Source organism: Zootoca vivipara, chromosome Z1 (assembly GCF_965207765.1).
Source record: "Zootoca vivipara chromosome Z1, rZooViv2.hap1.1, whole genome shotgun sequence".
Classification (NCBI taxonomy): domain Eukaryota; kingdom Metazoa; phylum Chordata; class Lepidosauria; order Squamata; family Lacertidae; genus Zootoca; species Zootoca vivipara.
In genome coordinates this window covers 18,936,694-19,080,102 of record NC_142583.1, presented here as the reverse complement: position 1 = coordinate 19,080,102, position 143,409 = coordinate 18,936,694, and the positions used below count along the sequence as shown (strand labels likewise).

At 41.4% G+C, this 143,409-nt stretch overlaps 5 protein-coding genes and 1 long non-coding RNA gene across 25 annotated transcripts; 3 read left to right on the top strand and 3 right to left on the bottom strand.

Moving 5' to 3' along the window:
• Positions 1 to 17,629: 17,629 nt before the first annotated feature.
• Positions 17,630 to 24,853, bottom strand: FGF20 (fibroblast growth factor 20). Its single transcript, XM_035113324.3, has 3 exons — positions 23,934 to 24,853; positions 20,456 to 20,559; positions 17,630 to 18,712 (listed from the first exon to the last, which is right to left on the bottom strand). The coding sequence occupies exons 1-3, from the start codon at positions 24,208 to 24,210 to the stop codon at positions 18,467 to 18,469; spliced, it is 627 nt and encodes a 208-aa protein (XP_034969215.3). The 5' UTR covers positions 24,211 to 24,853; the 3' UTR covers positions 17,630 to 18,466.
• Positions 24,854 to 30,652: 5,799 nt separating this feature from the next.
• Positions 30,653 to 37,193, bottom strand: LOC148687294 (uncharacterized). Its single transcript, XR_015947859.1, has 3 exons — positions 37,073 to 37,193; positions 33,183 to 33,244; positions 30,653 to 30,988 (listed from the first exon to the last, which is right to left on the bottom strand). It is a non-coding gene; the product is annotated as an uncharacterized LOC148687294 (long non-coding RNA).
• On the top strand, positions 35,049 to 78,715 carry MICU3 (mitochondrial calcium uptake 3). 8 transcript variants are annotated; one of them, XR_015947858.1, is made up of 16 exons: positions 35,075 to 36,963; positions 47,110 to 47,263; positions 49,400 to 49,431; positions 50,297 to 50,375; positions 53,546 to 53,593; positions 54,673 to 54,755; positions 57,291 to 57,362; positions 60,626 to 60,664; positions 64,719 to 64,814; positions 67,639 to 67,739; positions 68,227 to 68,398; positions 70,857 to 70,965; positions 71,638 to 71,795; positions 72,160 to 72,202; positions 73,702 to 73,776; positions 75,800 to 78,715. XR_015947858.1 is itself a non-coding variant. In XM_035112136.3 (15 exons), the coding sequence occupies exons 1-14, from the start codon at positions 36,643 to 36,645 to the stop codon at positions 73,768 to 73,770; spliced, it is 1,533 nt and encodes a 510-aa protein (XP_034968027.3). In that variant the 5' UTR covers positions 35,081 to 36,642; the 3' UTR covers positions 73,771 to 73,776; positions 75,800 to 78,715. The 8 variants fall into 8 exon arrangements, 7 of the variants coding, with proteins under 7 accessions (XP_060134805.2, XP_088517046.1, XP_060134806.2 ...); XM_035112136.3 differs by lacking the exon at positions 72,160 to 72,202 and having other exon boundaries at positions 35,081 to 36,963; XM_060278823.2 differs by lacking the exons at positions 64,719 to 64,814; positions 72,160 to 72,202 and having other exon boundaries at positions 35,076 to 36,963.
• A 5,923-nt stretch (positions 78,716 to 84,638) lies between these two features.
• Positions 84,639 to 109,830, top strand: ZDHHC2 (zDHHC palmitoyltransferase 2). Of its 6 annotated transcripts, none has more exons than XM_060278825.2 (13): positions 84,639 to 85,074; positions 91,150 to 91,176; positions 94,088 to 94,182; positions 96,939 to 97,059; positions 98,369 to 98,438; positions 99,071 to 99,103; positions 100,176 to 100,296; positions 101,866 to 101,998; positions 102,094 to 102,220; positions 102,331 to 102,423; positions 103,171 to 103,283; positions 103,971 to 104,046; positions 104,226 to 109,830. In XM_060278825.2, the coding sequence occupies exons 1-12, from the start codon at positions 84,876 to 84,878 to the stop codon at positions 104,009 to 104,011; spliced, it is 1,173 nt and encodes a 390-aa protein (XP_060134808.2). In that variant the 5' UTR covers positions 84,639 to 84,875; the 3' UTR covers positions 104,012 to 104,046; positions 104,226 to 109,830. The 6 variants fall into 6 exon arrangements, with proteins under 6 accessions (XP_060134808.2, XP_060134811.2, XP_060134810.2 ...); XM_060278828.2 differs by having other exon boundaries at positions 84,639 to 85,120; XM_060278827.2 differs by having other exon boundaries at positions 105,736 to 105,862.
• Positions 109,831 to 110,498: 668 nt separating this feature from the next.
• CNOT7 (CCR4-NOT transcription complex subunit 7) lies at positions 110,499 to 129,259 on the bottom strand. Of its 3 annotated transcripts, none has more exons than XM_035114209.3 (7): positions 129,103 to 129,259; positions 126,013 to 126,387; positions 123,808 to 124,001; positions 121,311 to 121,472; positions 115,253 to 115,397; positions 113,365 to 113,475; positions 110,499 to 112,232 (listed from the first exon to the last, which is right to left on the bottom strand). In XM_035114209.3, the coding sequence occupies exons 3-7, from the start codon at positions 123,873 to 123,875 to the stop codon at positions 112,104 to 112,106; spliced, it is 615 nt and encodes a 204-aa protein (XP_034970100.1). In that variant the 5' UTR covers positions 123,876 to 124,001; positions 126,013 to 126,387; positions 129,103 to 129,259; the 3' UTR covers positions 110,499 to 112,103. The 3 variants fall into 3 exon arrangements, with proteins under 3 accessions (XP_034970100.1, XP_034970099.1, XP_060134813.1); XM_035114208.3 differs by having other exon boundaries at positions 126,188 to 126,387; XM_060278830.2 differs by lacking the exon at positions 129,103 to 129,259 and adding an exon at positions 128,579 to 129,061 and having other exon boundaries at positions 126,188 to 126,387.
• A 214-nt stretch (positions 129,260 to 129,473) lies between these two features.
• VPS37A (VPS37A subunit of ESCRT-I) lies at positions 129,474 to 142,732 on the top strand. 6 transcript variants are annotated; one of them, XM_088659194.1, is made up of 12 exons: positions 129,474 to 129,786; positions 131,375 to 131,449; positions 132,187 to 132,285; positions 132,813 to 132,913; positions 134,835 to 135,048; positions 136,361 to 136,431; positions 137,047 to 137,174; positions 137,262 to 137,320; positions 137,406 to 137,474; positions 138,405 to 138,548; positions 140,015 to 140,095; positions 141,204 to 142,732. In XM_088659194.1, exons 3-11 carry the CDS (start codon positions 132,241 to 132,243, stop codon positions 140,093 to 140,095), a joined length of 912 nt encoding a protein of 303 aa, XP_088515320.1. In that variant the 5' UTR covers positions 129,474 to 129,786; positions 131,375 to 131,449; positions 132,187 to 132,240; the 3' UTR covers positions 141,204 to 142,732. The 6 variants fall into 6 exon arrangements, with proteins under 6 accessions (XP_088515320.1, XP_034970102.3, XP_088515305.1 ...); XM_035114211.3 differs by having other exon boundaries at positions 132,171 to 132,285; XM_088659179.1 differs by having other exon boundaries at positions 132,171 to 132,285; positions 140,244 to 141,530.
• The last annotated feature ends 677 nt before the right edge of the window (positions 142,733 to 143,409 follow it).

Below are 143,409 nucleotides of genomic sequence, written 5' to 3'. Positions count from 1 at the left end.
GAACTTAAGACTGGAAAAATGGCAAACCAAGAGAAACAAAATTGAAAAATTTGTCTATTAGCGATCGGAAGCTGCCTTACACAGACTCAGGCTGTGAGTCCATCTAGCTGAATATTTACCTGCCCTGGCTGGCAGTCTTTGTGGGTGTACACGGCCTGCAAAGTTGGTTAGGAATTTCTGAACTCCCTTTGCCACTCGCCTAACCTCGACTTGAACTTTTGCAGCCGTTACAATTCCCATTGGCCCCTATAAACAGAACTGAAAAGTGCTGACAAGTGCGAGGATGAAGGCTTGAACATGTTAATAGGTTTTAGTGTCTGATACTTTCGTTAATCTGGCCCTAAGTGTCATGGGTCTTCCAGGGTAGATTCCATCTGTCCCATAAAGTTATGTACAGCGACATAATGCATCCCTTTGATCCCCTTCGCCTGTGAAGATACTGATGCACCCAAAACTCAACAGCATGTTCTCATCTGTTGAGGGGGGAAACAACCATCTAGATGATTGTCTTCATTGACAAGACACTTGCAAGATACCAAAAAAGGGGGGCTTATGTCAAGAGTTCATGCTACCATCAATATGGTGTGCTGTGCAACTATACTCTATATTATTGGGAAGAAGCCATAACTGTAAGGTGTTGTGCTAAGCTGATTCTTACTGAATAAGAGGTCCTAATTTTTTCTTTAAATTAGCCTAGGGTACGTCCAAGCGATGGCACAAGGCTTGTATATTTGGTGTATCTTCTTTGTTTGTTTTTATCGTACATGGAAATTGTCCTGAGGATTTATATTGTAAGGGTTTAAAAGCAGAAAATAAACTAAATAAATAAAAAGACAGTTACATCCCGACCTCTTTTTGTTTTTTTAACTATACATCAGCCACTCTTAAAAGCTCAAGAGCGATATCTACAATGCAAAGAACATTCAATTTAACATCGTTTTGGTTTAAAATATTCCTCTCCTAAGTAGAAGTGTGCCCCCCCAAAAAAATAATAATCACAGAAATAGGAGAAGAGGGGCAAGGGGAAACTATCCTTTTATTTTTCTTCTTCACAGTGCAATCATATGACTGTCTATGCAGAAGCAAGTCCTATTGAGTTCAATGAAACTCACTCCCAGGTTCATGCGGATAAAATTGCACCTCTGCTCTGGATTCCTGAAAATGAGATCTCGCGTGCTCTTGATCTCACCTGCTGAGATGGAGATTGGGTAGAAATTTGGTTCAGTTCATGGCCGATCCAAGTTCACACTTCCTGGAGCCATATGTGAGCTGAAATGCGGTTACACTTTCAAATCTACACCTCTGAATTTTGCAATGCAGTTCGCCAAGCAAAACAAAATGAGTAAAGAAATGTGAATATTTAGGGAAAGTGTGCATAACACTTTTAAACACCATGTTATTTTGATTGCTAGATTGCTTCACTGATAGTTCTGCAAACTGCTTTGTGACCTTCTATGGTGAAAAGCAGTGCCTAAATTAAATGTTAGAAATAAGTGAAAAGTCTGACTTTCAGGTTCTGTGATGCCAGAGACAATTTGTGAGCATCTTCTTTCCGAACCCTTCCAAAGAGACTTTTGCCCCACTTGATTGGTAAACCTTGTCTAGGCGCTAGAATGGGGGTAAGCAGTTGTGGGGAAGCAGCTGTAGAGGAAATGTGGAGGGCAGGGTAAAGGTTAAGTACCCACCCATCCCTTTGTTTTTCCCCTACTTTGAAACTGGATACTAAGGTCTGCCCTCAGGAGCATTTCACAGACATACACACACACACACATCTTAATTTTCCTTGAGCAAGCTCAGAGTAACACACTGGGGCCCATTTCATCCTCAAAGCAACCTTGGGAGATGGGTTAGGCTGAGAGGTAAGGTAACAACTTGCCCACTCAGCGAGTTTCATGGCTGACCGGGAAATTAAAATGTGAATTTCCCCATCCAAACCCAGTACTCTAGCCACTACACTACACTGCACTGCCTCTTTATGTTTGCTTACGTTTCTGCGCTGTGTTCCAAGAGCAGCAGAACAGAAACAAGAGGGGAAAATGTTTTCATGCAATTCATGTAATTTATTGTTACATCATTAGATGGCAGTGTAACCTTCAAAGCAAAAGTCCATGAATGGGGACTGTGTGTAATTTTTGAACAGATTTATGTCAGCTGGTGAGCTTCTCCCTTCATGTCCCATATCTTATATATACTAGAGAGCCTTTGGGAAAAGCCATTTTGCTTTCAGTTCATATGGCAAAGTTAGGACTGAACTGAAATGTGCACGTTTGATGGAAATCTTTGTCGGCATCAAACAGAGTGATTGTGAGGTGGCTGCTAACATATTCAATACTTAAAGTGATCCCTGATTGGCTAGGATCATCATCCTACAATGACAGAAAAATGGCCCTTACTTCAAGTACACTTGGGTTGCCTTGAGGGACTTCAGCACCAGTGGCATAGGAGAACACAGGGACAGTTGCTCCAGGAGCAAAATTGTTAGAGGTGCAAAATTTCCTCACCTGGTGCTGCCTCAACACAGCTAAGTACTTCCGTTGCTGGGCTCCATTGAAAATGGCTTCTCCATCCGAACAAGGAAGTAACCTCTCCAGACAATGCAACAACTCTTCTTTCCTGATCTCTGCAGCTGCAATCTCCCGGGTGACGCAGGTGCTGTTAGACAGTTGAATGTGCACGTCCCTCCCACCCACCCCACTTCTGCTGGCCCTGGGGCGCTGGCAACTCACGCTACGCCACTGATCAATCCATAGCCAAATCTTTATGACGACTCCCTCATCGCTGATTGGCTGGAACCTGTCAATCAACAACCTAAAGCTCTCTTGCAGTCCATGCACACTATGTAAAAAAATTAAAGGGTATGAAAAATTAACTTTTAATTTGAACAACTGGTTTTTTGTTTTTTTTAATTTACTTCTACCCCATTTTATTAATTGCTTTTTTTTTAAAAAAAAATGCATGTCAGCAATAGGGAATGTGGACAAGATCACAAGATGAAGCCAAGGTCAAGTGCTGCTGTCAGGTTCTCAAGCAACAGGCAAGAAGCAGTGCAGAGATTAATCCAGGGCCGGGCTGTGGACTTAGCCAATAACAGGTCTGGGGCAAAGCAGGTCACATCTGGGAAGACTAAATACAAATGAAACTGAGGATAGAACTCAAAGCTAGATTCTTGAGCTGCCCAAAGGAAAGTAAGAATGTCATTGCTGGCCCTGGCAGATGTTTAATCTGGCACAGGACTGATGCCACCTGCAGCTGAACCAGCATAACCAGTCCTAGAAGAGAAGCCACTCCTGGATCAATGCCACAAGTCTGGTGTGTCACTGGCATAGAAGATTCCTTGGTGGCAGCCCGATACCCTGTTAGGGTATCTGTGGGCCCAGGAAAACACACCCAATACAAGTATCCTACTGTACACAATATCGCCACCATCGTGTCCTACCCAACATATACACCTGCAGGCATATTATGTCACACAAACTGAACACATTGCTGACATGTTGGCTCTAACAAGCAAATCCTAAGTCAACTTTGCTAAGTCTGCTGAATTCGTATTATTGTAAATTATGTCTCTGCTTTGGGCCAGCAATATTACAGAAGGAGAAATGCACCCTCAGCGAGGACCCCACTTTAATTTCTTTCTTAGGACCAAACCAAATGTTTAATGTGCCTTTGCATTTAAGGTGCAAGTTTGGGGGGTATTTTTTAAAATAATAATAATAATAATAATAATAATAATAATAATAATAATACAGGTAGCAGCTGCTTGAGGTTCTGACAAGTATCAGAATTGCAACAAATGGAGAGGGGGAATTAACCATTTGAAATGGTTTAATTTACGTGCTGGGTTTATGTATAAGCTAAACAAGCTATAGCTTAGGGCCCCACTCTCTTGGGGGCCCCAGAAAAAATTAAAGAAAAAAACTGGATACTGTACTTCTTCTTAATTGTATTTCGGTTCAACTATTACTTTGATAAAATACATATTTTGTTATGTGCAAATGGCTTTAGATACCTATTAGTTCCATAAATTACCATATAGCATATATTCAACAACAACAAAAACAGCGACAATTTGTTGTTGACAAAGGACAGCTGGACATATAAAGGGCCCCATTACCTTCAATAGCTTAGGGCCTCATCAAACCTAAATCTGGCCCTGACCATTTCCTCCTCTGCTGCTGTCCTGACAAAAATCTGAATGAGTCCTTTAATCCAAAGAAAAAGAGTATGTTTTGTCAGGACCAGGGCGAGAGAGAAAAGGGTTAAATTCTCTTTCCTTTCAACATGGCCTGGGGAGAGTTCTGAGGGTCAGATAGAGAAGCCTGGAGGAGTGAGTTTCTGCATCCCTGATATAGGCAATAACTGTAACAGCACAATCCTATATGTGAGAGAAGTTAAGTCCCACTAATGTAATAGGATTTGCTCCCAGATAAGTAGATATAGGTTTGGAGCCTTACAGCGCAATCCTATGCTTGTCTACTCAGAACTGAGTCCCACTGAGTTCAATAGCACTTACTCCCAGGTAAGAAGCTATAGGATTGCAACCTTAATTGAATAGCCTCTGCCGATGACACATTTGGTGGCAAAGGTTTCACAGGTGGCTATTATGGTATGAGCTCACACTTTAGAATGGGACCTCACGTATTTGGGTCACAGAGAGCAACAGCTGTACACTAGAAACCACCCTTTCAGGAATAGAACGGCGCTCTCCATCTCATGTGGCTGGATTTCTCCCTCTTAACTGCCACCAAAACAGCTGGGTGTGCAAATTGTGGCTTTTTTGCACACAACTTGCTCCAGCTGTTGCTTGTTTTGGTGCCTCAGTTTTCTAGCTACTCCTCATCTCGGTTAGAGAGGATTGTTTCCTCTGAAGGAATACATCTCCCAAGGAAACCTTTGGAAGTACATGTGTGTCTGGACTTGGACCCTCCAAGTGTCTCTATTTTCTAGGGACAATTCCAGATTTACAGAAGTCGTCCTGGTTTCTGATTTGATCCCAGAATGAAGGCAGCCCTGTATAGGGAATTTTTTTCAATGCTTAATGTTTTATTATGTTTTTACATATGTTAGAAGCCTCCCAGGGTGGCTGGGGCAGCCCAGGCAGGTGGGTGGGGTATAAATCACCACCACCACCACCACCACCATCTTCCCTTCCTGCTGAAGATCCGAAACATTTTTCTTTATGTTGCAAAAGTGGGAAAGAGAGCCCTGTTTAGTTGGGAGCAAAGAGCATGAAACAAATTGGGCCTGTCCCTTGAATTCTGAGCATTCTTTCCCCTGTCTGGCTTCATGGATAATACAGTTTTAGCTGTTCGTTCTAATTTGCACAGTGCTGTTGGGGATCATAGTATGGAAAAAGAGATTGCCATATGCTGATTCCATATCAGTTTCACATGCACCCAATCATAGCTGCCACGTGGGAGAGGGAGCATGCTTGTTTTCTCCTGCTCTGGGGGTAGGACTTGAACCAATGGCTTCAAGTTACAAGAAAGGAGATTCCGACCAAACATTCAGGGGGAAAACTTTCTGACAGTAAGAGCTGACTCCCACGAGAAGTGGTGGGCTCTCCTTCCTTGGATATTCTTAAGCAGAGGTTGGATGGCCATCTGCCATGGGTGCTTTACCCGAGATTCCTGCATTGCAGGGGGTTGGACGAGATGACCCTTGGGGACCCCCATCCACCTCTATAATTCTATGCTTCTATAGGCCTGCTCCATTGTATGCATTCTTCCCCTAAAATATGCACGTTTTTGAATCTGAACTGCAGGGGCAGCCCATCCATCTTTGCCACCTGAGGAAGAAAAAGACACTGGCATGCAACCCTGGTGGCAATTGGGGGGGGGGGTGTTGCACTAAAAGAACTGGAACTTCACAATTCATTTCTTAACTATGTTCCAATCTGTATATGTGTCCTGAACAAACAAACAAAGCACGTTTTTCTTCCCCCGTTCCTAGTTCATGGCACTTGACAGAATTCCATAATAAAATAAAATAAAATAAAATAATAGACAGGGCTCCATCCCTCACAGAGCTTTCCGTCTAAAACCATTGTTTATATTACTCTATTTATTGTCCTCCTCCCATACAAAGTTGCAAACTGGTAATAAACAATGGTGTAATTGCAGCGAGAGACTTGATGCAATGTTTTATGAGACCATTAATATATGTCTTCAATTGCTTGCATCCCCAAAGTGCCTGGAGCACCAGCAAATGGCCTTCTGCAACATGCCGGCGCATGCCTTTGCTCTGAAACATCACCTGTACAGATTTAGCAACCCAATGGTATCAACATAAAGACAAGGTGCAGCATGAGCTAACCATACAGATGTTAAGAATTTCCTAATTTTGAAAACCTATAAATTATTATGGGGTGTTAGGGGTGGGGTAGTAACTCTGGTGTGGAACATGCCGTGCTCCTTCTGAGATAGTTTGTCCACCTTTGGTCCCCACCCTGCACTCAGCTCTCATCTGGGCCTCACACAAGGTGTCAACATGCAACAGGGGCCATAACCCAGAAAATGGCTTTGAGTGGCCAGCTAAGCCAAGTGAGAGTAGCCAATGAGTCGGTGACTTAAGGACTTCCCCTGCACATGAAGACAGTCTCTGGTTGACTGAGTGGACAAAACCAATAGTAGGTCCAACGGTCAAGAAGGCAGTTTCTGCACGTGCTGTAGAGGGAAGTGAAATACCTTCAAGCTGGGAAGGTAACCCATCCAGGAAGAGGGGAAACTCTGATCCTAAACCTTCATTGCTTTGCAGGATATCTTCAGGAGAAGAAAAGGTTAAAGCAGGCATCCCCAAACTGCGCCCCTCCAGATGTTTTGGCCTACAACTCCCACGATCCCTAGCTAACAGTGGTCGGGGAAGATGGGAATTGTAGTCCAAAACATCTGGAGGGCCGAAGTTTTGAGGATGCCTGGGTTAAAGAGTAAACCCTAGAACAGGCATGTCCAACAGGTAGATCGTGATCTACCAGTAGATCACTGGACGTCTGTGGTAGATCACTGGTAGATCACTGGCTCCCCCAAAGAAGCTCAACAACTTTGGCTCTTTAAAAAGCTCAATTTTTTTTGCCTTGCACCCCCTGAAAAAATTGGGGCTTTCCCCCTCCCTAAAAAAGCTCAACAACTTTGACCTGAACCCAAAAAAGGGGGGTAGATCACTGCCAGTTTTTAACTCTGTAAGTAGATCGCAGTCTCTTGGGAGTTGGCCACCCCTGCCCTAGAACAAACTTTTCATTTTTGTGACACACTTTTTAGACATGCATCATTTTGCAACATAGTAATTTAGCTTTACTAGCAAACCAGAGGTTAAACTAACCCCTTTCCAGGCACAGGAGGAGCACGGAGAGCGTTCACACAACACACTTACACAACGCAGCTAGCACACTAACGTGTCACGACACACAGTTTGGAAAGCTCTGCCCTATACAAATCCAGAGTGGAGTACCTAAGATGGTAGGACTGCTGCAGCCAAGCTGGTGCCAGACGTCTTGCTCTGCTTTCCTTTGGACTGCATCAGCAAAGGCCAAGAGGGGTGCCCTGTCATCTAGGCAGCCCAGGGACCTCCATGCACACTGACCAGGCTTGTATCCTGCACTTTGGTGGTGCTGCTAATGTAGTGGCTGGACTTCACCCCAGAGGCACATTCCATTGTCTCTCGAGCCAAACGGATGCAAACGGCGACAATAAATTGTCATCCTCAACAACAGCAACTACATTTCCGATTGTTTGTTTCAGTTTGGAGATCTGAAAATTTTGGGCAGAAAATTCAAAGCAAGTGTCATGGGGTTTCCTCCCACCTCAATTCCTCTTGCCAGTCTGGGAAAGGGAAATGCCAAACCACCCTTCTCTGTGAATAGCCTTGGAAACGGTTAGGGTTGTTAAAATATGATTTCAGTCTAAATGGCTTCCGCAGCCAGGTTTATAAGATAGAGCCAAAGTGGCGATGGGGCATAAACTGGTGTGTTGTAGGTAGAGCTTTGGAGATTTTACTGGCTTTTCAAACCCCAGTGTATTTATTTGCAGTATCCATTTGATTTGTTGATATCCTCAATAAAAAAACATTTTATTGGTGTCAGAGCTGGAGGAGTCAGACAAAGAAGGGCCTCATATTATGATTGCAGGGTCCGGTTAGGTTCATATGGAAAGAGGCGGTCCTTGAGATATTGCAGTCCTGAGCTGCAATTTCCCTACCTTCCAAGGTTGTTGTAAGAATTGCAACAGGATAACACTCAAAGCTTCTAAAGTGCTATATAAATATGTTAATAATTTTAAAATAATGGTGCCTTCATTTATATGTCTAGATTTCTTTAAAAATATAAAATGTGAGGATCTAAATAAATGTAAATCAGCGAACTGAATTAAATCAATTATCTTCCTTGTACATTTCCCGTTGCTTTCTTTACCGGCAGATCTTTTCTTCTGGTTTTTATAGGTTACCTAGGATAAAATAATGTTTAAGCCCACATATCTTCAGATCTCTGATAGGAAATCCCCATTGCACTCATAAATATTGTGTCTGTGGCAGGGAATTGGCAAGCTACCTTGATCATGATAGTCCCTGGCTGACAATCACACAAAACTCAGAGCAGAAAGCGTATCTTAAAACGTTTCAGCGCTTGGATTTTCCTGATGGCTCCTTTCAAGTTCTTTATGAACAACTTGTGTATGGATCAAAACATGCTAATTTCATCACTGCTGGCCAACATCATAAAAGAATCCTGTTTAAGCATCTGCGTACCCTCGGTAATGTTTGAGCAACCAAATCTTTCAGAGAAGTGTTGAGGCAGTTCCACGAGATAAAAGGGATTTGCTGCTTGAAACAATAGTGTCCTTTTCACATGGATTCACGTTTGCTACTACTGTATGTTGACTTCATAGCTAGCAGAGAGGGGGACATTTGCCCAGGGCACCTGAGCTCCATGGGGCATCATGTGAGCAGCTTCCAGGTGTTCCCACAGCTGCCCCTAAGAAACAGCTGGGGTGAGAGAAAGGGGGGGGGATGTCCCCCTAATGAAAGCTCCAGCGTTTGTAGTGGAAAGTACTAATCTGAGTCAGAATTTCACTGCAATCAAGAGGGCTAGAAATCTGTTCTTTCTAACATGGGGGTGCAGATTCCAAATGGATGCTAGAGTCTAGGGCTGGGCAATATTTGGTTTTCAACATTGTGATATATATCACCAGCTAATCATCTCGATATACTGATATATATCATGATGTCTGAAATAAGGATGGAGCTATGTAGAGGCATTGGCTGGTTTCGTGGCTTTTCCTGCATCGTGATTTTTTCATAGCGCACGCACACACACACACACACACCATGATTTGTGATATATTGCCAGGTCAAAAATGACAAAACTGATATCATGATATGGACTTCAAACCAGTTTTGGACGATGTATCGATATATTGGCCAGCACTACTAGAGTCATACTTGACTGTATAGAATATTTTATCTTAAGTATTATTCTGTGCTTGACCATATACGTATACCACTGCATCTTGCTGAGGTTGAGATGACAAACCATACCATATTCAAACTTTATTTTTTATTTTATTTTTTACATTTATAAAATGGCAGTATAAAGCCTTTATAACACGGGTGTCAAACACAAGGCTTTTTTCTCTCACCTCTTTCCTTCCTCTCTCCCTCCTGCTCCCTCTTTTCTTTCTTTCTTTCTTTCTTCCTTACTTCCTTCCTTTCTTCCTTCCGTCCTTCCCATCTTTCTTCCTCTCCCTCATTCTTATTCTTTCTTTCCCTCTACTTCCTTCCTTCTTTCTCCCTTTCCGTCTTCTCTCCCTCTTTCTTTTTCTTTTCTTCTTTATTCCCTTCCTTATTTCCTACTCTTCTTTCTCTCCCCTCTTTCTTTCTTTCCTTCCTTCCTTCCTCTCTCCCTCCCACTCCCTCTTTTCTTCCTTCCTCCCTCCCTCCCTCCCTCCCCTCCCCTCCCTCTCCTCAGAAACATAGGATGCTGCTTTATACTTCTGGCCCTTAAACCCTGGAACCAGGAGAGCAGCTCCAGTGAGTCAACCTCAGCCAGTCCCTTTGGTGAAGGGTGGTGGCTCACTGGCAGAACATCTGTCCTGCATGCAGAAGGACCCCAGCATCTCCAGGTACTAGTAGCTCTGCAAAGGTCCTGCATGAAACCCTAGCGAGCCTCCACCACCCAGTGCAGTTACCAAAAATCATTTTTCAATAAATTGTACAATAATTGTACATTTGAATATCTACTTGCCATTATTCTGACTATGTTTCTGCTTTCAGAGCTAGTTATTACTTACATTATTACAAAAAACAGTAATAATTGAAGGCAGTGACAATAATTTATGATAATAAAGAGTGGACACATAGTCCTACAGATACAACCGGCCCTTTGAGGGTGACCAAACTACTGATGCGGCCCCCGATGAATTTGAGTTTGACACCCCTGATCTAAAGCAATCAAAAAGTTACATCCATTCTTGCTCCTCACCCCACTCCCACCCTGTCCCTTCCTATCCACCCTTCTTCCTTGGTCATCCCCTGCTGCCTCCCCAATTCTTTAAATGTTACAGTAACTTGAGTTACTTGCACTTCCTGTTTCCTCATGGTCCACTTTAATGCCTGAAGTTGCTTGAAGGCTCACAGTTAACAAAAGACAGTGTTCAGTACCATTATACATGATTAAGGAATGGCTATAGATTTGGAACCGAGAGCCTGAAGATGCGACACTTTTCAGGATCCTAAATAAGTCTCATGCTGGAATTTAGTGGCATTGTCAATAATACTTGTGCTCTGGAAGGCATCATCCACCCTTCCCTCACTTTAGGCGCCTTCCCTCACTGAAAGGAACCATGGAAGTAGTGCTAGAGAATTGCTGCCGCTCAGTTGCTCCCATTCAAAGGTTTTGCATGGCAGAATTGGTACACTCCATGCTATTCCTAGTTGCTTTGACACCAGAGACTTCAGCCTAGAAGAGTTTCTGAGATACGGTTTGCAACTGAAGTTCAGAAAAGGCAGTAGATGGCATTTCACTGTTCACCACAGACATACATTCCATCTAGACATACTCTTTAGTTTCATGTGAACAAGTGAATTTATTCCTTCTGCACTCCTCCACTTAGCCCCTAACCCAGCCAGTTTTTCTATGTACAAATGCTCCCATGGATGGCTTGAATTACAGGAACACCATGCTGGAGTTTCTGGAAAGAAGCATGAACTTGCATGCTTGCAGTGCACGTACAAATTACACGTACAAAGGGGAAAATGGTGGATAATATTACACTGAAGCTAGACACCAAAAGTCTCCACGACTTCTGAAAAAAATATATGTACTAAAGTAGAGACATTTTATCCAAAGTAGTTTGGTGCCTGGTAAAGACTCAGTAGTCTTCAGGTGACTGTGGTTGATATATTAGCTATATGAGTAAATAGAATGCAACACTATTTCCAGTATTACTACACTGTAATAATGCTTCAGCAGATGGATAGAGGACAATATTTTTAAAGAGATAATTGCAATCATCACATAAAATCCTGGTTAGCTGAAGCCATATGGTGGTTCATTGGCTTTTAAGGACATGAACGATTCTTGACCTGTGCTTTTGGGCTAAACTTTAGATAAATTGTAAAATTGGCAGGGTCCTGTACAAAGATAAAAAATCCCCGCCAATGGTTGTGTGCCTATCATATATTACTTGTGTGAGGTCTCCTCGAAACCACTTTGGGTATAATCTAGTGATATGCAATTCTCTACCTAAATTCTATTGAAATCAGTGGGATGAAGCATATGGGGAAAAGCTTCAGTCTCCTGTATATCAATAGGATTTAGGCATGCCTGAGCATAGGTTCACATCCACACAAGGGCCATTTATTTATTTGTTTGCAAGCACTCCAACTTCCTCCTGCATTGTGCTCGTGGGGAAAAATACAACCAGCGAATTTGTGGATAACAGCTATAACCAGCAGCAATTCCCATGATGGAGGTAGCATTCCCCCCAGAAATCATGTTCATAGCAATTCCTGATGTCTGTCATCTGCAATCCACAGTTGACTCCCCTGGAGCGGCATATACTTTGGGAAGGTTGAAACAATTAAAAAAAGTATTGTGTGAATGGACTGCGCCTTTCTTCAAGTTATGCACTGTCAGGTAGAATTGTAGACTTGGAAGCAACCCTGGGTCATCTGCTCCAACCCCCTGCAATGCAGGAATCTCAACTAAAAGCTCTATGACAGATGGCTATCCAACCTCTGCTCAAAAGTAAACGTAAAGGGACCCCTGACTGTTAGGTCCAGTCGCGAATGACTCTGAGGTTGCGGCGCTCATCTTACGTTATTGGCCGAGGGAGCCGGCGTACAGCTTCCAGGTCATGTGGCCAGCATGACTAAGCCGCTTTTGGCAAACCAGAGCAGCACATGGAAACACCGTTTACCTTCCTGCCGGAGTGGTACCTATTTATCTACTTGCACTTTGACGTGCTTTCGAACTGCTAGGTGGGCAGGAGCAGGGACCGAGCAACGGGAGCTCACCCCGTTGCGGGGATTCAAACTGCTGACCTTCTGATTGACAAGCCCTAGGCTCTGTGGTTTAGACCACAGCGCCACCTGCATCCCAACCTCTGCTTAAAAACCTCCAATGAAACAGAGCCCACCAATTTCCGAGGGAGTCCGTTCCATTGTCTAACAGCTCTTACTGTCAGAAAGTTCTTCCTGATGTTTAGTCGGAATCTCCTTTCTTGTAACTTGAATCCATTGGTACGGGTCCTCCCCTCCAATCAGTGTGGAAGAAACTCACTTAGAATGGTTCCGATTATTCATTCACAAGACAGAAAAGCCGGAAGATCAAGCTGTGGTCAGGGGTTTGCAGTTTGGAAATCTGGACACATGGGGACCCCCTGTCTTTAGAGGACAATGTGTATTATATTGCTTTAGGCCTCCCCACTCCAATGTGGCAAGCCAGCCCTATTGAATTTGGCCTCTCTTCTGCTCATTTTGCCCTAGACATCTGCTTCCAAGTCCTGCGCTGATGGTGCCCCTGGTTGCGCTAACATCTATGAATGATGGGCTTCTTAGGAGCTCAGCCATGTTTTCACATAGGCCCCACACTTTCGAGAGAAATCAGGATGTCATGTGTGGCATACAGTGTCATCGATAAGGTGAGCATGCTCAACACTGGCCTCCTTTATACTGGAGCCAGACAGTGTCATTTGCTTGTCTGACAAAGATTGGGTGCTGGAGGCAGGCCAGTTGGCTCCATCTCAGCACAGATGAGTTAGAGGTGATGCTTAATGGGCAGCGGGGAAGCAGTCAGGAGAGCCTGCCAAGCCTCAGACGGCATGCTAAGTTGGCAACAACATGCCCGTAAGTCAGCACTATCGGAGATAGGAACACCAGCCAAAGTCTCTTTTCTTCATTTAGCCAGAAGTTGTTAGATGTGCAGCCTGCTCCCACTCATGCTTATGTAAAGCTAAGAGCTGTTCAACACATTATGCCAAATGACGACGGGAGCTAGACTGTGATGATACAACTCCGAATTTTGTGCCACTTCAGGAGTACACACCGTGCCTTGAAAGCACATTTGAAACACGTGCTTTCCCTCAAACAGTTATGGGCCCTGCAACCTACCCCTCAGAGTTACAATTCCCAGAAATCCTTAACAAACTAAAGGACCCACAAATCAAATGTGATTTAAATTTAGAGTGCCTACACAGACTGAAGGTGGAGTGTTTGCATTTTATTTTCATTAATACTCTCCTATGTAATATACCAGCAAACAGTGGCCAGGGAGACATTGCAGGTGGGGCTCTGTCCCCGCCCCCCCAGCTTCCCATTGCTGCTGCTGCTGCTTACAATGAAGGAGGAATGGAGGTTGAGGTTTGGGAAATGTGGGGTCGCAGAAACATTGGATTGGGTCTTATGAGACCCACCCCCTGCCCCCTGCCCCTCATGCTCTTGGTAAGCGACACAATGCATATGAACCTACTAGACTTTCCCATCTAGACCACTGCTCTCTCTCCCTACTGGTGAAATCTTTCCCAGCTCTGCTGTCTGAGGTTCATAGGGCTGGAGGTGTCATGGATTGCACCAGGGGGCTCGGCATAAAAGATGTGTGCTTACACCACTGAGCCAGGTGTGTGCCCCAAGTAGCATAGTTTGGACATCCAGAACTTCTAGAATTCTGAACTGCAAGTGAATTGGTTGTTATTCCATAGCAAGAGCATGGAACCCAAAAAGGGCCACTTGCAAATGAGCCATTTGGAATCCACTCATGGATAAACTGATGTCCCCTCCAAACCTTGCAGGGGTATTGATTTACTTCTGGATTTGACAGCAAGTGAAAAATATATTATAAAGCAGGGGTGTCAAACTCAAATTCATCGGGGGCCGCATCAGCAGTTTGGTCACCCTCAAAGGGCCGGTTGTATCTGTAGGACTATGTGTCCACTCTTTATTATCATAAATTATTGTCACTGCCTTCAATTATTACTGTTTTTTGTAATAATGTAAGTAATAACTAGCTCTGAAAGCAGAAACATAGTCAGAATAATGGCAAGTAGATATTCAAATGTACAATTATTGTACAATTTATTGAAAAATGATTTTTGGTAACTGCACTGGGTGGTGGAGGCTCGCTAGGGTTTCATGCAGGACCTTTGCAGAGCTACTAGTACCTGGAGATGCTGGGGTCTTTCTGCATGCAGGACAGATGTTCTGCCAGTGAGCCACCACCCTTCACCAAAGGGACTGGCTGAGGTTGACTCACTGGAACTGCTCTCCTGGTTCCAGGGTTTAAGGGCCAGAAGTATAAAGCAGCATCCTATGTTTCTGAGGAGAGGGAGAGGGAGGGGAGGGGAGGGAGGGAGGGAGGGAGGGAGGGAGGGAGGGAGGGAGGAAGAAAGAAAAGAGGGAGTGGGAGGGAGAGAGGAAGGAAGGAAGGAAGGAAAGAAAGAGGGGGGAGAAAGAAGAGTAGGAAATAAGGAAGGGAATAAAGAAGAAAAGAAAAAGAAAGAGGGAGAGAAGACGGAAAGGGAGAAAGAAGGAAGGAAGTAGAGGGACAGAAAGAATAAGAATGAGGGAGAGGAAGAAAGATGGGAAGGACGGAAGGAAGAAAGGAAGGAAGGAAGGAAGGAAGAAAAGAGGGAGCAGGAGGGAGAGAGGAAGGAAAGAGGTGAGAGAAAGAAGAGTAGGAAAGAAGGAATAAAGAAGGAAAGAAAAAGAAAGAGGGAGAGAAGGCAGAGATAAAGAAGGAAGGAAGGAGAGGGAAAGAAAGAATAAGAACGAGAGAGAGGAAGAAAGAAAGGGAAGGGGGGTTGCCGCCTTGATTCAGCGCCAGAAAAGAGCGTGAAAGGACCCAGGGGCAAAAAGCATTTCCCGTGCAGCGTGAGGCAGCGGGTGTCCATTTTAGGAGAAGTGCGTAAAGCCTCAGAGTTGCACGTTCGTGAGGCTGAGCCGCTGCTGAGTTCACGTTCATGAGGCTGAGCCGCGGCAGGAGGAGGAGGAGGTGAGGCAAGAGGAGGCGGAGGCGGCGGCTTGCTGGGTCGGTGCCCGGCAGTGCCGTGCGGAGAGTCCCGAGCCTCTGGGACGCAGCAGTGCTCTGTAGCACTTTGAATCCTCCTCCTCCACACGGCGCTGCTGGGTGCTTTGTCTGTGCTTCAGCAGCAGCAGCAGCAGCCATTTCCAGGCGCCGAGGCGTGGCAGGAGGAGGAGGATTCAAAGTGCTACAGCGCACTGCTGCGTCGCAGAGGCTCGGGACTCTCCGTGCGGCGCTGCCGGGCGCTGACCCGGCAAGCTGCCTCCTCCTTCTCCTGCTGCGGCTTGGGGTGCTCCATGCAGCACTGCTCTGGCCGCCTTTCTACCCCCCCCCCCAGGCCCCAGCTGTTTCTCGGCGCTTTGTCGGCGCGGCACTTCAGCAGCTAGGTCCTGCTGCTGGATCCCGCTGGCTGGGGCGCTCGGCAGGCCACATGACGAGGTCTGGCGGGCCGGATTTGGCCCCCGGGCCTTGTATTTGACACCCGTGCTTTAGATGTTCCGAAACTGGAATGACTTATGGAACTCGCTGAATCATCTGGGAGACCCTGAATCCAGGGGAAGGGGGGCTGATTTAGTTTTAAGTGATTAAATGTTAATTTTTGATTTGGATTGATTAATTATTGGTGGAGGATAGTGGACCTTTTTCAGAATAGAATAGTTGAGAGATAATGATAAAATGTGTTAGAATGATTTAAGATACAAAATGAAAATTGCTTAATTGAGATTTTAAAATGGACCCAGTGTGGGGGGAATTGAGGAAGTCAACAATGTAAGAACTGTTATGTTTTTTTTCTTTTTCATGTTTTATTTTTGTTTTATGTTTTTTGTGATTTTATTTTTGTGAATATTGGAAAATGAATAAAAATTATTTGGGGGGGGAGAGTTTTATCTGTTTCCTGTCTCAGAACCCTCCAAGACAAGAGCTTTCAAAGCCACCCTAATCACAGTGGAGGGTGTAGACAATGCTGGTGGACCAGTGCTCAGACACAGTGAATCATTTATCCACTGGGAGAGTGCTCTAGAACAGGCAGAAAGCTTTTCTTACTGTGTTTTTCGGGAGGGGGCAGTTGCTAGTAGCAGCTGTCATTCAGGAAGTAGACTAACATTATTAATATTCTCACAGATCAATCTCCAAGGTGCTGGAGAGATCCAATAAAATCATCTTCAAAGCTGCTGGGCTTTTTACTGAAGGAGGCAGTAACCATTTGAAGACCAAAGGGCCTGTATTTCATTTAGAAAACAGGAATTCCAGACCAGCAATCAATCCTCAAAATTTAGGTGCTGAATAGTCAAATTATTTTAATGCTACTATTCTGAAATAAGCAGTGTGGAGGCGCTGTCCCTTGCAGTCCACGGCTGCTCATATCTACTCAATAAATAATACTTCCAAGTATTCTAGTATCTTCAGGAGACGGGAACCTAGGAAGCTGCATTCTGCAGAGCTCAACCACTGGCTGGTCAAGTTCAATGTTGCCTACAGTAGTGATGGAGAAGCTGTGGCCCTTTGGGTGTTGCTAAACTACAATTCCTGGTCAATGCATTCAGGCTTGACAGCCTCAGTTACAGGGACCAGATTTCAAATTTTCAAGAGCAGAGATTTAAGTCACCGAGATGCAAGTTTCATAACGGGGCTCAGATATTCACTCTTGCAAAAGACCAGTGTGTTTGAAGACCATCCATTGTGATTATTTTCTTTCTAATCCAATACAAAAACTATATCAATATTACCAGCAGTGGACAGTCACCTTTGTATTTTCTTTTTCTGTTCAGCATAGCAATTTTTGTGCGTTTCTTGTGCACACCTACATGTTTATAACAGGGGCAAGAAACCTGTGGTCCCTCCTGTGGACTCCGATTCCCATTGTCCTGGGCTTTTGGCCATGCTGGCAGGGGCTGATGGGAGTTGGAGTCCAACAACTTCTGGAGGACATCAGACTCCCCATCTCATAACATAACAGTTACTATCAAGGACCAGAGTCATCATGAAGAACTAGAGAGTTGAAAACATAGATGCCTCTGTATAATAACCATGTGCAACCTGAGACATAGGAGTAGGTGAGGACTACCCTTGCCTCTGCTACCAATGATTGACAATTCCATTAAGTAACAACAGTGAAACAAATAGATGGAAGTTTATCTTTAATTCCCTTTTAAATGTGCATTTTTTTATAATAAAAAAAAAATCCAGTACAAATATAGGGGGCAGTCGCAAGGCAGCCAACAACTTTTCCTGTATAAGGCAACGGAGCGTGCATAGAAACATAACCCCAATTTATTATTTCCCAACAATGATATTTTCAGAGATGTTGCTCCATTTGAAAGGGGGATACAACACCCCTTTTCTTGACACTACCTTGGAGTAAATATTGGCACCATAATTGATTTTTTCATTGGGGTAAAGGGTTGTACTCTCTTCATAGCCCAGTAAAAAATAAACTCTGCAATAAATAAATATTTAAAATAAATATATGCACTCTGAAAGTATATAAATTAGGTCCACCCTGAAGGGAAAAACAAATCCGGGTTTCACTTCCCAAGTTAGCGCTGTCCCCATAGATTGACACTCCCAATCCACACAGCTGTGTTTGCTGGGCTTGCCATTCATTCTTTTCCTGCCGTTTCTACAATCCGCCTCCACATGCTTTAGGTAGCTATTTTGTGTTCTAGGTGAAGGGAGAAAGCAATCCAGAACAGTCTGGTTTGAAGTCCAGTTCCAACTTCTCCTTGTCTACTTGACCGGCGCACGAGCGAGCAAACCAAAAAGAGGTTGACCCACTCGACCTCAAGGCCCACTCTCCTAAATCCAGACATTGGGCAATGAAGGGCTTGTCTACCACTAACAGCTTCTCTGACAACCAGCACCCTAGATATCTCAGGAACTCCACAGCATTCAGAAGTTCTTCGTGCTTTTGTTACCATTGAGGCTAAGAGACTCGATTCTCCTCCAGTGGAACCGACTTCAGCTGTATACTAACACATCCTTGTAGAGCTCCGGTACTCGTTCTGGATCCACCGGCCTGGGCAAGAAATGGGTGAATTTCTGGTGTCTTTTAGACCTCGCCCCGTCTCGGGGACTGCCGTCTTTGTTTAGCGCCACAAAGTACCGCCGGCCAGAGTCTCCATGCTTGTACACATTGGAGGAGTATGTGTTGTACCAGTTCTCTTCAAACTGTTCTCTGAAGACACATTCAGGAGTCAGCTTCTCCTGTGGAAATTTTAGGAATAAACATAGAGGTGAGAAATCTGATTAAGTAAATGCGTCAAAGGTGGCATCTCTCAAAAGCAGCTTTCCTTTCACTTGCTCAGATAAGAGCTAACTAATCCTTTAGGCAATGACTGTTCTTAGGCCACCTCCCAAAAATTTGTTTTTGGAATAAAAGTTTTTTGTAAAGTGAATTTTGCTTACAAGGCAGCTTTATACATATAAATTAGCAGGTGCATTTTCATGCAGATTTGTACCATGGGCCTATTTGTGCCATTTTAAAGATCTAGCAATACCCCTAACCCTCCCCACCTCAGATTACCGTATTGGCCCGAATATAAGCCACACTTTTTTTCCCAAATTCCGACTGTGAAAATTTAAAGTGTGGCTTAAATTCGCAACCTTACAAAAATGGGCTTTTATGATATCATCGCTGAAACAGACATACGGTAAAACGGAACAGGTGTCAGTGCCTGCAGAATTTTAAGGAGCTGCTTATATTCGGGTATTGTCTTTTTTTTCTCTGCCCCACCCCCCACCCCGAATTTTAAAGACACGGCTTTTTTGCGTGTGCAGCTTATATTTGGGCCAATACGGTATATCCCCTATGCTTCCAGAAGAGAAGCAACAGATCCATTGCTTTAATAGAAGAGTCAAGGGGACTCTTTAATTAAAGCAATGGATCTATCGCTTCTCTTCTGGAAGCATAGGGGAGATACAGTGGCACCTCTGGTTATGAACTTAATTTGTTCCGGAGGTCCGTTCTTAACCCGAAACCGTTCTTAACCTGAGGTACCACTTTAGCTAATGGGGCCTCCCGCTGCTGCCTCACGATTTCTGTTCTCATCCTGAGGTAAAGTTCTTAGCCCCAGGTACTACTTCCGGGTTAGGGGAGTCTGTAACCCGAAGCGTTTGTAACCCAAGGTGTTTGTAACCTGAGGTACCACTGTACTGTATTGGCCTGAATATAAGATAATTATTTTATTAAGAAGGAAAGAAAAAGTACACCCCAGCGCTCCACCGGCTGAATCACAATGGAGCAGCAAATTTCACTGCCGGCCGTCTATGCTCTGGTATTTATGTGTACAACTCCTTCATATCTCTCTCTCTCTCTCTATTTTGGTGAAAAGAGTGAACTTGGAGCATGACTTGCTTTGCAAGATTGATATTTGAAGGGAAATATTAGCTACTGAACCCCTTTATAAAACTGTCTAGACTCCTAGACCGGTTTTGACAACCTGGTTGCCCTTTCGGACTACAACTCCCATCAGCCCTGGCTGCAGCTAGTAGGTGTTGTAAGTCCAAAACCTTTGGAAGGCACCTGGGTTGGCTAGGGCTGTTCTAGGTTAACAATACTAAGACTCCCTTGTCCCTTCACTCCTTGCAAGTTGGACTTTTTTCTTCCCTCGAACTAAAAGTCATTCACATGAGCACCTGGGCCAGGCTGGCTGGAACCGGATTGCCACCGCATATGAATGAAAAGTGCACCCAAAGACTCCTATAACTCTGCTGGTAGCAGCCAGGGAAGTTGGCCTGAAATCGGGGGAAGGGGCATAGCTCAGAGACAGAGCATATCTCTGCATGCAGAATGGTCCGGCACTAGGTGATAGGAAAAGATAATAATAAATCGGTATGGTCCAACTTTCTCTGACACCAGCAGCAAAATTCCCAGTGGCTATAACTGATCAGGTCAACAGGCAATCTGAGCTTATAGCATGATCTGAATAATACAATGGTAATACTTACAGAGCCATAAAGTTCTCCTTTCTCATTCATTCCAAGGTAAAGGCCGCTGTCCACCCCTCGAATACTGACTAATCCCACGGCCACACTGATGAATTCAAGGATACCTGCATTGAGGAGGGAGAAAAACAAACATTTGTTTTCAACTTCCATGCTAAAGGCAGACAGAGACTTAGCTATGCAAAATCTAACTGTAATACCTTGTTATAGCACAGAACACCCTCAAGAGGTGTAGCCCTGGGTTACAATGGTTCAAATACTGGGCACGATCCGGCCAAAACGAAGCCCTTTGACACTTCATTGATTTCAACGAGAGTGTTAAGCATGTGCCCAAGTCTCTCCAGCTGAAATCAGTGGAACTTATGAGTGCAACTTTGGCTAGGCTATCGCATTCACTGTTAAATAATAACAGTAATCAAATATTTGGATTGTTGGAAAGGAAGTTTTTGATAACTGCTTTTAAAAACCATGGCTTCCCCCCCCTTTGAAATATTACCATCTGATTTTAGGCATAGCTTTGAATCTTTCTTCTGTATTTATCAATGCTCTTTTATTTTCTGAACTCCCAAAGCAAGGTAATGAATGTTCTATCATTTGCAGCCTTGGGAGTTTTAATTGAAAGTTGCCAGGGTCTTGGTTTGTGTAATGCTGAGTGGCAGCCCAGCCAAATCTTCTACAAAGATCAGATATTAAATCTTCCCACTGCAAATAAATCATCAGAGATTTCAGAGTTCCCAATATTCAAAGTTCCATTGAAAGACATGGGAGGTATTTTGCCTTTCTGATATCATTTTCAAAGAAAGACTCCCCTCCCCTCCCCAATTTATAATAAGCAGGTGATTCAATCCACAAAGACACCACATCAGACAAACCTATTGAGAATGGTGATAGAATAAAGAAGCACCAAGAATGTTTGATCTCGATCTCAAACTCTCTCTCTCTTTGGAGATAATTATTCTGTGTTTACATGCTGTAAGAAATTTTCCTTCTGTGCAGAACTCTGTTGAACTGACGTTCTGTTCAGTCTGGAAACCTTGATGTTTCCAGTGTGTTGCAAAATCAGTTAAGAACCTTTTGCAGTGGGTTGTTTTGACTATGGGAAACCTGATAGAAAACTTCTCCATTGGCCTTTTGTGTCTGTTCAAACCCCTCCATGGTTGTCAACAGTAGCAGGTTTCTTCAGATAAGGCTGTGCTTCCTACAATCTGCCCCTTTTTGTTTGCTCTTACAAATTAAGCAACCTTTCCCAATCTGGCGTTAAGTCTCCTATTGTCATTAATGCACAGTGTCGAAGCAATGATTCTTCAACATCTACTTCTTGGGCTGGTCATGTTGTTCGGATGCCTGATTATCGTCTTCCAAAGCAACTACCCTATTCCCAACTTAAAAATGAAAAGCATAATGCTGGCGGTCAACAAAAGAGGTTTAAAGACTCTCTCAAGGCAAATCTGTTTCTAAAAAATGTAGTATAAAAACCAATAATTGGGAAACACTGGCCTGCGAGCGCTCCAATTGGAGAACAGCCTTTACCAAAGGTGTCATGGACTTTGAAGACACTCGAACTCAGGGAGAAAGGGAGAAATGAGATAAGAGGAAGGCACATTTGGCAAACCCTCACCATGTGGAAGGATGTGCAGATCCAGAACTGGCCTCCACAGTTACCTATGGACACACCGCTAAGACCGTGTTCATGGAAGACAATCTTACTCAGCTATGAGTGATCGAAGAAGAAGAAGAAGAAGAAGAAGAAGAAGAAGAAGAAGAAGAAGAAGAAAACTTGAATCCTAAATAGAGCAAGGGCCTTCTCAGTAGTTGCGCCCACTCTATGGAACACCCTCCCATCAGATGTCAAAGAAATAAACAACTATCTCACATTTAGAAGACGTTTGAAGGCAGCCTTGTTTAGGGAAGTTTTTAATGACTGATGTTTAAATGTATTTTTAATCTTTTGTTGGAAGCCACCCAGAGTGGCTGGGGAAACCCAACCAGATGGGCGGGGTATAAATAAATTACTGCTACTACTACTACTACTACTTATACAGATCAGAGATGTAGCAAGTTATTGGACTAGTGGCTAGTGTGTCAGGTCACATGTGGACCTGAGAAACACCTGCTATGCTATAAACTCAATGGTTGACCTTCAACTAACCCTGCCTTCTTTTTCCAATCTGCGAAATGGGCATAGTAAAAAATCTAATAGGGCTGTTGGGAGGAGAATCAACTATCTTCGCAGGAATACAGCCCTAGATTCAGTGTCTCCTCACTGCTTTTAAGGTAGGCAGGTGGCCTGTTCTGTTGCATACAGTAGAGCTAAATAGACGTGAAACAGCAGTAGCTGCTGTTGTTTATGAAGGACCAGCACAGTTCAGTTCCACTTTGCACAGCAGCGTCTTGTTAAAGTGCAGTCTTGCACATATTTGCGTATGCCTAACTCCCACTGGAACGCATGGGGCTTAATACACAGGTAGCAAAGGGCAGGGCTGCATTGCAAACAATTAAGGAAGGCAAGACCTACGTTCATTTGTTAGAAGAAAAATCAAAGCACTGGCAAAGATCAGAGTGAAAGGCTGGAATTGACACACCCTCTTGCTCCCCTCAGCCAGAGCAGTGTGTCCAGGTATGCCGCTGTGTTATGTCTCTGTATTTCCGCATATGCACACACACATGCTGCTCACATTCAAGTGGTGCAGATGACTGAGCAAATACATATGGCATTTCCTTTCTAAAAGGAGAGGTCCTGACACTCTATAGAGCAGCACACTCTGACCTGGAAGCCCTCTCTTTTCATCTGCACCAACTAATTACCTATTTCCTGCAGGAAAGCACACCTGTGTCCAAAATAGCATGCAACCACCATGAGAATAACTATTGACATGGAAACTGTGGCCCATTGCAGTTTTCAGGTGCAACACTATTTCTTGCAAGGATTCCACCCACAATGTTCCTCTACTGCACAGTATGGGATGCAGCTGTCGGTGGTGCCGGAAAGGCACTCTGCACATGCTCAATGAAATCTTCTTTTGTTACTTCATGCTTACAAGGACCTTCTTTTTCCCCCAAAAAAAGTTCGTTGCTCCAAACAAAGCCTTGCAAACAGATGCTAGAGCATGAGATTCTTAATCTCAGGGCCATGGGTTGGGGCAAAAGATTCCTGCATCGCAGGGGGTTGGACTAGATGATCCTTGGGATCCCTTCCAACTCTACGATTCTAATGATGCCCTTTCCCCCACACAATTCCCTCAAGCTCTTGTCTCCAGCATCATATGGAGCTAGGCTGACTCCCTTTTTCCGCTGTCCTAGCCCGGATTTACAGCGGTTTATGCCTTTAAGCCAGAGGTCCGTTGCTATACCATCTGTTGCTATAGGATGCTTCCGTCGCAAGGGGAGAAGAAGTCGCGGAAGAGAGGGAAGGAAAAAAGGAAGGGAGGGAGGGAGGGGGAAGGAAAGAAGGAAGGGAGGGAGGGAGGGGGAAGAGCCTTACCGAAGAGGCTGTGGTCTTGCCGAGTGCCTTGCACGCTGCCGTCGGGCAGGATCTGCAGGTGGAAGCCGGTCCTGCAGTAGAGCTGCCTCCGGCGCAGGATGCCTTGCAAGTGCGCCAGGTCGGTGGCCCCCGACGCCGACGCGCCCCCTCGGGAGCCCCTCTCGACCAGCAGAGGCGGCCTCTCCCCGGACGGAGGCAGGAGGAAGTGGGAGCCCACCTGCTGGCCCAAACCCTCCAGACCGCCTAGGAAGCCCCCGACGTCGGCTAAGGGAGCCATGGAGGAGTCCCAGCGGGGAGGGAGCGAGGAAGGGACGGAGAGGGACGGCGGGGAGATATATATATATATATATATGTATATATATAATGGACAGGTGGATGTATGCAGAGAGTCAGAGTCACGTCTCAACGCTCACAGCTGGGGCTTCTTCCGGAGACCGGACTCCGCATCCAGATAGCAGTTGCCTGTCTGGGGAGGCTCTCCTTTCTCCCTAGGCATGGGGCTGGCGGGACTGTGCTGAGCTTTGCATAAACATCCACAACCGGTGCTGCTGCTGGTGGTGGTTCTGGCTCGATGCAAGCGAGGCCGCTCCAAAATTGCGCGTGGGGGAATCTCTCTCGCTCGCTCTCTATATATAGCCACGTCGGGCGGGTTTCCCCCCTGACATATGCTAATGCGGTTGCGCGCCCCGGCGTTTGAAACCCTAGACGGAGCTTTTCTCTCTCTCCTTGCCGCCCCTCCTCTCACACCTTTCTTCCCCTCCGCCTCCACCCTCGCTCTGCAGGGAAGGAGGGGAGTTCCTACTGTTCCCCAGCCATTCTCTCGCGCCTTGGCGCACGCCCCTTCGAAGTTAGCAGCCTAGGAAACACCCCTCCCCTCCGCCGCCACCAGCAGCAGCCCCTCCCTCTCCACACACATACAGAGAGAGAGAGAGAGAGAGAGAGAGAGAGAGAGAGAGAGAGAGAGAGAGAGAGCAGGTTGTTGTTGGTGGGGCGAAGGATGCCGTCGGTTCCCTGCCTGCTTTTGATGTTCAGGCTTTTCTTCACACAGCAGTAAACCTAGAAGGCGCAAAAGCCCAGTTTGGCAAGAGGTGCAGGAGAAGCAGGGTTGGACTTGGGGAGTTTGCAGTGCATTACGTGGACAGGTGCAAGGAAAGGTAAGCGAGAAGCAGGAGAGAAAGGGCGTTACCTGAGGGTTAGACCTGCCCAGACACACATGAAAGAGCAGCGGGCGGGGGGAGGCGGGGGAGAGAAAGCAAAAGATCTAACAGTTCCACTCTGAGATTTTTCAGAGCACTCATAAAAGTGTTGCGTTTATTACCCTTTCCTTTTATCACCTTAGGTTTCCCCCCCAAAAGAGGGGGGATTTTGTTTCCAAATGAATTGGCATCGTCAACTGGGGTTTCCCCCTTCCTTGAAGGCTGCTATACTTCATTTATCACAGACAATGTGACACAGGACTATTGTTCTGGTGTGTCTTAATATAGTGCTTAACAATCTATCAGAATATGGCAGAACAGATGCGTGTTGGGGATCTGGTAGGCTATTGGTGAATATCGACATTTACTGGTCAATCTTCAGATTAGAAGTGGCCCAGCGGGAAATATCAGAAAATGCTGGTGTTTACCTGTAAATGATGAAACCAAGTGAATGTTTTCTCCATAGGCATAGACAGGGGGGGAGCAATAGAAATATTTAATTGACCAATCACATCAGTTCTGACCCCCCCCCACACACACACACACCTAACAAAAGGCCTGCCCCCCTAACAAAAACCCTGGCTATGTCTATGGCCTTCTGTAAATGACCCAATGTCATTTCCCTAATTTGTAGTGCCCTTCCTCAACCTGGTGCCCTCTAGGTGGTTTGGGCTACAATGCCCCTAAACCCTGACCATTGGGCATACAGGGGAACTGTAGTCCAAACCATTTGGAGAGTCCCAAATTGGAGAAGGTTGGCGTACAGGGAGAAGAGATGCCACAAGTGTGAATGCCTTTCCAGCTGGGTCTTGCAACAGCTTACCAATCAACATCAGCAATGTCAAGTTTCTGACATTTGCCTTAATACATGTACACATGTGGCCTTACAGCAAGTGTGACGAACCTCTGGCCACCCAGATGTTATTGGACTCCATCTCCCACCATCCCTGTCCATTACCTTTGCTGCCTAGGGCTGAGAGGAGTTGGAGGCCAACAACATCTGGTGGGCCTTAGAGAAATTGTTAGAGCTCACATTATGAACCCATATATTACACCAACCAGATTGCCACCAACCATCTTTGGCAGGGCTGCTTTTTTAGACTGGGGAGGGAATGAGGTTTAGCAACTCTGTGCATAGAATTGCAATGCCTGGCTGTGTGCTGTGATCTGAAAAGCTAATCTCATCCTGCTCTTTCTAAATGGCTCATCCAATCCTAGGCATGCTCCTAGATCTCCCCATACTGCATACCCTGTAGGGAAGGGGAAGGCAGAACCCAACAATGTTTTCTGCTTTTTCCATCAGGTCTCAGGAGGCTAGAACTGATTGCATACATGCCACTTAAAGTGATTCGATAGCACAATCTGAAACATGTTTACTCAAAGCCTCATTGAGCTCAATAGGGCTTGCTCCCGAGTAGGCAAGTTTAGAATTGTTGCAGCCTGAGAGTGCAAAGCCAAGCAGGTCTACTCCAAAGTAAGCCTCACTGAGTTCAATGGGCCTGACTCTCAGGAAGCCTCTCTTTCCCTCTCCTTGGTGTGCAGAGTTCTCAGTCTTCTTGTATCCTGTTTTTTAAATGATTGGTGGTAGTGCAAGAAGGCAGATTTGCACAGTAATCTCATGTTAACCTTCCTGCAATTTTTTTGGATCACCCATGAATAGAGGGGTTCTATCTGAAACATATTTTTATTACCTGAAGAAGTATCTGAAGAAGTGTGCATGCACATGAAAGCTTATACCACGAACAAACTTAGTGGGTCTCTCTAAGGTGCTACTGGACAATGAGAGAGAGAGAGAGAGAGAGAGAGAGAGAGAGAGAGAGAGAGAGTACCACACTCACCGCTCTCCATTTCTGTGCTGGAGGTGACAAACCTATGGCCATCTAGATGTTGCTGGACTCCGGCTCCCATCAGCCTCAGCCAGCATAGCCAATGGTTAGGGATAATGAGAGGCATAGTTGAACAACATCTGAAGGATTAAAGAGTCTTCATCTCTGGATGGAGAAACTACCGTATGCTCTGGTCAAGTACCAGTAGGTGTCACATTGGGAGCATTTCTCTGTCTCCTTGAAGAGATGGCAGTCTGACGCAATTATGCATTATATAAGAATTGCCATGCAACAATCATAGAATTATAGAGTTGGAAGAGACCACAAGGAACATCTAGTCCAGGCATCCCCAAACTTCGGCCCTCCAGATGTTTTTTGACTACAATTCCCATCTTCCCTGACCACTGGTCCTGTTAGCTAGGGATCATGGGAGTTGTAGGCCAAAACATCTGGAGGGCCGCAGTTGGGGGGCACCCGATCTAGTCCCCCTGGATGCAATGCAATGCAATGCAGGAATCCTTTGCCCAATGTGGGCCTTAAACCCACGACCATGAGATTAAAGGTCTGTATTTATTCTCAATACTTATGGTACATGTTGACTTTCAGGGTAAAGCCCTCCCCCAAAAGAACTAATTTCAAAGGTAGATGGATAGTATTATACATAACAGTTTAGCTTCACATTCAGGGCAGGGGCTGTCACCAAGAGCTGTATCCTGACATGATAGAAGGATGTCAAGTGCTGCTGCTTCCCTCCCTCTCTCTGATGGACTCAGCAATCCCTTATAGAGCAAGTGTGAGGAACATTTGACCCTCCAGGTGTTGCTGAACTACATTTCCCATCAATCCCGGCAGCATGGCCTACAATGAAGGCTTGTGGGAGTTGTAGTCCCACAAGATCTGGAGGGCCAAAGGTTCCCTGTCCCTGCCTTCAGGTGTTTAGGAATGTATCAAGCTGCTGATGCTCATACTGTACCTGGTTCCTGACACATGGCAGTTGGAACTATAGTGTTTCTGTTGGAAATGCAGAGGCAGAGAAATATATTAGTTATGCACCTGGATTCATTTAAAGTTTAAGAAGCAATCAAAAAAGTCCATATTTTGTAATGAAAGCATTAGTAGTCAATGGGTTTTATTTCTGCATGAGTGCCAGGAGGTCCTCCTGCTAATCTTTCAGGACCTCTCTGTATTTGGGTTGTTAAAGAGACAAAAGCGATCAAAATGTTTTATGGGCGAGCTTTGATAGTTTGGGAAAGATACATTTGCAACTTCCTAGTCTGCTTCTGCAAGCATGGATGTGTTCCTGGCTGGCAAGGGGAAACTTCACAGTTCCCTACCAGAGGGTTGCTCAAGCTTATGAAGGGGAAAGTCCCATCTGTGTGTGGCTTGTTGTTCAATTTTCAGACTTGCATTCCTGACTGCCACTATAATAAACCCCACCTTTTCTTAATAAGGTTAGATAAAAGGTGTGAGAGTGGAATCCTCACACAACCTAACAGTCTGTTTCATCTGCATGGGTTCCTCTTTATGCAGGAGAGCTACTGCACATGCCTAGGCATGTTTACTCAGAAGTAAGCCCCATTAAGTTCAATTGGGCTTACTCCCAGGTAAGTGTGCATAAGACTGCAGTTTATGTTATGGGTCAGAGGCAGATTGTCCCAAATTTCAAGAGAGAGGTAAAAATTATCCAAATTTCCAGATATTTCTATTACGCAAAGTGTGTGCCTGTATATTGATTGTCCATAAGTTTAATAACGTTGGTATCACCACAAGTGGATTAGTGAGTAGAGTAACCAGATGCAAAAGAGGAAAGGGGCCCTCTTGTATGAAGAACTAACTTTTGAAAGCAAAGGATTGTCTAGTTCCAGAGTCTCAAGAGCATGTACTGTACCACAAGCAAGAGCTATCACTCTTCCAGTAGCGATCAATTCCCAATGCAAATGGTGACACTCAGGACCAGCTTCAGATTGTTTAAGAGGCATCTTCTTTTAATATAATTTCAGATGCAATTAAGTACATCCATATTTTAAATTATGAGTTGGAGTCAGTGTAAGTCCTATTCAGAGTAGACTCATTGAAATTAATAGGCATGGAGAACTTAACCCCGAAACTACAACTAATCCAGAATGTGGCAGCTAGACTGGTGACTGGGGTCGGCCGCCGAGACCATATAACACCGGTCCTGAAAGACCTACATTGGCTCCCAGTACGTTTCCAAGCACAATTCAAAGTGTTGGTGTTGACCTTTAAAGCCCTAAACGGCCTTGGCCCAGTATACCTGAAGGAGCGTCTCCACCCCCATCGTTCTGCCTGGACACTGAGGTCCAGCTCTGAGGTCCTTCTGGTGGTTCCCTCACTGCGAGAAGCAAAGCTACAGGGAACCAGGCAGAGGTCCTTCTCGGTAGTGGTGCCCACCATGTGGAATGCCCTCCCATCAGATGTCAAAGAGATAAACAACTACCTGACATTTAGACGACATCTGAAGGCAGTCCTGTTTAGGGAAGTTTTTAATGTGTGACATTTTAATGTATTTTTAATCTTTGTTGGAAGCCGCCCAGAGTGGCTGGGGAAACTCAGCCAGATGGGTGGGGTACAAATAATTTATTATTATTATTATTCATGTTATTATTAATATTGGCATTAATTCCAGTGGGTCTGCCCTGCGTAAGACTTGGTTGAATACCACCCAGTGTGTTTCTCTAGCTGGTGTAGTAGCTAGAGTTTGGGGTCTGGGTAAATCCGGGTTCAAATCTCTGCTCATTAAGGTTGTCTTGATGCAAAAGAACAGGCTGGAGCAACTTAAATAGTTTCGTGGAAGAGGGAATGTAATCTATGCCTGTTGAAATTCCTTCCTCTACACATTCATTGAAGAAGCCCTGTCTTCTTTTGCATCTGACTATCCTAACCCTGAGCCACAAAGCTTTCTGGGGGACCTTGTCCAGTTTGATTTCTCAGAGGAAAAGAGCAGGGACCACAGAGTCCACTCTGAGGGTTGTATCCATTGTTTGTTATACTCCAGAGTAGACCCATTTCAATTAATGCGCCTGACTAACTTAGGTTCGTTCAGGTCCATGGGTTTACTCCAACTGGAACTTAACTGGATACATCCATGACGTTTTAGGAGGAATGGTAGGATATAAATAAAAAAGTGTATCATTGTTAATCACACTCTCATGTGCAAAATAGTTTGCAATATTTTTTATAAAAATTCCTTACCACCCTGTAAGAGAGGAAGAGCTTATTATTTGCATATTAAAGTTGGAGAAAGTAACTTGTCAATTTCCCAGATCCATAAAATCTGGCTCTAGTTCACTGACTGGCTCAGTACAAAACACACTGGTTCACGTGTGTTTTGAGAACATTAATGTAACCTTAGTATTGCAAAGTGTGTTATTGCCTGCCTTAATACACTGTATATTCTCATCTAGATAAATGTTATTTCCCTATCGAGGACCTTTCAGAACCAAATCTTGAAAGGGCTGTGGGGGCAGGAAATTGCTTAGTGGGTTTACACTTTTGTTTAACTAACAAAACAAAAGTAGTAGAGCGATGGGAAAGAATAGGGTGATGTTTTTCTTAGGTGGTTTTCCCCCCCAAAGTCTCTTTCCATGTGTCTTTTCAGTCACCAACCATGTAAATCTGGGAGATCAAATGGATTTGGCTGCTTTGCTTTATTTGTTGGAGAGAGGTTTGGGGCTAATTAATTGGCAGGTGGCTTAAAGCAGGTAACACAACACCTTTTCATCACAGTAGTCCTAAGTACTGCCCTGTGTGCACCTGAGTGATAAAAAAAAAGAGAAGATTGTTGAAAGCAAGTGATTTATTGTGGAAGGATTTAAAACCTCAAAACGAAAATAATGTTAAATACAATGATCAGATAAATCACTTCCAAAGAAGGGAGCGAGAGGGAGAGCTGGCAGACTTGTTGGAAAAGCTGTTGCAGATAGATGTTATATAAGTTTACCTTTCAAATAACAGGAGCCTGTCATGTGGCTGGACCCAAAAAATCCTTCATAATCGAGCTTTCAAAGCACATCTGTGTAAACATTATCACATCAGTGTAAAACATCAACCAATGGGCTTTTGCTTTGAACCAAATCTTCTTAATTGCAGGGCTAAATCAAAGAACGAGATCAAAGTTGCAGAATCTGGAGAAAACCAATTGTGCAGGGAACCTGTACACTTGTGTCTTAAAGATAGCATTACCCCCCCCCAAACGAGAAAACCCCACCCTAACAATTGAAACACACATCATGTCATTCAGATATATATATATCTTAAAACATGTGTATATATGGACAGGAGAATTGAACTATCAATGCAGCTCAGTACAAAGCATTGGGGACATGAGCACAAGCAAAATAGTTATAATTAAGAAACAGGTTATCAGACCCTGAGCCTACAGATATTATTTCAAGTCATAGAAATGCTTCTTGCGTTTGTCCCAAGTAGAGTAGCGAGATGCAGAAGGGAAGAGGGCTCCTCCATCCTTAGAAAAGGGTGTAGAAAAGAAAATCTCAGCAGGTGCAGCTTGTCATGCAGAGCGCATCTGCTGAAATTCCCCCTTTGACACAACTATCAAAGTTTCAGGAGGAGCCCCGCCCTCTTTTGCACCCTATCTCCAAGGAAAAGCAAGTAGTAGTAATAATAATGATAATTTATTATTTATACCCTGCCCATCTGGCTGGGTTTCCCCAGCCAACATGATCCAGTTATTGTGTTGTGTCAGTGAGCTTAGTCAGCTAGTTCTCAGATGTACGGGGGAAAGCCTGAAACTAAGAAGTTTGCTATTGTAATTATTTATTGATTTCTTTTTTTATTTCTTTTATTTATTTCTTTTATTATTATTAGATTTTTATACCACCCTATTTCCATAGATCTCAGGGCAGTTCACAACTTAATGGAAGACATGATTTCAGTTTCAAAGCAGTCTTCTATCCATGCACTGACCAGACACACATCTGCTTAGCTTTTAGCAAGGTAACTGTGACGTTTCATAGATGTATCATATCATACCATAGAATCATAGTTGGAAAGGACCTCAAGGGTCATCTACCGTGTTTCTCATATTATAAGACATGTCTTATATTTATTTTTTCCTCAAAAAAACACACTATGGCTTATTTTCAAGGGATGTCTTATTTTTTTCCTCCTCCTCCTGCCGCGGCCAGCATTGATGCTGCACCTATCATTATGTCTTATTTTCGGGGTATGGCTTATATTCCTTGAATGCTTAAAAATCCTGCTATGTCTTATTTTATGGGTATGTCTTAAAATGTGAGAAACAGGGTAGTCCAACCCCTTGCAATGCAGGAATCCTGCCCACAACCATCCCTGGGTGTCATATGTGTGCCTTAAGATCATATATTTAGACTAGTGGCTTCCTGGCACAGGAACTGTTTTCCTCGTTTGCTACAGACCTACATGGATGGCACTGTGATGGTGATGATCATCCTAATCTAAGATTTGGTTTAAACCTTTCATTTATTCATTCATACTTCTAGCCCAACCCATTTCTAGAGAGAGAACATACACACTGTCCAGTTAGAAAACAGATTCCATAAAACATATCCTTGAGTTTCACACCACTTCAAAGTGAATAATCTTAAGACTTCCAAGAGAAGTTCAGGCTGAGTTATTGGTAAGACTTGAGCAGTGGTGATTCTATTGTGGTGAAAAGGAACCATTCCTCTGATGTCCAAATTGGTGAGATGAAGAAGAATGCATTTTTGCTGCTTTATAAGAGATTATGATGGGCTATGTGTACGGAGGCAGTCTTTTACGGATATTGGGGCAAATAGGTCAAATTAGGTCAAAACTAGAAATTTCAGTTGAGCCTGGAACACGAATGGATAGCCATCCAGTTTGCAGGATTATGTGTGTAATAGATGATATAGCATCAGGAGGCAGGCCCCCTGATCTGCTCCAGCTCAACAGTCTTTAAAATAAGACTGAATCTGGGCTAATCTGAACCTTGCCTATACTTCTCCTGCCTTAGTAAGAAACTTGGCCAGAATCACAAGGAAGAAGCTGAGGGATTAGCAAATCCAACCTCCCCATTGGATAGCAAACTGTAGAAATCTCACCGTGATGCAATTAACCCACACAAATAATTTTTTCTAAAAGTATCATTTGTTAGTCAGATTTATTGAAAGCACAATATAATGCTCTTAAAACAAATATGAAGAGGGTTAGAATAGCAGTGAAAGTGAAATACTAAACAAACCGACCTCTTTCAAGCTCAGCCTTTCATGTCTTGAGTTTGGAAGCAGTTATGCCATTTTATCAAGTACTGGGGAAAACACGATAAGGGCTTTATTTTCACCTTGCCGTTTGCACTCCCGTCATGTGACGGGAAGCGATAACACCAATATGTATGTATATTTTTGCTCATTCTGTCTTGCTATCATGGGAAGTTAAATATATTTGAAGAGTCTTTTTGCAAGAACTCCTTACTTTACTTTAAGTATACTCTACAATCTAATCGTTTCCCCTTTACTTCCTAGAGCAGCACTTTCAATGCTATTGAACAAATATATAGGTGATCCAGGTTTTGTTTTTTAAACTCCCAAAGCAAGTAAGTATTATGGTTTGCAATAGACAAATGTAGTACGTGGACACTTGCTAAAAACAGCATATTGTTTCAAAGACGTTTGGGTGCCTTTTTCAGTGCAGACTGAAAATAGTCCTTGGGAAAGAAGCTCCTTAAATATGGAGTGATAGCTGAGATACTTAGGGCTGTGATAGTGTCACATCCCATCAAAATTATGTCCATGATCTCAATGGTATTAAGAAGTGGTGACAGTTTCTTAGGATAGTAGGTAGTAAATTTGGTGTTACTAGAGTGTACAGATGCACCTATGCCAAGATCAAAACCTGACATCTGAAAGGCAACAGAGGAATCATAGAATTGTAGAGCTGGAAGGGACCCTGAGGATCATTTAGTCCAACCCCCTATATATTGTATTGTATATATTGCTGTAACTACTTTACCCCCATGGGATACTTCCTTGTTCTGCTTGTGAGGTAACTAACCTCATCTAACCAACATGATTAAGTCTAATTAGCAGGGGTCAGCAACCTTTTTCAGCCATGGGCCAGTCCACCATCCCTCAGACCATGTGGTGGACCGGACTACATTTATTGGGGGGGGGGGGGGATGAACAGATTCCTATGCCCCACAAATAACCCAGAGATGCATTTTTAATAAAAATCACACATTCTACTCATGTAAAAACATGCTGATTCCCAGACCATCCGCGGGTCAGATTGAGAAGGCAATTGGGCCACATCTGGCCCCCGGGCCTTAGGTTGCCTACCCCTGAATTAATGCATGCAGGGGTTAATAAAATAGAACAGTGTTTCTCAAACTTGGGTCCCCAGCCATTGTTGGACTACAACTCCCATCATCTCTTGCTAGCAGGGATGGTGGTAGTCCAACAACAGCTGGGGACCCAAGTTTGAGAAACACTGTCATAGAGTAAGCTGTCCTGAAGGTGTCACCTTGGGAAGGATTTAGTAATCAAGCCTTTGCTCCCAGCTCAGACCACATGATTCTTACAAGCCACTCTTGAGTTCCTATTACAATAATTTAGGGACTTTCACTGCTTTGGAACTAAACTAAATTTTGCTGCCTGTGCAACTTTTTTTCTGAATGCTGTATGGAAAAGCACATGAGATCACAGCAATACCAGGAAGGACAAGTGAGCATGGGTGTGTAGGCAAACAGCTTCAGGACCCAAGGATAAGAGGATCATCATGTGCTATGGGCTGAAGATACCAGCAGGAGGCAGCTCACTGTTTGTAGCCACTAAAATCATACACATCTACACACAGGCTGCTAAGCCATTTTTTAGTAAGAAAATGCAATGTCCAGTATTGGCAGTTGTGGATCTATTTGTCTCTCCATGTGTTTGTTCATCTAGCCACATTGACTTCTTCAGTCAACCCATGTTGGCTATAGCAAGGATATGTCATCATCCCAGTGGCTTATGGAGAGAAAGTTCAAAGCAAATCACATGAGAATTTCTTCTCTATTTTTATTTAGATTAGTTTGGTTTTTATTGTATTGTATGTTGAAAACTTTCAATAAAAATTCAGATTTAGAGAAAACACAAATGTAACACTTACTTGAGGTCCTGATTGAAAGCCCATAGATTCATAATATTTATTCATATTTATTGTTACATATGCTTTTTATCTCATTGCTTACTTAGTCTGAATAAAATTTTGTTTATATAAAATGCATTAGAAAGCCTGTTCAGTAGTTTTCCAATGAAGTTTCCAACAATGACAGTTGAACCTTTGCTTTACAGTGTTACATTTATGAGATATGCATTAGGCATGTAATAGTATAAAATTCCAACTTGATTGAAAATATTATGTGATTAAAATGAACTTATGTTCTTAAAGAAACATCTCAGTGGGAGGGTCTGAGGAGCATATTCAGACATAAGTAGATACAGATGTGCATTTTTCCCCAATTGAAAAGATTAGCCTGCAGGTGCTACTGAATTCATTAACTTCTCGACTGAAGACTCAAACTTCAAGGAAATAGAAGCAGCACAGCTATCTGTTGATTCATACACGTTTGGAAGTGATAAATGTAAATCTCGTACTCCAAGTCAGTTTGAAAATTTTAACATTAGGCAACAAGGGGAAAACTGCTAATAAGAAACCTTCCCAATATTGCAAGGTGACGGATTTATGAGCAGTTTTTCCTAACAGCTCCTAGCTATCACAGGCAGGTGGAGCCTCCATGTTTGGGGGAAAGTACTTCTGATGACTAGATGATAGATAGTGAACAGCAGAAGGTGAATGTCACCATTAAATTCTATATGAACTTTCCAGAGGCATCTGGCAGCAGCATTGCACTGAATAGATCACCTTGGCAGGAACAAATTAGCCAATCCTGCAGTTCTTAATTGGGTCTGGAAATTTAACACTCTATGGGAAGAGAATAGGTAGGGCATATATGGCTAGTGATTGAACCATGTTAAACATGACCTGAAGAATTTATAATCTGCATTGTTTCCTATATTACTTCTTCTAAAACAGTGTTGGCTAAACCTGGGTCGCCAGCTGGGGTTTTTGGACTACAACTCCCACCATCCCTAGCTAGCAAGACTAGTGGTCAGGGATGATGGGAATTGTAGTCTGGGGGGGGGGAACAACTGGAGACCCAGGTTTGGGAACACACTACAGTCCTGCTAGGCGATGACCAAGTGAAAAAGAGAACAGGGCTCCTGTGCCCTTAACAATTGTTCAGAATAAGGAATCTCAGCAGGTTTGTCAAGTTGCACCTGCTGACATTCTCTCTTCTGCCCAGCTATTAAAGGCGCAGAAGCCCCGCTTCCTCCGTTTGAATCCCACACCCGTCCCTTTAATTCCAAATCAGTGCGGATTACTTCTGAGTAGACGCGTCTAGGGCTGCCTGCACCTGCCGGTCCCTTCAAGACCAGCAATTGTGGAGGGGAAAGGGGCTGATCACTGTACGTATTTGTGGCCTGAGGCGAGTAATTAGTCTGGAGGAAGGGCAGTGAGACCTGAGGGAGGGGAGCGATAGGGGCGGAGCAATAACGGGGATTCGGGGAGAAAAAGACACTCTCGCGAGGCTTCCCCGGCGGCAGCGGCGGCGCACCAACGACGGCGGCGTAGCTCTTTTCTGTCAAGTCCGCCGGGCCGGCACTTATGGCAGCGCTGCGGGGTTTCTTGAGGTGGCGTCGCTGCCGCCTCCCCAACGGCAACGGCAGCGACTCGGAGCTGCCTCACCGAAGGCAGCTGTGGGGTGTGAGGGCCCGGCCGCCGGGCAGCAGCGCCGCGCCGCTGAGCAGCTTGGGCACCGCGGCGGCGGCGGGCGCTACCGGCGGCGCGCTCGCCTGGTTCGTCTGCCAGCGCTTCTACGAGCGTCGGCCGTCACCTCAGCAGCGGCAGAAGGGACGAAGCGGCCAGGCCGGCCAGGCCCGCGCGCTGCTGCCCATCCCTGTGGCGGCCGCTGCCAAGGATACGACGGTAGGTGTCTCCTCAGGAGGAGGGGCTCGGCAAAACAGGTGCCCTTAGGGGATGCTCTGTGCCCAAACTCAGCTCCCAGTTCAGGCGGCGGCTGAGGCGGGCGCTTTACCTGTTGCACGGCTGCCTGCTCCTCAGCCGCCGGCCTGCAAGAGGGCGGGAGCGTTGTCGGCAGCAGGCGCCGCCGCTCTTGTGCTGCAAGCGGGTCCTTCTTCGTTCTGCAGGCAGCGCGCCCTTCGCCACCTGCCGCCGCCGCAGCAGCAGCAGGGACTTCGCTTGGGTCAGCGTCTCCTGGCGCAGCTGCTGTTTTGCAAAAGGGTAAGCGAGACGAGCTGCTCCGGGGGGGGGATGGGAGCCGCCTTGCCAAGGATGCTGCGGCCTTGGCGGAGCTCTTCTTTTTGTTCTTGGCACGGTCCTTCCTTGTTTGTCAAGCGGAGCTGCTTCGTCGTGCAGTTTGCTACGTATTTTGCCTCCCCCCCCCAATATAAAGCGGAGCCTGTGTGTATGGTTTTGTTCATCCCACCTCTTTAGGTTCCCAGAGTGGTTTATGCAACTCCTTTGATTTTAAAGGAAAAGACAAAAGACAGCCTCTTTGGATGATCTCTTTGATGTTCCTTCCCACGAGCTTGCTCCATTACACCTGCACATGGTGGGATGCTTTGATTGACCTAGTGCATTTGTACTACAGCAAAATAGACACGTGTACGCTCCATGAGTGGTTTTTTCTGTGCTTCTGTTATACGAAATGTCTGTGTAAGAGGTTAACTGTGTTTTGAAATGGTCTTCCATACTCTCCACCACACTGGGACAGCCAACACTTTTTTACTTTAAGAAGGAATTTGACAACCAGCAAAGAAGTTTGCCTGGAAGATTATTTTTGTTACATTTCTTCCCCACTGTCAGAAACAAAAGAAAGGTTATCAAGTTGCCAGTTGATCTGTTACTCATTTAAAAAGCTTAGTAGCTAATGACAGCATGTCCAGATTCTTGTCAATGTAGTAAATACAAATATGAATACCCAGGGCAGTTCAGGAATAGCCCTGTTGACATCACAATGTATTTGGTGATTCTTACAACAATAATGGAGCTATTAATATTTAATTTGATACAGGTGTAACAGTGGCTATTGTGCAGATGTTAACGTGATGTTTGTCAAAAGCCAGGTTTTTAAAAAAATGTTTATTGATTTTACAAGAGAAGCAGTCACAATTTTGTGCATGCTAAATAAGGTGCGATCCATGTAATTGTAAACCCCAAGTTGGGCAGTTCTGACTTAGCATTTGTTATGTGGGCTTGTCTAGAAGTGGTCCATGTGGAGTACTGTATCAACATAGATAATCTGGGAAGGAGATTGTATTATGCAATTGACATATTAAGTTTTCTACAATAGGCATATTACTTATTCATCTATTTCATAAAATTTATACATGGTTTTGTTGTTAAAAAGAAAACCCTCAAAATGATTTACAGATTATCATTAATGATAATTAAGATTAAGATATAGTAAAAAAAAACGGCAATGTATAACTGTTACATCAAAACTAAGTGATGCTACTTCTGTATAAAGAGCTACAAATCTATATTGAATCATTACTATCCCATTCTGACAGGAAACAATCATTTGAACTTGATGCTAACATACTTAACAAGAAAGTATGGTCAAATGCTGACATCAAAACTCAAAGATCAAATCAGAGCAGAGCAGGATTACTGGAGACACGTACTTCAGTGAGTTATCCCAGTGACTTCTCTTTTGAAAGAATGTGGTTTGGCATTTAGGAGAGATGATGAAACATTTGATTAATCAAACAATGGTAACTTCTTGGATTGCTTGAGTTAATTGTCAAATTCAATCCTTTTCCGTGTGCTCACATAAAGGTTCTGGTCAGCCATTATACTTATCCAAAACCATATGTGAAGAGGTTATCCAGTTTGTGGCTAATACCGTTGAAGAAGCAATACTGAGCGACATCAAACAAGCAGGTTTTTTTAGTTTATCAGTCAGTTCAACCCCTGGTGTTTCCCGTGTTGATCAACTAACTGTCATTTTTGGGTACGTTTTTTCTAGAGATGGGTTATCAGTTTAACACTTTCTGAATTCTGAAAGTTCACACTGGTGAGTTGATACTTAACTATGTCAGTGAACTTGAAATGTGAATGTAGAGGACAACCATATGTCAATGCAGCCAATATGGCTGGAAAAGTATAACAGCATTCAACAAAAAGTTCTAGAAAGGAACAAGTTTACAGAGTGTATTGCATGCATTGGACATTCCCTAAATCTAGTTGGACAAACCACAGTTGACTCCTGTCTGGATGCAGTGACTTTCTTGCCACAATAAAAGAGCTTTTTTCCCCTCCCAGCTTCTACAAAAAGATGGACAATGCTGATTCTTGTCTCTTGAGTCAAAAGTTATTCAACATTTATCAGACACAAGATGGGAAATCAGCCCTGAGTGCTCACTGGAAGGACAGATCCTGAAGCTGAGGCTCCAATACTTTTGGCCACCTTGTGAGAAGAGAAGACTCCCTGGAAAAGACCCTGATGTTGGGAAAGATTGAGGGCACAAGGAGAAGGGGATGACAGAGGACAAGATGGTTGGACAGTGTTCTTGAAGCTACCAACATGAGTTTGACCAAACTGCAGGAGGCAGTGCAAGACAGGAGTGCCTGGCGTGCTCTGGTCCATGGGGTCATGAAGAGTCGGACACGACTAAACGACTAAACAACAACAAAAATGCTTACAATCATACAGTATATGATCTGCAGAAAATGAAAGAATTTGAATTCATTTTAATGCTTCACCTTTGGACACATTTGCTGCTAGACCAATTTCATAAAGTTAGCAAGGCATTCCAAATTTCACAAATTTCACTGAGCATATGTGTAAATATTTACAGCTCACTCTTGCAGTTCATATCAAACGCTCAGTCTAATTTTGATGAAATTCAATAGCAAGTAAAACTTACTCTACTGGATATACAGTGGTACCTCGGGTTGCAGACCCGATCTGTTCCAGGGTGCCGTTCGCATAGAGCGCTTTCGGGTCCGCCGCGTTCGTAACCGGGCAAAATGCAACCCGCAGCAGATGCAGCTTGAGGTATGACTGTAAAGCACAAGATTGCCCTCCAAAAATGTCAAAAAAGACAGAGAGTACAAAAACTATATACAGTGGTATCTCCTTAAACTGAGATAAATGAATTTTACGAATGATTTTACGAATTTTACGAATGATTCGGTTTACGAACTCCGCAAAACCGGAAGTAGTGTCCTGGTTTGCAAGCTTTACCTCAATCTAAGAACGGAATCCAAACGGTGGAAGGGCACCGGCAGCGTGAGGCCTCGTTAGGGAATTTGTGCCTCTGTTTAAGAACGGTTTCGGTTTAAGAACGGACTTCCAGAACGGATTAAGTTCTTAAACCGAGGTACCACTGTACCAGTGATGCGACAGCACCTGAAGCCTCAAATGAACTTTCTCCAAGAGACAACTTTAGGGTAAATTCATTTATCCCTGTTATTGATGCTCCTGAAGCCAACCTAGATAGAAGAGCAACAGTGTACAGGAGTACAGCTAACGATTTTTCATTTTTGGTGAACCCGCAAGTAATCAAGGAACAGATTCAAAATGGTGTTGATGCAATAGAATCCAAAAAGATGCTGACGTTAGTCTAGTCATTGAATTCTTTCACCTATCCATCAAACAAACTCACCCTGAAAAAGAAAATTTCAGCCACCAAGATATGCGTCATATAATATTCCAGGAGAAAAATCGGACAGCTCTTCTGAATATGGAAGCAATTTTCAGATTGTTCCTGGGTTAATGTTTACAAATTGTACTTGCAAAAGATCATGTTCTAGACTAAAAAGGATAAAGAATGATCTAAGGTCAATCATGTCCTGAGATCTGTTATCTGATCTAAGCCTGCACTGCATAGAAAATGATAAACTGTGATTTACTGGTTTTAAATATATAATCAATAAATGTGCATCCAAAAGAGCTTGAAAGACACTGTTCTGACTTTGTATATAGTGTAATGTTTAATGTTCTGTGTGAACAGCTTCATTAACTTCATAATTTTGTAAAACTTGTTAAAGGTTAAAAAATTATAAACAACCTTTATATCAATGCTAAAATTTCAGCAATGTTCTACTTTCATGGAGTAGATAAAAAAGAGAGCGAGGTTTGGTTTCTCATGATCAGATGCTATTAAGTTTGGGTCTCCCAAGGTTATATCTGGGTACAGCCTCATCTTGTTTTGTGCATGATCACCAATCACATATGCATTAAGGCAGCATCATTAAGGGAGAAATGCCTGTAAAGGTAAAGTGGCACCATTAGGTCCAGTCGTGACCGACTCTGGGGTTGCGACGCTCATCTCGCGTTATTGGCCGAGGGAGCTTCCAGGTCATGTGGCCAGCAGAACCAGAGCAGCACACGGAAGCGCCGTTTACCTTCCCACTGTAGTGGTACCTATTAATCTATTTGCACTTTGACGTGCTTTCGAACTGCTAGGTTGGCAGGAGCTGGGACCGAGCAACGGGAGCTCACCCCGTCACGGGGATTCAAACTGCCGACCTTCTGATCAGCAAGCCCTAGCCTCTGTGGCAAGCCCGCATTATAGCGTTTAGCGCTATAGAAAAAGTGGTAGTGAAGAAAAAAATAGTGGCAGCAGCAATCATTTGAATTACAGTTGGTAAGACACTCTTGGCAGTTCTAAGTTTCTCTATTTGCTGTGTACCTTACTGTTTTTTATTTTGGAAGCATTTTTCCTAATGTGCAGATCTAAGTATGTTTATGAATTCTTGCATATTCAAGTTTTACAGTTCTGAAACACAACTTGCCAAAAGACTTCCCAGTTTTGTCACTGCAACAGACTGATATGGCTATGTTTCTGTTTCTTGTGAGGTCTACATGTTGGAGAGTACAGCAGGGATGCATCCATCAGTCTACTTTGTTACATTACACGCCTACTTAGAAGAAAAAAGTTCTGGGAGACAAACATTTTTATAAATAAAATCAAAGTTGTCTCTGATGGGAGCTAGGGAGTAGTATAATAAATATGCAGGAAGTACAGCCATTAGAAGCAATAAGGATTCTTTGCTTTGTACTCTTTAGGGTAAATTCAATGAAACTCTGGGAACAGAGAAATTGTAGAAATAAGAGTACCCAACCAGGTCAGGAAGGCTATGAAGGGTTTCAGGAATGCTACTGAAGTAGCATAGTTAGAACACTTCTAGATTTCACATTGATACACCCAAAGGTATTGAAAAATCTGGGATGAAAGCATGAAACACCTCTCCTCCTACTAATCTGATGATTTATCATGTTTATTCATTTTATAGAAATCCTAAAACATTTACCAGGTGCTTTATATAACTTATACTGTAGAGATAATGAAAGAAAAAAGTTTAGGAGCGTGTTCTGAGGGAGGGGGAAGTAGCCTGATAAAATGTTAGTGAAGATACAAAACAGAGCTAAGGTGACTTCTCTGTGATTTGTAGTAATAGTGGCAATTTTCAGTTTCACTGGCTGGGGCTAATGGGAGTTGAAGTCCAAAACATCTGGTGGACATGTTGGTGGAAGTGGCACTAAACCATGGTTTAGCATTATGAGAATAAGTTTTCCTTCCCTTTGGGTTTACACATTCCCCTCTTGTTTTTCAGCACAGCCCCATGGAAGAGATTGGAATCTTTCCCTTCCATTTTGATTAACCACAGCCTTCCAGCTTCATAAACTATAATGTTGGCTTGTTTTCACTACGCATAAGATTAACCATAGCTTGTGTGCCCCTGGTCAATCAAGGAAGCTGTGGTTAAGCAAAAGCAAAAGCTTCTTCCTCACAGCCAAGAGGAGAAAGGGAAGTAAAATGATGGTTTAGCATTTTGTCCAAATCAACTCCTTATCTTTTTATGTACATACAGGATTTGATCATAATATATAAGTACTCTGGTGAAATCTTGATCTGCTGAAATTAAGGTCAGCTTTTTTCCTTGGATTTTTCACATTCACGTGTGAATATGTAGGCAAGAAGTACCTCATTATAGGATTTGTAGTACAGTAGCCATACTGAAAGCTGTCTGTGGACAAACACCAGCTCCCTCAGCCTAAAAGCAAGATGAGTGCCACAACCCCATAGTTGCCTTTGACTGGACTTAACCATCCAGGGGTCCTTTACCTTTTTTTTTTAACGTGACAGTGAATATATTGCAATACCACATAATACTTTTTGGTAGAAGTTTGACAGCAATAAGAATTTTGGGTGCAGGATGTGTTTTACCATAAAGTCATTGAAAGTTTGGCAACTTTGTATGGTCAAATGTTTTTGGAAAAGGATTCTTAACTACCAGAACTGTGACGTATCTGACCCAATCCCCCTTTCTCCTTTTTAAATTATGACAGAAAATGTAATATTATAGATATTTATGCTTTTTGTGTTTTTAGAATATTTATATAAAATCCTGTAGCTAGAAAATCACATACCGTAGCTGGACAACTAGTACATTCTGCTCCAGGGTTTGCTAAGTACCAAAACAGTTTTGCCTGCTTTGGGATTTTCCCACACTAAGAATTTGATGTTTAACCTTTTGGCCACCCAGCACGCAAACAAAATTATACCACTTTTATCTACTTGGGAGCATAGTATGTTAGCCTGAGGCCACATAAAGCACAGCTTTTTAAAAACTGTTTTCTTTTCCTTCATTTCCTTCATTTGTACAGAATCACACTAATTTCAAACAAACTGACTTTGCATCAAGGAATGTGAAAATTGCTCATTTAAAATAAAAAGAAACCCTTTATAGTAAACTTGGATAAAAGTTGTAAGAACTTGGCTTGAAAATTGGAAGTGATAATTTCATAAGGATTTTTGTTTTATAGTCACAAAGTGTTTACATTTTTTATATTAAGTGTAAAATTCAGCAGAATAATAATCATTGCACTGTAATTTTGTGTCCCTTGCACAGGGCCGTCTTAAGCGTCTGGCACCGTGGTGCAGGGATCGCTCCAGCGCCCCCCCATACCCACCTTTCCCTCCGGACAAGCTGGACAGGGCTAGAGGGTTTCTTTTCCTCTCACGGCCCCTCTTTCTCCCTTTGGGGGATTTCTCTCCTCCCTCCCCTCTCCCCTCCTTCCATCCCGGGGTCTCCAATGACTCATGGCTGGTTGCCAGGCAACCGGCTGCGGAGGGAGGGGGCGGCGGTGATTCCCCAAAGAGAGGGAGGGCGCAGAGATTAAAAAGGGCTCTCCGTGGCTTCTCCCATTCCAAAGTGCGCCTCCGGGCCCGGAGAGGAAAGGGTCCCACAGAGCTCATGTAGCCCACCCCAGGTCTGTGGCGCCCTCTGCAAACCTGCCAAGCGGGTCCCCATCCGTCCCCCCATCCCGACTCGAGCTCCTTCCCGGCCGCCCCGCACCCTTCTCCAGTCCTGTGCAGTGGCAGGAAAGGGCTGGAGAAGCGCTCCGGCCACCAACTGCTGCGCCTAGAGGAGAGGCGGCCGCTGGGGATTGCGCCTGCCTCCTGGGCAGAACAGCAGAAGCCAGCTGTGAACATGGTAGGCCCATTGGATTGCCTTGCCTGAGGCAAGATTAGGATGCAGCAGAATGCAGAACAAGTACATTTGAATATTTACATTTTTTGAAAACATCTTTTATGGGCGTTCCAACAAATCACTGTAAATCACACAGGCTCTTCCAGCCTGGTGGTTTCTACAGCGGGTGTTCTGCAATGTGTTCTTCACACAATAATAGTGCATTGTTGGTGGATCTGTTTTGGACTTCCTTCTTATTATTACTTCCTTCTTATTATTACTTGCTCTGAAATGCTTCTCCAATGCTACTATGTTGAAGAAAAACCACCCCAGAACACCTGGGGTTTAAAAAGTTATGGGATTCCAGCACAAGTTGTAGGGTAGGTACCGTAAATAAAGCAGTATTGCTGCGTCACAACTTCTGTAAACACAAATAGTGTTGGAAGTGGGATCATGGATGACTGTCCTGATGGCAGTATGAACACAAATAATCATAAATGTACAATTAAAAGGACATTAAAATAAAGCTACAGCTGGGTTGATGAAATGGTTTTTGAACTTCATTTATATATGTTGAAAAAGTTAATAATATTGATATGCTTGGGCTGTTGTCCTGGAAGAAAGCAGGATAAAATTCAGCAGGGCTTGCTTCTGAGTAAGAAAGCATTGAATTGCTTTGTTCTGGGAAAAGTGACTTGATTTGATGTCTGAAGATGTTAGCTGTTTTCTGTCTATTGCTACAATGCTGGTACCGTAATTCTTCTGGAAGGCAGGTTAAATTATTTCCAACATAAGTGTTTCCTATTAATTTCAAAATAATTCGTTGTAGTTAGCTTCCAGATTTTGCATAGAAATACACATTCTCTCTAAAATCCACTTTTCGTAATGGTAAGAAAATGGCTTTAATTAGAGATTTGTGATGGTTTGCTTGAAAGAAATGGCTGTGTCCAGTTTTGTAAATGTGCTGAGCTATAACATGATACAACATCACTGTAAGATTGCCAAGAAGATTAGTAAACAAAAGTCTTAACATCTTTTGATAGGGATATGCTTTCATGAATGTTTTTGAGGTTTGCCGCTAATTACTAGGTGATTTGGATCAGATAATCTCCAAAAGTAAGAATAGAAACTGGACCCTTATTGACTCTTACCCATTACCTCACCAGTGCTTTTGTCCTTTCCTGGATCTCATTGCATGATGTGTCAGGTGTGATTTCCATTATGTTTTGTGAAAACGTTTGAATCTGCATGACTTGGGCACACTTCTGCCATCTTTGTTCCAGAACACCACACATAGCACCACACATTCCTAATGCTTATACATGGTGGGAGGCAAGTTCTTTATCTGCCCTGCTTTGCAAGTTGCTTTATGGAGAGAAAGAGATTAGTTCCATTTAAGTCATTAAGCCTGGCCAAAACAAGGCAGCATGATTTGTTGGCAAGTTTCCTGACTACCCCTTAAAATATAACACGGTGGACCTTTTAAGGCACAGGGAGGGTGAAAACAGCACTAAAATTATTTTTCTTTCTTATGCGAGTTGGGAGAAAGTTCTCAATAATTTTCCAGGGATGGATTGGCTAAGCAGTGGTAGAGCTGCATTAAGCAACAGGAAATAGCCTTTAAAATATGTATACTGTATACTTATTTATTGCTGACAATCCTTCTGGAAAGAATGCTATGGCATGGCATGGTTCCCGGACTATACTCAATGAGGGATCCCACCAACTAATGCTGGCTATTTAACTCTGCCACCACTTGAACTAACAAAACAATTTTATTATGAAAAGAAAGGCTGCAACCCTACTGCCTACTCATACCTATATCATATATAAAATGTAAAGGGACCCCTGACCATTAGGTCCAGTCGTGACCGACTCTGGGGTTGCGCGCTTATCTCGCATTATTGTCCGAGGGAGCCGGCGTATAGCTTCCAGGTCATGTGGCCAGCATGACAAAGCCGCTTCTGGCAAACCAGAGCAGCACATGGAAACGCCGTTTACCTTCCCGCTGTAGCGGTTCCTATTTATCTACTTGCATTTTGACGTGTGTTCGAACTGCTAGGTTGGCAGGAGCTGGGACCAAGCAACGGGAGCTCACCCCGTCACAGGGATTCGAACCGCTGACCTTCTGATCAGCAAGCCCTAGGCTCAGTGGTTTAACCACAGCGCCACCTGGGTCCCTATATAATATATAAGTCCCCCTAAAAGTAGGATAAATTTCTCTTCCCCACCCCCCACACCTACTCACCAAAAAAAGGACAAAAAAATAATAATTTCCCCACTTTTACTGCACCATGAAAAGGAGGGAGGCTTTTTTAGCTCAGTACTAAACCAAACCACAAACCCATTATGATAGGGCATAATAGTTGATATGTCCTCTGTAATAGATGCTACTTTTATAGTAAAGTAATACATGCATATGACTCACATTTCTTTCATCTGTAGGTTTAAACTATAAGAGGGAGTTAAGAAAATGAAATATATAGTCTATGATTTAAAAAAACCTGTGTTGTGGGATTGAAGGTGAGAGGGAGGTCAGCCAGTTTAAACTGTGGGTGAGAACACATAGGATCTCTGTCAACAAAACAGCTAACACTCTCTTGGTTTCTTTTGTCTTTTTAAAAGGGCACAGAAAGCAGACCAGATCTTCAAGAGCTGGATCTTTATGCAACTTCCCGGGAGCAGCGATTTCGCATGTTTGCCAGTTTAGAATTTGAAGGGCAGCTCTTTATGACACCATATGACTTCATTCAGTCTGTTTCAATTGATGAACCAAAGAGTAAGTATACATAGTTTGTTGTTGTTTTCTGGGTGTGGTTTCTGAGTCGTTCCAAATATGTGTTCTGCAGAGCAATCTCCAGAACTTTATTGAGCTAGACCAGCATTTTAGTAAGAAGCCAAACCTCACCACCTGGGCACTCAATCTAGGCATGTGTGAATAAATAAATAAATTTCTCTGTGTGTGCTGCTTCTATAACTGCTTTTGTTTGATGTTTTGATCAATTTCCTTTGCATCCACCACCAATGTGTTTGCTACACTGAATGTCCAAATGCAGTCTTCCAGATTTTTTTTATTAAAGTATAGCTTCCCTTTTGTGTGGGCTCACTTTAGGTATCCCAAGTATTTACAATTGTATATTGGTACTGATATTTTCAAACTTTGAGCTTTGTGAAATCAAGGGTAAAAATTAAAAATGGAAATAATATTGGTTTCATGGTCCCTGTTAGACACACTAATATTTACTATGCAAGATACTTTTAAGCTGATGTTATTGTTTTTATAATGTGTTTTGCATGGGAAAAACTAGTCAGAACCCTCTCCCTAGGGTTCTTGAAATCTAAAATAAGCAATAGGGAAAGCAACCAAAAGTAGGGGAGAAGAGACAAGAGTTGGGAGGGAGGAATATGATAAAAGAAGGGAATGAGGATTAAAGGGATAAGTCCAAGGCTGTGTGGAAAAGGTGGACTTTGAAAAGCAATTTGAAGGAAGAGTAAGGTCACAAAAGTCATTTAAACAGTAATAACTCTTTTTTACTTTTCTGTATAGAAAAACTATTAACACTAAAGAATTGACTGATCTGCTTCTGGGCTCAATTTAAAGTGCTGATTTTAATCCTTTAAAGCTTTTCCATGGCCTGGGATCCACAAACCTGAAAGGCTGCTTTTTCCTATATTAGCTCATGCTCCAATTGAGCGTAGGTCAGCAAGGATTGCTTGGTGTTCCATCATAGTGAAAGAGAAAGGTGGCAGTATGGGTCTTTCTAGTTATAATTTCTAAGATCTGGAAGCATAAAACCATTTGCTTTTGGATATTTGGAAACCCACTTTTTCTTTTTTGCATTCTGGATAGGAAGTAAAATGTCTCTCTTTTCGGCAATTGGGGTTTGAATTTTGTTGCTTTTTGTTTTGTACATTTGGTTGATTTCTGTTCTGCCGTTCAGCCTGTTGAAACTCAAACTTATGAATTATTACTACTACTTCTACTTCTACTACTACTACTAATAATAATAATAATGATAATAATAATAATAATGTAAGCATAATAAAAGCAGCACAGTGCAATAAAAGACAAAAGACAGTTCCAGGCTAACCTTCCTGGTCAAGGCATTTCAAAGGGGAGTGCTACCAATGGTGCAGTTGCGGCCAGACTTTGGGGTCTCAGTCTGGGGTCATGCAGTCAGGCATCACAACAGCAAGGGTGGTTATGTCACCTGCCACCTCACCATTGAAAGCATGAGGACACAAACAAGGGCTTCCAAATAGGTTTTCAGGTCTTCGGATGTTCATATTGGAGAAGGCAGTTCTTAAGGTCTCCAGGATGAATTAATGTCCTTGTGCTTATTTGATAACCTTTTTTGTTTTGCTTGATTGTTGCTTTGATCCAACTAGTGTTTCTAAATTAATTGTTAATTGTTTTGAGTTGCTGAAAAAGCAGTCTAAAAATGGTTTATGTAAACAAAAATAATAGCAACTGGATGAGTACTGGGTGATATAAAATCTCCTGTGATTTAGAAACCTTCTCTAGTAGAGATCAGGAACCTGTGAGCCTCCATGTTGCTGTTGGACTTTAACTGCCATCTGCCCCACCTAGCATGACCAGTGTTCAGAGATGATTGGAGTTGTAGTTCAACGGCATCAGGAGCGTCACAAGTTAGCAACCCCTGACCTAGCACTAGCTTTAAAAAACGACCACTATTTTGCTTTGCAGTAATAATTTGTGCAGCCAATGTAGTCCCGGATTCTGTCCCTGATGTCTTCAGGTAGGGCTGTGGGAAACTCTTGCCTGAAACTTTGGAGAGCCAACGCAGTCAATGCAGAACTAGATAACAGCCATCTCCTCGGTCGATAGGACAGCTCATATGTTCCTGTGCTATTGAATATTTTGTGTGAGTAATTATTTCTGTATTCATTTTAGGGACAAGAAAATGGAAGTCTCTTTCAAAACAGGTGAGCTTCAATTCTGCACAACAAAGAATTAGGATTTGCCTCAATGTGCGTAATTTTTGTATGCGTGTTTACTATCTACAGTTACTTTGTATCTTGCGAGGAATGTCTGAAGTATTTCTCTTTGCTTGAATGGTATAAATAGCTCATAGGTGTAAAGAGATTGACATTAAAGTATTCAGTATTGGGTGAGCTGGTGTGGTGTAGTGACGAAGAGTCAAAAGCTGAGGGCCCTTCTTTCAATTCCCAGCTGAGATATAACTCAGATTGGTGACCTTAGGCAAGCTGCTCCCTCATTTTCAATTTATGGGGATGATAATATTAGCCAATTCATATTGTTGATGTGAATGAGTGAGGTGTTATATATTGCATATTTTTATTACAGTCGTACCTCGGAAGTCGAACGGAATCTGTTCTGGAAGTCCGTTTGACTTCTGAAACGTTCAACTTCTGCTCCTGAAGCCGATCAGAAGCCGCGGAAGCACCGTCGGATGTTCGGCTTCCAAAATAATGTTTCAAAACCGGAACCCTCACTTCTGGTTTTCAGTCATTCGGGAACTGAAACGTACGAGTTCTGGGGCGTTTGAGAACCAAGGTACGACTGTATATGTAATCTGCATTCCATCATTCTACTTGATTAAACCTTTGCATGCTGTTGTAACCTAGACTTTCCAAGTACCATGGGATTTAATCGAGTTCTTGCCACAACCTTTCCTCTCTGCAGTGTAATATGGTATATATCTACTCAGAAGTAAGTCCCAATGAGTTCAAGGGTACTTACTTTCAGGTACGTTTGTAGAGGATTGCAGCCTTATTGAGCCTTTTTATCACATAGAAAGTCTACTTTCTTTTAATTACTGTTTTACAGGAATTGAATCAAATACTTGTAGAAACTCCACCAGTTTGGAAAGGGTCGTCAAAACTCTTTCGTAACCTCCAAGAGAAAGGTACAGAGGAATATACGTTTTGTAGAATGTGATATTCCAAGAGTTCCAGGTGCTTATCCAGGCTTTGTGTTTCCTTTGAAAATGAGGCACAGCGGAATCTGCGGAGTCTTTAGGATACGTGGTTTATTTACACATATATGCAACCTGAGCCTACGATGAAGGGGGTCACAGCATCAACACCTCAAAAAGGGTCTTGTTTCTCCCATAGCTGAAGCCTTTGATTCAAGCAGGAATCAGGCATGGCTTTTTCTCTTGTTTTACAGCCTCTAGGTGGTCTAAACCACTGAGCCTAGGGCTTGCCGATCGGAAGGTCGGCGGTTCGAATCCCTGCGATGGGGTGAGCTCACTTTTTCTCAGTCCCAGCTCCTGCCAACCTAGCAGTTCAAAAGCACGCCAGTGCAAATAGATATACCTTCCAGCGGGAAGGTAAACGGCATTTCCGCGCGCTGCTCTGGTTTCGCCAGAAGCTGCTTAGTCATGCTGGCCACATGACCCAGAAAAACTGTCTGCGGACAAACATTGGCTCCCTTGGCCAGTAAAGCAAGATGAGTGCCGCAACCCCAGAGTTGTTCGCGACTGGACTTAACTGTCAGGGGTCCTTTACCTTTACCTTTTAGGTCACAAAAGGTTTCACAAACCTTTTTTTCACAAATTCACAAAAGGAATTTGCCCTCAAATTCACACTTTGTGCTACAACTGATTCTTGAATTGAGAGAGGGCCCTTCTCATTTGCTGTCTGGCACAGAGCCCCTTCTCTTTCACTTCCCTAATGGCTCATCACTCAATGTGATTTCCTCATCAGGAAACTGGCCTAGCTTATATTTGACCATTGGCTGAATTCAGTGTCTGGCACCCAGAAACTGATTAACACAGGGGAATCTGGCACCCACAAACTCACAACAGTATTTACCTTGAGCCTTAGATTGCCCTTTACCTTTTCAGGATCTTCCCTTACACTAGCTATTACTGTTTTGTGCTGATTTGCCACCGCAATAACTTTTACCTAAACGAATAGTACTGCCTTCAGCAGACTGAGGTGTAATTTGCCCACAGGATTTTTCTCTGTTGCCTGCAGTCTTTCCAGAATCTCTCTCCCAGAACAGCAAGAGCACTCATCCAGAACTATCTGTCTATAGGATGCAATATACTAGTACTGACAAAAAGCAGGAATGTGTTTGAGATTTCCTAGATAGCTGTGTTCCTGTCTGCCTGACCTACTACACAAGAGCCACTTTTCATTCATTGGTCTCCAGTAAAGTGACTTAAATAGAACATTTTAAAGTCAGGGGGTCTTTGTGTGCACACACACTCTGGGTACTTTGGCAGGCCTCTCTAGCCAGGGGGAGCCCTGCCCTTTGGAGGCAAATGGTCTGAAGGAGAGTGAACAACATTGTTTGTGGTGCAATGAATAAATAGAATGAATAAGCATGGTGTGGAAAGATCATTAATCGTTAGGTGACTGAGACTTTCAGTGGAAAAAAATAAATGCCAGAAGTGTGGTGGCTTAAATGAGCAGGCTAGATTAGTTGTGCAAGTTTGACTTCTTCATTTTTGTGGCAGTGAGCATATGGGAGGTAAAAGAAAAAAAACTTTCTAACAGTTGTTGGATTCTGCAATCCACTTTTGAGGGTTTGGACTGTTAAGCAATAAGTTCATGTGGTGCATGCTCTTTTAAGCTGAAATGTATGTTAAGTTTCAATACACTTGAATCTGGGTAAGCATGTTGCTTTCTTTCCAGGTAATTTATATAAAAGGTATTTGTAATAAGGCGTTGAAATTAGTTATGACAGAGGCATTAATGAAGAAGAAAAATGTGATTGGGCAGAAGTCAAATCAATGTAACCCATTTTGAGTATTTACTTGCCAGAATAGCGTACTTTAAAATTGGATTTGTATATTTTTCTAAAGAAGCAAAATTCTGTGGCGGGGAGAGGTACATCAGAGAAGGGAAGGAGCACACTCCTCCAGTGCCAATTTGCAGCAGCTTTAAAGAAAGAAATTTAAAGGTGTAAAAAAATTATCATGAATCTCTAACATCTCATCTAGGTAAAGGTAAAGGGACCCCTGACCATTAGGTCCAGTCGCAGATGACTCTGGGGTTGCGGCGTTCATCTCGCTTTACTGGCCGAGGGAGCCGGCGTACAGCTTCCAGGTCATGTGGCCAGCATGACTAAGCTGCTTCTGGCGAACCAGAGCAGCACACGGAAACGCCGTTTACCTTCCCGCCAGAGTGGTACCTATTTATCTACTTGCACTTTGACATGCTTTCAAACTGCTAGGTTGGCAGGAGCAGGGACCAAGCAACGGGAGCTCACCCTGTCGCAGGGATTCAAACCACCAACCTTCTGACCGGCAAGCCCTAAGCTCTGTGGTTTAAACCACAGCGCCACCCGCGTCCCAACATCTCGGAGCATCCGCGACTGGGCTGCAGCCACAGAAGCGCTCCGATGCCTCCGCAGAGGCCGGGCCTTCGCGACTGTGCCGCAGCTGCAGAAGCGCTCCCATGGCTCCACGGAGGCTGGGCCTTCGCAGAGCCATGGGAGCGCTTCCGTGGCTGTGGCCCAGTCGCAGACGCTCCGATGCCTTCGCTGAGGCCGGGCCTTCGCTCTGATGCCTCTGTGGAGGCCGGGCCTTCGCTTCGGGCCTTCGCGGAGCCATGGGAGCTTCAGGCCTTTGTGGAGGCCTCCGTAGGCCTCGGACACCTCGGGTTACTTACCTCCGGGTTACAGTTGTTCGTAAACCGAAAATTTGTAAACCTAGGTGTTCGTAAACCGAGGTTCCACTGTACTTTTTCCATTGTCAGTAGCAGCATGCCTCTGAATACCTGTTGCAGGGAATTGCAGGTGGACACAGTCATGCTGTTATACTCAGAGCCTGCTCGTGGGCTTCCAAATCCTGTTGACCCCGTAAGAACAGATTGCTGGACTAGATGGGCCACTGGCCTGATCCAGGAGGCTCTTCTTATGTTCTTAAATAAATAATTATATATAGTATATCTAGCATAACACATTAGCCAAGAGAGGCTTCTTGCAGATGAAGGAGTTCCAGTGTGTTTGTAGAGTTGCCATAGAAAGGGACTATGATATGGGCAAACCCCATTATTTACTCTGTGGCTATTGATCTATGACTGAAGAAATAATTTAAGTGATTTGTTGCCTTGCTCTTTTCAGGTGTGATTTCTTACACAGAATATCTGTTTCTGTTATGTATCTTAACAAGTAAGTGTTCAAAGTAAAAATTATATCCTATATTTGTACATTTCAAGCCATTTGATGCTCATTAAAATGAGTCAATATTTTTGTGGACAGGAAAAACTCGTAATTTGTGGTTTGTTCTTATCAGCCTGTGGTGAAACATCACTGGAATAATTCAATACAAAAGTACAAAAGACAACTTAAATCACTATCCTGGAAGCAGTACTGAACATGTTCTTTACCATATTCATTCTTCTGATAAATAAGTCTGTTGCTATTTCAATCGGTTACCACAGTGAAAGTGAAACAGGATCTTCTATTGGCAGGAGGCAATACCAAAATAAGTTTCAACGTCTCCCTTTCAATCCCAGTTGAAGGGCAGGTTCCAGTACATATGTGATGTAATCTTCTGTGTGATTATCCCATTGCACCTTAGAATACATGTGTGGGATTTTTTGTTTGAAAGATTCCCACTCCTCAGACTGATGCAGTACACCCCCTATCTAAATGAATGGGGTGCTGCTGTCAAAAACTGCTTTCCAAAATTGCCTGTTACCATGGAGGTTCCTAGGAATTATGTGAAGACCTAAGATTCCACCACCTCTGCACAACAGCCTAGGGTCCTGTCATGAAATAATGCTGCAAGAATTGATAAAAAACACCAAGTTGGTATGTGGTTTTTATGATTTGAGCAAGGGTTTCCAGAATGTGACCCACAGACCACAAGTGGTCCATGAACTTCATTTAGGTGATCTGCAGTGGCAAATCTACAAAGTGGCATAGCTTACATGTGTGTGAAGACTCGCAATACTTTTCAAGTGGTTGGGATGGTGTGTTGGTTTCAGATCACATGGCCTTGTTGCCATGCTGCTTGGAACTGGCCCACAGCTATGGGTCAAAGTAGACACCAAACATTATGTATGTTTAAACACAAAATTGTCACAGTCGTGTAGGGGTGGGTGGGTGTATGTCTGATTTTAGGCAGTCTGATTTTAACAGCAGAAGTGAGGTGAACTGAACCCTCTCTGCAGCCCATCACCCCAGGTGTATCCTTTTACATTGTTTTTCTCTGTTACACCTTTCCCCTCTTTTTCCTTTGGCAGAGCCACATGCTGGTTTTAGAATAGCTTTCAACATGTTTGATACAGATGGAAATGAGATGGTGGACAAAAAAGAGTTTTTGGTGGTATGTATATTATACATTGCCCTTTTACCAGCTTATTAAGTGTGCATTTGTTGTATCTGTGTATGTTGTAGCAGAAAACTTTTAAGTAAAAGTTGTGAAATTGTAAATCAGAAAAAAATCCCCCGATTCAAGAGTCAGCAACTAGATTGTCTGAACAGGCCTTTGTATCCCACCCTCAAAGCATGTATACTCTACAACAACTTATTTCCCAATTACTCACTGTGACATTTTTCCAGTTGGATACTCCAGCTACAGTATGTGGCCCCAGTATGAAAAGGTGGCACTAAGGAACCATGTGGGTGGTTACCTAGCAACCATGTGCATGGTACACTCTTGTGGTTGTGGTGATAAAGCAAACAGCACATGCTTCACAGAAGAGGTGAAGTGTGTGGCTGAGTGGGGAGAGAGTTGGGAAATGTGGGTGAAAAGAGAAACACTTGAGACTATAAAACAAGCAAGAAGGTAGAAAGAGAGAAATGAAAATGAGAAATTTATCCTGTTTTTCACTGATTGGATAGGATAACTATATGGTTAAACTATAATCCATGGTAACAGTTTGGAGATGGGAAGAATGGGTTGTTGATCATTACAAGCATTACATGCATTTAATATCAGTCAGTAAGGGAGAAATGGCACTGTGCTGTTGTTTCATGAGTTGGTTACACGGTAGCAATATGATGACCACAAATGAAAACTTTTTAAATCTCCATGGCAGGTTTGGGTAATCTTTGATCCTCCAGATGTTGTCAGAACTCTCATCATCCCTGTCTATTGGCCATGCTTGCTGAAGCTGGTGGGAGATTGTAGTTCAGCAGCATATGGCAGACTACAGATTCCCTACACCTATTCTATGGTATTAACCATGTGAATTGTAACCAGCCTTTCAGAGCAAGAAAAGGAAAGACTTTACTAAAAAAAATTAAAGTATGAATTGGCAAAAATCCTTAACATCTATTTTAAAGAAAATCTGAATGTTTAATATGCCCTCTAGCTGCTATTTTAACATTCATCTGTAATACTAAAAGTTACTGAAAGGCCAAGCAAACTCTTAAGTGAGTTCTCGTGTAAATAAAACCGTCTAATTAAGGCAATGGTGCTGCCCTTTATTAGGTCCCATTGCATAAAGAACATGAAACGTGACAAGGAAGAGCTTATAAACCCAGTTTTTCCTGTATACAACACCACACCAAAAATTATCCAAACTGACTTAAACTCAAATGCTTTACAGACTTTTTTTTATTAAAAAAAATCCTGTTTGCTTATGTCATAGGTTTGAGGTCAGAGAACAGAGGGATTTTGTTCCCTTGATACAAGAGATGTTGTTTTGTCCTTTCTGCTTTCAACAGTCAATCCCATTATTTTGATTCAGACAATGTTCCTATGAAAAGTGCTCTCAGATTAATTCATGTTCACTGTTGTACTCTTTGGTATCCTGTAGCACTTCTTCTGCACAAAAGGTTCATTTCCAGAAGATCAAATGAGCCTTATTGATGAGTGCAACAAGATCTTCCACCCCGTATCTGGTGTAGAGGAAATCAAAGCATGAATTGGAGGTTTTAAAAAAGATCTTTCTGCTTTTTCAATTACCAACACTCTCCTTACCATTTCATGATGAATTGACCGTACTTTTTAGCTTACGCCAATCTGAGGTATTTCAAATGTTCAAAAAGAATATATTGTATAGTCTCCTGGGACTGTGCTACTTCAGAATGCAAATGGGGTTTTGCATGTTTGAAGGCTTCCCACATTCTCTGTGCTTGGAAAACTAATATGCCAGGAAGAAGTCTAGGCTAGAATCCTTCTCCCTAAAGTAATAGCTTTCTGTATGTGGGAAATTTTGCATGAAGGGAACGATCAAACATGAAACCTCATCCTGCATTCTAAAGTTGTAAAATTCCAGGGGGAGCAATATTCTTTTTCTGAGCATTTGAATTGGCTCTATGGCTCATTATCTCTTCATGGAGTCACAGTTTGCAATGGAGACTTGGATTGGATTGGATTGGTGAACTGTGCATGCTGGGCACATTCAAGTAGCTTTATTATCGGAGATAGTTGCCTATCAGTCCAAGTATGTAAGGAGCTATAGATCATGTTAGTCTAGTTGCCTGCTGATAACAAAATCCACTGCAGAACTTTCAGCTCTGTTTCTGAGTACTTAAATTGTATCTGTTGCTCAATATCTCTCCATTGGTTTTTATGGTGTCTTTCCTACATTTACAGATAGCACACAGAGAGAGTGGGATAAGTTTGTGTCAGTTGGCACATACCTCACAGCATTGCACTTGCTTCTACCTAGAGATGACGGTGGGACTCAGGAGGAGAAAATGTGTATTAAAAACTCCATTGTGTTTGTTAAAAATAAGTTTAAATATTACCGGTAGGAGTACAACCCAACAAAAGTTAGTTGCAGATAAGCCTCACTGCATATAACTTTTGTTGGGTAGTGCCTTGAGGCATGAGTGTGTGATGGCTTTATGTCTAAATATCCTAAGACAGAGGAATGACTATAGGGAATACAATTGGCTTTTTTTGCAGCTGCAAGACATATTCAGAAAGAAAAATGAAAAGAAAGAACGAAGAGGAGATGAAGAGAAACGTGCTATGCTGGTAAGTACTGTATTGATGAAAGAAGCCTGTGGACTTTCTGGTTTTCTTCGCATGATTATTAGAGCTCAATTATCTCAAATACTGCACAGAGAATGTTAAGTTTACAGTAATCACAAATACATACTTTCTATTATGATGAACATATAGCTGCATTCTCTGAAACTTTAACTGAAAGAGAGACATTTAGAGGGAGGCAGAAGTACTGGTATCCTAATCAAAGAAACCTAAAGTCATACCTAAGAATGGAAAGAACCACTGGGTTCCACTCTACTAGCTGTGGCAGTGATCAGAATTATTTTAATTCCATTCAAGCCCAACTTTTGAATGTTTGATGAAAATTGTTCAGGCTTGCTACACTCAGCTCCAGCAAGGGGAAGAAAAAAACCCACCAGTCTTTGGATCAGAGACTGCTGGGTTCAGAGAATTCTGTTCTAGCAGGTCTTACTGTTACTACTTTCTCTGTATCTGAGGACACATCTCCTAGGATGTGGGTGGCACTCTGCATCCCTTGACCAAAACCTTCAGATTCAGTGAGGGAAAGGTAAAAACACGCACCATATCACTGGGTCAGAGTCATTCACATGGGAGGGGAAGGATCTTGCACAGCCCAGGGGTTGTGGTAGACCTTTGTATCTCATAAGCCCCCCTGAAAAGGCCCAGACTGGATTGTGATTACTACTGCCCTGTTTGGAGATGGCGATTGAGGAGGTTGTAGTACAACAATTACAAGTACCCTTGAATGAGACAGATTGCCTTAAAAACCAGTGTTTCTCAACCTTTTTTGGGCCAAGGCACACTTGTTCCATGAAAAAAATCACGAGGCACACCACCATTAAAAAAGTTTAAAAAATTAACTCTGTGCCACCCTATATTGACTATATAATTATGACTGTAAGAAACACTTGCCAATTGCTGTGTTGGTTGCAATCTCCTGTAATAAGGCTTCACAAGCCGCTGATTTCTCTGCCAGCACAATCCTTTGCTCAGCAAGTTTCAGGTTGAGCTCATCCAGCCAGCTTCTTTAAGTTTGTCTAAAACCACCCTCCCGTGGTGATGGCTGTTGAGAGCTGCGCTCGCCCCGCGTGGTGACCCGGCCGGCTTCCTTTCCGGCGGGTCAGTGCTGATTATTGGCGGCCGCCAGGCACGTGACAATGCAAATCGCCCTTCTCGTTGCCGCACGTCGCGGCACACCAGCCAGCGTCTCGCGGCACACTAGTGTGCCGCGGAACAGCGGTTGAGAAACGCTGCCTTAAACCATTCCAATCCATTTGCAGAGCCAGTTGTGGGACTGAATCAACCTTGATTGCCCTGAAGGATGACTTTTATTGTCCGAAGGAAAGGAAGAGTGCAACCCTGTAATCATTGATCTCTCCGGGGATTTGATACAATTAACCATAGTATCCTCGTGAACTGACTTTGTGAGATGGGCATTGTGAACACTGTTTTACAGTGGTTCTGGGCCAATCTGCAAGGTCAGTTTCAGAGAATAGCATTGAGAATATATTTTAGACATCTCTCAGTTGTGCTTGTCCACAATGATACTCAACATCTATATGGAGCCATTAGGAGATTGGGGGCAAGGTTTCAACAGTACACTGATGATACCCAGCTGTATTTCTCTGTAACATCTGTAGCAGGAGAGGCTGTTTAAGCCCTGGGCCTGGGGGTGGGCTGATGGTGGACCAACTGACTCTGAATCCTGGCAAAGCGTAGGTGTTGTGGCAAGCAGCTCTTGAGTCTGGGTAATTGGTCAGTTTCCTGCTTTGAATGGGGCCCTACTTTCCTTGAAGGAGCAGGTGCATAGTCTGGGGTTGCTCCTGGATCCATATTTGTCACTAGAGGCCCAGGTGACCCCAGTAGCTAGGAGTGCCTTTTTGCAGCTTCAGCTAGTAAGACAGCTGCAGCTGTTTCTGGACCAGGGTAGCCTGACAGCTGTTGTTTATATGCTATAGGGATGTGGGTGGCGCTGTGGTCTAAACCACTGAGCCTCTTGAGCTTGCCGATCAGAAGGTCAGCGGTTCAAATCCACGTGACAGGGTGAGCTCCCGTTGCTCTGTCCCAGCTTCTGCCAACCTAGCAGTTCAACAGCATACCAGTGCAAATAGATAAATAGGTATCTCTGTAGCAGGAAGGTAAATAGTGTTCCTCTGTGCTCTGGCATGGTCCTCTGTGCACCAGTAGCGGTTTAGTCATGCTGGGCACATGACCTGGAAAGCTTTACAGAGATATGCTGATAACCTGTAGATTGGATCTCTACACTGCACTTTATGTGGCCTGCCCTTGAGGTGCAAAATGTGGTTAGTGCAAAATGTGGCTGCTCAGCTGCTCCTGGGGTAGGCTACCACCTGCTGCTGAAAGAATTGTACAGATTGCTAATTAGCTACGAAGCTGTTTTCAAGGTGCTGGTACCTTGAAAAGCTCTATACAGCTTGTGACCAGGATACTTAAAATATCATCTCATCCTTTACATACCCAACTGATCACTGTACCCTGCAGAAAAGGACATCCTGCAGATACCATCTTATCAGGAGGTACATTCCTCATCATGTCAGAAGCAGGCTTTAGTGTAGCGGTACCTACCTTTGGAACTCCCTTCCATTACATTTCAGACAAGTGCCACTGTTATTTTCTTTGTGGCACCCGTTGAAGACTTTTAACAAGTGGAGTTTTTTTTTTTAAATCCCCATCAGTCTGTGAATTTATTTGAAATTGTTATTATATATGTAATTGTTTCATATATGGTTTTCATTTTATTGTGAAATTGCTTCAAGATACTTCATAGGCAGCAATTCATAAGTGAAATAAATAATAATAAGGTGCTTGAAGAGGAGGCAAAAATGATGTCTTCCCTTGTTCTGGTTTGTTATTTCTAGAGCAGCTGCAGAACCAGCCAGAAAGTGGTTCCTACAGAAAACTGGGCTTACTGCAGAAATGCTTCTGCCCTGTTGGAATCCTGGTTTCTGTTTGAATTCTGTTGTGGGTGGAACTCTGTTCAGTCCTTCATTTCTGATAATCCTGTTGCTGTGGTGACAATAGTTTGTTTTGATGACCTGCTTTTTAAAAATCTTAAGAACATTTTACGGTAATTTTAAAAATGTTGTTGAACTTGTTTAATTTTAAACAAAGACTTAACTTTAAGTAAAACTGTATTTCATAACAATACAATGGAAGTTGTTATGTCCTAACCTATTGTTATCTTTTCTTTTTATCCTGGCTTCATTTTGAAATGCAACTCTTCATTTCACTCTTCTTTACTATATCAGCACCTCCAGCTTTATGGATACCACAGTTCTACTAATGCTGTATGTACTCTAAATGTATTATAATTCTGAAGTATTAAATCTATGTGAAATCAGCATTCACTACAAGAAATGATGCACAATGAATTAAAACAAAAATGTTCAGTGTTGATAAGAAGTACTGTAACTGTTTTAAGGTTGCCTGGGTGGAAGCCTTAGGTAGCAGGAGAGAATGCAGCTGTGACTTTTTACCAGCACCCTCACCAAGAGGACTCCAGTTTTACCCTATAGCTGATCTGGAAGGAGGATCAATGAAGGGATTGGTGGAGGAAGCTGGTGGAAGGTGTAACAGTTATTTGTTATTTCACTGCTGCAGAACTTTTAGAGGGGCGGGCAGGATCTTTCATTTGTAAGCTGAGTCAGTTTTATACGAAGAAATACTTGGTCATTTTTTAATATAGCATATAGGAAAAGTAGAAGCATGAGGGATCACTGCCTCAATAGGTTCTTCATTTTTCAAATCCCTGGTAGATCATACTCTCTGACTGTTCACCAAATGCAAGCTTTAATCCTCACACTAGATAATAGATTTTCCTGTTTTTGTCGAGCTCACCATACCATTTAGGGTAGATGAGGTTATTTTGATAGGATTTTAATACTAGGGACAGGATTCAACTAATGGAAGCCCTGTGCAAGGGCTTCTGCAACATGGATTTCCCCTTTCCTCCCTTGTGCATTCCCTGAAATTGGTTCTGGAGGGGTTGGGGGCCCTTTAGTAACAGCATGCAGGGAAGGAGGAGGAACCATTCTGCCTGACAAGTTTGATTTAGTTACAAGAAAAAATACAGGAACTTGCTTTTGTCCTCCCACCCCTTTTCTTTCATATTGTGAGTTACTTCTCTGGTGCATGGCCTGGTGTATGTAATTCACATGTACTGCATGTGCCTCATGACTGGCTGAACTGAAAATGTCACAGCTAATGACTTTAGTATAATCTTTTATGCAGATGAAGCATGTATAATGTAAAAATACTAACATCCTTGGTATTGAATACAGCAGATAACATCAAGTATCAACCTAGTTATCTAGTATTTTTACAGTATATGCACAAATGTACACATACATTTCCTCTCACAGAATTATTCCTGGATTGGGCTTTTCAAGCAAATACATTTTAGGAACGGTACCCCAGAATTGGATACCATTTTCCTTGTTTCACTGTTCACACAATACACCGTATTTTTTGCTCCATAAGACGCACCTGACCATAAGGCGCACTTAGTTTTTAGAGGAGGAAAACAAGAAAAAAATATTCTGAATCAATGGCGACATGGCGGCGGTGGATGGAGGAGCAGCCCACTTTCGTGATGCTCACCCCTACCCCGCCCCTCTGCCACTGGCAGCGGCGGAGGGGGGAGCAGCCAGTTCTAACTGTAGCTTCTTGTCCCACATAGAGATTTCTCAGGAGACAGCTGAAGTGATCAGGCACTCCCATTTCTTTAAGAACTTGCCATAGTTTGCTGTGGTTGACACAGTCAAATGCTTTTGCGTAGTCAATGAAGCAGAAGTAGATATTTTTCTGGAACTCTCTAGTTTTCTCCATAATCCAGCATATGTTTGCAATTTGGTCTCTGGTTCCTCTGCCCCTTCAAAATCCAGCTTGCACTTCTGGGAGTTCTCAGTCCACATACTGCTTAAGCCTACCTTTTAAAATTTTAAGCATAACATTGCTAGCATGTGAAATGAGCGCAATTGTGCGGTAGTTGGAGCATTCTTTGGCACTGCCCTCTTTGGGATTGGGATGTAGACTGATCTTCTCCAATCCTCTGGCCACTGCTGAGTTTTCCAAACTTGCTGGCATATTGAGTGTAGCATCTTAACAGTATCATCTTTTAAAATTTTAAATAGTTCAGCTGGAATATCATCACTTCCACTGACCTTGTTATTAGCAGTGCTTTCTCAGGCCCATTTGACTTCACTCTCCAGGATGTCTGGCTCAAGGTCAGCAACCACTCTACCTGGGGTGTACGAGACCTTCGAGCAACCATAGTCACCAGGAAATCAGGCTTAAGTAGATGTCAACACCTGGTGCTTTGTGCTTCTAAGAGCTGCCTCCATGGACTCACAGGACAATCTCCAGTGATACCTATCTTCACCATCACCTGAGCAATCCTACTCAAGTCAGGAAATCCTAGAATAAGGTGGATTTTACAGTAATGGCATCCATCAGTATCTCCCACTGACAGCTGTCTCCATGGAGGTGATACACACCTGCTGCTGAAGTAACCCAGCTAAAGTGAGGGATTTCCCACCTTGAAATATTTCTATTGCAGCAGCCACTGAGAACTATCTCCATGGAGACAGCTCCCAAAGGGACCCAACAGCAAACACAGAGACATGCAAGGAATGTGAGTACAGGCAAAATGTAGGATGGAAAATCTCTTTCCTTCTCCCCTGATCCTTCTGCCTACTGTGAATTATTTAACTTCCTTGTTTATAGTATGTTTCTCACCTTTCTAGATACACTACCCCATCTTGTCACTATAACATTTAAGGATGCTGCATTTATGGGTATAAGCCACATCCATTCACATCAGTGGAAGACTGAGGTGTGATTTATAGTGTTTTCAAATGACAGCTACGATGGCCCTTGAAAAAAAGAAAAAAGATACCAAATATTTAATGGTGTGGTTTTCCTACTACATGTCCTCTGCATTTTTAACCATAGGAAAGCAGGAAGAATGCTGTCGTACAGCACCATGCCAATACCTTCACCTGAATCTAACAAGAAACATTTTTAGAAACCAACCAAACCACAAGCATAAAATCATTTTGTATAGAGAAAGACCCCTTCATTAAGGACTGGCAGCTGTGATAACAGTAAACATGGGCTCCCAAACCCCACACACCTCTTGCTGTTATCTCATGAAGGATCTATGAGCTGAGAACTGGACTTGTCTTGGAAATACTTGGTATGCTCTTAGTTTTTTTTTGTTTCAGGTCTCTGTACCACACTCCATCCTCTTCAGCCTCTCAAAACATAACTGTGTCCAGGATTTCAGCACAAAGCTTCATGCAATATTGCTGGCAGGTTTTGGAGTCCCAGCACTACTTTTCTAAGCACATGTGTTTGGGATTTTAGTTAAAATTGATGGTACTTATTTCTGACTATACTTATGGATCAGAATGTCAGCTGAATAATTTTGGTACTTTTCAGAAGGATGACCTAGTATACAAACATACACGTTGTAAGCTTCACTCCGTGTCATCTGACATGTCACTACAGAAAACCCAACATAAGAACATTATTTCTTCACATATAATTAAAGATAGCTTTCTTGCCTGAAGAAAAATATCTAAAGTAGCTAGAAATATTTATACAATATATAGAGAGGGTGTTCTTTTTATCTTTTCATATATGTTGGCTTCTGATCAAAACTCCGAGCATAATCCAGCCAAATTAAATGTCACTAAATTCTTCTGATTTCAGTAGGAGATAGTTAAGCGTGTGCTTAAGTATTTCCCATTGAAATAAATAGAACTTAAAATTCTTAATTGGGTGGGATATTCCCCATACTTCTTTTTAATCTAATAAGAGTAATATTTCACAAACTTGCTCCGATTAAGAGAGAGTTCATAGGCTCCAATTAGGAGAGAGTTCAGTGGGACAAATTAGTCATGACTGAATTCCCATTGGACCCACATTTCCCCCCTAAAATAGAATGAAAAAAGTCTAAGATTCTAGTGACACATGAAGAAGAAAACTTATCACATGAGACTCATTCTTTTTAAAAATGTGTACAAAACTATGTTTTGATCCCATGTGCAAAGCTATATCGTAATATCTTAAAAGTTGGCAATATCAACCTAATAAGATTACATCATCATGAATAAGAAAGTTATTCTCAGGGACACTGCTGCTTTGAAAAGGGCAATGTATTATAAGCAATGTGTTATACAGCATTCTTTGTGTAAGAAAAATGGAAAAGGTGATCACATAGAGCTTTCTCTTTTTGAAGATTAGTTAGCAAAGATGTAAACGTGTATAAGCTGCTCTTGGTTTTTATTACTTTATTACCCCTTCCCACCAAACCTATGCATCTTGAAAATTTTGCAGGTGCTAAAAACAGAAGGAGAGGACCTGGTTCCAAGAAGCTATTGGGATACTCTGAGACGTAGCACAAGCCAGGCACTCTTTTCGGACCTTGCAGAGGTATAACAAAACCTCTGTATGGTCCATGATCTGTTCTTCATTTTTCTTTTTCTTTTTCATATTCCATTTTATTGTGTATATTGTAAATATTTTAAACTTTTTAATTATCTCTCCTCCTTGCTTTGGCGTTGTTGTTTTTTGTTTTTCCCATGGTTTTTGTTTGGTATTTGCATTTGTTATATTTGTTGCATAAGAAAAACATGCATTTGACGCATACTTTAAACTGTCATACTTCTTGTTTACTAACAGTGAAATAATTGGTCTTATTTTATTCTTGGAATATTGTATATCTTTTTATTTATTTGTATTCTATTGTATTTTGAAAAGATACTTCACAGTTATAAGTACGCCTATCTTGAGAACTAGTCTTTTGCGTTTGAAAGGTATAGATAGGTTCAGGGCTTTCCATTTAATGAACCATCTGATGATAAACATTTATGTTTCATAAAAGCATAAGTGGGCAACCTTTCTCTATTGAGGGGTACATTCCCCTGGGGTAGATCTGTCAGAGACACATGCTGGTTGTATGTGGAGCCAGAAACAAAAATGTTATAAATTAACTAACTTAGAATGCTGCTCTTTCCAGTTGTTCTGAAACTACATAGCAAAAGTGGGATAAAATTATAAAAACCCAGGAAAAACACAGAGGAAACCAACAGGAAGCAAGAAACACTGTAAGAATGGAATGGGACAGCATCATAAAAATTGAGGGACCACATAAAATGAAACTGGGAGCTGCTTGTTGCCTACCTGTGGATTAAAGGAACAGCTCTGCCTGGTAACAACCATTGTACATTGGAATAGCTTCCATTTAGGATTATTTGGGCACAGCTAATTTTAGTAGATATGAAGTTGGGATTAGGCACGGGCAATTGTTCTTACTGTTGCATGAGGGGTTGTGCCTGTCAAAATTCCATTTTCTACATAACTATTGAAGGCACAGAATCCCCACTGCAAGTTGAAAATTCATCTGACATTAGCTCTGTGCCTTACTTGCTGATGGGTTTAAGCCCCGTTTGGTGCATCTACAGACCTCCCAGCTAGACAAAAGGTAATTTTCATATTTATGTGAGACTGACAAGGAAGACATTTGAGGAAGAGGAGACATTTAGACTTCTTTCAATGAAAGGAATGAATACATTAATAAACACTGACTTGAGGCTATGGGAATTGAAGAGGGAAAGCATTTTATTTCGGAAGTCAGAATTAAAGGGTTTCATACAGTATGTGCATAGACCATGATAGAGTACTGCTGTATAAAATATAGAATTTTCTGGCCTTTGTATATCCACCCCAGGATATAGTTCACACACAACAAATTATTCTCCGTGTTAAGCACTTTTATAACCATTTTTTCATTCTCATCCACTGATTCATATGATTATTTTCATGTAGATATCAGTGAAGGGGGGGAGTATTTGATCCCCTGCTAAATTTGCCCGTTTGCCCTCTGACAAAGAAATGACCAGTCCATCATTTTAATGGTGGGTTTATTGTAGCTGTGAGAGACAGAATAACAACAGGAAAAACCCCAGAAACCCAGAAGGACAAAAGTCAGAGACATTGATGTGCATTATAATGAGTGAAATAAGTATTAGCAGGGGATCAAATACTTGTTTCCCGCACTGTAGGTGGTATACTTGTGGGATGTTGAGTATAATGATGAATATATAAAATCAATAGAAAAGAGGTTACGTAATTGTTTTGCCATGCTCTGATTGTAGACCATCCTGCTGCCACAAAACTTAAACTCATGCACATTCACATGCCTATAAAAACACTCAATTTTAAGTTCAAAGCAATTGCCTTAGTCACCTGGGATGACCTGGGGAATACAAGTCCTGGCATGCATCTGGCATGTGCTTATAAATTGAATTTGCACCATTCCAGGACCAACTGTACTCAGAGGTTTTGGAAGCTATTGATATAATGGTCACCTGTCAGTGTCATTTGTATGAATCAAGTATAGCCTTACTGCAAGGTCTTTGGGAGCCGATTATTTGAGCTGCAACAGTTAATAATGCTGTCCAGAAATAGAAACGAAAATACACAATCCTTCATACTGCTTAAATATATCTGGTTTGTGTACTATATGAATCTGAAAGTCAGCTAGTCAGGTCTCATATTAAGGACCTGCTACTCCTATTAGATTACAATTTCAGAAGCTGTAGGTTAAAAATATCTCAATGTGTGAATATATATTCTTAACTATAGAACAGTTTCTTATAATTCCACTCTTCCTCTGTTCACACTTGAGGTTTTTCCTCATAGGAAGTAGAATCTTTGACATTTTGCATGGACAGATTTTTGCAGAGAAATAACATCACTGTCAAAAAACAAAAAAACAAAAAACCACAAGCTCCTGAGGTAGGCCTGCCTTATTATTTTCTCCAACAAAATATTTCCTTCACTTTTTTGACATTAACAAAGCTATGGATGAGAAATACGTCTGCAATGATGGTTGCATTTCCATCATCATAATCATTTTTAAAATGTGCCAACTTATTTTCACTATATTATTTCACTAGTCTGATTAATTTCACCCAGGTCCCTGGTTTTATTTAACACATTTGATCATGCCATATCACTTTTAAAGTTTGGTAGGCTAAAATGCAATGTAAAATATTGTGTGGGGAAGTATGACCTGACTAACATTACTAACTGATGTTGCAAATAGTTTTAATGTGTATTTGATGTATGGGTGCATTTAATCTTGAAGGAATCTTTTTAAAGCAAAGTGCATTGATAAAATTCTGTGGATTTTATTTTTATTACTAAAGCTATTGCAACTTTAAGCAATTAATATACTTAATATGTTTTTAAGCGTGCAGATGACATCACTGGTTTACTATCCGATACTACACTGCTAGTACACTTTTTTGGTAAGAAAGGAAAGGCTGAGCTTAACTTTGAAGATTTTTATAGGTGAGCCTTACTTTTAATACTTTTAATATGTACAAATCCTTTTGTATATGTCATATTAGAAATCATATATGCCAATAGTATTGTCTGATATATATATATAGCCCTGAACCTATATATTTACCTAATAGTAAGACCTTTTAAAAATAATGGAACTGCATTTTAAATAAACATGTATAGAGTGCAATACTAAACCATGTAACTTTGGAAGCTTGCAGCCCTTGGCATTAGAATATCTTTCTAGTGTCATTGCATCACATTTTAGCCCCACAAATTTCACCTCTATATATTTCAAAATATTTTTGTGTGTGCAGAAATGATCTGCCACTGATACATTTCCTTTACTAGGTCAAACCAAGAAGTCCACCAGCTGTTAATGAAATAGCAAGTTTATTAATTTTGCATGAGTTGGAATGTTTGAAATATAAGGGGGCGGGGTTCTACATATGGAGTTATAAGATTTATTAAAGCAATACCTCTTATAATTCAGGTTTATGGATAATCTCCAAACTGAAGTTCTTGAAATAGAATTTCTTTCATACTCTAATGGAATGACTACCATCAGCGAGGAAGACTTTGCTCATATACTTTTAAGATATACAAATGTGGAAAATACATCAAGCTATCTGGAAAACGTACGCTGCAGCATGCCAGAAGAACAAGTAAGCTTTCAGCAAAGACCCAAACATCTGCGTGCGCACACACACACGCACAAAATCATAGCCTGATTGAAAGTACAATTACCTGAAAATGTCAATCACTTCCAGTTACATGTGCTGAAATGTGATACCTGCTGTTGAGCAGGTGGGATTTGTGGGAAGGAGGGGTGGGTTGGAATATGCCAAATAGTTTTGGAGAACGAAAAATGAGAAATATGGGCAGGTCCTGTTAACCCACTTAGGTTTCATTCACTGGTTTCATTCATTTTCAGTGAGTTTTTGGACATTGACATTTAGGTTCAGTTTGCATCTGAATGGTACCTGGGCACATAGGCAGGAAGGAGTAATACTTTACACAACACCTTTCACAGGCTTTTGATATTATCTCAGAATGTCTAATTATAACAGAAATCTTCTATATTCTAATTGTAGTCCAGTTCTTTGAGTGCCATTGCTCATGTAGACCATACATCAACAGCTACACAGAAGAGGGAGGCACTAGCAGTCTCAGGGGAACCCCAAGGAGGAAACCCTTAAAACAGCCCAAAGAGGATTAAGCATTTTTTCCTTAGAACATCCCTATTTTCATTGGAGAAATGTTGGAGAGTATGCAGTTATGCAACCCCCAAGCCAATGAGATAAGAAACTATACAGCCTTGAGAAGACATCTGAAGGCAGCCCTGTATAGGGAAGTTTTTAAATCTTTAATCTTTTATTATTTATTATTATATATAAAATGTTGGAAGCCATCCAGAATGCCTGGGTCAACCCAGTCAGATGGGCGGGGTATAAATAATAAAAATTATTGTTGTTAAATGGGACATCTCTATTTTCATTGGATTAATGTATGAGGGTTTGAGGGTATGTCCCCAAATGATGAAAGTTACTGCTTCTTATAAAATTCAGTAGAGAAATCAAAGATTTTAATGTAGTTAGGACTGGAGACCACTGTGTCCCAATATGACAAAAAAGCACACTCACCTAATGAGAACTGATCATGGTAATAGGCACAGAATGCTAACTGTCTGGGACAGAAAACCAAGGGGAATGGGATGGAGTGGCTGAACCATGAAAACAACATTTTTTGAAGTGCCCCACTTCTTTATACCAATAGTAAACTATTGAGTGTGAGTCTTTATGTAGCCAGAAAAGCCCCATCTACGAAGTACAAAGGGGTGGTTGAAGCGGGTTACAGACGTACTAGGTTAGATTGCAGCAATGGATTATGCATTGTATTGCCTTTGCTAGTGCAAAATTCAGTAGCCAGATAGCTGTCTTTGGTAAAACAATTTTAGCATGGGGCTTCTCAGTAGTGACTCCCCATTTCTGGAATGCTGTCCCTAGGATATCACCTGGCCAGTGTGGAGTGAGTGGTTCTTAGAAGTAACTAAACAGAGGTTTTCAAAGAACTTGGGAAGTTGCAAAAGCAAATAACCTTGCTAGCTAAACTGTTTGTTAGGAAACAAAGGTGTTGTCTGGAGTAAATTTAAGCAACAAAGAGATATAGTGGCAGCTAAATGCATCAGTGCAAACCAATAGGGTTGATGTTACAGGGACTCTTTCAAGCATGGAGTGCTTTGGATATAATTCACTTTTATTTGTTTACAGAAAGATCAGGTTTAACTGTTTTAGATCTATTTGTAAACAGTTCAGCTTATTTTCAAATGATCACACTTTTCAACTCTTGACATTTTAGTTTGAGGGGCTTAAAGAGAGCCAGTAAGCATCATTTAGCAGTTAGTGGTAGTTAAAAGGAGGGGGAAAACACCCAAAGTGCTTCGGTATCATGACACAGATAAGGCACTCAACAAATATACTTAAACACAGTACTAAAAAGAAACATGAATCTGCTACAATAAAAGTGGTATAAACCAGCATTAAAAATATAAATAACTTGTTAAAGAATAAAATGGGCCATGTACCTCCACCCGCACCTAAAAAAAAGACCAAATATTCGGAGTTAGGGAAATGGGGGAAAGAATTAGAGAGCGAAGAAACCTAACTGCATGTTTTGTATTCTGGACATATCTGTATCATATGCACATAAATCAAAGTCATGGATTGCTTATCAAACTAAAATTTAACCATCAGTTGTCCACAGATCAAAGAAACTTATGACTTGTTTCTCCAAAATTTGGTTAGTTTCCAGCTGCTCTTACCATGTCCCCCATGTGTTCCCCAGTTAGTGGGGAACAGGTATTACCAATAAGGCTTCTGTCCATTTGGCCACATGGGAGAGGCCTGACTCCTCCTGAGACAGGCATTCTTTCTCTACTAGTACAATTTGGCTTGTGGCAGCAGGATTGCAACTTTGTGAAGGAAGGGAGCTATGAGAGGTATAGAACTTTCTCCATTGTATGCTGACTCCATTATCAGCTGCAAAACTGCTGCCAAACAATTAAAGAATGCTGCTGCTGCTGCTGCTTCTGTAGTACTAATGTCAGTATTCTTTTATTCATAGGGCATTACATTTGATGAATTCAGATCATTTTTCCAGTTTTTGAATAATCTAGAAGACTTCGCAATTGCAATGCAGATGTATAATTTTGCAAACCGTTCCATAGGCAAAGGTAGAAATATTTAATGTCAATGGTTAATACTTTTTTAATATTAAAAGAAAAGAAATCTGTTTTGTTTAATATTTGTGTGAGTATTGTGCTTTTTCTGCCTGTTCGACCTCTCCAAAATCCTCTAAATATTGCATGGCAGTTATCCATGTTTGAATCCTATTAGACATAAAATACCTCTGTGTATCTAAGAGTTTTCTTGCCATTCAATAAATATATGCAAGGGTGGTAGGGAAGACTCATCTACGTATGAACCATTTATATACTTTTTAAAAAATAGGTATATGCTTGTAAAGCCACAGTAGCAGTAAAGCAGCAGCTCCACAGGAGTTAAGCTGCATGCTTCCACCTATGGTCAAACTGTATATTTGTAAATAAATTCAAATAATACAAGACACCATAAGCCTCCAGCGAACCACCTCAAACCATATGAATGAAAATATATGTGTATATTAGATGTATTCTGTACTCCACATTTATCATTTGCATTAGCAGTTGCTTCTTTTCAAGAGATCAGCTGTGCAACTATAGCTATAATAAGGGGTCACTTAGAACACAGTGCTCTTGACAAATATATATATGCAATGGAGAATGAGGTTTTGTCAATAATAAGTAATGCAATCACTGTGTTGCATGATGATTTTGGCTAACTGCTAAATTTCCTTGTTTCCATAGATGAATTCAGGCGTGCAGTATATGTAGCTACAGGTTTGAAGCTTTCAATGCATTTAGTAAGCACTGTCTTCAAGATCTTTGATGTAGACAAAGATGATCAGCTGAGCTACAAAGAATTTATTGGTATTATGAAAGACCGATTGCAACGAGGGTTCAAGGTAGGAACATGGATTAGTATCTCTTAATCACAAAAACTTATGAATGAGATATAAGCAGTCCATAAACTATTAAATTTTCGCTGTTTCCAAAACTATTTGAAATATAGCCATTTATTTCATAGATATCTGTTCTACTCTTCAACTTGAAAGGGTTTCAAGAACTGCATCACATAGATGCGTATTTTATTATTATTTATGGATGTGCCAAAATTCATAATGTATGTTGCGATAAACAGTTAGTCTGACTGTGAAATGAAACTCATGATTAATCTATGGTTATTATTGAAATTAAAACTACCTCCGTATATGTTTAGTGTACTAACCCTTAATTTACAGAACTGGGATTTGTTTGTTTTTTCTATAGCCAAGTCTACAGACACATTCTGATCCAGCTTGCTGTTGATCAAGTAGGTCCCCAATCAATTATCTAGAAGGTTCAGTCTCGTCATTGCCATTTATAGACTGGGAAATCGATGTCTAAAAGCTTTTGATAGCCTATTGAGTAGTTTTAGAAGTTTAATCTGTCTGTACTCCTGACTGCCCCCTAGAGACAATAAATTAACTAAATAGTAGTCAGCAGAAATGAATTTTGTCACAAAGTATTTGTAAGTAATTCTGTAAATACTGTTGTGTAATTTTGCATTTAATTTCACATTTTAAATTGGGCTTCATCTTCTATCAAAAATACAGTAATCAGATTGCATTTATTTTTAAGCCTGAAATATATGTACAATATAAATATTTTAGGTTAATGATTATAAGCAGGAATGAGCCACTACCTACTTTCTCAGCCCATAAACGATTGGGCTGGACTATTCAAACAGTTGAAAAAGCCCCCTTCTCTAACGAAAAAATTTCTTGGAGAGGGAAAACCAGGTGGCGGAGGGCATGGAACACAGCAGGGCTTCGCCTCAGTGGCAGATGACATGATCCTCAGCCAACTGGAACACCCTTCTCCAATGTATGGGTGTGTGTTTTCCTCATTAGGACATGGGAACTGCCGGGGAAGCATGGGGAACATATGGGGTGGGGTGCTAGCTATTGTGTGCTCTGCCGAGCTCAAAGGGCAACTCAAAATCAGGATTAAAGCAAGTGGGCTGAAATACTCATACAACCCCATTTCTTACATCATATCTGATTTATGAGGCCTTTAAAGAAGGAAAAATGAATCTATACACCTTCTCTAGTAATTTGAATTGGCAAGCCAACTATGCCTTCAACATGTGGTGACAAAATTTACTTCATTGCTTGTTCTCTGAATGTTGCTTTTTAAAAGTGCCATGGTAGTGTGGAGTTGCTGATTGTCCTTGTTATTAGTATTGGGTTAAAATGTGTTTTTAGCCAATCTTCTTTTAGTATTCCCTATAGACACTGTTCATAATTCCGAATATTATGTCTCCTTTGCAAATGTATTAAAGGATTTTATAATTGTTTTCTAACCTGAACTTTAAGAATTTCTGCTCTGAGATCTGGTATGTTTAACTGCCACCCTGTGGATAGTGACTGTATTGCCAAAATTTGAAGTGATGTTTGTAATTTCACACAAGCTGTATGAAAGTAGAGTATGGAGACTGTTTTCATAATACCTTATTTAAGATGTAGATTCAATATCTTTGCTTAAAACATGCATTTTTCTCTTCTTTACCAAGTACTTTAAGAAAAAACACTCTCTATTGTAGCATCTTTGAAATTAATAGTTATGCCTATATTGTGGTATCATACATAATTGTATCACAGGTGCATGAATATTTTAGCCTAAAATTATTTTTGCTGAGTGTTCTACACTATGACTAACAAGTACAATTCCTTTATTATTATTATTTTCATCATCATCTCCTAACGCTCACCTTTGGCTGCCTTTACATGATGCTTGCACATGCACACTTCTTTGTCTTCTGCTTCTCAGGGATACAAAACCCTACAAAAATACACCACTTTCAAATCCTGTGTGAAGAAGGAACTCAATAGCAGATAAACGATGGTATGTCTATGATGCACTGTGTTTCTAAAATTGTTGGTTAAAGATTTATCACTGTACTTAGCTGACCTTTCATTTGACATCTGAGAATCAAAATAACTGATCAGAAAGTGAACTCTGTATAATTTTCTTCAGTTCATTCATAATCAAAATTTCAATTCCTTTTCCATTTTCCTCGGGGAATTTGTGCATAAACTTGTTTGTTCTAGAAAAATCTATGTCCAAGTCTTTTGGCTTGATTTTGGAGGCTCATGACCCAGGACTCTTGTATTACCTATTTTTGTTGGCATATATCAGGAGTTGCCAACCTTTCTGGGTCTATGGGCACATATGAAAATTGGAGAAATTGTTGTGGGCACCATATCTATGCTGTTGGCTACCACAAACTCCTTCTTTCAACACAATTTTCAGCATGCGGGGGGGGAGGGTGCCAGGGAAGGCCTCTACGGAAGTGTGTAGTGTCCATATATGGAGCCATTTTAAGCTCCAAGACAGTGTTTCCCACAACAGCACAATGAGACCTATACTTCATATAAACACGTGTCATACATTTGATAGTAAAATATATATAAGCAACTGTTAGATATTTCAGGATCATTCTGCCCTGTTACCCCATTTAGAAAACATTTCATTTTTCTATAAAGGGAGTTGCTCCAGCTCCTTGATCATTTTCCAGGAAAGAGCAACTAAAATGATTAGGGGCCTGGAGCATCTGCCCTGTGAAGAACCAGGGACATTATTCAGGTAGGTAAAATGTATGGTATGGAGAAAATCAATAGAATTTTTTCTCCTTCTCCCATAATACAAGAACAGTGGCTCATCCAATTATGCTGAATGGTGGGAGATATCAGGCAGACCAAAAAGAAGTACTTCTGCACATAGTACATAGTTAAAGTATCCCATTCACTGCCACCAAATTGGACAGCTTTAAAAGGTGATCAACTCATTCACGGAGAATAAGGCTGCCAGTGGCTTCATGATATCTATATATTCTAGTGGCAGTATGCCTCTAAATACCAGTTGCTGAGGAGCACAAAGGAGAGTGCTTTTGTCTTCCTTATGAGCTTCCTGTGTACTTCCTCTGGTTGTCCAGTGTGCCTGGAATGCTAGAATAGATAGAGGTTAGTCTGAACCAGCAGGATTGTTACGTTCTGTTGTTGCTACTTATGCACAAAAGAGATGTGATGTTTTATTCTGGAAATATTTAAATGTTCATTATACACTTCAAATTAGATAGAAATTTTAGTATTTTGATTTTCCCAGAAGAATATGTATGTTGTTAATTAATATAACCTTCAAGTCTAGTATGTAAGAGGATTTAATGGGTTGTCGTCCTGAACACCATAATGCTTCTGAGATTGCCCTTTATACATGCATAATTGTTGTGCAGGGTCACAGATTGCTGTATTCATGCTTGTCCGCAAATTCTGCAAAATAGAATTCACACAAGAAGTACTGTATAGGTTTTTTTTGCCTTGGCTAAGTGTAATGGAACCAGGAAATGGAGGATACGTGTAATTAAAATGCTGCCTGCTCACAAGTCACACCGCAGATTCAGCACTCTTCTCTTGCAAGCTATTTGCTTATGAATGATTTTTATTTCCCATGGTCAAGTGGCTAGCTTCAAGCCTGCGTTTTTCAATGGTTAGAGATTTAGTTTTTGCTCAACAAGCTACACTTTATCTGGCTCAAACCTACATTAATTCTACAAGAGTTAAGGTTTTTTTCTGCTTTGTGTGTTAATATTTAAACATTTATTTTTTGAAAAATTACGGTATCAGGACATTTTTTAAATCCTGTTTTTATAAAAACAGATCATATTTGAATAGGGTTAAACAAAGATATTATCCTTTACCTTAGCTGTTAACGGAGGCACTGCCAGGTTTTCTTGGTTTTGTTTTAATGTTGCATGGTAAGGGACATAGCCAAAACACCTTGTAAGGTATTTAGAATTTATTGTTTTGTTTTGTTTTTATATACAGACCTCCTTTAATGTAGCTGTAATGATGTTTGTTTTCATTAACAGGAAAAACCGAAATATGGGTTGAAGGACTATTATGTTTGTGTGATGACTGTAACAAGCAAACACATTAGGCAGCATTGGAAGCAATTTCGGAAAAGAGATATGCTGTGATGGATGACAAGACACTTCCACTTTTGTTCACCACTGATTCTTTTTCTTTTTCTTTTTGGGCATGCCTTGCAAACTGAATGCAGAAATCATGAAGTTGGTATTTAAGCCAAACATCTTCCAGCTGTATCTTATCATCTTGGACTGTGATCCCTAAAGTGCTCTGCTGTATAATTTTCATTCACTTCATTAGGTGTGTCTGTGGAGTGAGAGTCATCCTCTGAATATTTCTTCTTACAGGGATTCAACTGAATCTTCGTAAGGATTTTATTTAACTATTAGATATTATTTTCTAATTAGTCATCTGCTGGGAAGACTTATACATGTACTGAGAAATAAGTCAGTGGAACTTACTCCCAGGTAAGTGTTCACAGGATTGCAGTCTTAAAATGGGTTATATTTACAGAACACTTAAAACCAAACCCAATGCAACAATATTATGATTTAGTATTATCTGGTTTTATCTTTGTCAGTTGCTTTGGATCCATCCTAATGGGGGGAAAGTGTACAAGTCATTTCTTTTTTTAAAAAAAAGTATGCATGGGGCAACCATCTTGTGGAGCCCTTTCAAAGAAATTAAATCCTGCTGATCAGCTGTTTAGCATGAAAGGGCACGATCTAGTCCTAAAAACAGCTGAATTATTTCTGCAACAGCTCCAGGTGTTGGATCAGTAACAGAAACTGCACATGTAGCACCCTGCTCCTTCTCCAGGTGGGACAAATACATCTAATGCCCCGAGTTGGAGGGGATTGTTCCACTTTAAATATAAAAACAAAATGTGAATTGTTTTAGGAATGCATTTTTAAAAAATGTCTGTTGTATTTATTTTGTTTTCATATGCCATTCCATTTTCTTAATATGGTTGTTTGGCTGTTAAATGTGCCTATAATTATGGCGATGGAGGAAAAAATGTTTTCATATGGTTTTATAATAGGAACATGTGGAAAGCAAATAGGAAATGTAAAATGAGATTTATTCCAAAGCAGAAGAAAATTTTGTAGCTCAAAGCGATAAAGCTGCATTCAGACCACTCTGAAACATTATGCTAAACAAGCTCTTATAGTATAGATTAATGTGAAAGTTAAAATAGTTTAAACATGGAAACATTATGGTACAGTGGTACACAAGCCACTTAAATTGGAGTATTTCCATTTTAATCCTGGTGTTTTTCATTACATTCTGTTGGACTAAATCAAATTTCAACTGGTTCAAGGATAGTAGTTTTATTGTTTATGCTTTACTCAATAGGTTAATCAGAATGTGCTGACTTCAGATTATATAATTATGGATAGCACTGCAAAAGGAAATGTGTTATAGCCTACTTATTCTGTGCTATCTTAATACACAATCCTTGGATCCTGACAACAGAACATAATTCCACTTGTAAAATGGGGGTTCCTTGGCTCTTCCTCATTGTAGACCCATTTCCCTACAAAAGCAGCGCCTGATAGTCAGAGACCCTCTAGAACCTCAGGCGGCTGCTACTGGAAAGAGGAATCCTTGGCAATCAGGAACATCTCCTTGCATGAGCAAAAGCAACTTCTGCTTGCCGTTGTGCACTCTAGGTTCCAAGCCCTGTTTGCACTTTCTTTAGTTAGCTGAAAATACTTTAGTCATGTAGTGCATGACTTAGTAGACAGATGCATTGTCTTCTGGAGTTAACAAGCATGCAACACTAAAACAGACCTTAAATTTTGTGCTAGTTTGCTTCCAGTTTTTGTAGTTGCAAAACAAATGGAATGCCTGCATTAATGTTTAGTCATAGCCTGTCACAGAATCTTATAATGATAAAGTGCCATGATTTTATATCAATATGTCAATTAAAAGGTCACTAAGTAAGAAATCATGTGAAAACTGCAAGCAGTAAGCTGCAGCTTTCAAGACTGCTTTTAAAAATGTTCTATAGCAGTAGTATTTTTTTGAAGATAATGAATGGATACAGTGCAATTTTCTTATCATATGTGCTCTGCTGACTAGTTCACAGACTCACTCAACCTCTACACATGATATAAGACTAGGCGTCATTTCTTCACTCATGTGATGTTAGATGCAGATACACAGTTCAGAGGCTTGTGCACAAGAATCATACACCCTGCTGCCTGGTTTTGAGGGATTGCATGAGTGTATATGCAGACCTGTTAGTGTAGTGTCTGGATCACAAATGATTTTATATACCTAGCAAGGTGGGGCAAAAGAAGAGGTGTAACTACACCATTGTCCATAGAGAATCCAGAGCAAGATAATGTAGGACCCAGCCCTAATTTTCTAACATTACATGCTGGTACTTTTGGCTTCATTAAGGTCAATGGGAGTAAGTTAAGAATTTCAGTAAAGTAGATATATCACTCATGAACTTTGTATCCAGTTAATTAAAATCAGTGGGAATATAGGATACATAAATGTGTGCTGGATCACACCCAGAATTTGAAACAGTTTAGTGCTGTTTACAAAAAGTATGAATTAAACAGAAGACAGAAAAATTGAGTCACCACAGACAGATTTAAGGAGCAATTTGCAGGAAGAACATGAAAAAAGAATATTTAATGAAGTTTGGAACCTAAACAAATGTATGCTTTTCACATCCAAGGCCACAGTATAGAAATTCTGGTTCTAACTTTTCTCTTTCCAAAATGTATACATTTACATCACTGTTACAGGGATTCAACTACATGCAAGATTAATGTGTTAAATGCTTCTACTAGAATCCTTCCTTTCTCTGTCTCTCCCTTTAAAATGTGTAGAAGCCAGGCTACTGTGGAGTTTTTCCATTACAGTCTAACCTCAATAAATATTCTAAACAAGTGCGCATATTTTGTAGTTGCAGCAGAGTTACTTATTTTGTTCTGTTTCCTTGTATCAGTCCTGCCAAAGTTATATGTCTCCTAAGACCAGTCCCCCTCCTGTGGGCTTGAATGGATCAGTGGGCTTGGGTAAGGATGTCTTTGGACATTGCTTTTTCCGTGGTTGAAATAGGTGTGCCAGGCCAAATTTTTGTGTTTGCCTTCTGAAACTAGCCCCAAAATATCTCTGGTTGCATAAAATGCATTGTGATCCTAATGTGATAGTCATCCCCCTGAAGCTGCTCTAGCTTACCTTTGAACAAGATGCCTCTTCTGTGTCCCCATCTTTACCAGCACAGTATACATATTGTACAAGAATCCTGGTCTTACTGCATTCCTTTAAAAGCTTACCAAATTCTAGTAATAAAGTAGTTCCTGTATATTTTTTTATTAATGGTGACTCATCAATTACTGAAATGTGTATCAGAGTCAGTATGAGTTAGAAATAATTTTACTGGGTAATAAATAGGCAAGGAACTATATACACATATCCCGTAAAAGAGGCAGGTAAATACCAGTTTCCTATTTTTCAACATTCTGTTGACATTAATCCCCTCATTTGATTTGGCTATTCTTTAACATACAAGGCACTTATCTGCGCACCATTCAACATTCAAGACTCACATACTTACTGCATATTTCATTGGCAGATAAAATAACCCATTCAAATATATTTTGCAGCAGTAACACAAGGACAAAATGATAGATCATTAATTTTTTTTAAAAAAATTAATGATCTATTTCCTATGTTTCTCTTTTATGGTAAGGTAAAGGGACCCCTGACCATCAGGTCCAGTCGTGACCGACTCTGGGGTTGCGCGCTCATCTCGCATTATTGTCCAAGAGAGCCGGCGTATAGCTTCCAGGTCATGTGGCCAGCATGACAAAGCCGCTTCTGGCAAACCAGAGCAGCACATGGAAACGCCGTTTACCTTCCCGCTGGAGCGGTTCCTATTTATCTACTTGCATTTTGACGTGCTTTCAAACTGCTAGGTTGGCAGGAGCTGGGACCAAGCAACGGGAGCTCACCCTGTCACAGGGATTCGAACTGCCGACCTTCTGATCAGCAAGCCCTAGGCTCAGTGGTTTAACCACTCTTTTATGGTAGGCAACTACAATATCAATGTATATACTGTACAGTATAGAGCTGTATTTAAATTTAACACAGACCCATATCCATTTATATGGTAGTAACCTGCTGCAGCAGAGAAGGATAAATGTCTGTAATACTATGACCACAGCGTAGAAATGTCATTTCCATATATGAATTATATATCTTGAGCTTGACCTCAGCTGTCACGAATGCAAGGCCAGAGTAAGGACCAGTGTGAAAGCTCCCTCCTGGGAGTGACCCAAACACTCACCTTTCCCAGGTGGCCTCAAGGCCACTGCGGAAGGGGCCACAGCTGCAACAGGAGAAATGGTAGCCCCCATCTGGCCAAAGGTGACTGAGCTGAGCAGCGCTTCCCCAGATCCAGGGACCACAATCCAGGCACCAGACTCCTGCCCTTCCCCACCATGAGATGCCTGGACTTCAGGCGCTGAGGAACCGGGATCAGCCACGACCTCGTTGGCAAGCAGCCGGGCCTCAGACTCCCCTGTTGGCCCCACTGTGGATTAGTCTGCTAAATGGGCCCTCAGAGTCCCCCTTCAGACTTCTCCCCCCACCCCCCGTGACTCATCCCTGTGATTGGCTCCAGCCTGTCCCGATCCATGACCTTTCCCGCCCCCTCCTCTCCCCATCCCCCACCCAGGGGAGCCCCCACCTCTATTTGGCCTAGCCTTCAAACCTCTACTCAGCCTAGTCTGCAAAGGTGAGCCAAGCTGTTGTGGAGTGGGAAGCTTTCCTACCTGCAGTACCAGTGTAGCCGCCGCTAGAGGCCGCTGTTGTGCAAGGTCTCCTGATTCTATTTCCCAGCATGCACTTTAGGGTGAGTTGTGTGTTTTTGAACACGGGGGTTTGGGGGTTTTACGTTGCCCAGGTGTGACATTTGTCTTTGAACTTTGTGTTAAAACTTGAACACAATCGGTCCAGCAGTTTTGTTGAACATTGGAGAGGAACACACATGCCCAGTCTACATTTATATATATATAGATGGTTTGCTTTTGACTCTCACTGGATGGATGGCTCCTTTGAGCCTGCTTACTCGGCTGTGCTTTGCTTGCTTACTTGCTTGCTCTTTTCCAGGAAGAAATAGCAATAAGGTGCACTGCTAGAGAGTTCTGCATTGAAAGAAGACAGAGCTAAGCAGCTGCATTAGTAAGTAAACACTTGGCCTATACACTCATCCGCAAGATTTTTCTTGTATGCCAAGGAACTGACCATTAGGCAGAGAAATTGCTTGGCATGAAGAACTGACAGATTATAAGCCCATTCCTGCTCTGCTAAGACACTCACCACAACGCCAAAAAACACATTAGGAAATCATGTGGTACAGTCTTCTTAGACTTCAGAATACATGCACATGAAAGTGAGCACTCATCAGGCAGAAGGGTTCCTGCTTTTCCTTCTCCTTCCTAGTGCACTATTGTTCTACACACAGCATTGTTTACATTGGGGAGATGGATATATGTGGGGTTGCTCATAGCTGAAATAGTTTGGACCCAGTCCATTTATTTTCACAAGAATTATTTGAATCCCTTTTCTAAAATCAGGAGCCAAATGCTAGGAAAGCATTTATTGTGTGTGCCTCTATGACTCATGACTCATGATGAATGATTAAATCATAAATGTTTTAGGACCAACAAAAATAATCCTGCAGGGTAATAAGAGCTGGGTAGCACAAACACACCCACATCTTCTTTTAAAACAGTAATTCATCTATACTGTAGTAAGAAGGATTTTTTGTTGTTTGAGTTTTTTCTCATTGTTTTAAATGTAAAACAAAAGGTGTATGTAGAATGGTGTCCCTTCTTTGTACAGATTTAGTGCATAGACTGGAGTGTGAAGAGGACATCTTTGGATGCATTATTACAGGCAACACTGGTACAATAGAGCATTGCATCTGTCTGAGAGTTGGTGGTTTGAGCCCACCCAAGGATGGCTGTGGGCAGGATTCCTGCATTGCAGGAGATTGGACTAGATGACCCTCAGGTACCTTCCAACTCTATGATTCTATGGCTTAAGCAAAACATAGGAGGGTAGGTGGACTTTGGGGTATGTGTATCATTTTCATGGTTAATAGGCCAAAGAAGAGCACTCTGACTTAAATCTGAGAGGTCTACAGGAAACCTGTTATTATCACATATTTTTATGTATTTTTGTTCCAATATATGTAATCCCAAAAATTTACACTGTAGCTTTGGCGACCCATACAATGGCTTTATGTTACATAATAAATGAGTAGCCTTAGGAATATAATTGTTCATGTGTTCCTATGTACAGGTATTGAATAAATACAGCTGTTCATCTCCCTGCTTTATCTGTGGAAGAGACTGAAGAAATAACTATTTTTAAATACTTGAAAGCACTGCACTTCATTTCCTTAATATTGTTGTCATGTCTGTGAGGATTACAGCTCTTTTGCTGCAATGTTGACAGAAATGTCAGTTTCCATCTGGTATGGCCCATTAAACACAGGGGCGGAGTACCAGTGGCCCTCCAAATGTTGCTGAACAACAATTCCCATCATCCCTGACCAATGACTATACTGGCTGGGGCTGATGGGAATTGGAGTCCTAATATCTGGAGGGCCATAGATTTCCACATGGGTGAGACCAGGGTGCCAACTTGAATAAAATAGGGGGGCAATAAGCCCTGCCCTGCATAATCAATCACGACACGGTGCACTGACACCATTTGAGTGGCAATGTCTTATCAACTGGGGGGGGGGCGGACCCCTCAAATATTTTTTTGAGGGGCAAATATGCTCCTGTGGATGAGACTGTCTTTGAACATAACATCTCCATGGCTGGATGAAACTTTACTACCAGTTTAAAGCAGAAGAAATACCAATAAAAAGCTATTGGATCTTACCATAATAATTTGCTGCTATTTAAGTTTAAACCCTTTCTATTACTGACTATATTCGCAAATCACCTTGCCACTACAAGAGGAACAGAAATGATGTACAATAAGAATACTGAGAACACAAATCCCACAGGAGTTCAAAAGCTAAGGCTCTGGGCTTGGGTGGGCTAAAGAGGCACATGGTACCTAACAATTCTGACATAGCCATGCTACCACATCCCATGGTTACAGACCTCCGAGACTGACCATCACACCCACTTATTTGCCAGCTAGAAGAGACTCATTTATCCAGAATTCACCAGTGGGTTGGTGAGTTAATGGACCCTAAGCTTTTCCATTGTGGTTGGCTAGGACTAGCAAATCCTTAGCCTCAAATGGAATTCAGAGGCACTTTCTCCTTTCATCATAAGTCTTTTGCACTTCGCTCACACTGGGGCATCTTGGGATTCTAGTAAAAAAAACAAAATAGACCCAACAAGCCTGGAGTGTCCCTGATGTACACCCTTGTGCAAATTAAGTGAAACAAAGCATGTGTTCTATCTTACTCTTAATCCTGTACAATACTCAAAACAAACACGAAAAGTCAGTTGATCATTATGGTGTTGGAAGCCTGCAGCCAATAGAAGGAATGATGCGCTCGCCACAATATATTGAAGTTCTACGAAAGGGAGTTATTACAGAGCTGGAAAATAGGTATCCTGACAGTACAGGGATATTGCAGAACGATCTAGCCCGCTGTCACACATCGAAAGTGGTGAAGAAATTCATGACAGAGCAGCAAATACAGGTACTTGATTGGCCAGGGAATTCCCCAGACATAAATCCTTTTGAGAATTTGTGGGCTATATGCAAAAGTCGCCTCTGGGCTGTATACGACTATGGAGAAGCTCATTCAGGCGCTGATTCAAGTGTGGTACAGGGATTGGAAAATCAACAGTGACTGTTCAAAACTAGTAGACTCCATGCCAAACCATGTTCAAATGCTTCTTAAAAATAGGGGAGGTCATATCAGTTACTAATGTATGTATATGTGAATTTTGTACATGTATATGTGAGTTTTGTACAACAAACTACTAAATTCATTGTTTGTTTGTTTTTGAAATTTTAGATTTTTTTGTTTAAAAACACAAAGAATAAGAAAACACAAGCACACAAAAAATTCATTGTTTCAATTAATATGCACAAGGGTGTACATAACACCACTGTGGCCTCAAGGAAGAGCAGAGGCTTACGGTGGTTACTGCAGAGAGATTACCACAGCCTTCATCTCTAGGCACACAAGCGCATGTGATTTTCTTACAAATCATAAATAGAATACTGTAGCTGGCTTTCTTGCTGCTTCCCGCCCCCCCCCCCTCCCCTTTTCAGGGAAATCCTAATTAAACAGCGCCTCTCTGCCGGTACTTGTTCCTGACCAAGGGTGCCTACTTGAATAAAATATATGGGAACGGGACAGGTAAACCGCACCCCACATAATCAATCATGGATTTATTTTAGAGGGGCAGGTTTTATTTTGGGGGGAAGGCAGAACCGAGTTATCTGTGATGCAGTTGGTTTTTATTTACTTGATTGATGGGGGGGGTGCAGCTACGCCCATTTAATCAATCACAACACACACACACACACACACACACCGTGTTTGAATAGCAATGCCCATCAACTTTGGGGTGGGGCTGGGTGCCTGCAATATTTCATGGGGCGAAGGGACTTCAGCCCCCTAGATGTTGGTGCCTATATTCCTGAGGGGATTTCTTGCACCGGAATCAATTCTATATATGTGTGTGCGCCTATATAGATTACTGTTGTTTGTTTGTTTGTTTGTTTGTGTGTGTGTGTGTGTTTTGCGTGTGTGTGTGCAGAGAAAGAACTGGCTGAGGCGGCTTCCTAGGTAGCGGGAAGGAAGGACGACGTTCGCGGGCGGGGGGAGTCGGGAGGCGGCTGAGGGGAGGAGCGGCCGCCGCCGCCTCACTCCGCGCCGCCCGGAGAGGCGGGCACAACAGGCGGCCGGCCGGCCGGGCGGGAACAGAGGGGAAGCCCTGGGACCGCGCAGGCGTCGCCTCCGTCGCCGCCTCCACCGGCGGGGATGTGCGTCGAGGGCCCCAGGCTCCCCCGACGGACCACCGAGCAGCTGAAGAGGCCGAGCGCTGAGCAGGCGGGAGAATGGGGTGCGGGAAGATGGCGGCGCCGGCAGGGCCGGCGGCTTCGTCGAGCACCTCGCTGTCCCGCAGCAGCAGCAGCCGCTCTCGAGCGGGAGCCGTGAGGAGAAGATGCCAGTGGCTCGTTTACTGGGTGCCGGTTCTCTTCATCGGGAGCATCGTCGCCTGGTCCTACTTCGCGTACGTCGCCCAGCTCTGCTTGAGTGAGTCCCTGGAGGCGTAGGGGAGAGGGAAATGGACGGAGATAATGTAATTATTATATATATATGGCGACTCGCGGGGCGCGGGGGAGAAGAGAGTTTCTCCAGAGGCACCTCTGGCCAAAGCTCGCCTCACAAATGGGGCGCGGTCGCGGTTCGGAGATATTGGCCCCGACTCCTCTCCCGGCGAGCCTATTAGCCTTGTCTTCTTCGTCCTCAAGCCTTAAGCTGCGTCGGGGGCAGCATGGGGGGGGGACCTTTTTATTTTATCCCTCCTGCTTGCCTTACGCCCTCCTCCGTCCCTCGATAACAACACGCGCATCAGAATTTGAACTTGACTCCTTCGGGGCGTGCTGGGGTTTGTGTGTGTTTTTTTAAATTGTTGTTTGTTGAGGTAAAACACTATTAACACTATTAACACGGGTTGCGCTTTTAATAGACCCGCATGTGCCCGTGTGTGTGTGTGTGTGTGTGTGTGTGAACACGTGTGCACACACGCGCACGTTCACTGGGGGGGGGGGTTAGAGAGAGAGAGAGTCGCGCGCACGCTCACCATAAACAATCGATTGCCCCAGAGAGGACTCTCCTAAGGCAAACCGGCCGCTGACACTCAGCTGGTAGGAATACCTTCTACAAGAGAAGGAAGTGGGCATTGCAGGTTGGGAAACCTCCTCCTTTTGTGACTGACAGGAAGTGGGACTCTTGTTTTCACCTAATATTTCCCCCCTAAACTTTGTCCCCCCTGTCGTTTTGCTTCCTTCTTTCTTTCTTTCTTTCTTTTCTTTTTTGAACACTTAAGCTCAAGAATAGTGATTTGGTGCTGCTCTTAATCATGATAGAAAGGCAAGCTTCCTGGTTGGGCTTTTTCCTGTATGGTGTGTCTAATCAGTGTACATGATTGTAGTTCCAGGACTGATTTATGTGGCGCTCTGGATTATGTAATGCAGAGTAACACCACTGTGATCTTGCATATGTAGGTCTGGAATGTTTTCATGTTGAACAAAACATCCTGCTTTTTGCCTGGCCTTTGGAGTGGTGACAGCAGCAGCTAATCCGCTGCTGCTCCTACCGCAGGTGGTTGTTGTTTGCATGCTTAGCATTGCCTGGGCTGAGCCAAGTAGGATCTTTCTCTTCACAATCCTGTGTGTTAAGAAGGATAGACTTGGGGAGGAAACATATGTACACACTCACACACAAAGTGCCTTGGGTTCTCTAAGGATAGGCAAACAGTTAACTTGTGACGTTTAGCAGGTGCTCATTGTCTAAGGGCCAAATGGTTGGGACCCTTCTGTGTCTGATTTTATAATTGTGGGTACTATTTCTGTTTAATGTGTATATTTACTCTAGCCCAGCACACATTGCTTATTAGAAATGAGCAGATACAAAATATAACCTACTTGGCAGGCACTGTATAGAGAATAGTAAATCTTCCTTCATCTCCTACCCCAATGTTATTTTTGTATGGTTCTGGTGTTAAAAAGAGATCTAGGGATTAATTGGAGTGTGATTTTTAGTAGTCTTGGCATTTCCCTTAATCTGCTAAGAATAAAAAGAAAGGTCTCTTGAGAGATACTCTGCCTTTTGTAAATGGTGCCTCCTGGGTTAATTAAATGCTAGCATGTGCTAAGCTAGGTCCCAGTCATGCACTAAAAAAATATTATGCATGCTGGTTTACTATTGTGATGATGCTTATCTGCAAGATAGTAAACAACTAACAGCAGTGTACTCACATACAGAGTACAACCACAATATGAAATTCTGGGAATTAAAACTGTATACTGTTGCCATCTTTTCTATATGCTTTACTTTCTTGATACACACACACACACACACACACACACACACGTGCGTTGAGGATTTGGATCAAAATATGACCGTTTAATTCTGTTTTCTGCTATTGTGAATAAATTTGTGCTAGAGATAAAAATGCACTTTATACTTTATTGTGGACAAGGTTATAATTGTACATCTATAACATGAAATAAAATGACTTCCATGTTTTAGTTTCAGAACTGTAGAATAATGTTAAGTGTACTAAAGGCTGGCTGCTATTATTTAGTATATTTTTTTGGTTGAGCTTCGGTGGTTGTAGTAACTTTCTTTTTTAAACCTACAGCAAATGCTTTAAAGGCTTACATCCCATGTTTAAGACTGCCTACATAGGTAGTGACAAACTTTTTAAGGAAGTGTTCTACAAATAAAGTCTAAGGTAGATAGCATCACTGTTTTAATGTATATCATACTAGTAGTTTTCAGCTTCTCAAACTTGGGGCCAATGCAGGATGCATTTGTCAGTTTAAGTACATATGCCAATTTTCCCTTTTCTCTTTCATTCTTCCTTTGTCTTCTACTTTTTCTCTCCTCCCCCAATCTTTTCCCTCCTCTGAACAATGTAAAGAAATGAACAAGAAAAGGGTGGAGTTGCATGACCTAGTTTTGCGACACAGCCTGACCCAATGCATCTCTCGTTTGTTGATGTGATTTCCCCCCTCTATTTGCATAACAGGCAGCAATGCATTATGGGAGAGAACAACGGTTTGTTTGTCTCTAACACCTGATATTCAGTGGTATACTGCCTTTGAACATGGAGGTTCCATTTAGCTATCTGGGCCAGTAGTAACTGTACACTTAAATCTAACAAATAACAGGAAAATCTTTTAGTGTACTCCATCATATGGATTTAGTTTTTTAAAAAAGCTTCCAGCATATAATGTGTGAGAAAGCCCTGCTTTCAAAAAGTACCAGACTGTATTCTGTTCTGGGACACAGCAGGATTGCCATAGCTTGGAAGACAGGGGTTGCTACAAACATAAGCACACACCACTTGCTTTGGCTCTTCTGCAAGGCTCCTTGTCAGGCAATGAGTGCAAAAGGGATGCTCTTTCTTTACCTTTGTGGAATATTAAGTGAGAATGAGGAAGCTCAATGGCTTCTAGAAACAATTATTGACTCCCAAACCCAGTGATAGGTTTTAGAATCCCGACAAATGGTTAATAACCATTGATAGGCTTACCCTCTGTGACAATTGGATATTTCCCATAAAAAAATGGTTAGTTATAAACATTTTTGTCTTCGAAATCTAGACTTTGTTTAAAGACACAAATTAGCCGAAGGAGAGCACTTTTAAGTCCTTTTTGTTTCAGTGGGAAAATTAATATGTGCATAACGTTAGCAGGAATGTATCTATAGTGTTTATAAATAAAGCGATTGGACTAGGAATATTAGATTTCAATATGAAATTTAATTCTTCCTCACCTATTAGCTTTCACCCTAAACATTGTGTCCTTAATCTTTGGAAAAGATAGGGCAGATTCTCATGACCATTTGGACAGACAATCATTGCCTTATCAGAGATTACTGTACACATTGATGGCTTGTGATCAAATCATAATCACATACAGGATCAGATGTTTAGCATACCATTTTGATTTTTGATGTCCCTAATAGTTTTAAGACTTTTTATCTCCCCCAGCCCTAAATACTTTCTGTATCTTTTACTGGGTACCCCAAGAAGTTACCAAGCATTTATTTACTTACTTCATTTATATCCTACCATTCCTTCAAGGAACTTAGGGTGGTGGACATGCTCCACACACAAATTTTTTCCTAACCCTGTTAGTTAGATTATAGTGACTGACCCAAAGTTACCCAGTGAGCTTAATGACTGATTGAGTATTTGAATTTCCCTAGTCCAACCTTCTAAACGGAGCAAGCAAACTGGCACCCGCTGGTGCCATGGCACCCATGATCGCCTTCAGTGGCATCCCTGGGCAGGGGCTGCAGACTCTGCTTTCATTTTAAAAAAAAGCCCCCATAGGAAGAAAGTTGTGAAGCAAAATGCACAGGTACCCTTTTAAGTGATCTCTGTGAAGTGAGCCAGACTGACTGATCGCACCTGTCAGTGTTTTTATCCAATAAGTGAATTCAGAGCTGTGACAGATACCAGGCAGTAGGAACATCTGGGGTGAGAGAGAGAAAGAAAGATAGACAAGGAAGGAAGGGGGGGTGAAAGAGAGAGAGGAAGAGAGAGGGAAGGAAAGAGGGAAGGAAAGGCTGAGAGAGAAAGAAAGGGAGGGAGGGGTGAAAGAGAGAGGGAGGGAGGGAAGGAAGGAGTGAAGGAAGGGGTGAGAGAGAGTGAAAGAAAGAGGGAGAAGGAAGGAGGGAGAGAGAAAGAAAGGGGAGGAAGGATGGAAGCTGGGAGGAGGGGCGGAAGGGGCTCCCTTCCGTCTCCTCTCACCTCGCTTGCTGTCATGGAAGCAGCCCGAGAGCCGGTTTCCCGCTGCGTGCAGCTCTGGCGCGGGCTCTGGCTTTTGCGCGGGCTCTGGCTCTCGCATTCGCTCTGTAGCCTTATTGGCTTACTAATGGTTCCTTAAGTTGCGCCCAGGCAGGGACAGAGACAGTCAATAACAACACCGAGGGTTGAATCCAGAGAAAGAGTTTAATCTCTTTATAGAGAGACTGTCGGTGATCCATATTTCACGACAAGAGTAAAAAAAGACAAATTTGCAAAGATTCTTATACACTTCTTGGGCTCCTTCCCCCCCTCCTCAGGAATCCACTCTGTAAGAGTGTGAACGCAAGAGGGTCATAGGTTACAAATACATATAAGGAAGATCCATATCCTGTCGTTCTCATAAACACACGCTGATTCAGCAATGCTACCCCGGTGCCAGCCTCAAGCAGCCTTGAGTGTGCCTGATATTTGCGTCATCCCCTGGTGTAGACCTTGAGCATCTCCTGATGCTCCTTGTGCTTTCTGGCAAGGCCATCCTGTCTAGCTGTTGAGTGTTTTCATTACACTTTGACGCAGAGGCATAGAGCCAAAGGGAAAAGCATTTTAGGAATATGGGGGGCTAAGCCACACAATCAGAATTATACAGTGCAGGCAATGCAAACTATAGGATCAGATTTAGCTCAATAATACAATTAGCAATTCTCTCCCTACAGCTCCATAGGACGCACAGACTTCCCCCCTTCCTTTTTGGGAGAGAAAAAGTGTGTCTTTTGGAGCAAAAAATACGGTAGTACCTGCCCACAGGCTTACATTGTAAAACTTCATAAAACATAATGTTGTGTATCAAAAAGAATGGGGAGAGAAGAAGAACAGGTAAATTCAGGTACCAGTTTTGAAGTTACTGAGTTTGGATCATAACAAACTTGAAGTAGTTGAGGAAGAGCAGGAGCCAAACAGAGCTGGTCTCAGAATCGTGTGGGGTGAGACCTGCTTTCCATCTTTCCCTCTGCTGCTGCCCAATGCAGTGTTTGTATCTCAAAATGATATAATTAGCAAAACCTAAAATTGAATTACATAACCCACATTTAATTTTTTTTACCACCAATGCAGTTTTGATCATGAAGGGTTAATGCTTTATACCTTTAGAAATAAATGAAATAAAATTGATGCATGCGGGAGAAAACCACCAATAAATCATGGTTGTGTATCACTCTATTTCAATATATAATAATTCCACTTGTAGATAAATTGTTAGTGATCATCCAATTGGTGGTCCCATTTTAACCTTATAGCTAACAATAATGGGAAATTTCGGTTTCAACCCCCTAACTTTGAGAAAAGGGCATCAAGACCCTGGGAGCCAGGAGCCCCTTTCCCTCCACCACCACCACTCTCAACCCCTTTGGGGGCATATCTCTGCAGACTAGCACTTTAAGAGTGTTGTCTATCTTAATACTTTCCACTGGCTTAAGAAGTCTTTCCTGTCTCAAGTTGAAACTCCTGTATCCTCTTCCACACTAGAATTTATTGAGAAGAGTACTTCTCCCTTCCTTTTAATGCAGTTGTGGCTGTTCACCCACTCAAGGATCTAATCATCTTTTCAAGAGAGACTATCGGCCCCAGAATGTTCCCTCTTTGTTTACTTATAAATATTGTAACTGCCAGGATATTATCCCAGGGTTGGTTGGTTGGTTTTGGAATGGATGTTTAATTGATCACAGCAATTTACAAGGTAACTAACTAACAAATGTACACATTGTCTCAAGAAGATGGGAATGTCTTGTTTGTGTTCAAATAATGGCAAGTAATATTTTTCAATTTGTTTCTTTCTGTCTCTCTTGTAGTAACCATGACAAATATTGGAGAAAAAGGTAACTATTTATTACTACATTTATGTTTTGCTTTTCTTACAATATCTCAAAAAAAACACACAGTGTATATAGAGTTCACTTAGCTTTAGCAAGGTTTTACTACGAATTTCGTGTTTTACACACTGCATTTTGATTCCTATATCTACGCATGTAATTATTTTTATTTAACTTATACCAGGATGAGCAGTTTTGAATTCAGGGCCTGCCAATAGAAGAATTACTGACAGGCCTGGAAAAAATCTTTTTCTGTGCAGTAGTAGTAGTTAAAAAAGGAAAAAGCAGTATCTGGTAGTCGAATGAAACAGATATAGAATATAAGGCAAGGAGAGAGGGAGGGAGGGAGGGAAGGAATGCAATATCAATGCAAGTAAAGAAGGATAAAATAGTGTTTTGGTAGAATCCTAGTCTGCATTTTATTACTCCTTTTCTTGATATCCTGATTAGTGTTTGCATAGGGGGATATTTAAGAGTGTGCCTCCCCTTCCGCATAGTCTGAAGTGGCAGAAACTGCTGCTTTATAGTAAATGTTGGAAATGTAGGCGGCAGCTTTATTTTTTTTTCCCCATTTGGGGGTACAGGAATCAAAATTTTCTCCATTTGGGGGAAAAACACACTATGCTGTGAAGCAATTATGGTTGGTAGGTCACTGCAGATGACACACAGCTCTGTTTCTGCTGTTCAACAATTACTAAGGAAGTTGTTTGTGTTCCAAATTGGTGCCTGGAGGCAGGAATGCGCAAGATGAGGGTTAACAAATTGATGCTTAATCCAAACAAGACACAAGTGCTCCCGGTCATAAGAGAGACTGATTCTGGAATAGAGATTCAGCCTGTTTTGGATGGGGAAGAATATTGTTGAAAGCTTTGGCATTCACCTGTAAAGTCCTAAATGGTTTAGGTGCAGGTTGACAAAAGGACTGTCTCCTTCCAGACTAGCTGGCCTGCTGCCTAAGATCTAGTGGGAAGAACCCTCTCTGTATCCTACTTATAGAAGAAACATGGATGGTAGGCACCCAAGAGAGGGCCTTTGATGTGGCCACACCTAGATCTTGAAAGAACTTGTCCTTTTAGGTTTGAATGCCTCCCTCCCTGGACAATTTCATCTGCTGTTGGAGACCTTTCCATTCCAGCAAGCTTTCACTGCAGCACTTTGGATAAGAGTTTGTGTTGAAGACTATCAGTTATTTGTCGTGCCTGTCATATCTGTATTTTATTAATTTGTTTAATGTGTATTTATGTAAGCTGCCTTGAGTGAGGTGTAAGCCTTGGAAAGGCTGGAAATTCTTATTAAATAAATAAATATTCTTATTTAAATAAATACAGTGGTACCTCGGTTTTCGAATTTAATCTGTTCCAGAAGACCGTTCGACTTCTGAAACATTCGAAAACTGAACCATTTACTTACAGAAACATTTACTTACGGAAAACTCAATACGGAAGCCACGTTGCATGTTCGACTTCCAAAAAGCATTTGAAAACTGAAGGAGTTACTTGGGGGTTTTGGCGTTCAAAAACCGAAACGTTCGACTTCCGAGACATTCGAAAATCAAGGTATCACTGAAAATAGTTATTGGAGTGAAGAGGTTCATCATATTCTTAGATCAGCATTGCCAATCTGGATATATCCTCACTGCCAAAAAAAACCCCCTCCCCCCTCTAATCCCTGGAGCAGTTTGGCAGTTTAAAGAAGTTTCCATTTCAGGAAACTAATAAGATGATGAATGAATGCATCACTGTGTGAATGATCATGAGGCACTTATAAATAAATAAATAAATAAATAAATAAATAAATGTGGAGAACCAATCTGAAGCATGCGGGAGGCGCAATACCAGGGTTCAGTTTGCTGGTGTGCACATCATTTCAGTTGCAAACCTGGGAGGAATCCAAGCTCACACTACTGCTGGAGAATCTGCTATGAGGTCTAGTTCCATATATTATATCTGTCCTCATTGCAAAGTGATACTTATTCAACTATTGCTGAAAATCAGCGGCTCAGAACCTTAATCTTGGAATCCTTAACTGGACCCTTCACTGAGTCAGTAATGTCAGCCATTGGGAAGGAATTACTTTTAACTGATTCCATCAGGCTTCAGATGCAGAACTAATGAGACTTGTTCATGACTTTGTAGTCTGCCTGATTTAAACTGTAATGGGTCTTAAGTTATGTTTTTATTATTTCTATTGGATTTTATCGATTAGTAAACTGACTGCTTATCCTGTGGCCTTATTGATTTAATGTTTAATACCATTGTGTTCGTTTTAATTATTTTAAGTGTCCACAGCAGTGGGAGCCCTGTATGGTGATGGGAACTTATCAGATGAATCAGTGAGTTAAATAAATAAATAGAAATATCCAATAGACAAGCTCATCTCTTAATGCTGCTTTTTTCAAGAACAGCCAGATAAATTTCCCATGGGTTAAGGGAGGATACTGGAGGACCTTAAATTGCTTGCGAGTACACATCTTTCCTCCCTCTCATACCCTGGTCTGCTCCTATAGCTTCCAACCTTGCATGACTTTACTCTTATTATAGTTGGTGTCTCCTGCGTGTCCTCCACACCTCCCCCAAATCTGGGGGAAGTGGGGAGGAGAATGGGAGATAATTTCATCAAGCAAGCAGAAATGCTTGCACTGAAAGAATAATAAAATTAGTACAGTGCTAAATTACACCCATAGAATTCTTCCTAGAAAACCTTACAAGTCTCTGGCTGCACATTTTCTGGTAGTGCTATATAACTTCTTTAATTACCCTTACTTTATTTTATAGTTGTGCTGATGTCTTGATAGCACTGTTACCTACTGTGGACCCTTGGAAATGTTTAGCTTCATCTTGGTTGTCTGTATATTTCTCACACTATTATGCAATTTCTGTAATTCGTTTAATACCTTAATTTTATGTCTTTGTTTTAGTGGTGTGCCTGCTTGCCTACCATCTATTTTTCACGATGTTTGTGTGGTCTTACTGGAAAACAATCTTTACATCACCAATGAATCCTTCCAAAGAAGTAAGTTACGCTGTAAGAAAAACGAAAAACGCCTTTGTTAATTTTGTTTCTGGTGCATAATATCCCCATTTTTAAGGTGTAAATAACACCTTGTGTGAATTTGTTATCTCTAGATCCCATTCACCTGAAGGCCACCAGTTAGCAAAATATGGTCATTATCGATAGTTGCGAACATTTTACATCTGGGTGAATAAAATCACAACTAATGCTACAGTGTTCTTTCATGCACTTTGGTTTGTCTGTTGTTTGAAATATTTTTACCAGCTCTTCAGCAAAAGGGGGGGGGGGGCAGTCCTTGCCTTCAAGCTTACAATCCAAAAGGCAAGACACATAAAGAAAAGGACTGTGAATGAAGGAGGAAAGAAAACCGAAGCACTTGGTCTTCAGTTTTTCAAGCTTAGCAATAGGACATGATAACTTAATTGTGTCTCCTATTGAGACCATTTGAGGGTTGAAAAGATTGACTTTTCAAACTGTCTCACCTGGGGTTGAGATTTGAATAATATGGAGCATTGAGAGAGTTAGGCTGCAGGCTTCCTGTTTCCAGTGTGCCAGGAATGGAGTCTCTCCCAACACACACACACACACACAGAGAGAGAGAGAGAGAGAGAGAGAGAGAGAGAGAGAGAGAGAGAGAGAGAGAGAGAGAGAGAATCAGATAATGATGAGGGAATTTCAGTATCCACATTCCTCTTCGGTTGGAAGAGGAACCAGGCTCTCACCCACAGTTTGCCTGGCAGTCTGGCACTCCCTTCCCCATGGAATGCGAAGGCAGGCAAAGGCACTGGGTGCTTGGAGCACTCCAGCTGCCTCGACCCCGCCCCCCAATCTCGTTCCTGGAAGCACAGGTTATCCTGTTAATTGGATTCTAATTGTAGTAAACTACAGGCATGTGTGATGGGACGCAGGTGGCACTGTGGGTTAAACCACTGAGCCTAGGGCTTGCTGATCAGAAGGTCGGCGGTTCAAATCCCTGCGACGGGGTGAGCGCCCATTGCTCTGTCCCAGCTCCTGCCAACCTAGCAGTTCGAAAGCACATCAAAGTGCAAGTAGATAAATAGGTACTGCTACAGCGGGAAGGTAAACAGCGTTTCCGTGTGCTGCTCTGGTTCGCCAGAAGCGGCTTTGTCATGCTGGCCACATGACCTGGAAACTGTACACCAGCTCCCTCGGCCAATAATGCGTAACCCCAGAGTCGGTTACGACTGGACTTAATGGTCAGGGGTCCCTTTACCTTTACAGGCATGTGGCATGTACCAGAGACGGAAGAAACAGTGAAAACCCAGCTATAAGGATGTAAAAGGTTTGGACTAAGAGCGGTTTTCATTTGGTGAAAGAGACAATTGAGGGAGGGAAGCCCACGGTTTGCTTATTTAAAGTTCTTCTGTAAGTTTATGATACGGCAGCCCTCCCCGGAATGCATGTTTTATTAAAAATACTGCACAAGTGAGGATGGAAGAAATTGGAATATAATATGGAATTTAACAAAATTGGAACCCTGTGAGTGAGATAAAGGACCTGAGAGGGAAGGGGGGGCGCTATGCTTTGAAAATATAGAGCAGGCATCCCCAAACTGCGGCCCTCCAGATGTTTTGGCCTACAACTCCCATGATCCCTCGCTAACAGGAACAGTGGTCAGGGATGATGGGAATTGTAGTCCAAAACATCTGGAGGGCCGAAGTTTGGGGATGCCTGATATAGAGCAAAATCCTCCCTAATCTCCATTATGCACAAAGGAATGTGTTCAAGATAAGGATAATTGGCCATAAATCAGTGCCAGGGAGGAAAGGAGTCTATCAGCAGCGGGAATAAAAAAATTTGGATTAACTATCTGCAGTCTGGATTCAGACCATTCTTCCTGGGTGGAAAAATGGCAAAGACAGCTTGTTTACTAGAAGCCGAATCACTGGACGAAGCAATGCAGTGACTTTTGGAAACTATGAGATAACAGCATGACGTGAACCATCAACAGTGCAGGAATGAAGGATACACCACCATATATGGATGGGGAAACATCATGGAAAAAACAGTCATATGCAAGAACAAATAAGGACTACAGCTAAAGTTCCTCACTTGAAACTTTATAAATTATCTATTATACTAACACATATAGAAATCACAAGCTTGTAGCTGTTATATAAAGGATTATTATATTTGAATGTAATGTAATGGAAATTATTAAAATTTTGCAACGCAGAAAAGTTGTAGAAGAATGAACTCATCCACTCTAGCATGCAAGGGGGCCAGTTTAATTAAATTGTAAAATTTGACATTTGAAGAATTGGCATTAATAATTGTATTAATTTGATAAAATTGATATTGTTATAATGAGGTTGCTATTGGAACGATATTGGGAAAAAAAAAATTTTTTAAAAAGAGAAGCTGCAATCCTAATCCCATTTACCTTAGAACAGTCTTTTCACTCGTCTTTTTTCACAAATAAATTAACAAAATGAATAACATGAAGTAATTTATGATAGTTTCCAGATTACACCTGGTCTTTGGGAGGCGCATGCATAAAGCATAGAATTGTAGAGTTGGTAGGGACCCTGAGGATCATCTAGTCCAACCCCCTGCAATGCAGGAAAATGCAGCTGTCCTGTACAGGGATTGAACCTGCAACCTTGGCTTTATCAGCACCATGGTGTAACCAACTGAACCATCATGCAAATCACCTGGCACATCATAACCATGTATTCAAGATGTGTTAGAGCATTTACCTATTATTGTGCTAATTCAGTTTCCTTTTTTTCTAGTACCACCTGACCTATGCAGATAAAGAAGTGTTAGACAGAGAAACTAGAAGTGAAATCCATCAGGAAGTGCTGAGGAGAGCAGCCAAGGACCTCCCCATCTACACAAGAACAATGTCTGGAGGTAAACGGTTGTAAAGATTGAAGCATTTCCACTTCTAAACTCACTGGGAAATTATTGTTCTTCCTGAGGGAATTCTCTTAGAAGAGATGCCTGTAAAATTCCCTTTCTCTTGTGCTTTGTATGATCAACTTAAAACAGATTGGGAGTGCCTGCAAAGCCCCTTTCAACCATGTCCCGCCTTCACCTGGGGGCATATGAGAGTGGTTTGCCCAAAACATGCTCACAGGCCAAATGTGGAGACCTGAAAGGCTGGATTTGGCCCACAGGCCAGAGGCTTCCCATTCCTGGGCCTAGATGAAGGATGAATACATTTAAACACCATCTGGGTAAATCCTAATAACCTCAATCCAGTTAGGGGCCTTACAAGCACAGCAGCAGTCTTTGTATGCATGCCCCTAGCTAGTTGGAGAATTGTATGTGTCACTCATCAGCCTGATGTAGCAACTAGCCTGAGAATTGGTGGTATCACTGACCAGCCATGGCAGGCTTCCTCAAACTCGGCCCTCCAGGTGTTTTTGGCCTAAAACCCATGATCCCTGGCTAGCAGGACCAGTGGTCAGGGATGATGGGAATTGTACTCTCAGAACATCTGGAGGGCTGAGTTTGAGGAAGCCTGAGACATGGAGCGTGTGTGTGGATTTAGTCCTGTTCCCCTTCAAGCAGCTGGTTGCTGATTGCCAGTAATCTTTAAAGCTACATGAATGCAAAGTTAGTTTTGGGATAGTGACTAACAGTACAATCCTAACCATGTTTACTTAGAAGTAAAAGGTAAAGGTACCCCAGACCGTTAGGTCCAGTCGCGGACAACTCTGGGGTTGCAGCGCTCATCTCGCTCTATAGGCCGAGGAAGCCAGTGTTTGTCCGCAAACAGATTCCGGGTCATGTGGCCAGTCAGCATGACTAAGCCGCTTCTGGTGAACTGGAAACACCGTTTACCTTCGGAGTGGTACCTATTTATCTACTTGCACTTTGACGTACTTTCGAACTGCTAGGTTGGCAGGAGCAGGGACTGAGCAACGGGAGCTCACCCCGTCGCAGGGATTCGAACCGCTGACCTTCTGATTGGCAAGCCCTAGGCTAGGCTATTTAATTCAGTGGAACTTTTTAAGGGTGGTTAGGACTGCAGGCTTAAATTAGCTCGTATTTTTTCACCTGTTTTGGTTAGAAATTTTACATTGTTAGCAAGTTGAGGCATGAAAAAGAAACATTAATTTATTGGCAGAACATCCCCCCTCTTACTGCATCAGTTTCTGGGACCAGCAGAACAGTAACATTTATGTTAAACATAAGTCTTTTTCTGTCTTTGCAGCAATCAGATACTGTGACAGATGCCAACTTGTAAAACCAGACCGTTGTCATCACTGCTCTGTTTGTGATAAGTAAGGAACAAATATTGCAAGGCTATGTAGCATTTCTGGTATTGCTGAAGGAGTTGAGCAATGAAAATTACCTGCATGGATTACTGAAGAAATTATATATACTTAAATACAGTTTTTTTCTTATATTAATGCTTATTATTTCTTTATAAATCAGTATTTGATTACAGTGGTACCCCTACTTACGAATAACTCTACTTACGAATGTTTCTACTTACGAATGGAGCTCTGTCCGCCATCTTGGATGCGGTTTAGATAGGATTTTTTCTACTTACGAATTTTTAGATAGGGTTGCTTCTACTTACAATTTTTTTCTCCCAATGCATTCCTATGGGATTTGGCTTAGAATTTTTTTCGACTTACAAATGTGTGTTCGGAACGCATTAAATTCGTAAGTAGAGGTACCACTGTATTCTCTCAGTGTGTAATTCTGCTATTATTTACATGTGTGGATAGCCTGGTGATCTCATTGGACATAACACCTGAGTAACTCATTGAAAAAACTATTTGCTTAATAGACTATTTGCTTAATAGACTATTTGCTTAATAGACTATTTGCTTAATAGACTATTAGCTATCACCGCAATCTTGATACTGCCGATTATATTCTATTATTGTCATTTGTCTTTTTAAAGATGTATTTTGAAAATGGATCATCATTGCCCTTGGTAAGTAACCATGTTACTTCATCACTTTGGATTAGATAATATGGGAAACAAACACTGTTTCCTGATGATGAGGGGTGAAAGGTTTTACTCATAAGATCTGAGGAAGTGGCATGACAAGATCTTGTGGCGATAGCACAGCATTTTGGGCATAGTAGCCTTGCAGCAACGGTGATAACTGTTGGAACGGAATCACCTGTTTTTTGCTTTTTCTTTTATTTTTGTTAAACAAGGTATTTGTGTGTGCTATCTTGGAGAGGAGTACCACATAGTCTACAGCTAAGGAAAATAGAAACATTTCACAAATGGCAGGGAATTGCTATGGAGGAAAGTGACACCTGTGTTTTGCAGTTTTTCAGGTATTAAAAGGTTATGTGAGAACTCCTGCTAGATGGGGCCACATTCTTCAAAAGAAATCTAGATACAATAGATTTTTAATCATCATTTTAATTTTAAAAAACAGGAATAAAAAATTGTCAAAATAGCAATTTATGCCAGGGAAAAGGAGTGTTGTTAATCTCCAGTAAAATAGCAACACACAGTAAACCAGAACTGGTCAGGGTGGTGTCCTGATGGTGTTGCATTTTAACTGCCATCAACCTAGCCAGCAAAACTCAGAATATGTAGTCCAACAGTATCTAGAAGACACCACATTGGCTATTGTGCACATATTTTTTTGGCATTAGAATTCCATCTAGAACAACCATGGAAGCTGAGAGAAAAGTAAATCCTTTCAACAATAATTTTTTGAAGTTCCTGCATGGGAAATACGGATGTATTTTAGTGCTTGAGTCTACTGCAGCTATGATGTGCTCCTTGTGCAAAGCCCAGGGAGAACATCTGAAAAAGCCCAGATGCCATTGGTATGCAAGTGGCTCCCTTTGAGGACAGACATTTTTATGTTTGCAATATTCCTCAGCAACCAGTCATTACTGCTTTAAATAGAGGAATTTCATTGATTATAATGGTTTAGAAAGAGGGGAGATAAATACATAGTTTGAGGCCTATGAAGAAATATAAATGAAACTTAATTATATGTGTGTATTTTCAGTGATGCAAGCTTCTTTTTCCCCAGGGTGAACAACTGTGTTGGATTTTCCAATTACAAATTTTTCCTTCTTTTCTTGGCATATTCTCTGTTATACTGCCTTTTCATTGTTGCAACCGATTTACAGTATTTTATTAAATTCTGGACAGTAAGTTTTAAAAGTATTTCATGTTTCAAATATTTAGCTCTGTAAGCATATATAGGGTACAATCCTAAACACAATTACTAGGCAGTAAGGAAAGTAAACCCAGCTGGACACAGTGGGAATTATTTTCAAGTAAAAAAGCATAGGATTGTTCTGCTAACTAATGATCATATATTATCTATTTTTAGACTGCATTTTAGACTGTTGTGAACCACCCTGAGATCTACGGGTATAGGGCAGTATACAAATTTAATAAATAATCACAATAAAATAATAATTTAGAAGAGTTCCACCTCAGTTTTTGTAGTCACAGTCAGTGGTTATGATTTGGTAAGGGAGAAGAGTAATAAGCTTTGGGGAGGAAAAACCTGTCACTGGAATTCACAGTTGTTTTTATGCTAGCTGACAAAGATTAAAAGCATTTTTTAAAATGGTATATGGCCTACATTCACTGTTAAAAGCCACTCAGGGTTGATGCCAGGTTTGATAGGGCCTTTGGTAGTAGTGACTCTCTGTCCGCCCCTTTATCTTACCTGACAGGCTCAGAAGCAAAAAGAAAAAAGCCAATCTAGTAGCAAGTGCAATTTAGGACACCTGCCATTTTAATTCATTGATAATGCCTCTGTTGCCCCAATGTAGCATCACTCTGGATCAATGCTATGTTGGGGCCTCAGTGGCATCGTATGGGAGTTAAAATGGAAGGCCACAGCCAGGTTCAGCGCTGAGAGGAGTAAGCATTGTAAACTTTTTAGTTGTGCTTGGGTTCCATTGAAATCTATGTTAACTGTTATTTTTGTCCAAATTAACTTAGCAAAGGAATTTAACTAAAACTGATTTACTCTGGATTCATATTCATAATCTCATATTCAGGCCATTGCTGAACTACCATTTAAGGTGGTTGTCGAATATCAGGAATCCTGTCTGAAAATGAGAAGTTACATAGGGAAAGAATGCATTATTACTGAGGCACAGTAATTGTGCGTACTGTGATACAATACAAAAACGAAGCAGTGCTTATTAACAAAATTAATCTTACTTCCTGAAACTGTGATCCAGTAGTACCCATAGAATATTTATCATATACGGTTGTACCTTGGTTTTCAAACAGCCTAGTTCTCAAACATTTTGGCTCCCGAACATCGCAAACCCGGAAGTGAGTGTTCCGGTTTTCGAACGTTCTTTTGGAAGACAAATGCCTGACAGGGCTTCTGTGGATTCCAGTTGGTCTGCAGGAGCTTCCTGCAGCCAACCAGAAGCCATGCTTTGGAAGTTGATCGCTTTGGAAGTCGAATAGAGCTTCCTGCAGCCAATCAGACTTTGGAAGTCAAATGCTTTGGAAGTCGAATGGACTTCCAGAACAGGTTCCGTCCGAATTCCGAGGTACACAACTGTATCTTCCACCATTCTCCCAAAGTACTGGGGGTGGTGTATCTGGGTGTGTCCCAGTAATTCTATAAACTACTTGAATAAAATTTCCTTAGCAATTAGAAAAGTCCAACGTAGGTGATAAATTATCTTTCTTTTATTTCCAGTATAAACCATTGACATTCCCCCCCCCTCCTCTCTTTATAGAATGGCCTTCCTGATACTCAAGCCAAGTTCCATATTATGTTTTTATTCTTTGCCGCAGCCATGTTTTCTGTCAGCTTATCATCTCTCTTTGGATATCACTGTTGGTTAGTGACCAAAAATAAATCAACATTAGGTGAGGATTCCCAATTTAATTCAGTCCATATTTTGTGACCTGTGTCCACCACTTTGAATGGGCTAAGGAATGTAAACATCTTTTTCCCTTTCCAGAGGCATTCAGAGCACCTGTTTTTCGACATGGAACGGATAAGAATGGATTTAGCTTGGGATTTGACAAAAACCTAAGACAAGTCTTTGGGGATGAGAAAAAATATTGGTTGTTGCCAGTGTTTTCCAGGTAGGTGTTGTGTTGAGAGAAAACCGGTTATGTTTTGAAACCAACAATGAAAGTTGAAAGTTTTTAATGCTACTTGCCTACTTACAATGTTGTTTCATTTTACTTTTCAGCCTAGGTGATGGATGCTCCTTCCCTACCTGCCTTGTTAACCAGGATCCTGAGCAGGCTTCTACTCCTTCTGGTCATAGTTCTTCAAACAAAAAGTAAGCCTATATTTATTCCTTGTCAAGTTTCCACTTACCTTGGGTTTTTTTGGGGGGGGGGGTGGTTTCTTGCCTGCTGCTTAGATAGTAGTCATACTGTATTAACATTTAAGTGTACATTGGCATAGAAGCACTCTCACAAGTAGCATTTGAGACACATAATTAATGACCTTGTACAATCCATAATTCTTTATTGTAGATGCAGAAATGACTGTGGATAGCATTCTTCAATGTAATCATTTAAAAACAAATACACATACGTGCTCCATATTTTTACAGAGAGGAGAACGTTACTCTCTCCAGTTCCTGAGGGCAGGGACCATCTTTGGGCTGGCTTTTGTAAGCCACTCTTGAGAACATTTTCAGCAAAAGGGCAGGGTATAAAATTTATAAAATAAATAAATAAGTACTGCAATTAAACATGCAGCACATGAATGCTGCATTGTAACAAAGCATGGCAACCATACCATATTAGCACTCTAATATCTGGCTATTATCCTATCTCAATGAGGAGTTGCAAACCTCTAGCTTGCATCTCCTGCTGCTCCCTCTAGCACACATGCATTAACAATTCAGACTAACCTGTTTGGGCAGTGAAATTCATCAAATGCACCAGGAAACACAGAACACCCAAGTTGGAATATTTATAGGAAAAATGAAAACATTGGTAATGAGATTCCTCACCCTAACCTGGCAGTCTTCTAACTATATTTTTGCTCCTCCTTCAACATTTTTGTCATTGAATAGTGAGAATAGTCATCATTTTCCTGCTAAACCATTACGAGACTCGCAAAGTCATCTCCTTACTGACTCTCAGTCTTGGACAGAAACCAGCGCAAGTATTGAAAATAACAAATCGGGTAAGAGATTATTGTGGCTTTTTTATGCTGTGATGTTTTCAGGGTGACTTGCTTGCAGGCCTAGCTTTCAGTCTGGTTTGAAAACAAAATAAAATTCATGCACACATAAAAGCAGATACTATATGAGCAGTCCTAAGCTATAATTTGAAACCTGCAACTTTCTGGTCAGTGAGTAAATTAAAAGCAGGGGATGTCTGGCACAAAAAGAAGAATATAGTCTGTTGAAATAAACATGCATGAGAATGCAGCACAGCTTGTCCTTTTTTAAAAAGTTCCCTGAATAAGTTGGGGAATTGGTATCTTTATTATACATACCTGCTCCATGGACCACAGTAGTCTTTGGATTTCTGATTTTGAGACCTATTCATTAAGTATAGGGACCTCATACAGACAGATGACCAAACTCCACAAGAGGCATTTATATATATATATTGACTTATGTTATGCATGCAACTGTTTTATGTAGGCTATCTGAAGGACAGTATTTTCCTATTTGTCAAAGCCTTACCAAGATCTGTTCTACTGCAGACAATATCCATTGCCCATAGTATCATATATTTTAGAGAAATTAAAGGGTAGCAGCAACAGATGTATGTTGAAGGGATGTAGAATTCTGCTGCTGAGGCTGTCTGGTAAAAACAACAACCTAGGAACCAGTGCTTCAAAGCATCATTTTATTTTTCAAAGGTATGACCAATCCTGCACTAATGATGGAAAATGAAACCTAGTCATGCAAGTACAAGAGAAATTCTGCATCTTTAAAGTAAGTTGTTCTTTTTTAAAAAATAAACTTTCTTGACACCTTTATAATTAAATAATTTTCTCTTTTATAATCTTCTGTAGTTCATGATCTGCATGTGATTTGGATTGTGGAGACATGACAGCCGTTACATCACAACCGTTTGTTTTTTCATACTGGTGTGCTTTAATGCTTTGTTGTAGTTAAGAATTGTTGATGAGAGGATGAGGGATTCCTCGACAACATCAGCATCCATTGACCAGCTGTTCCAGTCCACTGCAGCATGGATGTACCGAAAGATATTTCAAGATCTAATTTAGCTATCGCTGTATCATCACTTGAAATATAAGACCCGTTACCATCTCTTACATGTATGAAAAGAATGTTTTGGCTAACACATATTATTGTTAAAATTCAAAAGGAAAATCTTGAAGATTACACATTGGGAAAGCAGGTAGTATTTCCTTAAGACATACAGAACAACAAAAGGGTGATTTTTGCATTGGCATTGATAGCTCAGGTGAGCGTAAGCTATTTTTGTATAACCTGAACCTGCTCTTATGGCAATTCTTTAATCTTTTAACTTTTGCCTCTGGTTTCCATATACAAGTTATCTTTAACCATGGGAATATATTCTCAACTTTTATCAATTGATTTGGGGAGCTTGGTAGGCTCGAATGATTGGACTGTATTTTGAATCTTACCTTCAGCTGAGTTAGCCATACTTTTAAATTTAAACTAACCTCAGATAGGTTGGATAAGTTTTAGGAAAGGTTTGGTTTGATGCTAATATAACAGCTCTCCCCACCTTTATATACGAACCACCTACTTCTAGCTAGGCTACAGTTTCTCTTAAATCATCCAGGGGAAGCAGAAGCAAAATTCCATCCTCAATTTATGTGCATGTAAAACATGATCAGAGGAAAGTTAAGTGAGATTATAAATGTGTGATTGTTTACTATTCAGTTATTCAACCTTATTAGGAGTGTTTGATGTTAATATTCCTTGAGACTGCTAGGCTTCAAAAGCTTAAACTAAATTTCATGCCTTTAAGAGGCTCCATTTTAACTATATGAATCTTTTCTCAGTTTGATTTAGCATCCTTAAATTGCTGCATTCCTCATCATTACCCTGATGATGTACATATAAGATGTGTATTATCATGTAGAACATACTAAAATTAATTACTGTGATTATGACTACACTCTGGATTAAGAAGCCAAGTGGGCTTGCAGAGACCCTTTTTATTTTAAATGAAACTAACAGTTGTTAAGGCTTTTGTAGGATTTGTCAGACATTTCTAAAGCCAAGAAAACTGAAGTTTCATAATGTTTTTATCAGTGCCTTTGCATGCACGATATCTCAGATGAAATTATATACATTTCATGGATCACATAAAATACATTGTGCTGTTTACATAAAATAGGTGGTACTATTTAATTCCAAGATGGTTTGTAGAAGCTGATAATATTATGAGTAGAGAAATGAAAGTGGGTAAATTATACATAACTCACAAAGTTGCATTTGTGAAACAAATTGCCACTTTAAAATCAGTTGGTTAGTCAGATTTTTAAAATTATTATGGACACAGTAGGATGCATATCTGGCTCCGTGGCTTATCCTACAGCAGGAGGACCATTAGAGCCCAGTTCCTGAGTGAATCACTGTTAATGTTTTTCTGAAACATTAAGAACATTATTTTCTATTCTGCAGGCAACAAAGAAGACTTTGAGGATTACTTCAAAATTATTCACCCATGTAAATAAGGTTCTATTAAAGTGAAACTGTATGATGTCTCCGACATCATTGCCATTATAACTAGAAGCCCCCCCCCCAAAAAGCCCTACCTACATTTTAATCCAAATGGGTTGTTACAGGTTCAATCACCAGAAGTGCCAGAATATGACCCTGGGATATTTGAGATCATTGTGTTCTTCACTACATAGTTTTACACAGTGTGCAGACATATTTTGCAGCCATTAGTTTCTATAGCATCATGTTGTATTTACTTATTTTACTTATTCAGTGTTGGAAGTGGTCGTGAGAATCACAGGGACCGAATGGGAAAGACTGGTACTTTCATTGCTTCATCATAATGCACATTGTGATGTGTATTCTGGTTATGCAGGGCTGCCTTTGATACTTTACCAGCATTCATTAAAATGTGTATAAAATGAAGGGGAAAGCTGAAATTCAGTTTTCATGGGACATATTTATTACAGATAAAATCTATCTTATAGTATTTTTCAGTAAAATTCAGACTATCAGAGCACATTTTAAATACGGCTCACATCGCTGCATCATGGAAAGGATTACTCTGTCCGATTCCAATATTTAAACATACCTCCTGGGGAAGTGGGGTTCATGCAAAAGATTGAGCCAGCCTATGATGGGTGTAAATGCATTATCATGATGAACTTTTTCCAGCTAATTCAGATGTCTCACATAAGGTAGCCTGACTGTATTTTCTTGAATGTAAATATCAGTGCTATCTCTGAGTGATGGGGCTTCACAATGAAAGCATGTGGGATTAGGGAGTGAGCAAATAGCCGAAGTGGGTATCATAGATAGTAAGTGGTGATGTAGGTATGGCTGTTGCAGAATTTTAGAGGAGCTCTATGACTTCCTGTTTCCGGAAATGCAAATTTCAAATTCCTTCATAAATTATAGAATGGGAGAAAAGAATCTTTTTTCACTCCACCTCCACCTGCATGGCTAAAACATTGATTAACTGAAAACTAGGACTCTCACTTTAATTAAAGACATTTTGGTCAATTGTGTGGGTTTTGGTTGACTGGTCAATTTAATCTGCTGATTAAATTTGCATAAACTTTTACACAGATAATAATTTTGGAGGAAGAAATATACTTTTGTTTTTTGATGAACTATTCCCTCCACTGTATAATGGAAGGGACATGCCTCTTAAGAAGCTGCTTGCTGTCTGTAGAAGTAATTATGTTTTCAAATATCTGTTTTTTAAAGCTGCTGCCCTATTTAGCAGAGGACACATTTTTAGGTGATTAAAATGTTTGAGTGCTTTGATTACATGATCAATCATTGCAGCCCTATTAAAACATTTTGGTTATGTGCCGAGGATTCAAAATACTCCTTTTAAATGGTTTCATAGTTCAGATTCCATTACAGCACATAGGGAGTAACAGGTCATATATGAAACAAAATATTAATACATCTATTAGGAACTATTTGCACAGCCTATGTATTGAATTCTTTCCTTCAGAATTAATAGTTCTTATTTAATGTGTAAAACAGTATGTATTTTGCATAATAGTGGCATATTATATGGAACGTAAAGTAATAGTAGATATGCTTCTAGTACATACAAATATATATGCCTACAGTGCTAGTAGTGCTATGGTTGTGCTATTCATTGCTTTTACACAATTGCTGGCTTATCCCATCTGCCCCTTTTTCAGGTGAAGATTTTTTTTCAGCCCCAAATGCATTTACTGGTACATTTTAATAACCTCCCTGTATGTGCTGGACACAAAAACTTCTAATCTTCCCAAAGCATGGGCGATTGCTGTTTAGGCAGGTGATCTGTCACCTCTAGGAGCACAGGGAGTACTTGTACAAACTATTTTTTTAAAAATCAGACTGGCCTGTAAAGTAAAGCCGTGTTCTGTGCATCCAGGGCACAAAGGAAAGCGAGTTGAGAGATGACACAGGGTGTACTTGACTCTAGCTTACAATAAATTTTACGAGTGTGCTTTTTCACCTTTATGAAGCTGGCAAAGGAGGGACAGTGTGACCCATCCATGTTCAGTTAGCAAATATTATTTATTTCTGCAGGCTTGTAACTTTCAGGTACAAAGGTAAAGGTAAATGGGACTAATTAATGAGTTTGCACTGCCTGATCCTTTGCTAGCTTCCATCTTTGCATTTTGAACACCAAACAAATTAAAGCTAGCCTGTCAAGATAATTTTTAAATCTTCTCCCCACCTCAAACCTCATCTAACGTAATCCTTTATGGACTAAAATGTTTGACAGAACTGCAAAACTCGCACAGGTCATCCAAGACAACAGACAATACAAAATGTACAAGTTGAGAGTAAAGCTAAATAATACTATAGATTACTGTGTTTTGTTTTATTCAAATTGGTGACAAGGTACTAATTTTGAAAATACGGCTTTTTAAAAGTCCTATATAATTAAAGCTGAAATTCTGACCTAAGGCCAGAAATGTTTTTTACTGCTTTAATAGAGGATGCACTGTTACAATGGCTTTTAAGATGGAGAGTTCTGGGTTCAGTTACCGGTACTTGTTTTCACAGACTACAACCTGCATTATCCCCAGCCAGCATTGCCAATGGTTAGGGTTGATGGAGGTGTGGTCCAATGAATATCTGAAGGGGTACAGCTCCCCCATACCTGCCAAAGAAGAAACTCCATGTGAATTGCAGATATGTTGAGCTAGTTAGGAAACAATTTGTGGGTAGAATATGTTCCTACTCCTTCTCAGTGTTTTCACCAGTGCCAAGACCACTGCTTCAGAAACTTACTGTTATTTAATGCACCAGACATTGTAATGATTGGGACTCCTTCAATTCACAACATAGGAAAACTATTTAAAAACTTGAGAGAAGGATTTTGTTCTGGTGTTAAACTAAAGAAAGAACTGTAACATTGCAAAAAAACAAAAACACCCTTTTCTTCCCCAAATCTACAAGCCAGGTGCAATTAAAGAATGAGACCTGTCACTGAAGACTATATACACAGCTCACAACCTATTCTCTATGAAATGAGGGAAACATTTGAGTGTGAAAGCTCCTTGTTAGTACTGTAATAATAATAATATTAATTTATTATTTGTACCCCGCCCATCTGGCTGGGTTCCCCAACCACTCTGGGCGGCTTCCAACAAAGATTAAAAATACATTAAAATGTCACACATTAAAAATTTCTCTAAACAGGGCTGCCTTCAGATGTCTTCTAAATGTCAGGTAGTTGTTTATCTCTTTGACATCTGATGGGAGGGTGTTCCACAGAGCGGGCGCCACTACCGAGAAGTTCCTCTGCCTGGTTCCCTGTAGCTTTGCTTCTCGCAGTGAGGGAACCACCAGAAGGCCCTCGGCGCTGGACTTCAGTGTCCAGGCAGAACGATGGAGGTGGAGACGCTCCTTCAGGTATACTGTACATCTCAACATTCCAAAAACAGCACTTGTATAACTGTTACCCAGTTGAATGAAAGTGGGCAATGATGGAACCCAGAAAATATCTGTATATTGCCCCACAGAAGTTATCTCCAGTGATTCACTGGATACTCTATAGTTAAATTACTTTATATGACTATCAGGTGAATGTTTGTTTATAAAATGGCCAGGTGAAGAAAACCATTGTACAGTGTGACTGTTACAAATTAGCCTTTTGGACTACTCAGGGTACTGCGATTGGACAAACTTCACCTCTGAAAAGAATCAGTTTTTGAGGACACAGATGACATTACTCTGTAGGTATGCTCTGCTGGTGATTTGTTTGCTCCTATTCCTGCTTTACTTCTTCAGTGATACTGTCAAGACTTTTGAAGCAGAATGAGGAGTCCTAGCTTCCAAAATGCTCTGCTCCAGAACTGCTTTTAACTGGGTCATCCCTGTAATAAAAACACATTCCCAATGCTTGCCTGAGTACGTGTTTGCTACGAAGCAACAGTGTACATATAACTACCGGTCTTGCAAAGAAGAGCTTATTGCATTGCTTTTGTTTGTACTCTGTAAAGCAGTATTATGTATTTTTGTATCATATCTTGCTGCTGGGGGAAAAATAATAATAAAAGAAACAAATGACAAGAATTCTGCCTTTGAATTTGAGAACTGGAAAGAGCCATGTGCAACAACACAAGCAGTGGCACTGAAAATGTTTTACTAACATGGCTAGCACGCAAAACAGGCACCATTCACATCTGGTGCAAGTTTTATCAACTGTTACCAGACACAATTTTCCCCACTGCCCAACAGAGACTTTGGTCAGCCTATTGCTGGCATTTGGTCACCAAATGGGTTTCCCACGAGGGAATGCAGGCCTTGACCTCAAGCAGGTTGCCCACTCCTACAACAAAACTAAGTAAGCATATCAGCAACTGAAGCCTCTAGAACCAAATCTATCAAGTGGTCCCTCCACACCCAGAGCAAGACGTGGAATAGTGGTTGTGGCACCAAGACTTACCTGTAGTTCATGGTGGGGATCAGGATCTGGCCCACCTACTCAGCCATCCTGGCTGGGGATCACAGGTTCCCCGTTCCTAAAGTAAGTAAGATTAGTGTATCTGGTGGAGGGGCATCTAGAACATACTATCTCCTACACCAAATATCAGATTATATGTTTTGAATAGCAGACTGGACTGGAGACAACAAAACAGTGGAATTAAATTATTGCCGCAGGTAATAAATTCAAAGGGATTAATTGGGCACAATGATATACCATTAAAAGCTTTCAAATCAAAACTACAAGTCTGCAGATATGTAAGAAAAGTTTTGAAGCCTTTATTTACAAAAGCTTTTAAAAACAAATACCCTCTTATGCAAATGTATGTTATTGTTCTTTAAAAAGGACCACCCACAGTTACATCACTGTAACTTCTTGAGGAGAGAGGAAAACAGGTTAAAGTACATGGTAAACAAATCAACTTGCTGAACATTAGGATTTACTCTTGCTGATTTTCAGTGTGGACAATACACACAAAATGCTGCCACAGGCACTCCATTGTTTCAGGTTAGGGTTTAGCTATTCAATACCAATTGAAGTCCTGCACAACTGCTTCGAATGAGCATGCTCTGCATGGTTAAGAAAGTACTTTGTGGTCCTTTAATAAAACAATGTATTTATAAAATATATTGCTTAGACTCAAAAAAATAAACTAGCCTTACAAGCCTCCAGTAGCTTTATTAGGTACAAATAGATTTTGTTGTTTTACAACAAATACCTTTTGTATCAGCTACCAAAAGGACACACCTATCTTCCTTTTATTTAGCTCATTATCGAGGTGGCTTCAAATCTTTGGATCTCATCCTCATACGGACTTGTGTTCATCTATTCAAGTAGAAAATAAATACGGTTTTAAAATAGAAAGTATTTGTAGGAAACAGCTTCCTGTAACAGGAGTAAGGAACTGGATCCACAATGTGAACTGTTAAATCTTACTGCAGTCTCCATCCTTTCAATTATTCTGCTCAAAAGCAAAACAGGACACAGTCGTCCCCGAAGGTTGTAAAGCTTGTTTCCAGATACAGGAGGCAAATTTGACAAGGAACCTCTCCAAAACACACCCTATTGAATTGAACAGAGCACAAATTAGACACCAGGCAAGAGCTTCTCAATTCTGTGGAGAGATTCTGATGGCACCACCTAGTTATTTTCATCACACAGCAGTGCGAAACTGGCAAGCTGATCGTAAGCCGGTGTGTGCAGGACACACCTGGAAGACTGGACACCAGTTTAGATATGAGCAACTGCTAGGATTTCAGTAGTTCTGAACACATATTATGCAGCGAATATGAGCTTTTCTAATTAATTTGCAACTTTGTGTGTTCAACCAGGAGGATCAACATTTTGTCTGGGCCAGGGGAGGGCAGATCCAGAACTTCAGATAAAACAGAGGATCTGACTGAGAGAGTCAGTCTTCTAAAGTGCAAATGTGATGGTCCACAACCTTGAATAGCTAAAACTCCTGTACACCGGAAGGGATAAAGAAATGTGGAAATTGGTTACAATCAGTGCTAGCTCAGTTTGGGGAAAGGGGTGAGGGAGCTAATAAACCAATACTAAGACCAATTAAAGTTTACCAGAAATTTCATTATCATTTCAGCTTTCTTCTTCTACCCGCCATGCTGCTCCTACATGTGCTTATGTACAGATGGGCAAAGTACAAGGCCACATTTAACCCAGAAATGCCTACACCTTAAGGTCAAAAAACTGGGATAGGAACAGTCAGGTTTAGTACATACAAAGGCATAAAAGGAAGTGTGCCAAGGGGAAGAGAAGGCCTTATTGTCCCAAGGGATTCAACCAGAGATAAAACCTATGTACAAGCACGTGGAGTTCCGAAAAAGCAGATTCCCATTTCATGTCATGATTGCTTGTTGGCTTCTTCTTCATATGCATTTCCTGTCCCATTCTGTACATATGAGGAACCAGAACCGAGACCGTACAAGTGACCACAGTACTTTGCATCATCAATGTGATCTTCGAAGAACATCTGGAGACAATTCAAAACCACAAGTCAGTGAGAAAGCTAAGGAGGAGAAAGCTAAGTGGCAGGGTCTATCTTGTCACAAAAGGACATTCCAGACTGCTCTGCGCGGAACAAACTCTGGCCCCACACACTATTCTTCCATTTTTATGCATTCAATCAATCCATGAGAGGGCATGCTGCTTGCCCACATCACATTTATTTGAAAAGGCTATTCACAATGGCAGAGTACCTCCTTTGCAAGTAGAACATCCCTGGTTCAATCCCTGACATCTCAAGGTAGGAGTGAAAAAGACTTCTGCCTGAAACCCTAGTGAGCCACTGGCAGGAACCAGCTGGCAGTAAATCACACTGTGTAAGTTGAAGTTAACTCTTTATTAACAAGAACAATTTGCACAGGCTTGGTGCTCATCCCCAGTAGGCCTTGCCCATGGATCAGTTACTGAGACAAAGTTTCCACCTCAAAGCTGCCCAAGTTCCCCTTTTTCCAAGCAATCTGAGACCACATCTGTGAGCAGCCAACCTCTCCTCAGCCCTTTTTATGCCACTTCTGGTTCTGGGAGAGAAGGTGGGAGGGAGGAGACACCCATGACCCTTCATCAGCCAGAATCATCTCTGCCTCGAGCTCCCCTCTTCTCCTGCTTGACCTTTTACCTCTGATTCTGGACTTCTCTCTGTCACAGACTCTCCCAATTTCCCTTGCCCAGTTACCTCTTCAGCTTCCGACACCCCTTCTTCCCAATCTCCTCCCTCTGACCACTCATTGTTGTCCCGCCACCACTCTGATCCTGGTTCCCCAGCTGGTTCCTCCCACCATCCCTCTACGTCCAGGCAGCCACTATCAGTGTTGACACTACTGAGCTAGACAGACCAATGGTCTGACTCGATATAAGGCTGATTCCTTTGGTATGTGTGAGGCAGGTGAAGCTGGGACCTGCCTTTTGGTCAAATGCATACACAAACTGGCACTGAGGGCAGACTGCAGAGAGTAAGCTGCCACTTAGCCACTGTTTCTGCCAAAGTGCACTCTGAGAAGCCGAATTCCAGGGTTAGCTTCACTAGGCCCAACCCCAGTGGCAAGCTAAATAACAATTATTCATCCAAAGGCCTCATACCAAACAAACCCCCAACCACCTACCTCTCTCATTTTGAAGAAGGCCATGCCAGTTAGTAGAGAATCGGATCCTGCTTGATGCTGCGGTCCTATCCTTTCCAGCTCCAACTGCTCAGCAACTTCTTGCAATCCACCCTGAAAGAGAAGACGGCAGCACAATCAGAAGATTACAAGTTCTGACCTCTGGTAATAAAACAGGTGAGGAATTAGTTTTCACCCCATTTGTTTATGTAATTATTTCTGAAGCAAGGAATGCAGTGATCACACAACCAAAAAGCCATGCTTTTTCTTGGAATCATGATACAATTTCACTGAAGATACAATTTCACTGAATCTTTCGCAAATGAGAGGAATGCCTTTCAGCACTCCTGTTTGTTTATGCTTGTATTGTTGCTTTTAAACCCACTGGAAATAAAACTGAAAAGACAAATCTTGGAAGTGCTACATGGCCCATGTCAGAATCATGTATAATTAGGGAGAGTTTTCTCCCCCACTGTTACAACCATGTGCAGGAGGGAGTGTTGTACGCTCAAGCCCAGAAGGAGGTCCACAAACTTGCTAAATGCCAGTACTGAACCACAACCAATTGGAGGGGGCAGACGAGTCTGTATAATGCAGACATTGTGCCTGAGCAGAGGTTTCTAGTGATCTGCCTAGGCATGAAACCAGCAGTTTTTAGGATGGAAGGGCAATATAGGGGCTTTAATAGAACCACTACTTTGGTTTAGGGAAATTAAAAGGAGACACAAGGTCATGGATTCAATCCCCATAGGGCCAGCTGCATATTCCTACAATGCAGACAGAGAGTTGGACTACATGATCCTCAGTGTTCCAATTCTATGATTCTATGACCTATACAATTGGGGGGGGGGCGACATTGCCGGGATGCATGTTTTACTCCCAAAATCCCTACAAATTGCGCTCAAATGATTTTTTTTTTCATATTCAACTACCCAAAACATTGGAGAATCAAGGAAAATACTTCTTCAGAAATCAAGGTTATGAACTTCAAAGAGTCTAGGATCACTATAATTGCTTTACTACAGGATCCATAAACAGGAACCTTTTAACAAAACAAATGCATCAAGGAATCCAGATAAGTTAAATCCTCCCCCATCCACCATTTCCCAAATAATACCATGCAAATTTGAATATGTAGTGCATTCTTCAAGCTATACTGGCTTGAGGGACTACTCATTACGTACATAATTAATAAATGTGATGGTGATGATGTTGATAATGATAATAATAATAATAATAATAATAATAATAGATCCAATGTACTCAGTCAAACACTATTAACAAAAAAATTGCAACTCCAAACTATATTATTTCCACCCTTTGTCCAAAGATGCCAGGGCAGTGTACAACATAATCTACACAGAATAAAAACAATACACACACAATACACAGCATAATAATAAAATCATCATCATAACAGTCCCCCACACATTTAACAGGCCATATACTATTTAATGGCTGAAGGCCTGAGTAAAGATTATTGTTTCCCCCCCGGTGCCAAAGACATGTAATGATAGCGACAGGAGAGCATTCCACAGACAGGGAGCCACCACAGAAAAGGCCCATTCTTGCGTTGTCACGCTCCGAACCTCCCAGGGAGGAGGGACATAGAGAAGGGGCTTAGATGACAAGCGCAGGGTCCAGATTGGTGTACATAAGATCTAATGTAAGGATAGGGAACCTCCAGAGTTGTTGGACAACAATCCTATAATCCCTGGTCATTCGCTACGCTGGCTGGGGCTGATGATAGCTAGGTCTAACTGTAGCAATTTATGGACAACACTGTAAAGGTAGAAGACAAGACAAAAGCTGACTTGTGGACATTCTTCATCCATAAAAAACTTTATTCCTAGAAATGTTAATCTCTGTAAAAAGGCATTAGGGAATTTACCTTGAGATTTTTGCAGCTCTTCATAAGGTACTTCACATCATAAATGACAGGGAAAAATAATCTCAGAATCTCAAAGAAGTCCAGCTCTTCCTCAGGTAAATTGGAATTCGTCAAGATCTTGATCAAATAACCAAAGTCATAGCCACTGCAAAGCAATTATGAACAGAAACAAAACAAAAACACCTAAGTTTAGTCAGGTTGTCATTCCAGAAATTCTTCTCTTTAAAAGAAAAACTGCAAAGCCCAGGCATATGTATTCTCTTCAAGACGCTAAATTCATTATTATTAAAAAGAAAGGCAGGGGAAGTTATGCTGCAAAGCCGGAAGCCCTTGCGCCAATGGAACTACTTTGCTGGATACTGGCCAATGTAACCATCTGCAAGAGATAGTTAATCCTATAGCATACCAAATGAGTCTGTACTATAATCTTCCTTAAGAGGCTATTTTAAAAGAAAATGCATTAAATGTATATTTCACAGTGGTGATATTGTGGATATGATGATAGCCAATGAGCAATATACATATGAAGAGAATTCTTAAGAAACCTTTAAGAAATATTGCTTTTATATTTATCTACTGAGCAACTAAATATACTGCTGTTCCCTGTTTATAGGACAGAATATGAAATGACAATTTAAACCTATGTTCTGCTATATTTTACTAAGATCTTTTGTTAAGAGTGATAGTCAAGTCAAAATAGACCCAATGAAATCAATGAACTCGATGAGCTACTTAAATCTGTTGGTTTCAATGGGTCTACTTTAAATATGACAATCACCAGATAGCACCCTAAATTATTAACTATGTTGTTGTTGTTTAGTCGTTTAGTCGTGTCCGACTCTTCGTGACCCCATGGACCATAGCACGCCAGGCACTCCTATCTTCCACTGCCTCCCGCAGTTTGGTCAAACTCATGTTCGTAGCTTCGAGAACACTGTCCAACCATCTTGTCCTCTGACGTCCCCTTCTCCTAGTGCCCTCCATCTTTCCCAACATCAGGGTCTTTTCCAAGGATTCTTCTCTTCTCATGAGGTGGCCAAAGTATTGGAGCCTCAGCTTCACGATCTGTCCTTCCAGGGAGCACTCAGGGCTGATTTCCTTAAGAATGGATAGGTTTGATCTTCTTGCAGTCCATGGGACTCTCAAGAGTCTCCTCCAGCACCATAATTCAAAAGCATCAATTCTTCGGCGATCAGCCTTCTTGATGGTCCAGCTCTCACTTCCATACATCACTACTGGGAAAACCATAGCTTTAACTATACGGACCTTTGTCGGCAAGGTGATGTCTCTGCTTTTTAAGATGCTGTCTAGGTTTGTCATTGCTTTTCTCCCAAGAAGCAGGCGTCTTTTAATTTCGTGACTGCTGTCACCATCTGCAGTGATCAAGGAGCCCAAGAAGGTAAAATCTCTCACTGCCTCCATTTCTTCCCCTTCTATTTGCCAGGAGGTGATGGGACCAGTGGCCATGATCTTGGTTTTTTTGATGTTGAGCTTCAGACCATATTTTGCACTCTCCTCTTTCACCCTCATTAAAAGGTTCTTTAATTCCTCCTCGCTTTCTGCCATCAAGGTTGTGTCATCTGCATATCTGAGGTTGTTGATATTTCTTCCGGCAATCTTAATTCCGGCTTGGGATTCATCTAGTCCAGCCTTTCGCATGATGGATTCTGCATATAAGTTAAATAAGCAGGGAGACAATATACAACCTTGTCGTACTCCTTTCCAAATTTTGAACCACTCAGTTGTTCCATATCCAGTTCTAACTGTAGCTTCTTGTCCCACATAGAGATTTCTCAGGAGACAGATGAGGTGATCAGGCACTCCCATTTCTTTAAGAACTTGCCATAGTTTGCTGTGGTCGACACAGTCAAAGGCTTTTGCATAGTCAATGAAGCAGAAGTAGACGTTTTTCTGGAACTCTCTAGCTTTCTCCATAATCCAGCGCATGTTTGCTATTTGGTCTCTGGTTCCTCTGCCCTTTCGAAATCCAGCTTGCACTTCTGGGAGTTCTCGGTCCACATACTGCCTAAGCCTGCCTTGTAGAATTTTAAGCATAACCTTGCTAGCGTGTGAAATGAGCGCAATTGTGCGGTAGTTGGAGCATTCTTTGGCACTGCCCTTCTTTGGAATTGGGATGTAGACTGATCTTCTCCAATCCTCTGGCCAATGCTGAGTTTTCCAAACTTGCTGGCATATTGGGTGTAGCACCTTAACAGCATCATCTTTTAAAATTTTAAATAGTTCAGCTGGAATATCATCACTTCCACTGGCCTTGTTATTAGCAGTGCTTTCTAAGGCCCATTTGACTTCACTCTCCAGGATGTCTGGCTCAAGGTCAGCAACCACACTACCTGGGGTGTACGAAACCTCCATGTCTTTCTGGTATAATTCCTCTATTAACTATGTTACATTACAAATTAATCAACCTTAGGTCTGCATCAGAGCTTTCCAAACTTTTCATGTTTGGTGACATACTTTTTAGACATGCATCATTTCATGACAAAGTAATTCAGTTTTATTAGCAACCTGGAGGTTAAACTAACCCCTTTCCAGCCCCAGGAGGAGCATGGGGAGTGTTTGTGCAACACACTGCAGCCAACAGACTAACATGTTTTGACACACAGTTTTGAAAGCTCTGGTCTACATCAATAGTCAATAATATTTTGCAAGGCAAAACCGTTTATATTCTCAATATATTCAGTATAGTTTGTTTATATTCTCAATATATTCAGTATAGTTTGACAAAATATGCATTGAAGTGTTTTAGAAATTACCCAGTGCTCCAAAAATTCAGATTCAGCTCTTCCATCTGATGCAGAATTTCTTACTTTGTTTATTGTTACATTCCAGGTTTTTCTAAGCTTCTGCCCTTTTGTAAAAATTTAATATTGCTTATTGTATGCCTTGCATTGTTCCTCCCATTATTTTCACAGCTAAGCCACCAATTTCCTAGGTTTCTAAGCACACTCTTTCTTAAACCAGTAGTCTTTCAACCTTTTCAAACCCCAGGGCCCATTTTAAACTCAAATTTCCATTTGGGGACTCATTTCTTAATCTTTTACCATATATATACATGGTGGTAGTCCTCCTGTTACAACCCACCAGTTGAAGGCCAGTGTCTTAGATCATATGAGGCCCAACCCAATTCATGTTTACTCGTTAATTAAGTCCCACTACTTTAAAATGGGACTTACTCCCAAGTATGCACAAGATTGCACCCCATGGCTGCAACCTAAACACAAAAGTACAACCCATTGAATGCAATGGGAGCCACTTGTGTATAGATGCACTGTTAGTAAACTTACCTACAGAGTTAAACATCTCCTATGATTTCTGATGGTATTTAATGCATCCTTGCAATCATTTTATACAATATTATACTGTTAGCACATGCATGTCAATCCAGCATCAATGGTTTGACAAAACCAACAACTGACAGAAGTGTAACTATATATGCTCTTAGTTTCTGCATAACACACTAAAATTAAGACCTTGGAAAGTTTTAATTGCAAAAATAATTGAGACAGTCCTTTTTACATAAATATGACTAATAAATATTCATCTGTGAGTCATAGTTTTTTTTGCCCTCTACTGCCATAGGATTATAAATTGGCGGCAGGCCAAGCAGTCAGCTCCAGAGCTCCACAGATTTTATGTGAATTTTAATTGATTTAATTGAGAAATTTTGTGTGTCTCCATATTCAATAAAAAGTTGTTGAAAACTAGCTTGATTTCAAGACATCTTGTAGTTCTTTGGCAAAGGGTCAACAAGGTTCCTTATTTGCATATACTGAAAGAAATCTAGTCAAATATTATTGCATGTGATCACTTACGTATGCCCAAAATTGATTTTCACATGTAGATTATAAACTCTAATTAGATTTACCTTTTTCCAAACAATAGAACTGCCGAGTATCCTTAGAATATCAAAATCTGAATGACTCGGAATAAAAGCTAGGGATAACTACATTCATGTTAATAGGTCTGTAACCATCTGATATATTAAAATACTGCACATTAAAATAGGCTCTCTTTATTATTCATTCTCACTTTCTTTTCTTTGTCAATACTCCACCTGAATTACTATCCAAAATTTCCCATTACTGGCAAAATAGTAATGCTGCATGATAACAGTTTTGTAAAGTGTAGGATTGCCAGCCCAACATTTTTAATTTTGTTTCATAAAGTTCATTCTTACATGAATTTAGGAAATACCACATGAATTTAGGTAATATTACATTTTTATCAATGTAACTCATTCAATCACTTTAGACCACATGGCCTGCTGGGTTACAAAGAAATAAAACAGACAAAAATACATTATGTTGCTGAGAAATCATTAATTCTGAATTAATAATTCTAACTTATTAAAAACCATTGCTAATATTTTCACGGCCACCCTATCTTGGTCTGATATGGAGTGTTCACATTGTCATTGTATTCTAGCATTTACAATACTCTGATTCATTAAGTAAGGATTACTAGAAATTCAATGTGATGCCTTTTTTTGGCCATATCCAAAGCCTGCTCGCTATGCTTGAGGAAACATTATTCACTGCCTGCTTGTAATATTTGACCATTGCTACCTTAAAACACAATTTCTATAAATTAATCCTCATTTACAGAAGACTTTCTACTAACAGAATTTTTCATTTAACATTTCAACAACTAAAGCAAAAGTTAAAACTGTAGGGCAGCAATTTGAACTGATCAGATTTTTAATGGGACAGAAATTGGAACAGCCAACTTACTTAGCTGGATACAACTCTTGAAATTATCTACACTTATTTTATTATTGCCAGCACAATAGCTGAATTCCAAATATTTCTAACCTCTCCCTATCAACTGCTCAACCTGATAATATAATTTATCACACCAGTTTTTTAAAAGCTATGTCTACATAGCTAATGGCCTCTTGTCTAAATGAACTTTTTCATTTTAATGCCATTGGTGGCATTAAAAACAAGTTCTTAAACACCTTGGGCACAAGGTACAGTACCTATCTCAGGAGCCGAAAGCTCTTTTCATTTTAAAATGGTTGTGCCACTCAAGCATGCTGAAATGCAAAAGAAATGCATGAGCACCATGGATTATGTCCATAGCTAGTCTTGAACAAGAGGCCCTATTTCAAATAAGATACCTCTGTTAGCAACTTTCCCCAGAAAACTCATCAGTATGCATACAGGTCAGAACTAAAATTCAGTAAGGAACTTCCCACACAACCGCTCGACAGAAGAGAGCTATTCTTTCAAAACAGTTAACATCACACACTGTGGAATAAGCTGGGAAGCCAATGTTCCTACTTGCTTTCAGTCTACTTTGTGTGGCAGCAGCATTTGGTGTAGTGTGCCACAGAGCCCAGCGGTGGAGAAAAACATTCCCCAGGTGATGAGACTGGCTCAAATCATTAGTGTGTTTACACAGATATCTAGACTGCAAGCCAAACCCTTCCAAATTTTATGCTGACCACTTGATTTAACTGATCCTTCAGGGGTGGGGAAAAGCCAAAAGTCTAGTTTATTGGCACCAGATAAGAAAATAATCCATGCAGCAACCAAATTAAAAAGTTTTATTTTTTTCCAATATTTGGCATTACAGTTAAAATAGAAGGGTCGTATTTTCCCTACCAGTATTATCATATGGGTCTTCAGAGCTGCACTGAATTTGGATTTTCCAACGATGTTAATCAACTAATTCCAGTTTTCATTTACCTGCTAAGCGTACACAAAGGGTAGAGATATGTGGCTGTTCCTTCCTCTGACCTGGGAAACTGTCAAAGCAAAATAGAAAAATACAGTGCTCCCTCTCTACAAGGCCGACACTTTAGTGCCTCATTTTAAGATACAAATTATTAGTTTCCAACTGGAGCCAAAGCGTGGAGATTTAACTTAAAAGCAGGAAAGCCTTTACGACAAAATCACGTTGCTATATCCACACCTCATCCAACCCTGACTTTCCAATCTCAATTAATGGGGGCAATTATTTGGTATTACAGTTTCAGGAAGAGGTTAAAGAACATTAGTTATATATTAGTTATATTAGTTAATGCTGCATTTACCTATGAAATGAAAGCCACTTGACTCCTTCGCATAGCACAACACCCGATGTCATAAGAAGTTCAGCAAAGTACTGAGTCTCAATTCCTTCATCTTCATGTTTTTTGAACTGGATTCCAGATGTTGTTAATAGCTCTATTGAATCCTGGGCATACATGTCTTCTCTAGGAGAAACATGATGGGAAAAGATTCACACTTGAAATAAAGAAATCTTGAGATAAACAGTTTAAACCAAAATCCAGGACAAATTGGACATTAAATCATGAAAACAGATGAACATCAATAAAGTATCACAGCATTATTAAGGTTTTTAGCTTCATCTTACAACTGTGTTCAAACATCAAGGTAAACTATAGTTAATGAACATGAAGTTAATGAACTATGAACATGACACCCTCTTTGGCTTTAACATTCTGGCCTAACTCCAAACAAACCACAACATGTCAAGGTTGGTTCTTAGCTTCCTGATCATGGTTTGAGCAAAACAAGCCAGGATCCCTAGTTCAGGCATAACACTCAGCCAAGCATCATGACTCATTGCTCCTGCTTGCCCTGAGGGAGGAACAAAGTGGGAGCGATCTTTGCATTTATTGTAAGCCAGTAACTATGGTTTGCCCTGACATGTGAAGAGGGCCTCTGCTTGTCCATTGAGAAGTAAACCCCACTGAGTTCAAGTAAGTGTGTGCATGTAAAAGGTAAAGGGACCCCTGACCATTAGGTCCAGTCGTGACCGACTCTGGGATTGCGTGCTCATCTCGCATTATTGGCCGAGGGAGCCGGCGTATAGCTTCCAGGTCATGTGGCCAGCATGACAAAGCCGCTTCTGGAAAACCAGAGCAGCACACGGAAATTCCTATTTATCTACTTGCACTTTGACGTGCTTTCGAACTGCTAGGTGCATGACTGTAACCTAAATTCATGATTTCTAACTGAATACTCTGCAAATTATGAGAAAATCCTTTATACAGCACTCTCATTTACTTCAAGGATATTCATTTGCTTTGTTTTTTAAAAAATTTAAAAATCTCTAAGCATTCACATAACAACAATGTATGATAAAACTTCCTAAAAGCCAGAGAAAATGCAGTTGTATATCATAAATAAAACTGAGCAATGTATGTAACAAAAATGGAAAAATTAAGAGGCAGACTCCAGGAAAAGCTTGGGTAAATGTTAAGAGGCTTTTAAAGGTCATAACTGTCCCTGTCTCACAAAATAGAGCATTCCTGAGGGTGAGTGCTATCACTGAGAAGGCCCACTGCTGCATTGCCACCAAGTCACAATCTGCTGCTCATGGGACAACCTGCACCATCTTCTTGGAAGATCTTAAAGATCAGCTTGATCTACTGGGTGGCACCACAAAGCTTTGTTTGCTTCCTAGGGACTATGTACCACGAAATCCATGAAAAGCGTAAACCCAACTTTGGACTGAGGTTTGTATCTTATGGCTCACAGTTTACATCACTGGTGTATCACAAAAGCTTTCTTACCACTTTGTGAGACCAGTCATATCCAAGAAGTCAAGCCATCTGTTCAGCCCCAGCTTGAAAGGGAGCTAGCCAATTATGTTTGCTTTAAGACTGAGGCTGCGATTCTATGCACACAATGAACTCAGGGGAATATAATTCCAAGTAAATATGCACTGCCCTGGACTAGTCAGCTGCAATGAGAAGCATACTAACTTGGAAGCAAATCCCAGTGCCACCAATGGGACAGACTTCCAAGAAAACATGCTTAGAGTTAGAATGAAAGGCTGTCCTCTTAAATAGAATGCCCATTTATACTATAATCAATCACCACCATCTCCGTAGCACTGCTCAATAAACAAGGTTAAGTGAATTCAAAAGCAAGTCTAGAGTTCCCTTAAACTCCCAAGTGGTGCATACAAGAGTTTACATATAAAAAACCCTTCTATTTACTGGAAAAAAGGTTTGCAAACTAGTATACATTTTTCTTATAAAAGAACAGCTGCAATTTGGCAGAATGATAGGAGCATTTGTTTACAATGAAATAAGTTAACAAGCCCAATGCTATGCTTTGCACAGCTTTTAGGGGCAAAACTATCACAAACACAAGGGAACACCTGTCCCCTTGATTCTAGGACTTTTAATCAGCTCTGCTGCTTCAGCCATCACACAGGTTTTTGGGAAGAATACTCACCCACTCTACTATTTGTGCCCAAGCTAAAATTTATTCCTAGGCTGGCTAAGAAAACATCAAACTGGCTTCTCCTTGTATTTAAAAGTTAATATGAGACCTTTCAAGCTGTGCCTTGACAGCCTTGCACAGGATAGTATGGCTGAATTAACCACTTTAAGCTAAATTCTGTTAATATCACTGGGTTGTTTCCAGCACACGCTTTAAAGTGCAAGGGGATTATCCCACCTTTGCCATCCCACTGAAATGCCATTCCTGAGGATCCAGCTAAATGAGATTTAAAAGGCTGAACAAAATTACAAGTATAACTATACACATACGCAGCCAAGGCTTGCAACTTACGTTAAATTAAATTTAAAATTAAATTGCCATGTTGAAGTTCCTGGAGGGTATTCGCCTTGTTCATTCATGAACGTCAACCCTAATTGAATTATCTTTAGTAAGTCCACGTTACAGCGGAGCAGTTGATACTGATAGTCTGCATTACTTCTGAATTCTCCAATAGGCCGTGCAACTACACCTGGAAACTCTGTGTCCTGAAAAATTAAAGCACAAAGACCAAAGGCAAAATATAAAAAGCAACTAAAGCTCACAAAATTTGTTTAACTATTTCAGAAAGCCCTGGATGCTTTCCTGACAACGAGCATCAGGTGTGGGAACACACACTCATTTGCAGTTAATCCCAGTCCCTTCGGGACCAGGCAAACATTGTAGCCAATTTGGATTAGGGACTGGAGCATTTGTTTGTCATAATTTTAGAATACTGTAGCACTCCAATGTTATAGTTGCAACATTGTTTATGATGACACAGGAAGGAGAGGGTTAGACTTGTCAACACAGTACTTAAATATGCCATTCCAAATTACGTCCCAGCCATGCCTCTTTTCCTCACATGTTGGATTGACACAAATTGTTAGGGCAGGTCATTTTAGGGGCAAAACTTAATTTAAAAAAAAATATGTTTTTGGGTGTGAGGAATTCAAATCTGCTTTCTATGATTATTTTTTGTAATTGGACGTTTAGCTTGGTAAGTCTACATTTGATGACACAGACTTCTTTCGGAACACCAAAAAATTCAATTTTATCTTCTGAAAATGTCAGGTAATGCTAAATAATTATTAACAACAACAACAACATATAACTGCATGTGCTTTGCAATCATTTTTAATTATTTTGTGTGCAATTTTACACACAAGCAAAACTAAATTATACCTCCGGGTTTAGGGTGGTATATAAATTCAATCAAGCAATCAATAAAATCAATTTAACCAAAATATCGTTTGAATTCCCAAGTCATGTTTCAACTTTTCGGCACCCCTCAATTTTGGAATTTGAAAATTGAAAAATTCAACATGCCCTAACAAGGTGCAACATCTGGGAGAGGGAAGCCTGTGGCCTCCCAGATGCTACAGAACTCACATTCTTTCAGACCACTGGCCATGCTGGTCAGCCAGGGCTGATGGGGGGTGAATTCCATCATCATCTGGCAGGCCACAGATTCCCCATCTCTGCCTTATGTTGTGCTAATTTACTGAAGCAGACACACTGTTCTGAATTACTGCACTGGTGCAAGGACTCCCATACAATCTGCTCCTAGCCATTTTTTGCACTAAACTAGACTATTAAGATACAGAATGTTTTTTCATGAATATAGAGCAAATTGAAATATATAAAATGGTCATTCATAGAAATATATACCCAACCTTGGTTTTTTACGCTGGTGTAGAAACAGCACACTAGGAAAGTCATTCGTTTGTACACAAAAAACATTGTTTCTTTTGTAAGTATCAGCTTGCCAAAATTAATCAGTCAAAAAGAACTGAGGTGGGTATAAGCACATGAGAAAAATAAATTAAGAAAGCAGTGTACTTTATTACTAATGAGAATATTCATTTTCTCTGAGTCTGTCTGTGTTAGCTCTTCAGCAAGTGTTTAGATATCTCAATTCTGCTTAGTTGAATAAGCCAGCTTCATTAACCTATGTTCTGAAACTGCCCTATAAGGAAAATGTGCCAGTTTATTTTAAACCAGAAACCCTGGTTCAAATTTAACACTAAGCCAGGAATCAGTAAAAGTGAACTAAAATCTGTTCACCGCCATGTGAAAGGAAAATGGGGTACACAAGCCCAATACATGGCTGATAATCATCCAGTAGTTATCAGAGTGCTAAGCAATGGTTTAGTATTGCAAGCCCAATCTTCTGTTGATAGAGCCATCTTCCATAAATGTGTCTGCTCCTCCTTTAAAACCATCTAAGTAAGTGACCATCACCATACTTTGTGACAGTAAATTTCACAATTATGGATTGTGTGAACAAGTTATAAATCTACTGCCAATATATCTCCCTGCATGACCCTGAGCTCTAATGTTTTGAGAACATGGAAAACTTCAGTCTGTGAAAAGAAGAACATGTTCCCAAACCATGTAACCATATCATCCATCTTTTTCACATGAGCTCTTAATTTTAAATGGTATCAGTAAAACACAATACCCAGCCAGAACAACCAGCAAAAACACTGTAAAGATAACATAAGCATTGGTCCTTACTTGGAAATAAGTTTCAGATTATATGAGGTTTGATTCCAACTAAATATCTGAGATTGTAGTCTTCTGTTATTCTTGAATATCTAAATTATCTTCTCTACATTTTCCCCTTCCAAATAATTTTCAAGGACTAGTTCCAGCCCAAACAAAGAATGTCACAAATATCCCAACATCATACCATGGCAACATAGTTAAACTTCCGTATAACTTGACGAATTTTCTTCATCTCTTCATCCAGGTTGCAAGCCCAAACTTCACAAATTCTTTGGCTGTGATCTACTGTAGCTGCTGGCATAGTTGGGAGGTTTCAGATACCAGACATCAAAAAGGTATATTTGACAAAGAGTCCGTTTCATAAAACAGGTTTTGGTTATATATCTAAAGAGATTTTTAAAAAGAGAGAGTTATTCCAAATTCACAAGTAGAACAAAATCAATCTATTTTGAAATGATGAAAAATGAATCTGGTAATCACATATTTCATTTATTAAAAAAGATGGTGAATGTACTGGTCTTGTTCAAAGGAGCAAAATCAGATATGTTAATGCTAACTCTTCCCCATAGATACACTGATTAACAAATCATCAAAAGGCAAAGAGGTGTTTCAGGTAGAAACAAGTGGCTGATAGATAAAAGTCAACGCAATGCTGCAAAAACCTATATGTTCACTTATCAATGAGTGATTAATTTCAATGGGACTTGCTTCCAAATATGCTTAGGATGACATCCTTTAACAACTGACATTTAATTTACAATACCTATTTGTTCCACTCAACTTTAAATGTCTCTATTAAGACAAGCTCATGTAACTAGTTAAGATGGATAGCAACAAAGAAGGCTGCTGCTTAAACAGGCACCAACACAAAATAAAATGAGATTGTGTCAGTGGGTCAAGAGGTGAGCAGGTTAACAAGAGTTTCACGTCCTGCTGCCAAAAAGGCAAGCTCGCTTCCTGGGTGAGACAAAAGGAAAATGACGGAAACAACAGCTAGCTAAAGTATACCTTCTCCTGGCACAAATTTCTGCAACCCACAGTAGAACATGGAAGGTGAAGCAAACATAAGAGAGAGAGATGCACTGGAACTTTTAAAAGTTTATAAATTTGAAGAAGTTACAGAACCTATTACAAAAAAAAAACACAGAAAGATTCCAGGCACCCTGTTACTTGGGAAGTGGAACATTTCACCTAGGAACATGAGGTATTGTTCAGCATAATTCAAGGTTGGCTCCCTGGAATCCAAAATATTCTTCCAGTCAAAACAATAAAGCAATGCGGAGAGAACGGAGCATGCAGGTTTTCAATTGTATTTCCTGCAAAGCATTTACGGCACATAGCAAGATCAAAAAATCCAAAAAATTCAGAATGCAAAGGTCACACTTATCATAGGAAAGCCATATTTCCAAGTCCCGGCTTTTAGCCTAGTCACAGAACCATAGAGAGTGTAAAGTAGCTTCCTATATAATCCACATATGATACCTTCCAGTGCATTTAAAAAATAAAATCAAAGTGTACATTTGCTGCCACTAGATCACCACTACAAGTGTTATTTTTGAAGTATCCATGGAGAGTCAAAAGCAAAAAAAAAAAAATGACAATAGCAGCAGATGTCCATGACTAGTTTCCCATAAGCTAACAGCCAACATACCTCCAGTACATCTAATGCTTACACAGACATGATGTTTCTGAATGACAGAATTGACCTGCTGCATCAGTGAAGATATTTTTCAAAAGTAACAAATCTATTGTGGCTTTTAAGGGCCAAGAGTGCACTTTCTGTATAGATGGGGCAGTAATCAACTAACTTGTTCTATCAGTGCAAAGCTTTACACTTGTGCAATGAAACTTCCTCCCACAAGTGCTCCTAAATCTGTTCATGGGGGAATGGGTTTTCCTCATGCTCTGGAGCAGGGGTAGTCAACCTTTTTTATACCTACTGGACACTAATGCATCTTTCTTGATGGTAAAAATTCCTTACTGTCCACCAGTGCTCAATGAAAGGAGGATTCAGCTTCTGCTGTAGAACCCCCTACCACCCACCTAGAATCCTGAAACGCCCACTAGTGGGTGGTAGGGACCAGGTTGACAACCCCTGGTGTAGAGGGATGTTGCATGCAAGGAGAGGGAGAAATTCTGCTGCACAAGCGCAATTCCTTACTCTGGTGCCCTGAGTTCAACGAAGGTAGCATCCTACCACATTTTACTTCAAGTAGTCCCACTAAAAGGAATGGAGCTGCTTACATTACCGTAGTTTCAGTCAGTCTACCCTGAGTAAAACTTAGCGGAGTACCAACCACAGCCATTTAAAAGGGTCGTTATACTGATCACTTTCCTCAACTACTTCAACACACAGACACCTACGAATTATTATTATTATTTTATTTATTGACTTTATATACCCCGAGGTCTCAGGGTGGTTCACAGAGCAGTATCAAAATATAAAAACCACAAAATATATAATCAAAATAAAAACAACAGCCCAATAACACCCCCTCCCTGCCAATTGTGTCGAGACACAAAGAGAATGTAAGCAGCAACGATTCAAGAGGCAACGGGTGGGCGAGCAACTTACTCCTTTTTGTAAATACTCCTTTTGGCGCTGTCTTTAGGGGGGGGGAGGAAAAGTGGGTAGGTGGGTGAAGAGAGCGCGCGCATGAGAGGACGGAAGGAGAAACTAGAAGCGCGACCCCGGCGATGCACACGGGGCAGGCAGTAGCTCGCCCACCTGGCGAGGTGCGGAGGGCCGTCGCTGCAGCTCATGCTCGCTGTCGGCGCAGGGCTGGCACTCCCCTCAGGGATTTCAACCCCGAAAGGCCGAGGCGACCAAGTGGGGTTAATTTTTTTTTATGCCGTGAACCGCCCTGAGGTCTGCGGGCGAAGGGCGGTATACACATTTAATTGATAGTAAAGAATAAGAATAAGAATAAAAGAAGAAGTGGGCACGTGAAAACCTCCTATCTACCCCACCTCCGGGCAGGGCCCATCCTAGGGAGCAGCAGCCCCTGGCCCTCTCCCATTCCCAACTTTCCCTCAGGCAGCTCCAGCCCTGCTCCCTTCCCAACGCCCGGAAACGCCAACGCCGCCGCCGCCGCTTACCGGAAGAGAGGACGGCTCCTCACGCGGGACGGAGGGAGCGGAAGGCGGGCCTAGCTGGGACCCGGCGGCGGAGGCAGCCCCAGCGCGACGACGTGCGGGGAAAGCTGCCGCTACTGCTGCCCCCCGGCCGCCCAGCGCACAAAGCCATTACGTCATCGCCGCGCGCCGCGGCGCTTAACCTTTCAACTCTCGGCGCGCCGGCTTCGGCCTGCCCTCCCTCTTCGCCGAGGGCGGGGGGGAGGAGAGTGAAGGGCGGGGAGACTTCGGTTCTCAGCCAATCGGACTGACCTTGGCGGCGGCTCCCGCCAATGAATGCCGAGCGGCGATGACGCAGAGGGGAGGGCGCTCTCGACGGCAAGGAACGGCTTCCTGTTCCAGCAGCAACAGGAGGAGGAGGAAGGTTGGCGGCCTGAGGGGAGTTTGTTGTGGCGGGTGGCGAGTGAGGCCAGGAGCGGGAAGAGCGGCGCCAGCGGAGCAGGGAAGGAAGGCCCGGTCTCGCTCTGCGAAGCGGAGGATGAATTGGCTCTTCCCGCTCTCCAAAGCCGGCAGCGGTGGCGGGGCCGCCGCTTCCTCCTCCTCGCCCTCGCCTTCGTCGGCCGGTGGAACCGCGCTGCCGCCGACCCTCACCAGCCTCCAGCAGCAGAAGCAGCGGCAGATCGAGTCCCTGCGGAGCGCCCACGCCGCGTGAGTGGCGCGCTGCCTAGGGGGGATGGGGGTGTCACAAGAGAGAGGGGGGGAAACAAATTGGCCAGTTTATTCCCCGCCCCCTTCTCAGAACTGGAGTTATAAAATACAAAAAAATCCTTCCAGTAGCACCTTAGAGACCAACTAAGTTTTTCATTGGCATGAGCTTTCGTGTGCATGCACACTTCTTCAGATACACACGAAAGCTCATACCAATGGCAAACTTAGTTGGTCTCTAAGGTGCTACTGGAAGGATTTTTTTATTTTATTTTGTTTCGACTACGGCAGACCAACACGGCTACCTACCTGTAACTGGAGTTACAAACTACGGCTGCGGGTAGAGAGCCGGATGCTTATCCGGCTGACAATGTTTACAGGGAATGCCTGTCTGATAAGGATCTAGACCGCAACGCATAGCAATTATTATTGCTCTGAATCGGTAGAGGAGCTTATTCCAGCTTCTCCATACAGTTGAGAGACCAGGTGGTTTTGCTGTTGTTGTTGAAACGCGAACGAAGGAGCATGACTTGAAGTGTTTAGTCCAAAGGTGGTTGGTGACTGACAGTTCCATAAGTCCGTGAAGTGAAATCCGGAAGAAAGAGCCAAAGTTGTGAAAAGACAGGCAAAGGTGTGAAAGTGGGTGCTGCGCTGATTGGGGGAAGCTAATACTTGCCGCAGTCCTGAATCTAAAAATAAATGGCTTAGTCATTATTGCAAATGCAGCCTATAGAGAGAAGAGTAGTGGCGTCTGTGGCAACCAAATTTGCTGGCAGGCTGTGTTAGGGAATGAGATCGAGAGAGGAGATCCTGGCTCACAAATCCTAATTAACTATTGTAAGGTAAAGGGACCCCTGACCATTAGGTCCAGTCATGACTGACTCTGGGGTTGTGGCGCTCATCTCACGTTATTGGCCGAGCGGCGTACAGCTTCCAGGTCATGTGGCCAGCATGACAAAGCCACTTCTGGCGAACCAGAGCAGCACACGGAAACGCCATTTACCTTTCCGCTGTAGCGGTACCTATTTATCTACTAGCACTTTGACGTGCTTTCGAACTGCTAGGTTGGCAGGGGCTGGGACCGAGCAACAGGAGCTCACCCCGTTGCAGGGATTCGAACCGCCAAACTTCTGATCGGCAAGCCCTAGGCTCTGTGGTTTAGCCCACAGCGCCATCTGTGTCCCTTAATTAACTATTGTACAGGAGTATAAAGTGCTACAGATAGCTTTCTGGTACCAAAAGAAAAAAGCTGGATGCACCAGACCACCTTCAAAGCCCATTCCACACAAGAGCTCAAGTTTCTTTTAGTTTTGGTTTCAAGTCAGCATGACAAAAAGTAGTAGGAATTGGAGCATAGGGTATGTTAAGCACTTTAAAAACCATTTTCCTGCATTGCCTGGAGTTGGACTACATGTTCCTTGGGTCCCTTCCAGCTCTAAGGTTCTATGAATTACCCTAAGATAGATTTTAGCTTAACTATCCCATTAAAATCATTTGGACTTCAAAATGTTTAACTTGCCATATCATTAAAAGGTTGTCGCTTTTTAGTGTTCTGGTGACCTTTGGTAAATACCTACATTTCTCTTAACAGTATAGCTGAAATACAAAAAGATGTGGAGTATCGATTGCCATTTACTGTCAACAACCTGACAATAAATATTAACATGTGAGTACTGTGTGATCTACTTATATGTCACTTTAAATGTTTAAGCTGCGCTTCACAATTTGGGAAAGGCAATCCTCTACTAAAAATTGGTAAGATTTGCACACCTTTGCACACCCACAATTAGCCTGTTGTTTTATTTAGCAGCCAGGACCTGAAAGCACTTTTTGGTCATGGTTCATTTTAATTCATTTGGTTGGCTTTGCATAACTGTAGTAGTTAAGTCCAAAGTGAAGGTTTACACTCTGCTCCTCTTGATGTGAGGATAAAAGAGTGTGTGCAAGCCTGAAGCTCACCACAGCTCATGCATATTCACCTTTGAACAAGACACAGTTGGCCAAGTGTACCTGTACCATTCATTCTTCTTGCACACAGGGGAGTGATGAGCTTGGGATTGACTGAGTGTATACAGTGACCTTTTTGATAGTTTGCTGATTTGTGGACAGAGGACGAAGACCTTTGATTAGCTTGCTTTGGCCTATGGATTGTGTGTTTTTTGTATTTGCTAATAGTTGAAATTAACATTTGTTATAATTATTTTAAGTGATATAATTCAAATGATAAACATTGCTATTGTCCGTAGAGTAGTAATTGTAAGGAAGGAAATTGCCTTCATTGCCAATGCAAACCGTCCGCTTTGAAGAGTATTCAAATAGAGAATTTTTTAAAAAAACAGATATCTTATTTACATGAAAGTGATGGTAATATATTTTGGTGTTCACAGATTGCTTCCTCCTCAGTTTCCTCAGGAAAAACCAGTCATCAGTGTTTTCCCTCCAATACGGCATCATTTAATGGACAAACAAGGAGTGTATGTGGCTTGCCCATTAATAAGCAATGTATGTACAATTGTATCATTTTCCTTGAAAAATTAAGGGGTGGTCATATAGTAAACTATACATATATTTTCCAGGATACATAGGTGGCACCAATTATATTCTATTGCAAAAAAGTTTTCAAAGAAATGCACTTACTGAAATATTAAAGTATGTGCTCTATGTAGAAAAAGATTTTTTTACAATTAGTTTTTGAACTAGAAGCCATAGCATTTTAGATGTTTTTCCAGAGTTTATTTCAGGATTTTTTTAAAAAAAATAAAATCTTGTACAGAATACATATACATGTATATGTATTCTGCAGAACTCACGATCCCTTATTTCAATACTTAGCACCCTAGTTTGTATTTAATCATGGAAACATTTCAGCTCCTGTGCAGATTGAGGCCTCTGTATTGACAGCCCCTGGGGCCAAATAATGCATAACACTGACACCTGTATCCACCTCCTGGTGTCAGTGTAATATGACTTGCCTTGTATATCATGCTTTAATTGTGCAAATTAAATACAGCTTTTTAATCTCTCAACAGTTCACAATGCACTCAGACCTTGGAAAAATAGTTCAAAGTATACTTGATGAATTTTGGAAGAATCCTCCAGTTTTGGCTCCCAGCTCAACATCATTTCCATAGTAAGTGTAAACAGAGGAAATAAGGGTGATAATTGCAAACAAGCAATTAATTTAGTAGTGTTCTTAAAGCTTCCCTTACACTTGAGTTGATAAGCTATGGGCCCAATTTGCATATCACGGCCAAACAATTTATCTCCTCTATCCACCGTGCACATTTTGTTACTGTTCCTCCCTCACCGGTTCAGAATAAGTATAATTTGCAGTAATATCCAAACTGGACAAACTGCCAGAAACATGTTTTGCCTCCAGGCTAGAATTGGAAACCACAGTTTGACTACTTTGGGTGTCACAGCAAACCATAACTATTTTTATTTAAGATAAAACAGTTAGTTCTGGATCTGTCTCAACTTAAAAATATGCATAGGAATGCTTGAAATTGGTTGTGAAGGATACAGATAATTACAGCATGAGTAGCTATCCTGTGACACAGCTGCAACACATGGCAACAAAGGGCAGGAGTTCATGAGAATAGGATGGTCCATTGCCATAGCTACAGTATAGAGCATGGCTTATTTGTGACCTCCCAGATGCTGTTTGGTTTTTGCTCCTATAAGCTCAAGTTAGTATAGCCATTGTTCAGGGATGGTGGAAGTTGTACTCCAATAACATCTGGAGGACCATAGGTTAATCATTCTGGTAAAGAGTCAGGCCTACCCTATGCCATATCTATCACCTCCAGAACTTTCTGACTCAGCAGAGTAGAAGTTCAAATAACAGTGATAGAGTGCACTAGAGTTACACTCTCTCATACTTGCCTTGTAGCTTATGCCAAGAAGATCAACTATAACTTTGAATTAATGTTTCATAACAACATCAAAAGGGACGCAGGTGGCGCTGTGGTCTAAACCACTGAGCCTCTTGGGCTTGCCGATCAGAAGGTCCGTGGTTCGAAGCCCTGTGACGGGGTGAGCTCCCATTGCTCGGTCCCAGCTCCTGCTCTAGCAGTTTGAAAGCACACCAAAAAGTGCAAGTAGATAATTAGGTACCACTCTGGCAGAAAGGTAAACGGCATTTCCGTGCACTGCTCTGGTTTTGGTGTTCCGTTGCGCCAGAAGCGGCTTAGTCATGCTGGCCACATGACCTGGAAAAACTGTCTGTGGACAAACGCCGGCTCCCTCGGCCTGTAAAGCGAGATGAACGTCGCAACCCCAGTCATCTGTGACTGGACTTAACTGTTAGGGGTCCTTTACCTTTAACAACAACAAAAAATCTCTATAAAGGATTTTGTTAATGTTTTATATTAAATAAGTGTCACCACTTTCACATACTCAAAGGGACTTCAAGGTAGCCTTTCTCTAACGCAGGCTTCCTCAACCTCTGCCCTCCAGATGTTTTTGGCCTACAACTCCCATGATCCCTAGGTAGCAAGACCAGTGGTCAGGGATGATGAGAATTGTAGTCTCAAAACATCTGGAGGGCCGAGGTTGAGGAAGCCTGCTCTAACAGCAGTGTTGAGGAAGCCTGCTCTAACCCTCTTCTCTCAGTGCCACATTGCAAATCTGTTTTGAAATGAAGGGGCTTTGAAAGGTAATGTGTAATATGGTGTGTGTGTGTGTGTGTGTGATTTTCTAAAGTAGGGCAGGGAGCTAAAAGAAAAAAATCCCACCGGGTAGGCACAAAGCAGTTGGGTATGCCTAAAGTCATTGATTCAATCTCATCCTAAGTCTTGATGTGGCAACACTAACTACTTTGGCCAAAAAGTATTGACAGCTGTGCCACTTGATTTCCTAGAAGGCGTTACACAGGCATTGTTGGTACATACCTTGCTACAGATGAATGGGTTATTAGAATGAATCATTGTGAGGTATTTGACAAGATACTTTCCTTATACTTCAGCAAACCTTTCCTTTGAGTTAGTGCTGGAAACACTCCAGAAACTGTTGCTGTTGATGGTAAATTGTTTATTTCCTTTTTTTCGTAGCCTTTACAACAAACCAGCTGGAATTCCTTCCTATGCTCAGAACTTTCCATTTCTTTCTCCATACCTACCACAAGAAACAAATAGGTCTATAACATCTGTGCCACTTGCAGAATCACTTTCTTCTGGCTACGCTACAGACAGACCTGCGGCTCCTTCCTTTGGCATGATATCAGATCTGCCATTACCTGTTCCAACAGCAGAAACCATATCACAGGTGTGTATGTCTGGTGATAGCTATAATTCAAACTTTTTATGCGCCTGCTATTCCCAACCACAGATCATATAAAAGGATTTGGGGCGTTTGGGCAGAAATATAACTTAAAGTGCTTTATGATGTTGTTAGATTGGTTGATCTAGTCACTCTATATAGATTTCATTGAAAAAATCAGGGACAGAAAGGGGTGCCATATGTCCAGATTGACTCCAAGCATAAAATAGCCCCCAACTCCAATTGTATTGCCCACATAAACCAGACAACAATATAGTGCTCCACCTATGCAGCATAATTAGAAACCATATAAGAGCAAGAGAAGCATTATGTCCTCATGCTAGAGGTTTCTCAAACTGTTACTCCATATAACTCAAACAAGTGTATTTCACACCTCCAAAGTGTGAGCCCCAGAGTCACCAGCTAGTTAAGATTATATTGGAAAGTTGTATCCTATGTTAGTACTGTATACACTGAGAAGGCCCACTAAAATCAATGAACGTAATATTAAGGGGCATAAGTAACATTTATTTTAGTGGCTATGCTCTGAGTAGAGCTTAGTCGGATACAACCCAGAATCTCATTCCTCACTCCAGTGTTGCTGTCTTAAGAGTTTACATATGCACCATGTCCATGTACAATGCAAATAATTATGTGTGGGAGTCATGTAAGGAGTCAGAATTGCTGTTTCATAGTAGATTAGGAGTCAGGAGATCCTCCAGGACAGCCAGAGGGAGGATTGCTCTGTTGGAAGAATGCAATGGAATTCTTCCCAATGATCTGAAAAACAATTATTTTATCAATTGAGCATATACTTAGTTCGATTATCCTTCAACCTATATATTGGAAAAACAATGTTTTTTAAGAATATAAAACACATCTTTCTACATCTTATCTCTATACTTGTGCATGGTATAAGTTCATAGAGTGCTCCCAAGTACAAAATCTGTGTCATAGAGGCTTAGATTTTTGTTGTTGCTTCATTATTAGAGTTTATGTCCAATGGATTATTCTATACTGGTGAATTACCGTATTTCTCCATCTATATGACACCCCCATGTACAAGACTCCCCCTATTTTGGGGGACTCAGATTTAAGAAAATGGGAGATGTATCCGTGTATAAAGCGCCCCCTAATTTTTGACATTTTTAGGGGGAACCTAGTCTTATACATGGAAAAATACGGTAGATTGAGTCTTCTTTTCCTATTATAGTCATGCAGGAAATAATTTTCTGTTGCTTCACAAATCTGTTAGTCATGATCTATTTTCAGGGGGGAAATACCATTCATTGTCTTACCTTCTTGATAAACTTTTCAGGGGAGCCCAAATGGATTCAGTTACAAAATGCCTGATGTACCTGATGCATTTCCAGAACTATTGGAATTTAGGTAAAAATATATCATTAAAAATGTATTATTTTTCATGTACAAACCAGTTCTACACTTAGCTAGATCTGCACCTGGAAAACTGCCTTTGGACAAACTGAAAGTTCTTTCATGTTCTTGGAAAACTTGAAATTCTTAGAAAACCTCAAGCGAAGTACTTCCAATTGTGAAACATTGGCACATGAAAATGATCCATCAGTGGCTATAATCAGATTAGTTGTACATTGATTCCCCCAGAACACAGGATATTGCAACAGGTGGGTTGAAGATATTTCTGCAGGCTGAAAAGAGTAGGAGCACTCTCACCAATCTCAGTGGAGCCAAAATGATTCTTAATAGCACAAGCAGTTATCGCAAGGTCATGTTCTCTCAGAAGTGTTCCTATTCGGGAGGAAAACAAAATATTCCAGTCATCCTCATCTGGGTGTTTCAGCTGAAAAAATGGCAGCATCAGGTTCATAAAATGAAATTGCATGCAATGTATCTTCAGTAAGGTGAGGAATGAGAGGTTTAGGACTTAGAACCTAAGAGCTACTTGAGGCTTAGATTCCACTTCTTGGATAAAAATGTTTAGGTGATCTTAAACGTGGGTGTGTTGTTGTTTTTTTTGTAATGCAGCGTATCACAGCTGACAGACATGAATGAGCAAGAAGATGTCCTGCTGGAACAATTTGTTAATTTGCCCCAGTTGAAGCAAGTCATTAACGACAAGGATGATTTAGTGAAAAGTATTGAAGAGCTAGCAAGTAAGACTTCAGAATACTTGTAATTTAAAGAGTAACGCGAGAGTAAACGGTAACCTTCTAAAATTGAACAGTGGGTTTACTTTGCAGAAAAAAACCTCTTATTGGAACCAAGTTTGGAGACGAAAAGACAAGCAGTGTTGGATAAAGTAAGTGAAGGGGGAGGGGAAATTATTTTTGGAGCTTGGAAAGAAAATATTTGAGTTTGATTGTCAAGACATCCTTTTCTTCTAGTATGAACAGCTTACTCAGTTGAAGGCTACATTCGAAAAGAAGATGCAACGGCAGCATGAACTGGGCGAGGTAAGCTCTGTCCCTCTTGCATATCAAAAGGGAGTGTTTTCCCCAGTGCATAGTTAACTTACGGATTTCACTATCACAAGATGCAGTGATAGCTTCTACCTTAGGGCTGTTCCAGGCCTCTTTCACATTTATATCCGAAGGTGGAGCTCAAAGAAACATAAGTGGGTATTGCCCCATTTTATCATCACAGGAACCCTATAAAGTAGGTTAAAGATTGGAAGGTTGTGCCTGATTCCATGATCTGCCATGCACTACAGTGAGATAGTATGCTGTGCTATTTCAGCTTAGGTAAATGTTCCCCTAAGGCTGCAATCCAGACCTCCAATCTGCCGGATAGGGCAGGGAAAATCTCAAAATGGTGTGCCTGGGCTGGCTCAGAATCCACTAGAGCCTCAGCTGCCTCCACTGCTGCCTTGACTGCCGTAATGTGGAACTGGGTTTTGCCTGCTCTGGCCTTGTACCCTCTCATGCAAAAGCAGCAGAGCTATAAATGCAGCGGTGGCTACGTTGCATCTGTCTTGCCCTGCTGCTATCCAGCCTGGGTTAGGATTGCTCTGTAAGACCCACCAATTAAGAAAAAAAAACCTATTACAGCAGACTCTGCTATAATTTAGGTAGGAGTTGTGGTCCAGCAACATCTTGAGAACCACAGGTCTCCTGTGCTTGAAACTCCCATTGTTCTAGGTGTATTTTGCGAAAAAGCTAGTAGTTCTGTTCTTCCTCAATATTTCTAAATTAGAACTAAGTATAGCCATACTACATATTTTCTTTAATTAGATTTATATGTCTCCAGACCCTTCACAAAATCTTTGTTTCCCCTAGAGTGACTTTGCAATATTAAAGCACAATACAGTCAGAACAATCAATTTACCAGCAATACATCACCACAATACACCTTTTTGTCACCAAACATTTTCCAATTATGCTTAGAGTTGTAGTGCAAGTGCTCTGCAGGCAAGACTGAAAGTAGCAGCTCATGAAGCTGAGGAAGAGTCTGACACTATTGCAGAAGACTTTCTGGAAGGGAAAACGGAAATAGATGACTTTCTTAGTAGCTTCATGGAGAAGAGAACAGTATGTGAAATTCTCTTACATTTTAAAGCTAATTGTGTTTTGCATAACTTAAACCTTAATAAATAGAATGAAAATATCCAGCAGAGAATCTGTTTTGGGGTAGAAAATGATTCTCTAAAGCAGTATTGAAAAAAATAGGCTTTTGTTCTTTTTTGAATTGTATGGTAGAACTGTGTTGCTATCTTGGGTTGAATTAGCCTTCCTGCATTTCACCACCAGCTCTTGTCCAAGTATCTCACCAATTTGTGGCATAATCTTTGCGACATCCTCGGTACTTTAACGCTCGGTGTGGTGTACTATGCAAGGCTGTGCTTAGATTTGCTACCGTAAATATCCTCAAATGAATTGTTGTTTTAAATATTGGAATGCAAAAAGGACAGCTAATTTCTAAAGCCCACTAGTACAAAAGAGATCACAACACGAATAAACCCAATACTAAGAAGTAAGCTTCCTTGACTCCAGAGAGACTTAATGGACTTACTCCAAGGTAAATGGGTTTAGGATGGCAGCCTAAATTACATATAATTCACACCATGAAACAGCAATTGATATATACAGTAGTACCTCTACTTACGAATTTAATGCGTTCCGAATGCACATTCGTAAGTCAAAAAAAATTGTAAGTGAATCCCATAGGAATGCATTGGGAGAAAAAATTCGTAAGTAGAAGCAACCCTATCTAAAAATTCGTAAGTAGAAAAAATCCTATCTAAACCGCATCCAAGATGGCGGACGGAGCTCCATTCGTAAGTAGAAACATTCGTAAGTAGAGGTACCACTGTGTGTATATCAAGTACCATTAGCACAAAAACTTTTGCCTGTGTTGTTAGTGCAACAGGACTTCCTCTCCCTCTTTTCTCCTGCTCCCCAAATCTGTTCTGGTATTCCCCCCAATACTCCATTGGAAATAGGAGGGGTGCATGGGGAGAGAAGAAGTAGAGGAAGTCTGTTTGCACAGGCACAAATCCTTAGGCTAATGGGGTGTGATTCCACCAAAATTAAGCATCTTTATTTTCTTGATTTGTGGAAAAGAACTAAATTCTCCCACCGAAGTTAATGAGATTTTAACTTTCTGTAGAAATTGCTTACATTGGCCAATAATGGCGAAGATTACTTGGTGGTTAGAAACTTCTATGGGTGAAGAATGTACAGCTTTTATTATTGTTCCATGTCAATCAGGGAAACTCTAAGTCATGTGCCTAAAGGGAGACTGTAATTCTGTGGCAGCTAATAAAGGTCCCAAAATATGTTCCATACTTGAAGCCAAAAGCCAGCTTGTGGAATGTGGTCTGTTTTCCTCTTGATTTTCACAGTAAAACGATCAAATGCAATGTGACTGGTTAGCAAATTATGCTCCAAGATAAAAACAAATTGAGTTGATTCATGTGATGTGGCTCATAAAACCTAAAAAACATGCTATATAGAGCATGTGGCTACAGATGAATGTTCACTTGTGTTTCCTTTAGATTTGCCACTGTAGAAGAGCCAAAGAAGAAAAGCTTCAACAGGCAATAGCAATGCGCATTCAATTTCATGCTCCTTTATAGGTATGTTCACACAATGTTCAGACTTGAGTTGCCCTGCATGCCACACCCAACAGCCAAAGCTGGTTCACAAAACCATTGGCTACAAATGGTAGCCTGGATGTAAATAAGGGCCAGCAGAAAGTGATTTTCCCACTCCTTCTTTCCTCAGCAGCATCCTGAGTTTCCAGAAATGCCTCTCTCGTCCGTCAGGAGACCCTCTTGAATAGGGTGACTGATGTGCTGGGGCCAAGGGGGGAAAGGAGGTTCCCCCCAAAACCAGGCAGGGAAAACACCCTAGAGTGACAACTAAGAGATTGTTTTCATTTTGTTTTTTTGGCAGGCGGAGGGCATTGACCAGGGGCTGGAGGTTGCCAGACGCTCACTTTTCTTTTCTTTTCAAATTTGATTTATACTTTTCAGATTTATACATTTCACTGATGTTTACATTCACTGATATTCCAAACTTAACTTCCTTCCCCCCTCTTTCTGCAGTTCCTTAAATTTATTTTTAATATCTTCTGCATATCCTAATTAACTTAATTTGCTCATTTAATCGTCTAAATATATACTCTTATGAAACACCAGGTTATTACAATAATTCTGCCAATGTTTTTAACTGTTTACAATTTATCTTTAAATATCCAATAAACCATTTCCATTCTTTTGTAAAAAGTTTGTTATCTCGATTTCTTGGTTCTTCCTGTAAGTTTAGCCATTTTTGCATATTCCATAGGTTTTTGTATCCATTCTTCCTTTGCTGGGACTTCTGCTTCTTTCCATTTTGGGGCGAGTAACATTCTTGCCACTGTAGTCGCATACATGAATACGTTTCTATACAGTTTAGGTAGTTCTGTCCCTGTAAGTTCACTTTTTTGCCATCCTCACTTTTCTGGGTCTTAAGTTTGTCTTGAATTAAGCTAAAATCCTGAGAATTCCCAGTATAGCTTAATGGAGTTTTGCATTACATGGCTGTTTGATTCCAGCTTTTCTTTTTTTATGACATAATGCAAGCAGATCAGGAGGCAAAAGGAAGCTTTCTACCCCGGATTAATAAGAAGCCTGCCTTTGTGAAGCTATGTTTGTGTACAATGAGAAATCAGACTAACTGTAGTTATGTTTGTGTTCACAGGTTTTCCAGCTAAATAGAATTTCTGAGGCGAGTGAATGAATCCAGCAAAGCACATTTTCATATAGCTGTTATTTTGCAAATAAGCATTTCATCACGGTTGTTGTGTTTATAGAAGAAACTGTATACAGAACTGGGATGATGATGATGATTATTATTATTTTGGTACAAATTAGGAAGTCTTTCTATTATCATTTCGTCCAAGAAATCCTCCTATTGCAGTGTTTGCACTAAATATTTCTTGTCATTATTTTATTGATAATCTTTATCATATTTAAGTTCCTACTTCTCTCTCCACCTACTTTATAGATTAAATATTTAAACATGTAATTTTGACTAGATTTTTAAATTTTATACAACATAATTCATAACTTTTGTATTAAACATTTGCTGTTTGGGGCTGGGGCAGGGGATGTAGAAATGTTGGTTACTTAAAAGTAAGTTGCAAAGTTTATGAGGCAAAACTCATATGTTAAGTCCTAGTTACAGGTAGGTAGCCGTGTTGGTCTGAGTCGAAGCAAAATAAAAAAATTCCTTCAGTAGCACCTTAAAGACCAACTAAGTTTATATTTTGGTATGAGCTTTCGTGTGCATGCACACGAAAGCTCATACCAAAATATAAACTTAGTTGGTCTTTAAGGTGCTACTGAAGGAATTTTTTTATGTTAAGTCCTCTTAAAAAAAGAATTCTGATTCTTGAAATCCAGTTTTCAACCATTTTTATGTTGAAAGCAGCACACTACATTGCTCTTGAAATTAAGTGGTAGGTAAAAGGCTAGGAGACTTGAAAATGGCCTTGCACCCTATTGCGGAGATGTACACAGTTAGCTGCTTGTGGGATTGGGTCTTCATTTCAGAAGAAGAGTCCGAGCTTCTAGCACCACATGAGAAGGGCAAGCTGCTCCGTTTTTGCCCTTGGATGTGTGGAAATTGATGAAGTTATTTTATCCTGCATATATAATACAAACACATACCAAGGTTTGGAGGGAAGGTTGGGTAGACCAGAGCTGTGGCCTACCTGGGTGAGGAATCAATTCAAGCAGGCAGTAGAACCATCTGAAAGAATAGAGCCCAAGCTTTCTTTGGAGCTAAAATTCAAGATACAGTGATTCACCAAAACCAAAGAATTTTGTTGTCATATATAAACACTTTAGATTATTTGTTTACCTCATGGTGCCGTAGCTCTTGCAAGGAACTCAAACTACTTCACCGACCTTACATTCTTTAACTATTTTTTCCTACACAAATATAAAAAATGGCAATTTAGCAGATAATTCCAAGTGTATATATCTCTTGTTCTCCCCCCAGTGTCACTCAACTTTGTTAAAAGAAGTTAAACTTCCTTTTCTTGGGTGGCTGCAAGGGCTTTTTCAATATGTTTCTGGTACTGATATTTGCATCTATAAACCAGCACTTCAGATCTCACAAGTGAAAAACAGCTGTAGAGTTCAGCGTTACAATACCTTAACGGGCTCTTCTTGGCATCATTGAGTCTTGAACTGAAAATAAAACAAGCCTGGTGGAAAAACATACTATTGCTACATTTGTCATTTAGACGACATTACCAACTTGCTTGCTTGCCCTCTGAAGCTTGGTTCCTCTTCCTTAAAATATGCCGTTTGGGGCAAAAGATTTTAGGGACATTTTGAAAGAAACTTTGGGTAATATTAAACTAAACTATAGAGCAGGGGTCCCCAGACTTACCGGCGTTTGGGCCGGTTCCCACCGCGCTGATCGCGCGGTGGGCCGGAGGACGGGGGAGCGCGCGCCTGTGCGGGCCGGCGGGCGGGGGAGTGCGCGCCCGTGCGCATGTGCACGGGCACTTACTGGCGCAGCGGTGCGCTTCCAGGGTGGAAAAGGCGCCGAAAATCCGTTGTGCACATGCGTATGGGCCTCCCCCGACCCGGAAGTGCACCAGAAATGACCTCTTCCGGGTCGGGAGAGGCCCATACGCATGCGCATAAAGGATTTTTGGCGCTTTTTTCCCGACCCGGAAGAGCGCTGCCGCGCTGCGCGCCGTAAGAGCGGGCGGCGGGGGTCGTCGCGGGCCGGATTGGCAGGCCAATTGGGCCGCATCCGGCCCCCGGGCCGTAGTCTGGGGACCCCTGCTATAGAGTCTCCACCCCCATTGTTCAGCCCATACACTGAGGTCCAGCGCCAAGGGCCTTCTGGCGGTTCGCTCCCTGCGAGAAGTGAGGTTACAGGGAAT

Excerpts from the sequence above, each read along its gene's own strand:
- VPS37A (XM_035114211.3), top strand. The coding sequence starts at position 129,617 with ATGAATTGGCTCTTCCCGCTCTCCAAAGCCGGCAGCGGTGGCGGGGCC. Across the intron at positions 131,450-132,170 it reads CTGACAATAAATATTAACAT|ATTGCTTCCTCCTCAGTTTC; the intron begins GTGAGTACTGTG and ends TGGTGTTCACAG. Across the intron at positions 132,286-132,812 it reads CTTGCCCATTAATAAGCAAT|TTCACAATGCACTCAGACCT; the intron begins GTATGTACAATT and ends ATCTCTCAACAG.
- CNOT7 (XM_035114208.3), bottom strand. The coding sequence starts at position 126,304 with ATGCCAGCAGCTACAGTAGATCACAGCCAAAGAATTTGTGAAGTTTGG. Across the intron at positions 121,473-123,807 it reads AATTTTAAATTTAATTTAAC|AGAAGACATGTATGCCCAGG; the intron begins GTAAGTTGCAAG and ends TGTTTCTCCTAG. Across the intron at positions 113,476-115,252 it reads AGAGCTGCAAAAATCTCAAG|GGTGGATTGCAAGAAGTTGC; the intron begins GTAAATTCCCTA and ends CTTCTCTTTCAG.
- ZDHHC2 (XM_060278825.2), top strand. The coding sequence starts at position 84,876 with ATGGGGTGCGGGAAGATGGCGGCGCCGGCAGGGCCGGCGGCTTCGTCG. Across the intron at positions 94,183-96,938 it reads CAATGAATCCTTCCAAAGAA|TACCACCTGACCTATGCAGA; the intron begins GTAAGTTACGCT and ends CTTTTTTTCTAG. Across the intron at positions 98,439-99,070 it reads CACTGCTCTGTTTGTGATAA|ATGTATTTTGAAAATGGATC; the intron begins GTAAGGAACAAA and ends GTCTTTTTAAAG.
- MICU3 (XM_088660918.1), top strand. The coding sequence starts at position 36,643 with ATGGCAGCGCTGCGGGGTTTCTTGAGGTGGCGTCGCTGCCGCCTCCCC. Across the intron at positions 54,756-57,290 it reads ACAAAAAAGAGTTTTTGGTG|CTGCAAGACATATTCAGAAA; the intron begins GTATGTATATTA and ends CTTTTTTTGCAG. Across the intron at positions 71,796-75,799 it reads GATTGCAACGAGGGTTCAAG|GAAAAACCGAAATATGGGTT; the intron begins GTAGGAACATGG and ends TTTCATTAACAG.
- FGF20 (XM_035113324.3), bottom strand. The coding sequence starts at position 24,210 with ATGGCTCCCTTAGCCGACGTCGGGGGCTTCCTAGGCGGTCTGGAGGGT. Across the intron at positions 20,560-23,933 it reads GCAAGACCACAGCCTCTTCG|GTATCCTTGAATTCATCAGT; the intron begins GTAAGGCTCTTC and ends TCCTCAATGCAG. Across the intron at positions 18,713-20,455 it reads AAGGAGAACTTTATGGCTCT|GAGAAGCTGACTCCTGAATG; the intron begins GTAAGTATTACC and ends AAATTTCCACAG.